This window comes from Hippocampus guttulatus, chromosome 11 (assembly GCF_054856545.1).
Source record: "Hippocampus guttulatus isolate MCC_2025c chromosome 11, RoL_Hgut_1.0, whole genome shotgun sequence".
In the NCBI taxonomy this organism is placed as follows: domain Eukaryota; kingdom Metazoa; phylum Chordata; class Actinopteri; order Syngnathiformes; family Syngnathidae; genus Hippocampus; species Hippocampus guttulatus.
This window is the reverse complement of record NC_141271.1, coordinates 13756965-13901143: the sequence shown is the minus strand read 5'-3', so window position 1 is coordinate 13901143 and position 144179 is coordinate 13756965. Positions and strand designations below refer to the sequence as shown.

The window sequence follows — 144179 nt, the reverse complement described above, 5'->3', positions numbered from 1 at the left end:
TTCCGTGCGCTCAGGTAGTGATTTAAGCGGTCACAAACGATATAAGTACATGATGAACTAGAAGCAAAAAAAAAAAAAAAAGTATATTCACAGTGTCAGGCATGAGCATGAGGGTCTGTTGACGCCTTCTGGAGTGTTAGTAGCATCAGATGGGGAGGGCGTGTGTGTGTGTGTGTGTGTGTGTGTGTGTGTGTGTGTGTGTGTGGCGGGGGGTATAAAATATAAGCAACGAGGAGGGGGTTCGTAGTAGTCACGAGAAATGGGATACCATGGAAACCTTCCACAGACTAGTGGCAGACTGATAAGAGAGTGTGAACATGTCCTTAAATGAACCAGAAAAAAGCAGCTCAATTTAAAACAACATGGAGGGACGTTTTGCTTGATGGTTTGTTTTGCTCAAGGGCTCCCCCAACAGGTTTCAATGGAATGGTTTGGAAAATTAATGTAAGTTATTTTACACCTATACATTAACTTACAGTATTTCTCGACAGTATACTCCAGAAAAAAAATTCAAATGAACAGCAGTAAATGTGCTACGTGACAAAGATGAGGCCTATAGTCAAAAGAACAAGCTAAGTCGACTATGCCGCTTCCGTTTGAAGATCGTAGGCGGCCCTATTTTCGTCGACAGGCGCCCGTTTGCTTGGTGTAAAAATGGCCACATCTTCATTTTCATGCCAGCGCAAGTCTCGTTTAGAGTGTTGTGCTACGCTTCCATCGGCATTCCGGTGTATTCTATTGCATGGTCACAGCACATCTGGCAATTTGGTGAACAAAAGTAGACTTTAGACTACCTAAAAGCAGGTCCCAGGAGTGGTACAGGTGGTGTAACATGATTTTGACTCTGCGCGAGCCAAAATCTCATGCATGGACCCCAGTGATTCAGTTTCTGTTTCCAGAATGTTAAGCACGATTTCATTTGAAAGTGAATGAGGGGAGCCGCCTCGATTGGCCCGAGAGTCAGCTGCGTTCCATCCCACAACGGCGCAAACACCCTCTTCCGCCTGCGCGAGTCAAGGAAAAAAGAAAACACCTCCCATGTGCATAGACTACGCTTTGCGTTAAACTTGCGCTGGGTCCGAAAATATGTCTTGAAATGGATCTCAGGATCGTTATTTTAGTGTGTGGCTTGTCCAAGCTCTATAAACAACTCTTGAGGAGTAACCTTACCAACCAAACGCAACATGAGAGGCGTCCTGGCTGGGCCGCAAATATTATGGTCCATTGCTGTTTCATCACGGCAGTAACAGAAATTCTATTCTCTTTTATTTTTATTTTTTTAACAAGCACATTTTTCATTTTTACGGCCATTATCATATTACAACATACGGCGCTTTAACATATGAATTAATATTTGATAGTGACCTTCTCATCTCAAACTCAAGTTAGGCTGCTTACTGTGTATGTATGGAGAATATAAACAATGTAAACAAGGAGTAAAATAAAAATAAGGCTGAGAAGAAGGAGTTCCACACGTGCACTAATTTTCGTCATTAACTGGACTGAGGCGGCCCGGTAGTCCAGTGGTTAGCACGTCGGCTTCACAGTGCAGAGGTACGGGGTTCGATTCCAGCTCCGGCCTCCCTGTGTGGAGTTTGCATGTTCTCCCCGGGCCTGCGTGGGTTTTCTCCGGGTGCTCCGGTTTCCTCCCACATTCCAAAAACATGCATGTCAGGCTGATTGGACGCTCTGAATTCTCCCTAGGTGTGAGTGTGGGCGTGGATGGTTGTTCGTCTCTGTGTGCCCTGCGATTGGCTGGCAACTGATTCAGGGTGTCCCCCGCCTACTGCCCGGAGATGGCTGGGATAGGCTCCAGCACCCCCCGCGACCCTAGTGAGGATCAAGCGGTACGGAAAATGGATGGATGGATAACTGGACTGATTAAAAAAAAAAAAAATTGTGTGTATGCTGTCTTTATCCGCCAAGCTGACGTGATGATGATTGCTTCCTTCATCTTTTACACTCCTGTCACATCACAATGTCAATTAGCAGCTCGTGATTTTTTAAATGATATCATTATGGGCAGCATTTTTCACAGCCCCACTTTGTTCAGCAGAGAGATCGGTGCTGTTGAACGGTCTGCGGCTGGATGGATGTAAGGCTTGATCGCCGATGCGGATGTGGAACTGGGAGTCGCGGCTTGGAATTGAAGCGGATTTACATGGGACAGGAGATGTGAGCCAATCTCTTTTTCGTCAATGGACGCTACAGCTTCGTGTTTGCTTTCAAAACTTAGCTTGTAGCAGACGTGTGCACATTTTCAGCATGACGTCTCTGATCCACTGGTGAAAGGACACTTTGATCCTCTCCTCTTTCATCTATAACTGCTTCAGACAACAAAGTGTATGCAGAAAAGTGGTGAAGATTGCACGACTGTCTGTGTGCTATGTGTTGTGTTGTGTTATTTTTGTTATTTTGACTTCAAAATGGCGCCGCGTGAGTGGCTGCCTTTCCAGCAGCTCCTATATTTTGTTGTTCTACTTCTTCCTTTCATAACTTTGCTGCTGTGAATCGGAAATTTCTCCATTGCGAGACTAATAAAGGTTTTCTTATCTTATCTTATCTTATCACAAGGCATATACAACGGAACAATATCATGAGTCTTCATTACACTTTTGCGTGTAAAACGCAAAGGCGCTTGGAGTACACTTTGACTAATTTTCAAATTGACACAACAGACAAATTAATATTAGCACACGAAACACCAAACTTCTACCGTGTTTAACGCTAAATTAGCCCCGTTTAATCTATTACAGGATGAATGTCTCTTGACTGGCCGGCTTCATTTGCATGCAGAGTGACGCTTTCGTCTATCTCAAGCACCATTAACAAATGTGCACGCGGCTCCAATAATAGCGCCTACGTTTATTTCATTAGCAAAAAGCAAGCCGGTCCTCTTATTGGGGTCATCGTTAAATTATAAATAAATAAAAGGGGTGGCATTTTTGATTGTGTTTTTTTCCAAAAGTGTTTCCACCCAAATGGCATTTTTCGCCTCGAAACACCAGTAGTCATAACAAATCACTGCAAATGATTTCACTATGGTCCAATATGCGTAAATAAATAATATGCGTGTGCGAGTGTGTGTGTGCGTGTGTGTGTGTGTGTGTGTGGATGTGAAAAAAATGAGACCAAGGTAGATCAAAACTTTTTTCACTATTAATGTGACTTGTAACCGGACAACTCAATTCAAATCTTTTTTATGAAAATCTTTTCGAGAGGCGAAATGAAACAAATTAGAGAATGTGGTTGCATAAGTGTGCACACCCTCTTATAATGTACGTCACTGTTTTGATAGTTAACCAGTCACATACGAACTCATGTTTAATGGGAGTCAGAGCACATCTAAAGGGCCTCTGATTAATTTCAGATGTTCTGTTAGGATCTTTTTTCTTGATTATTATTATTTTTTTTGCTTTCTAGCAGTACCCCAACGGTTTTGTGCTATCACTGACTGAGAACAGAACTGCTCATAATTCCCACCATCTTGACAAAAGGAACGCAGCCCCAATAGCACGACGCTCCCTCCGCCATCATTCACTGTCGTTGTTGGTGATGAGTTGTGTTTGCATTTGTGCCAAGCATACCGTTTGTTTTAGAACAGTTCGGCCTTGGTTTGAAATCACTTTTCATCCATCCATCTATACCGCTTTCTCCTGACTTGGGTCTCACATGTTCTGAACCCTATCCTAGCCGACTTTGTTGGGGAGACGTGAAGTCGGCCCTGGATTGGTCGCAAGCCAAACAACCATTCACACACAATCCAAAGTCGACTGTTATGCGCTGTTCGTTTCCTAAGGGAAAGCAGCACATTGTTGTCGTCTAACGATGTGGTCAACAATGCTGTTTGTAGGCCAAAGTGTTGATTTCCTCCCAAGCTGCTGAATTATTGAGCAAAGTTGTGCTCACAGCAGCAGACTTGTGTGTTTACAATCGCGTCAATGTTGTTGTGCTGTTAATGGCCTCTTCCATTAGCCCTGTGTGAAGGCACCCCCCGGTAACACCTGCATCAACAAAAACACGTGCGCGTGTACAAACACGCTTTTGCACTTGCGCTCTTACGCCTTTCTTGAGCGTTCGGTGGGCGGGGGTTGGGGACCCTCATGGGAACGACTTGTTTTCCAACACTGGCCCTAACGTGCCAGCAAATGTGCTTACGCCGTGGCGACGCTTGCTGGCTCAACAGTATTAGGGGGTGAGGCTGTCCTTCAATGTCTCCATGGTTTCGGGATCAAATTGGCACATGTATGAGACGACATTTGTCGGGGTGTGAGTTGTTGCTACTTCTTGTTTACAGTTTCCGGACCTTTTTATATATCGCCTGCATGGCATTTCAGGCTACAATGAGGGGTTGTGACCGCCTCACCATTGAACTCTTCACTATTTACGTTCTCTGCCACTCATTAGCATATTCTGTTTCATAAATACTGCACAGTTCAAAAGTCCACATCTATTGATGACCGCCTTTTAAAGGAGACATGATGCTAATTGCAGCAATTGCAAGAATAATTGCTTCCTTCAAAATGCCCCAAGGTTCAAGCGTTTTATTGTATTTTCCACGGACATTTCTTGTCTCGTTACACCGCTAACTCATGCAAAGAAACAGCGGTATACTCGGGCCGGGCGATTGTGGAAAAAAAAAATCCTGATTATTCTTGTTTGTGAGTGAAGTCCCCATTCATAAAAGTGATTATTTGTTGACTTCAAAACTTCAAAAGCATTTATCTCATTTCTGCACGTCAACTATTGAAGACTTCCATCACCCAAGCCTATTCATCCGGGCCCAGTGAACACTTTACTCTTGAACACTCTATTTTTACCGTATTTTGTCCCAACTGAACGCAACCGAAGTGGACCATTGCAAAAGTATCACAGTCGGCCGATCTTCGCCTCAAGTCTTCGACGTCTACCAACACGGTGCAACAGAAACTCTGCAACACTGTATCGGAATTGAGGTTGATGAATATTTTATACACAAACAACACACATTCATAAAGACAGTCTTTATTTGCACACGCTGCATCCCAATGGCAGGCGAAGTGAATAATAAATATCACCGTCAAGCCAAATAGGTAGCGTGAATATGCTAATAGCTGCGTCCAAGAGCTACGCAAACATACGGCATTCGACTTAAATAAATGGGGAGAATCATTAAAAACACATTTGCATGCAAAGGCCTTTGGGATGAACCAGAATGCGCTTCTGTGGGGCGCGGCATCGAGCGATAACTCCGGAACGGCATTAGTGAGTGGGCGGGGACGACAAAAATGGATGCTCGCAGACGTGTGACGGGCCCCCAAATGGAAGGCTTTGCATCGAGCTCACTTTTCACGGCATGACTTGTCTTTATCAGCGGCACAGCCGAACGACGCAGTTCCACGCTGTTAACCTTTTAAAAATACAGCGCCGACACAGCACGCCACTGTCACTATCCATCCTGCTCATTTTGGAAACTTTCAGTCAGCGCAGCATCACAGCTCATCATCGGGGGCATGGCACGCACCGCCAGCCGCGCGGTCGGGGCCGCGCCTCGTGAAATAGCATCATCTCGCCATCAAGCCTTGACACGCGGCCCGGCCAAAACTGACAAAGCGTCAACAGTAGCGGAAAATGAGAAAAACTTGCTGTGCTCGTATGTGTCAGAAGCATACATTTACATGAAATAGCACATCGCGTTAATCGTTTTTGATTCTTTCGATTCTATCGCAGTGGCCAAAGCCCTGTCTACTATCAAAGTCTTGATTTTGCGCCATCTGGTGGCATTTTGGTGGCAGCGCTGACCGCTAAACGTCATAATTTCTTGCCAGGTTATCCATGAATTATCTCTTTTAATTGACTCATCCGGGGCGGCCAGTGGTTAGCGTGTCGACCTCACAGTGCGGAGGTGCAGGGTTCGATTCTGGCCTCCCTGTGTGGAGTTTGCATGTTCTCCCCATGCCTGTGTGGGTTTTCTCTGGGTTTCCTCCCACATTCCAAAAACATGCATGGCAGGCGAATTGAACACCCTAAATTTTCCCTAGGTATGAGTGTGAGCGCGGATGGTTGTTCGTCTCTGTGTGCCCTGCGATTGGCTGGCGACCGGTTCAGGGTGTCCCCCGCCGACTGCCCAAAGACAGCTGGGATAGGCTCCAGCACCCGCTACGACCCTTGTGAGGATAAAGCGGATCGGAAAATGGATGGATGGATAGATGGAATTTACTCATCCAGACATTTCCTGTTTCGAGTTGCATGGAGAATACACCAGGCGATATCTGGGAAAAGTTAACGACAATCAAGTCAGCACAATCACCATTTCATTTTGTTTGACATATTTATGTATTTCGTGTGAGGCGGCCCGGTAGTCCAGTGGTTAGCACGTCGACTTCACAGTGCAGAGGTACCGGGTTCAATTCCAGCTCCGGCCTCCCTGTGTGGAGTTTGCATGTTCTCCCCGGGCCTGCGTGGGTTTTCTCCGGGTACTCCGGTTTCCTCCCACATTCCAAAAACATGCATGGCAGGCTGATTGAACACTGAAAATTGTCCCTAGGCGTGAGTGTGAGCGTGGATGGTTGTTCGTCTCTGTGTGCCCTGCGATTGGCTGGCAACCGATTCAGGGTGTCCCCCGCCTACTGCCCGAAGACGGCTGGGATAGGCTCCAGCACCCCCCGCGACCCTAGTGAGGATCAAGCGGTTCAGAAAATGGATGGATAGATGGATGTATTTCGTGATCAAATTTGTATTTATATTTATAATATATATTTACCAACCATTTGCACTGTCGTTCACTAATATGGACAATTGACAGTCTTCAATTAAGCTTGAATACATATTCTTTTTGAGAAGGTGGGGCAGGGGACTTGTGGAAAAGAAGAAGATTCCCGGATACAAAACCTCAACCTCTGAACTCTGAGGTGGATACGTTAACTCTTAAAAAAAAAAAAAATCTTCTGGTTAACAATGGCATGGCCGCGGAAGATGCCTTATTTTGCCAGTGTGTCGATTCAGAATAATCTCTTTGGCGGATGGCGGATGCAATGTGTTGCGAGTGTTTTCTGGCTATATCCGAGCGCCTCCTCACATCCTCCCACTCCCACTGCTGTTACCAAAACGACTCGAGCACTCCAAACCCACACATCCTCCGCCCGCCCCCAACTTCACTGTGACTATTTCACTCCACCACCCCCACCGCCCTTGCGTAGTACAAATGTGATCCTCTGTGATCTCCACCCACCAGCACCTCAAAGGAAAAAAAAACTGTTTGAATGAATGAGAAGAAGATAATAGAATCATATTTAAACAATAAACAATGGCGGGAGAGATGAAATACACGATGGCCGAAAGGTACATTTCAACTCTTTCATGACGTATTCTTCTTGTGACAACCTTTTTGTGTGGGTGCGTTTATTTGTGTGTGTGTATGTATGTGTATATATATATATATATATATATATATATATATATATACCGGTAATAAATACAAGCAAATATCCTCCATTTTGGGATGATTTGCTCGAATGCATCTTCCTGAGTTCAGGATGAATCTATGATATAGTGTATATACCGTGTTTGTCAAGTACAGTATATCTATTATTTAAGTTATGTCTGGAATGTGTTATTGTGAGAGATCTTTTCATGAGAAGCAGACATGCACAAGTATAAAAGTTCCATGACGTATGGGCGCATTCATGTCCCACAGTGTGTCCACAGACGTACTCACTGGATTTCTAAAAATAAGTTCCAATTTGTGAGAAATAATTGATGAATTTGCAGCAGTTAGTGTAACTACCTGTTTTTGCCTGAGGTGTCTTCCCACAAATAATTTATGTCACGCTTGGTGAACTTGTTAATCATTTAAAAGCAAAGCAAAATATGAAACTACACTTGCCTCCTTCGAAAGTTAAATAAAACAATAAGAAGAAGAAGAAAATAAATCCATACCGCCCAATACTAGAGACTATTGGGCAGCATGGCTTTGCTTTATTTATTTATTATTTTTTCCCCGCAATACATATTTAACCCGTTTTTATTCTTTTAGTTTGCACTCACTCCTTTTTATTTATTTACATTTTTTTCTGAAAACTTTATTTAAAAAAAATAATTTCTTGCATCTTAATTGTATTCATTATGATCAAACCTATGATTTGATTATCTGTGTATTATTTTTACCTTCAATGTTCATTCTTACTTTGATGAAAAGCAACAAAACAAAACAAAAACTGTAACCTCAACTTGCTGCTTGTCAATGAGAGGGTGATTGTGATTCACGCACTAAGCACAAAAGTCACAAATGTGTCGACGTACACTTTTGCCCATGGACTTCATTTTTCTTTCCTTATCTGCTTTTATTTTTATTGTGTTGATATTCATCTGTATGTTTATCTCTCTCTGTTGGTATCTCAATTTGTACTTTAAGCACAAACATATATAGCCTGTATTCTATGATAGGCGTACAAGCCTGTCATCATTTTTTGTCTGTTTGATTTCTAGCACGTAGCGTAGCAAGGTTGCAGTACCACTTCTGAGAAAAGCACATCCTGTGAGGACCTTGTGCCTCTGAGCGCATGCACGTGTATGGATGTGTATGCGTGCAGTGGTATCGGAATGCATGTCAAATGGCTCTCAAGGACCGTCGATAATTGGATTTTGTGACCACGCTGTGTCCATCCGATTTTTTAACCATGGGAAAGTGGGACGGATGCTGACGGGACAAAAATATCTTTACTCGCAAAATACCTTACCATGTCACAGCGTTGGGCAATCTACCAAGTAAAGTGTGCAGTCATTCTCTGTATTACATAATGGCCGATAGCGCTTTTCGATAAAACCCCCCCCCAAAATGCTCATTCATTGCTTTATTGTGGATAGTCTGACTTAAATCCCCTTGTTGCAAGGTGCAAATATATTATTGATCATGATTACTGTTGAGCATTACTAATCATCTTCTGTTAATAATACGCTTCCTCGGAGGTCAATTTTAAGCTCATAAAGTTGCTCGTTCCGATCGAATTATGACAGCAAGCGACTGGATGTTGCACATTGTGGAGCGAGTGCGGTGTGTGTTCATTGTGTATTCATGTGACCACCGGGGTCACTTCAGGATAAATAACAACAACAATCAGGCCTCTCACACACACGCACATGCACGCACGCACAAGCACGCATGAATGATCAGCATCCTACACTTTCCGATTAGATCATTTCCCTTTTTAATACTATTCATGCCGCCCACTTTCCCCTGCCGCCTTCTCTCAGCTGCTCTAAATGTGGACTGCGTGATTTCGGCTTCGGAAGGCAACGTGAACAAATACAGTCAATGGAAGGTAATGGCCGCACTTAATCGGCTTCCTTTATGTACAGTAAAGTCAAAACATCCTTGAATATGGACAGAACGCCTTCATGAGATTCATATTTGACAGACAGACAATAAGATCATGTGTCTCTGTCATTTCCATGCCGGCACGTGACACCGCATGAGGCATAATTGTGACAAATGACTGATGAGGTTGTTATGGAGCATGAATAACGTATGCATTTGTATCGATTTCATCTCGAGGGAGGCGGGCCCAGATTACACTGTTGTTGTTTCCCCTCCCGCCCGTGTGCGGCCATACGAGTCATTTGTGTCGATGAATACATTTCTTATCAGTTTGTTCCCTGCTTCTGCGCGCAATATGCCTCATCAAATAGTCACGCAATGTACGGCCTTATCCTTGCAAATGTAGAAATGTATCGCTGACTCGGTGACCTGTGAAATGAGAACATGTTTGAAAGTGCTTGCATGACAGAAAGGAATGGACAAAAGTATGAATATATGAATCTTTAATCAATTAATGAAATCCTTTTTTTTTTTTGGGTTCCGTTCCGTGTAACCGTGGCAACCTAATTGGCTGAAGTGTGTAATAAATCCATTGTTGGTCGGAAATGAATGGGAAGCCTTTTATAAAATGGCCCAATAAGTCACTTTGAATTGAAGATTCTCATACACAGAAAAAAAATCATTTGCGGCAAAAAATTTCACGAGCTTTTGGTGCTGTAGTTGTTGTTTGTGTGACTTTGGGCTGGTCTCATCAAAGGGGTCGTTCGTTTGGTGCAGTTTTTACACTGGATGCCCTTTTTGATGCAAGTCACTCATTTCTTTTTCTCCTCAAACAAGTTCAGCTCACAAAAACAACGCTGGTCAACGACAAAGTTTAATCAGAGATGTCCCAAAACATATTTTTGACACTGACTTCAATCATGTCTTCTACTATTTTTTTTTCCTAGCACATTCGGGTTTTTTTTTTTTGCAAATGCTTTCGTTTTTTGGTTGTTTTTAAGTTTGACCTATTGCGCAATACAGATTATACCACGTGTTGTAATTCATATCATAAAAAAAAAATACACCTGTTGATGACCCCACCCCTTCATCAATAAATATTAGCAAATACACGTTAGTATTATTACAATACATTATTTATCATATTATTGTTAATATTATTACACTGACGTGTCAGAGAAACAAAATGAGGGCAGAAAAAAAAATCTCGAAAAAATGTAATTGCCTCTCTGTTTAAAAAGATCAACGTTTTGCCAGATGGTGGCGCTGTTACTAAGAACCCAAATCAAACAATCGAAACTCGCTTGGCTTCAGAATCATCGGGGCACCCTGCTCATCGTCCCCCACAAATGATGGAAATAGCCTACTTCCTAACAAACTGTCGTTGTAGTCAGATGCGCTCGTTACACAGTTGCTATCCTGATCAAGGGTGAAAATTGTCAGCGTTCCTCTCTTTCCAGCGAGTTACCCAACCGACACGATCACACCTGTAATTGCTTCTGTGCTGCCATGCAATCGTGTCCAATAAAGGCGAAAATCGTAATCAGTGTATGCCTCTGGGCCAGCTCGATAGCTTGCAAAAATTAACTGCCAGAAAATTTCAATTTCCACCGTATTGATCAGGAAATCGAGTCAGTTATTCGCCACAACGTCGGGTCGAAGCCAGCAATCCATACCGCATAAACTCAAGACCCCGAATAGTGGTTTCATTATCATCGGCGCGGATAGTCATTTGCTCATATTCAACCCTGTTTTGTCGTTGTTCAATCTCATCGCTCGGTGTGTAGGAAAACCGACTTTTTTTGGGTGGGAGACTCTGGGATCAGTAACCCAACATCATTTTAAAAAGAGTAAACTCTAACAAAGATTAATATATTCCCATGAAAGACACACGAGGATCTTTGGCTTTAATTTTTTTTTTTTTAATGCCGTTGGCTAACGCGATGAACGCGGTGGTCGGTTAAAGAGACGTGGTGCTCGTTTGATGGCGATTTATATGTACAGTATGACGGAGCCTAATCTTGAACCCCACCCACCCCTACCACCACCACTACCCATGGCGCTTGTCCTTAATCTGATCTCATCAGATTCGCGATTCTAATCTGCTTTATGAAGCTTATGAAAGTAATCTTTGCACACAGTGACAGTGGAGCGAGTGACTGAGACCGTATGAGCATGTGACTCAAACGGATGGGCCAAGCCAGGATGTTTGTCTTGGAAAGCTTGTTTAATACGCTAAATGAGATTACATCTTCAGCGTTACGTGCTGTTGGAGTAAAACACAGACTTAGAATGACTAATTCTCTTGGCTAATTTAACCCTATTTGATTGGGTTGTTGTTGTTGTTGTTGGGTTTTTTTTAAACAAAGATCTGGTTATTTTAAGGATTTTATGGATAAGATGAGACAATGTAACATTGAGCGGGACTGAATTTGCAATTTGGTTCATCATGATCAAAATGAAAGTGAATCGTGAATGTAAATATCATACAATAAATAATATCTCATGGCAGTGCGCCATGACACCCTGGTTGGGAATTGCTGGTAGAAATTATGTAAACATTTCAGTATGGCAAACTAGCTTATATGGCAGAATTCTGTTCCCACGGTGGCGACATACTCAAAATGTGTTCTTTCATCAAACTGATGGCGGAAAAAAGTATGAAGAGCTACGACTTGGCTGCTCAACCTGGTCCACTTTGGGTGCGTTTCAAACGGTTGGAGTGTAAACGCTTTCACCCAAACATACAGTAGGTGTGCATCAAACAAGAAGAAGTAGGTCACTCGCAACCAAATCTTGTCTGGCTCATGTCAATACGGGCTACGAGGTCAGCCCCAGTGAGAAAATGAATAACATAGTTGAATGCAATGCTAGCAGTATAAGTAAAGTACATTGTCTCATTTGGAGTGATGACCAATAAGAGAAGCGAGGGACCTCACATGGCCTTTTGGTTCACTTTGGATTTTTTAAGACACCAAGGGGAACATCGACAACTGATTCGGATGAACTACTAACCGATTCAAGATCAAAGAATGCAAAATACAGGTGTTGAAATCACCTCACACCATTTAGCATTTTCCGCTTTGGTCCGCAGTGTGAACACATCTTGAATGGGCGGATGTGACGGATAGAATAATCGCCTGATCTCCTTCCATGAAAGTTTCATGAAAACATTGAATCTATTTTGCCAGATGGATTTGTACAACCAACCCCTGTGCGCAAACAAAGCATCTGGCCTGTCAGGTTAGAGGTCACAGACGCTTGGATCAGAAGGTCGCTGCCTTATTGCCTGTCTACAATAATACGTGCCTCGCATTACTTGTGTGCGTGCCCGCAGTCCCAAATAAATGAATGCGTAAACATTGAATTAAATTGTACAAGATCACAACATTCAAACTCAACCAAACAAAACATCATCTTTGAACCAATAAAACCTAAATCAACCGCCAATAACATTTTCATTTACGTTCAACCAAAGTCTTGACTTTAAAAAAGAATAAAAATATGTGTGTATCTATCTATCTATCTATCTATCTATCTATCTATCTATCTATCTATCTATCTATCTATATATAGATAGATAGATAGATATATACACATATGTGTGTGTGTGTGCGTGTGCGTGTGTGTGTGTGTGTGTGTGTGTGTGTGTGTGTGTGTGTGTGTGTGTGTGTGTGTGTGTGTGTGTGTGTGTGTGTGTGTCATCCATCCATGTTCCGATCTGCGTTGCCTACTTGGGTTTTCTCCGGCTACTCCTGTTTCCTCCCACATTCCAAAAACATGCATGGCAGGCAGTCTGATTAAACACTCTATATTGTCCCTTGGTGTGAGTGTGAGCGGAGATGGTTGTTCGTCTGTGTGCACCCTGCGATCGGCTGACAACCAGTTCAGGGTGTCCCCCGCCTACGGTCCGAAGATGGCTGGGATAGGCCCTTTTGACCCTTTTGAGGACAAGCGGATCAGAAAATGGATGGATGGATGTAATGAATAAAGAACATCATTAATCCAACCAGCAAAACCCTCCCTTTAAATCAATATAAATAATGTATATTATATTTTTATTTCAATGTAACAACACTGCGGTTTTTTTTAAAATTCAAGATTTCAATGTAATTTTATTTTATTCAAAATTATTATTTGACCTAGCGGCCCAGTGGTCGACTGGTTAGCACGGTAGTCAGAGTGGAGAGGTGCAGGGTTCATTTCAGGGCGCCGACCTTCCTGTATGGAGTTTGCAAGTTCTCTCCATGCCTGCGTGCGTTTTCTCCAGCTACTCCGGTTTCCCCAGGGTGTCCCCCGCCTACTGCCTTAAGACGGCTGGGATAGGCTCCAGCACACCCGCAACCCGCATGAGCGGATTTGGAAAATGGATGAATGGCTGCATGGAAGTTCCTCCATAGATAGGAAATTGATGATGGTTCTTGATGCCTTGCTGTCATGTTAGACAGCTTCTAATCTTTTCCCGAAATGACTAAACCTATAAAACCCCTAATGGCTTCATACTCTGAAGACCAGAGGTCCAATTTAAAAGTGTGTAAATCAGATTCATCCATCCATTTAATTCACTTGTAATTGTATGCACCGTGCTGTGTAAATTGGAAGAATGACAAATATTCATGTTGTTACCTAAGAAAGGGCGTTCATATTGAGTTTTGTTGATTCCCTCAGTCCCACCCTTATTGCTACTTTATGGAGCCCTCATTTGCATTTCTTATGGTTCATAGATTATGCAGAAAAGATATTGTCATTGCCCCTGCTTTGAACTCAAGTCACCCGCCTCCAGATCGTTTTGCGCCCGTCTCGCAAACATTGGGTCACGGCATCATAGAAGGTGATTCTGACAGCTTGGGACGTACTCATTTCAATCATTGTATCCCTGGTGAGAGGAAGGAATTTTATTTTCAATATTTTCTTGACCTTAACAACATGAAAGGGTCTCAATGTCTTGTTCGATCCTCGTTAAATAACCTAACCAAGTGTTTAAGTACCCGTTGTTTATGCGAGAGCAAATGGCCACACGCTCCTAGCGTTGACCCAAAATGAACTTAGAGTGGGGAGGGAACCACGCTAATGCTATGGGGAGATATCTGAGCACATCTATTTATATCAAATATGGCTTCGGAGCACTTAGGCTGAGACGAACACGGTTTCAAATGTTGCAGAGGCAAGTGTGCAAAACACAAGATGTGCCCCCTATGCATGAAAGACCCCGAATGAGAACTACATTAATTCACCGGATGCTTTATTAGGAATGCCTGCACGGTCTAAGTTTAAGGAGATCTAATGCATTGCAGAATACTGGGATGTGTTTGGAAAATTTTGCGATCAAAGTTCAAGCTGTGCTCCGCCTGGTGCCCCCATCGTTAAATGGGATATTTCCTAATTCACCCTCATACGGACAGTATGTGGTGTGCATTGTGCAGTGCCATTGTCCTGCTGGAAAATGACAATATCAAGTCTTGAACAGCCTCCAACAGGTTTTATTTCAGGGTTGGCATGGATCGAGCTCCATCCATCTTCTCATCAGCTCTGACCAGCTTCCCTTATCCTTGCTGAAGAAACGCAATACATCATCAACAGTGACGCAAAAAAAATAAAAAATCAACTTTGGTCTTATCAGACCAAAGTACTGTACTTTCTTCCACATATGTGTCATCCACTGGTGAAAGGACGCTTTGAATCTCTCCTCTTTGATCTCAAACTGCTTTAAACAACAAAGCGTATGAGGGAAAAGTGGTTAGGACTGCACAACTGTCCGTGTTTTATGTTATGTGTTGTGTTTATTATTTTACTTTGTGTTAACTGTTTTGTTAAGCGCTTTGTTACAGCTGCTGCTGTTGTGAAAGCACTATATAAATCAGCATGTATTGTATTGTATTGTATTTGTGGTGTCCACCTATGACAAAGAAGACTTTTTAATGCCTTTCCGCCAGCAGTGCCCTTCTTCTTGTCACTCTTCCAGAAAGGCCAGAATTATTTATTATTTCACAACTTTGCGCTACCTTGTGTTGGTCTATCACACACACACACACGCAAAACGCAATAAAATATGTAGAATTTTGTGATTGTAAGCTCACAAAATGTGAAAAGGATTAAAGTGTAGAAATACTTTTTCAAGACACTGCAATGAGGACAAGTACTATAGAATGTGGATATTTGAATGGGTTAGATTATATATAACAATGAAGTCACTTCAAATACTACCCCTCCCACCTCCTGAATACTATGCATAAAATGGCAGCAATTCCTAATCGGCAAAAGTCATATTTTCACTTAAAGCTAAAAGCCTGCGCTTCAATCACGTCTTGACAGCCCCCCCAAAAAATTGTGGAATGTGACAGCAAAACATACAAAACTGTCAATATGCAAATAATTCCTGACCTAACTGCAGAAACTATAGATAACGCTCATTTCATTGTTCTAGTGTTCCTAATATTGCATCTGCTCAGAGCACTCTATGGTTTGCTTTCTTGTGGTGGCGTCAAAGTCAAATAATTGCTTCTTGGTGGCATAATTGACCTGCACCGGGCATGATAATCGACCTTGCCTCTGAAAGGGAAACGAAAGGCATCGTTTGGTGCTGAGCCAGCAAAGTGGAGTCTGAAGAAAAATTGGAATATAAATGGGGAGGGATGTGTGGGTACGTTCATGGGGGCTGGGCTGCGTTTTGAAGGTTGTTTCTGCAACAGCTGAAACGAAATAACGTCACGAAAGCAGTCACTTGTTCAAATTTATCTCTCATGTGACGTCTCTTTCCTCCAGTAAGTTGAACATTATCACTCCATCTTCATCCTCATCCCAAGCACGTCGTGGTACCCAACTGGCTGCGGCACTTGCTCTGTACGCACACTGCCAGCCTCTGACGCATGGATATTCCTGACATCATCTTTTTTTTTTCTCCCGACACACAACCATATTTGGAATATGCCTCCGCTCCACGGACAAACTGAAATTTGCATTGTGAAAAATTGGGAACAGTTGCATAATCCATTAAAATCTGCCTTTACAAAGAGAATAAAGCTACAGTTTGACTGAGGTATTGTTTATTATTGTACAGTGTATGATACCAAGAGCTGTGCCAAGCATTTCAGTTTGCCTTTTTTTAGCCGTGACACGCAAAATATTAGATGATCGAAAGATTGATTGCTAGACTGATTGATTGAAAGGGTGGTGGCTATTTCGCCAGATAGACAGACGGACTGAGAGGGCTGCTTTTAAAAGTAAAAGCGCGATGCTGATTTCAGGTGAATAAAGTGCTCTAATGACGCAAAATGGAGGCTGTATCGAAGGAGCCAAAATGCTCGCTCTGCTATAAATAAATAAACGGATCCCTGACTAGGCTCAAACAGGTCAGAAGGGGGCAGAGTGACGGTAGTAGGAGGCTTTCCTCGTCTCTTTGCATTCACGCTCAATCCACCAATGGGCCCAATGAGCTGAGCGGGCACCGCCCACTGGCCGTGTGCGTAAGCCCCCCCACCCCCCTCGCCGCCCCACCCCCTCCCGTTTCCCTCCTCCTCCGCCTCCTTTGAGTGTGTAAATGGTCACATGTTTCCCCCTCCCCAGTCCGGCCACCAGCACTAGCAGAAGCAGCAGCCGACATGTGTTATTTATCGCTCATCCGTAGGGGAAGCAAGAGGACGACTGAAGCGTAAAAAGAGCAACAACAACAACCAAAAAAAGAACTCGAGCGTCGTCTGTTCTCCAGTTTCTTCTTCCTCCTCGTAAGTGTTTTTTTTTTGGAAGAGTAGAATGGCGAGTCCGCCGAGCGACGCCGGACCTCCACTACCGGCCGCCGGCGTGAAGAAGTGCGGCTACCTGAGGAAGCACAAACACGGACACAAGCGATTCTTCGTGCTCAGGGAGCCCGGCGAGGGCTGCCCTGCCCGGCTGGAGTATTACGAGAGCGAGAAGAAATGGAGGAACAAGTCTACCGCCAAGCGGGTCATCCCGCTGGACTGCTGCCTGAACGTCAGCAAGCGAGCGGACGCCAAACACAAATATCTCATCGCGCTGTACACCAAGGACGAGTACTTTGCCGTGGCCGCTGACAGCGAGGGCGAGCAGGAGGGGTGGTACCGGGTGCTGACGGATTTAATCGCGGAGGGGAGAGTGTTCGACGGGTCGGCGTCCAACTCCGCGTCCTCGCTGGTGGGCTTCGACGAGGCGAGCTACGGCGTGATCACGCCGGTCAGCGCCGCCTACAAGGAAGTATGGCAGGTCAATATGAAGTCCAAAGGCTTGGGGCAGAGCAGGAATTTAACCGGCGTCTACAGACTCTGCTTATCCAGTCGGACTATCAGTTTTGTGAAACTCAACACGGAGGTGGCCTCGGTCATTTTGCAGCTGATGAACATCCGGAGGTGCGGCCACTCTGACAGCTTCTTCTTCATTGAGGTGGGTCGTTCCGCGGCCACCGGACCCGGCGAGCTTTGGATGCAAGCCGACGATTCTGTCGTGGCGCAGAACATCCACGAAACCATCCTGGAAGCGATGAAAGCAATGAAGGAGCTCTCTGAATTCCGCCCCCGCAGCAAAAGCCAATCATCGGGCACCAACCCCATCTCTGTGCCCACTAGGCGGCACCTGAACCACCTTCCCCCCAGCCAGACCGGCCTTCTCCGGAGGTCACGCACCGACAGCATGGCTACAAACTCACCTGTGGGTAAATTCTCCTCCTGTCGGATACGCACGGCCAGCGAGGGAGACGGCACCATGGCACGCCCTATGTCGGTGAATGGGAGCCCCCTCAGCCCGGGGGTCCACCGCAGCCTCCTGAGCAGGTCTCACACCATGACGGCACGCCCCTGTCGGACGTTCGAATCCTCCTCCCTGCAACACAGTAAGTCCATGTCTATGCCTCTGTCTCATTCCCCGCCGATGGCCGCCCCGAGTCTCGCGAGCCTGTCCTCATGCCCAGATAGCGGCGCTCCTCGTCCCTCCAGCTGTAGTGCCTCCTTTTCGGGCTCCCCGAGTGACGCCGGTTTCATATCGTGCGAGGAGTACGGCACGAGCCCCGCGGATGCCCGCGACCTCCGGCTGCCTCTCACGTACGGCAGCAACACCCCGGAGTCGCTCAGAGCAGATACCCCCCCGTCCCGCGACGGCAGCAGGCTCGATGGCTATATGGTGATGGAACAACAGAACCAGAACGGCTATCGGTGGTTCCCAGAGTTGGACAAGGCTTATCGAAAGCGCACATACTCTCTGACCACCCCCCGCCAGCAGAGGTGTCTCCCTCAGGTGTCTTCGGCCTCCCTCGACGAGTACACGTTAATGAGGGCCACTTACACCAGTGGAAGCCAGTCTTCTCGCAGATGTCTCACAGCCTCTCCGAAAGGAACCTTTCAAGATGAGCAAAGGGAGGTCCGGCTGGGATCGAACTGTCTCCAGGGCGACAGCGGTTACATGCCTATGATGCCAGGCGTGGCACCCCATACGTCAGGAGCTAAGAACGACCCCTACATGCCTATGAGCCCCATGTGTGTCTCTGCTCCGAAACAGATCATCAACCCCCGATCGCACCCCTCCTCTGCGGCGGGGCTGGCCCCGCACGCGGAGTCCCCGGGCAGTACTTCCCTTGAGGACAACGGCTACATGCGCATGTGGTGCGGAATCAAAATGTCAATGGAGAGCACCGATGGAAAGCTCACCAATGGAGAGTACCTGAACATGTCTCCTGGAGACCATACCCTGAGTTCTTCCGGAGGAGAGAAACAACACAGACAGCCTTATTCTCATAGCACCCTGCCGCATTCGCTTAAGGGCCAGTCGCAGCGCAGCGGGTCCACCGACACAGACCAATATGTGGTGATGTGTTTACAGAGGCAGCGTATCGAAGAGGAGTCGAACTACTGTCCTGTGTCTTTGGGAGACTCTGTGACACCGGGCGCGACTTCATCTACCCCCGCTCCTCTCAGGGGGGCTCGGAGTGACGCTGGTCTGGCCCACAGGAGTAGGGCATGTCGACCCACCCGCCTGGCTCTAGATTCTCTCAGAACCTTACCATGTATGAGTGAACACCCGCTCCCCTCTGAGCCGCGCAGCCCGGGGGAGTATATTAACATCGACTTCAGCGGCGCTTTCAGCGGCGCTTCCAGTGACGCGACGGCATCCGCTGAAGGCTCAAAATGCCCAGACGAGGTCTCTTCACCGCTCTCGGACTATGTTAATGTGGACCTTGCCTCGCCGAAGAGTGTGGTTTCTCCCCCTGGGGGATGTTTGCACCAAGAGGAGGAGAGCAAAGGCGTAGAGGGACAGGCAGAGGTGAGAGGGGTGGTGGACGAATATCCTCTCCAGCATCATGCGAGTCTGGCGTGTCAGCCAGCGGCGGTCAAGGATGACTACACCGAGATGACCTTTTGTCCACTCTGTGCCACCGACGATGCCCCCCTGCCTACCAGCCCCAGCGCCTGCGTCCATAGACTGAGTCTTGACAGCAGCCTTGTCGTGGACGGAGTACCGGCGGCGCCAGTGGATTCTTTTCTTCTTGGGGGACCGTCGCTGAATGTGCCCCTTGCAGATCCTCATAGGGGGGCGAAAGTCATTCGTGCAGACCCTCAGGGACGCCGGCGACACAGCTCCGAGACCTTCTCTTCTACCACTACTGTCACGCCCGTGTGCCCATCCTTCGCCCACGACACCAAACGCCACAGCTCGGCTTCGGTGGAGAACGTGTCGCATGGCGCGCGGGGCTCGGAGGGACCCGATGAGGACTATAGCAGCAGCACCCCGATGTGCAGGGAGACGTCCGCCGGCTATCAGAACGGACTCAACTACATTGCCTTGAACTTGATGGAGGGGGCTCTCGGTGGATGCCGGTTAGGGGGCTGCGATGGACTGCTGAGATTCAAGACCGCCTGTGGATGCAAGGGTGGTATGAATGGCTTCAACTCCAGCCCCTATGCCAGCCTTGGATTCAAGGAGACGACTGCCGCTGCTGTGAAAGGTGAGTGGCATGATGTACACACGCATTCATTCAGGAAGCTTTCATTCATGAAGGGAGTAGTATCATTACTGGAGCAGGATCCGGCGCAGTGCTTCTGTGTACTCTGCAGACTGACTCCTGGTTGCTAGGCAGCGCGGAGGCTCATTTTCATTCCCAAGTTTAGGAAAAATTGTGAGAGCGCAGCGTTTCTGCCTGCAGCCGGGCTTGTAGTTACCGGATTCAGCGCACTGACTGTAAGCTCAAAGCTGGTAATCAGAATGTATTTTTGGGGGGCGCCTAATCAAGAAGAATGTTGCATAGTTTTCGGCTTGTTGCTCAACAACATAGCAACCTACGTTGAAAAGTAACAAAACGAGGGTGGAAACCACGTTAGACCAGCGTATCCTATCAACTTTGGTCACGCGCAGGCCTCACTTTGTGCAGTTTTGTGTGTCACGGCGACCGAGGGGAGTTGTTCCAAATATCGCCGTGAGGTGCAGGCGGCGATGTTTAGATTGGATTAGTCACCCCCCCTGTCGCCCTCTCGTCACACCCATGACACAACGAGGAATTTCACAGGAGCATGATGTGAAGGAGAGCTGTTTGCTCAGCCTTTCATCTGCTTTGGGCTTCATGGATACCAGGTTGCGACGCTACGACACAAAACTCAAATCTAGAATGCCCCTCACTATTCCTGACGCCATTAAAATGATCATTCATGGTTTCTATATTCCCATACTTGCTGTCGTTTGAGCTCAGGAGACGTTGCGTTCGACCATCTAGTGTACGAGTGACGCATGTGTTTACTACACCGGCTGAATTAAAGTAGTAACACCAGCAAAGAAACTGTGTTTTAATACCTCGCTGTAAAGCAGGTTGATTCGTCTTCCGTTTGGTTCTAATGTGTTTATACGGCCGAATACTACACTGTTGATGGGTTGTCTTTCCGGGAATGAACACTTGCCATCAAAATATCACCTTTCACCTCCTTCTGCGTGCTGTTGCATCACTGGCTTTTCATGCAACTCTTCAAGACAGGGATTATTTACACGGATAGGTGACCAAACAGCGGCATTTCAGAAGTCACTGTTACCTGAAAAGACACTCCGGGGCAGAATGGTTGTGAAGTCTTGTGAATTGCTGTTTGTGCTTTCACAACAGAACTTGGCTCTTTGCTGGTAGGGCGGGATGATTTATCGTGGCTGGATCATAATGGTGATCAAAGACGACGCATTTTTGTGATCGTTGGAGTTCAGTTTTGTTGTTGACGACATCCCCTGACCTTAACCTGCAGGAGGGCAAGGTAAAACTTTAAAAAACAAAACAAAGAAAACAACTTCTGGGGGGGGGGGGGGGGGGGGGAATGAGAAACCTTGAGAAGGGGCTGCAAATGGGAGAATCCCCCTTCCAGGATGACCATGCTGCAATGGATGCCGAGTGGGCAACCTTTGACACAATTTAGTTGTATACAATGTTAGTTAGAATAAGCTAAAATTTGAACAGGTATCACTATCATTAAAGGCAAACGAGGCGTAGGAGAGTGGGGAGCAACCAGCTTTGAGCAGCAAAGCATTACAGTGAATAATTATCGGAGTAAAATAAGACAACTCAACTCAACTGTATTTATAGAGCACTTTCAAACAGCCATCGCTGCATCCAAAGTGCTGTACATGGAGCAAATTAAACACATACAATAAACAGTAAAACAAATCGGTAATAAAGACGGTAGAAAGCACCAAACAGTAAAACAACGGCTACATAGTTAGCACACGCTCGATAACCGGAAATGAATCGGTTGTGGCTGATGTCAAGTTAAAAGTACATCACATGTTTATGGTATCAGCTGTGTTTGTCATTGTTAGAATAGAAAAATACAATGTTGTCATGTTTTAAAGTTTCATCTTGTGACATGCTTGATTCACCTCAGTGAAAGTCGATCTGTTCCTGTGCTCGGGGCTTTGTCAACTGTCCGAGGGAAAATCTCTGACAGTCATTTATTTGTATTATTTTGCACCTCAGAGTACTGAATTTTGTCATCTTCGCACTAATAGGTCTCCAAATCAATATTTTTCATCGATTTAGCTTTACAATACAATACATGCTGATTTATATAGCGCTTTCACAACAGCGGCAGCTGCAACAAAGCGCTTAACAAAACCGTTAACATAAAGTAAAATAATAAACACAACACATAACATAAAACACGGACAGTCGTGCAGTCCTAACCACTTTTCCGTCACACGCTTTGTTGTTTGAAGCAGTTTGAGATGAAAGGGCAGAATCAAAGTGTCCTTTAACCATTGCCAAACGATTGTTTCCCTCAATGATTTAGTTCCATAAAAGAAGAAACGTACATGTTCACATGAAAATGCAGAATTTGAATTATCGTGATATGAATTTCAGGGCAGATCACGAAGTCCTTGGTCTTTTGTTTTTGAAGCACGAGAGTCTCTAAAAAACATATGGAAAAAGAAAAAAAATCATTTGCATGTACAAAGAACATGTAAATGAGTACAACATGTAGACCATTTTTGGTTAGAAAAATGCATGCATACACCGAATTGCATATTTAAACGGGTATGACGGCAAGCAGTCGATTTCGCTTTATTGAATCGTGTTCAACTTTCTAAAGCGCTGTCGACCTCACACAGCCTCGAATGCACCTCTCGAATCAGTGCGTGATGAGAGTCATCGCTTCTCATGTTTTGACGTCATGTTCTGCCATGTTTGTGAATGTCACTCAACATAGTGAGTATTTTGCGGCCAGGCTTGATTTGAGGAGAATTGTGACTTTGAATCCGATTTGTAACATCTGTCAGAAAAATCGCAAGCCAATCCTCTCCTGAATTTGTTTCGGGCCCCGATTCGCTCGTCTCTCTTTTGGTCTGTGTGCCAGCTCTGACGCTTCTCGCGGCACTGTGCAAGTCATTGGGTTCCCCGGGAAAACAAGTGAGTCAGTTGTTTATCAATTGTCAGGTACCGGGTTTCAGGCCTGGAATGCGGGGCAGTGTGCAAAGGTTGCTGGGAGAGGTGAATGCTCACTTGTTTTTCTAACCTGGCAGGCTGATGAACTGAAGGGGGATGGGGATTTTTTTTTTTTTTTAATTACCGGGAACAACTGCACAAACATGCTCTGGCTGTTACTGGTTGTATGAACATTTGTGATTTGACCTTGAAAGTTTGCTGGCGGCTTATGAATGAAGCCAAGAAATAGAAGCCATTGTAGGTTTTTTTTCCTGAAAATGTTTGATTCTAGTTGTCCCCTCCCCACCCCCCACGTGTGAGCTACGTTTTTTGATAACTTGAAGGAAGTTGATAAAGAAAGATATTTGTTGCATTTTGAACTCATCTTTATGATGAGGAACAGACAGTCCCTTGGTTTGACCGATTGGAAAAGTAACAATAGTTGTTTTTTTAAAAATAAGTTTTTATTGTTGTAATTTTTAAAAAATATACATTTTAGTTGACAGAAACTAATTGGGAATCACCACCCACCGGTTTGGCATGCATCTGCTAGGCAATCTTTTTCCGATTATGACATCTGTACCATCAACTTTTCCAGATCTTAACGAAAAAAAAACAAGTTTTACTTGGTCATTGTCATGTAAATGTGCCCTTCAAGATCACGCGCCGCTTACTTCCACGACTCCCGTTTCTTCTACGGCGACGCCTTCCAAATGAATAAACATGCACGATCAAAGGAGAGATGAGGCGTCGCCTTCCGCAAGCTTTGCCGCATTTTCTTGTTATCACCGACTGAGCCCATAGTTGACATTCCCTTCAGTGCTGCAGTCTGAAACACTAGGAACTCAAATCCTGTGTCCTCATTTGGCATTTGCAGTCACCCTGTGGAGTAGGGGAAGGAGTGTGGGGTTCAAGTGAGGGAGGGTGGGGGGGCAGTTGCTGTTCTAAAATTCAACCCACATGTGAATGAATATGAGAACGAAGGGGGTGGGGGGTGCATTCTATGTCTCTATATATGGACTTTCTCGTTTGTGTATGCAGTGGATCACTTTTATTGGTTAGTTGTTTGCAGCAGCGGCTCCACTGTTTCGCCTTCAAGGGCCACGCCTCCCGACCCCGCCACAATGTCAGTTCGGTGACCTTTAAACGGCGGCGAAATGCAACAAGCCGCACCGTGGAAGCGCGTGGATTACTTTGACCATACTTCTTCTGAGTCCAACCTTTCATCTCTTTGCCCCCCCCACCCTCTGTTGTAACAGCCGTCTGGCATGGTTGCGTTTAGGGGAGAATCTGACTCACTCCCTCCATGCCTTGCCGAATTTAGCAGCCCAACGCACACAACCGTTCCACGTTGTGCGTCTTCCTGTCTGCATATGCGCAGCCGCCAGCAGATGGTCGAGAGAGGGCTGCGAATGTGTGTGTGTCGTGTGGAGGGGTGGGTGGAGTGTGTGTGTGGGTGGGGGGGTTCAGTCAGGAGTATTTGCACCTGCCCCGCCAAGCAGCACTCACTGGTTATCTGGCTCTTTTCGGAGGAGAGTGACAATACGCTAATGACCGGCCACCATCTGCCACAACAACAGGGAGAAGGTGGTAGTGGGAGGAGGGTTGTGGAGGGTGTGCGAGGGTGTGTTCAAGAAGCCTTACAACAAAACCCCCGCCCCCCATTTTTTTCTCACATCCTCCCCCCCCCCCCATCCGATTCTCCGCCTCTTCTCTCCAGGCATCGCTTTCTGTTTTGCAGCAATCATGTGATGCAACCTACGCCTACCCCCAACCCCCCACCCCACAGCCCCCCTTCTCGGTTGACACACACACGCTTTATTTGGCATAGGTGTGTACTTTCTGTTGCGTTTCCGTACCTCCGTGGCCTTCTTTGGCTTTCTCGCACCAGAGGCCACGGGGATCTTCCTAATGACCCGTTTAGCAACTAAAGCTAATCATGCTTGATTAAAGGTTGCTCTTGTCACCACGAGCCTCCAAAAAAAAAGAAAACCAAGAACAGAACGCTCCGGCTTATTTTTTTTATTTCATCGGATCCCTCACTGATAATCTCCCCACTCGGATGCATTTTAATGACAAAAGTTAAGAGAAGTACAAAGTGCACTTTTTCGAGGGCAGCCAAACGTGACTCTTTGATGACACATAACAGAGGGAAGGAACACTTTGTTTCTTGCCCTCACCTGTCCCGTACACCCCTCCCCTCCAGGTCTGCGCAGTCACAGTGAGTGTGATACATAACTCTTGAGAGAGTACACTAGGGCAGGATGTTCCAGCCGCAGATAAAAACAAAGTCAACCTATCCCCAATTTAGCTTGGAGGTAAGAAGGCTTACGTTCACTCCGGGATTAAACATTGTTGAGCGGCTTGCTTCGTCTCGAGCCGCTGTGTGATGCGAGCGTGTCTCAGCCGCTCAGTCCCTTCCAATGACCATTTTATGCTGAAACAAAGACCTGTGTGTGTTTATTAGTCATCAACATGTGAGTCCATTTCTTTGATGGACTAAAGGGGAAAGAAATGAATCATTTTTTTTCCCCCTTCCAATATTATACTTTTAAACTCATTCATTGCCTCTGGAAGCATTTAACCCCAATTCAAATAGGGCTCAAGTATTGTAGCTTGAATAGTTTACACTTCACAAGGTAGATTAAGCGCCATGTTACCACGACACGTCTCCAATCACCTACGCAAATAACAAGATGATGTTAGATAATTTAATATAATCTACCGACACTAGTAAGAGCGCATCGTATGGCCTCCACAAACGGTCGAGGAAAGACACAGAAGCTGTTGCATGTTTACTGACACCCACGTCACTCACCAGGCCAGGCCCCACCATTTAAAGCGACACACATTAAAAGTCACAGTTATTATTGTAAAGTGTGAGGATGGGTGTTATTGTGTTTTGATAATGAAAACACATTTTTATCCAATTACTTGGATCAATCCATTAGTAATTGGTAGAAAAAACGCAATATGGTTGACCTGCAACCGTGTTTAAGAAAGAAAAAATAAAGTTGCATTACTTTGCTGCGATCAGCAGAGGCGCTACAAATTTACTGCTTACTAAGAGTGGCCAACGTTTATTTGCTTCAGTTTGTGTATTTTGCATGCATATGGAAGCCAGTTGTGATGCTTTTGGAATAATGCTAAAATGTGCATGCGTGTTTCAATTAGGCAATGTGATGACGTCATTGGAAATAATAATGGAACGTTCCATCCATTTCAAAATATTGTCACAGATCGTCCCGCATGTGTATCCTGTGATCGAAGGTCGTGTTTACGTCACGAGCAAAGGTTGAGGTGAGCGAGCAGGGCTTGTTTTTGTGTTGTGTGTCGGACAGGCCCGAGGCGTGGGAGGTCACAGGTCGCGAGGCAGTCGGTGTTTGTGTAGTGAAGCTCTGCGATAGATCAGGGAGGAGCCAGCCGACGGGAGGCTGGAATGTAAACACAACATATCCCAGCCTGTTCATCTCTCCGGGAGAAGACCTCACGTCACTTTTGCTCTTTTTCACGAAAAGGGTTGTTGATGTGACATCTTGGAGCTGAATATTTATGACAAAACCATGATCGTATTTGTTTTATAGTGTCGCATTTTACAAACAATTTTGAATACTTTGTAACAAAACTTCCTGGCTGGTGTCACAACAGATGGTCTCCTATTTCCAACTTAAAGTACAAGAAATGACCGCATGAGGAAGTGATAGTGTCACCTACTGGCCTGGCAGGCATATTACGCTTGGATTCTCTGCGTGATCAGGGCTTGATTTGATGTTTTTACTACACTTTCCAAGATGTGATCTGCTGGAGCAGCTCTCGTTATTTTATGCAAATTCGATCAGTGGTGAGGTTATAATTTGCTGATAAATCAATGATGTAATTGATCAGATCTGCAAAATAAGACTTTACAGCACTGTTAAATAATTCAAGGTTTCTTAGCATATACAGTCGGGTTTTTTGTTTTTTAAAATAATTTTCTTCCAGTCTTTTTGAATAATTTGGGGGTTTTCCATTCTTCAGTGAGAATTTTTTAAAGTCGGTGATCGTGTAAAGCAGGGATGGGCAATTCCGGGCCTCAAGGGCCTGTATCCTGCTCCAACACACTTGATTCATATGTTTAGGGTCATTATCCATGTTTACTTCGGACCACCCAAGGCGGCGATTCATCCTTCTGACCACTGTCGTTAATGTGTAAACTTTTTTTTTTCTCCCCACCTTTTTAAGCGGTTAGCTGTCTTATTTCTCCCCGTAATGGCTTCTTCTATTTCTATTCCGTCCCTTCCAATGACCATTTTATGCTGAACATAGACCTCGCATCAACTTGCATTCTCCCTGTAACTGCTATATATACGAGATACGGTAAGAGGAGGAGGCCACAGTGGGACGTGTTTACGTCGAAAGAGACCCGGCCGCTCAAAACACGCTCCAGTGTCCGAGCCCTGAATGGAGCTTGGCTAAGTTTAGCCTAGGGAGCTAAATAAATAATGAACAGTCTGTGAGGGTGGGCGGTCGTAGTGGTTGTGGGAGGGCCCGAAATGGGGTAAAAGACTGAGGAGGTGTGTTTATGTAACACTCACCACCTCCCCCTTAAAAACAGGACGGGGGTTTAGTAGCCATCGGGTTCATTCCTTGATCGACCTGGAGCCCATTCTTTCAGTAACACCCCCTTTTCACACACACACACACCACTGTTGTCTGGTGCGCCGAGACGTGACATTCATGTAGCCGTCTCCTCCGCAGAGCGTCTTATTAATCGACATTCCCGCTGATTCATTTTCCCGGCACATCTCGGTCATTCTCACCCTAGTGTTTTACCTCGCCAGGCTACTGTCTGGACCAGTACACGCACACACACAAATACACACAAAGATTGTTGTCGGCCGCCGGTCCCATGACCTCACCGCATTCCCGGTCCTCTCAGTCAGGTTGATTCTGTTACTGTGGTTTTTCCACCTCTCCCCAAACGCTTTCTTCTTGCTTCTCTCTCTCTCCCTTTTTTTTGTCCTCTAATGAACCCAAACAATCAGGAGGCACCATTTGGGGAGTCAAATTGAATCTCTATTTTCCTCAAAATGAGTCATCCATTGAAAAAAAAAAATGTACATGAATCTCAGATTTTTTTTTCTTTTTTTGTAGGTTAGGAGTCAAAAACAGGAGAACAAAGTGTGTGTGTTTATAGTAGGAGTGTTGTGGGGAAGGGGGGCGGTCAGCTTGGCCTGAATGAAAGGTTTGTTTTAGAGAATGAACGATCACATCCAGCTTTGTGAAAACAGCTCTTGTTCGCCTCCGGGTGGTTGTGGGGTTGGGGGTGGGGGGGGGGGGGGAGGAAGACGGCAAGCGGGGGACAAAAATGCGGCCGGCCGGGCCGTGTGTATTTGCGCTAGTGTGTGCGTGCCTGTGTGTCTGTGTGCGCTGTCGGCCGACACTTCCGCCGCCGTTTGATAGCTGCATGCAAATGAAAGCTCACAAACAAGTGCGTGGGGGTCAGAGTTCAGCAGTGTTTTCCACTGGGACGGAAAGCGACACTGTGGCGACTGCATGAATGAGAATAAATAAGAAGAATAGGTCACGGTTGTGTGTGTGTGCGTGTGTGTCGGAGTGTGACATTTGCATGTTTATTTGGAGTGCGTATTCAGTCCGCAATACCTGGTGTTTGTGTATGTGACTGTTGACTGCCACGCTGCTTTAAAGCCACTGACTGAGGAACACACACACTTTGAAGAGCACTTATTCCTTACTTGGTAACAAAGTGGGGCAATCCATTTGAACACACACACACACACACATTTTTGGACTTTTTGGAGTAGTGTGGAATAGGCTTGGAGATGAAATTTTAGTTGATGGCACACTGTCTCGGAATCGGGAGAACTTGAACAGCAGACGGCCTGCTTTGGTGGTCTGTCATTTGGGTGGACCAGCCACCAGGACACTCTTGCTATGTTTTCGTGCTTGCGTTCCTGTTCAGCGAGATTGACCGCACGCGGCTGTCAAATGATTCGGACTCCATCAGGATCGTTATTGTTGGCTTCTTTAGGCTCGCGCTAGAAAATTTCATTAAAAAAAACAAAACAATTATTTGATAATCCATAGATTGAGGAAAAACTGTCAGTATTTAAACAGAAGTTTACAGTGGCCTAAAGTCTTTTTTTTTCTCATTCTTGGAAGAACACGGCCGTTAACGGTCAAGAAACCCAGACTTTACCCTTGTACCTTTATTCTAGTAATTTTTACTTTTCTCATAATTAGTCATTTCCCCATTAAAAATATTATTATTTAAGAGGGGGGGTTCTTTTTCTTGTAAGTCATGTGAGATTTAAAAAAATAAATTCAATTTTCTCTATAAATGTCACTTTCCTTTGGAAAAATACAATTTAAGTCCAACTTTTTTTTTTAAATTAAAATGCTACAGCTCGATTCTTTGAAAAAATCTGAGTTTATTCTTGTGAAATTAAACACATTTTCTTGAAAAAATGTGAATTATCTCCGGAAGACTATCATTCTTTTCAGTAACTGTCAATAAATATAAGATAAGATAAGATAAGAAAACCTTTATTAGTCTCGCAATGGAGAAATTCCCAATTCACAGCAGCAAAGTTATGAAAGGAAGAAGTAGAACAACAAAATATAGGAGCTGCTGGAAAGGCAGCCACTCTCGCGGCGCCATTTTGAAGTCAAAATAACAAAAATAACACAACACAACACATAGGACACGTCTCTGATCCACTGGTGTCCTTTCACCATGGACGTCATGCTGAATATGAATTTATGTTAAATTAAATAAAAATCAATGTGTTTCTTCCTTTGTATAAAAAAAGATTTGGACTTTTTCTCCTGAAAAAAAAAACCCCCAATACGATTGATTGTGTTCACTTTACTTTCGCAAGATGCAGACGTTATTGTCATCATTCCACATAACGTCTTTTTTCCTTCTCTCTTTCAGAATGAAGGCCACTGGCTCAGTCACCACCCCCCACCCCCCACTTTCCTCTCCTGGTTGTTGGTTGGTTCGCCGCCTGCGTGTGATGACGTCGCCTCGGCAACAGCTGGAGCGTGGGCTACCGTCCACGTCCTTTGACCCCTCCCCGCCGCCATCTCCGAGAGGTCACGGAGGCAGCAGTCGCCACGGCAATACGGACACTTGACCTTTCACCCCAAATCTTCCTTCGGCACCAAAACGATGAGATGCCATCCATTCTTATTGAAGCTGCTGGACTAGATAACAAAAAAAACCCCAAAAAACTCTCGTACCAACTATTAACTCTTGGTAACTATTTTTATTTATCTGCAAAATGACTACACGAGTTATTCTATTATGTCGAATATAGATTATTTTGGTTACCCTTAAGACTAGAGTTTGAACGGGTTGCCTGACCTGAGAAGACACCAAACCTGGAGCTCACATGCAAAAAACAAACAAAAAACCCCCGAATGCATACAAAATATTTATTTATTTAACACGGAAGTATTCATTTGGTAAAACATTTTCCAAATGTGTGAATTCCCATGAATAATAAAAGTGGCATTTCGGTACATATTAAAAACAAAAAAGTTAGCTTCAAAAACCTACCTCAACAAAACAAACAAAAAAACTGGTTGTTTAACCCCCCCCCCCCAATAGTGGATATGAACATATATAAAAATATTTATTTTTTACAACTTTTTTTTTTTTTTTTTAAAGGAATCGCCAATCCAAAGCCTTACTCTCGCCCCCTATGGGCTGTTTCGTCTGGACCTAATGACCCTTCACAACTGAACCGATCCGCAAAGAATGAGCCACTCTGAGATTTCCACGGTACATTTACGACAAGATGATGTATGAAATATTTCTTACAGTATATTTATTCGCCCGGCGGGTGGGTTGCAGGAGGGAGAGATTTTCTATCCTCGCTTTGTTATTTTTTTTATTTGAAGAAGCGATGATGTCACGCTCAAACACCGCAGCATGACCCAGGTACACCCCGTGGCCTGTCTGAGCCAAAGTCTCAGCACCTCCAAACACTTATGGACCTGTTCACCTGTAATCCCCTGCACACCCGCCCAAAGCCGCCTGCAGGAACTCATGACATCATGGAATGTTTGAAGTTCTTTGTCTTAACTAGGGATGGGCATGGTGATAGGATTTGGACGATTGTGAGGAAATAATCGTTGCTCCAAAGTTTTTTTTGAAACAATCGAGTCAAATTCGAGTGCGCTATTTAGCTGCGGCCAGCAGAGACGCTGTTGATTCAATCTGCGTTCGTTTGCGGTCTGAAGACGGCGTCAGCTAAGCCCGACGTCTCATTCCCCTCGGCAACATTGTTGTGTTCATTAAGAATCTGCGGCGGAAATAGGAGTTCAGAACACCCACAGAGAGGTTTTGCCATCTCGCTAGAAATGAAGGCAAAAAATGAAAATTTCGGAAGGACTGCAGTTCACACACAAAAAAAAAGTCCATCAGATGGGGGGGGGTTTTTTGCCCGTAAATACGTATTTTCTTGTCTTAATATTATGACATCATTGACGCAAAATCTTTTTTTTTACTAAATAGACATTTTTTTGCTGACGTTACAATTTTAAATATTGAATAATTTCACTTTTTCTCTCTTTAAAAAAATTTAGACTTTCTCATAAATGTATTTTTTATTAAGGCTTTCATATTCATAGTTTTTTGGGGGGAATATTGTCTATCATGATATGCCCAACAGAACAACTTTATTTTTTGTAAAACTATAGCTTTGTTTTGTTTTTTTAAAGATTATATTCATTTTTTTGAATTTTTAATAATACAATTTTCTTTGTATTCTGTCTTTTTTTATTTTTTTCCTCCAATAATAGGGCATACAAAATGCAAAAAAAAAAGTTAATGTAAAATGACGGCTTTAAAAAAATATTGATATAACATTTCCATAATTTGGCTTTTTAATGTATTATTTTTCGGAACCAATTATCAGCTATTCGCTAACAACTTTATTCTGGCAAAATGATATTTCATTCTGATGACATTTGCATTGCGCTCTCATAATCACCACTTGACCCCCCCCCCACCTTTTCATAGAGTAGCGGTTTAACAAGAAATCGATGAATTGATTGTTGATTTTTATCTCCCACAGTCGATCAATGAAAAGTGGTCAAATGCCCATCCCTGGTCTTAACTGGACAATACACACAAACTCACAGTCACATACTCACCTATTGCCTCATGGCGGCGCCGAGCCAACGTGGTCAGTTGTGCCGCCAGGCCTCGTGCTGCCATTTTGTTTGGGGGGGGGGGGGGCGCTGGCGGAGAGAAAGCATGGTCTTGCACTTACAAACTTGTCTAGATTGTAACACAAGACGCGTTGAATGTAGTACATGCTGCGTTCCAAGGTTGAGAACGCGCAGCCCCGATGAAACCACCACAACAGTGAAAAGCCACAACAAAGTCGACGCTACGACAACGGCAAAACGACACACGCCGGGACAAGCAACATTGCTGTCGATCTGGATCCACTGGTACTTAAAAGACTGTAAATAGTGTGACGTTATGACGGCAAAACAACTTTTAAGTTAAATAACTTATGCTGTTTTTACTGTACATAGTTTGTGTTGGCGTGAAACAACAAAAAGCACTAATTAAGTTATGTGCTAACCAGTTCTGGTTTGGCTTTGATCTGTTTTCCTCTTGTTTTGGTTTTTTTGGTTGTGTTTTCAAATAATTTAATTCATAACTCTGTTGGTATAGTATTGTGAACGACAATGCCACAATTTTGCTAATGCTGTAACTGCAAATTCGACAAGAAATTCGTACTTGACCTAATTCATTCTCGGTACTTAGGTACAAATGGCATATGCAATATCTACACAATTGAAAAGTAGTTTACTTACCAAGGTGTACCAAAATGTACAAATATTGTCTGTATTTGTTTATTAAACCTCAGAAATTCTGTTGTTGATGTTTCTGTTTGTTGCAGTTTGTACATGTTTTTTTTTTTTTCCTTCTTATTTGAAATTTGCTAATCGAGCCCATTTGTTGTTTGAGCAGTGTTTTGCATTTGGGTCACGTTGTATCTTGATGAAAGCATCTAAAAGTTACTGTTGGGGGGAGGGGCCCCAGCTTACTTGGCTGTAGCCCCCCCCCCACACCCCTACCCCTCCCCACTGTAAATATTTCACATTTTGCATATTATTGTGATGCGACTAAGAGATGATAATTTAAACTTACGTCTTTGCTTTAGATTGTATTGATTCTTTTTAGACACATGGAATAAATATTGCTATTATTTAAGAAAAGAGGCCTGCATCTGTTTTTTGTCCTATGATTTAGTCTCTCACAAACATATACTTTTCCTTGAATCCTGATAGCTCATTTATCAAGATATTATGGAATGCTGTTTTCCAATGTTCAATTCGAAAAATGAATAGAAAATTAATATGATGACAAAATAGGAGTTGTACTGAGGGGATATAAAAATTCCGCAACACACACACGCCGAATTACGACTTTTCTCCCTCATGAATGTATGAATTTTCTTGTAAAATTGCAGCATTATGCCTTTTTTATTCCATGTATTTTGGCAGGAGTCATAGTATTAAAATTCTGTCCTCATGCAAAAAAAACATTTCCTCGAAATATTCGGGTTTTATAGGCTAAGTATTGTCACTAGGTTCCTTTAAAAAATAGGACTTAGTGTTCTTCAGCCTTATAAGAAAATATGACAATTTATGTGTTTGTTCATATCCAATTACTTTTTTTTCCCTCTTAGAATCACGATTTATTCTTGCAAAATTACAACTGGAAGACATTGTTCTCATTAATCTGTTTTACATTTGTGTTTTTTCATCCTTGCTTTTATGACTTGTTTTTGTTTAGATTTCACTTGATTCTTGCTTCATTCTGACCATCCACACCCGATCTGGCATGTTTTACTTATATATCCCCCTCACCCCCCTCAGAATAGTATGACTATTCTTCAAAGTACTTTTTTAACTCCAAAATTACAGTCTGACTTTATCCATACGTCTTTATTATTGTTGTCTCACAACTGAATATTTTCTTCTCAACTATTGTATTTTTCTTTTCCGGTGAGGCTTTAATAGTCCCTTCAAAGAAAGAGTTTACTCTTGATTATTTTGAGTGCGGTTTGCGAAGAAAGTGTGAATCCAGCTTTTTGGGTGTGGGCCCTAACCTAGAATGCCTCCTGTTATTGTTTCGCCTCGCCGCCCCCCTCCCCCTCTTCGGCTATAGTCATTAAACAGCATGTTACAACAGCCTCTGGAGATGGGTGGGATTAAAGCGCCGGTGAGATCAACACTTTTGTACGTTTAACCGTATACGAGCGGATTATTTCTTCCTCACAACCGTGCTAATTAAAATGGTAATTAAGGCTGGAAATAGGTTTAATTGTCCCTGGTGTCTCATGTCGGAAGATGCTATTGCTTGTTGCTATCGAGTAATTTTGAAGCAGGGTCAGTGAGGACAGGAGCAGTACCCAATTCTTCCACAGTTTTAAAAAAAAATGATATTCATGTTCAAATATGGTAGTGTTTCATATTTATGAGCGACATGTTTCTTTTTATTTATTGTAATTCAAAGACGGTGCCCATCGTGCTTTTTTTTCAGTGAGAGTAAGAAATGTGAAGGAGAACAGTTCAGGCATTGAGGATAAAGGTTTAATTCATCTCTTAGGACAAAAGAAAACATCTTAAGAAGCCATCATGTTATGAAAGTGAGTCTCCCCGACCCCCCCCCCCAAGAAATCCATACATATGAGAATCATATTGTACGGTTTTACCATACCACCCCCCCCCCTCCCTTTTCCTGGCATTTTATACAACATATGCCGCTGCCTTGAAATGTCTTCATTAGTCCTGACTGAGAGACATTGAAGCATAGGTGTCAAACCCATGGCCCGGGGGCCAGATCTGGCCCACCTCATCACTTTATGCCGCCCTCAAAAGCAAATAAAACCTATCAACTTCTACGATGATTGCTAAAATCTGTACCAAAATTCCAACTTCTCATCTGTAAAGAATACGTGAGATATTGTTAGCATGTTTTTTTTTTTTTTTTTTTGTGACCAAACCCCTCGTTTCACTTAAACAATCGTTGAATGAACCATCATTCTTGACATCTTTATATGTTTCAGCTATAATGGCCCTCCAAGGGAAACGGGCACTACAATGTGGCCCGCAACAATGAGTTTGACACCCTTGCTTTAAAGAAAACTCAATTAATAACAGTGGAACAACAATTGAATGGACTTGACAATCAACGTACTCCATATTTAACAGACCGAAAACAGTTTCCGATTCACTCTCGATACCCGTTTGAGCAGTCGTTTTCAAAGTCTGGCAGCTCCAAATATGCCACTGTCGTTTACTGGTGCTGTGGCGCAATCAACACACAGAGACTAGTACACAAGTTTCCCGTGTTACACAGTAGACCAGCGCAGGCTAACAGACCTGCTAACGTGGTCATACCTGTGGCCATGTTAGCAGGGGCAACTGACAACCATTTAAGCCTTTTCATTCACATTGTAACCATGTATAGTCAGGCGTTTTTAGCCGGAAAAAAAACCGACCATGAATTGTAAGGCGTTTTTAGCCGAAAAAAACGACCATGTATAGTCAGCAGTTTTAACCCGAAAAAAACCAACCATGTATATATAGTAAGGTGTTTTTTGCCGAAAAAAAAACGACCATGTATAAAGTCAGGCATTTTAACCCGAAAAAAACGACCATGTATAGCAAGGCATTTTTAGTCGAAAAAAACAACCATGTTTAAGGCGTTTTTATTGGACAAAAAACGACCATGTATAGTAAGGCATTTTTAGCCGAAAAAAAGACCATGTATAGTAAGGTGATTTTACCGAAAAAACCCGACCATGTATAAAGTCAGGCATTTTAAACCGGAAAAAAACGACCATGTATAGCAAGGCATTTTTAGTCGAAAAAAAAAACGACCATGTATAGTAAGGCGTTTTTAGCCAAAAAAACCGACATAGTATAGTAAGGCGTTTTTAGGCCAAAAAAACGACAGTAGAAAAGTAAGGCGTTTTTAAGCCGAAAAAAACGACACAGTATAGTAAGGCGTTTTTAGCCAAAAAAACCGACATAGTATAGTAAGGCGTTTTTAGGCCAAAAAAACTACATAGTATAGTAAGGCGTTTTTAGCCCGAAAATACCAACATAATATACTAAGGCGTTTTTAGGCCGAAAAAAAACGACATAGTATATAGTAAGGCGTTTTTAGGCCGAAAAAAACGACATAGTATATAGTAAGGCGTTTTTAAGCTGAAAAAAACGACATAGTATAGTAAGGCGTTTTTAGGCCGAAAAAAACAACATAGTATAGTAAGGCGTTTTTAAGCCAAAAAAAAACGACATAGTATAGTAAGGCGTTTTTAGCTAAAAAAAAAACGACCATGTATAGTAAGGCGTTTTTAGCCCAAAAAAACGACATAGTATAGTAAAGCGTTTTTAAGCCGAAAAAACGACATAGTATAGTAAGGCGTTTTTAAGCCGAAAAAATGACATAGTAGAAAAGTAAGGCGTTTTTAGGCCGAAAAAAACGACATAGTAGAAAAGTAAGGCGTTTTTAAGCCGAAAAAAACGACACAGTATAGTAAGGCGTTTTTAGCCAAAAAAACCGACATAGTATAGTAAGGCGTTTTTAGGCCAAAAAAACTACATAGTATAGTAAGGCGTTTTTAGCCCGAAAAAACCGACATAATATAGTAAGGTGTTTTTAGGCCGAAAAAAATTACATAGTATAGTAAGGCGTTTTTAGGCCGAAAAAAACGACATAGTATATACTAAGGCGTTTTTAAGCCGAAAAAAACGACACAGTATAGTAAGGCGTTTTTAAGCCGAAAAAAACGACATAGTATAGTAAGGTGTTTTTAGGCCGAAAAAAATTACATAGTATAGTAAGGCGTTTTTAGGCCGAAAGAAATGACATAGTATAGTAAGGCGTTATTTAGGCCGAAAAAAAAACGACATAGTATAGTAAGGCGTTTTTAGGCCGAAAAAAATGACATAGTATAGTAAGGCGTTTTTACCTGAAGAAAACGACATAGTATAGTAAGGCGTTTTTAGCTAAAAAAAACGACATAGTATAGTAAAGCGTTTTTAGCTTAAAAAAAACGACATAATATAGTAAGGCGTTTTTAGCTAAAAAAAACGACATAGTATAGTAAGGCGTTTTTAGCCCAAAATAAACGACATAGTATAGTAAGGCGTTTTAGGCCGAAAAAAAACGACAGTATAGTAAGGCGTTTTTAGGCCGAAAAGAACGACATAGTATAGTAAGGCGTTTTTAGCTAAAAAAAAAACGACATAATATAGTAAGGCGTTTTTAGCCCGAAAAAAACGACATAGTATAGTAAAGCGTTTTTAGCTAAAAAAAAAACGACATAATATAGTAAGGCGTTTTTAGCCCGAAAAAAACGACATAGTATAGTAAGGCGTTTTTAGCTAAAAAAAAAACCGACATAGTATAGTAAGGCGTTTTTAGGCCGAAAGAAATGACATAGTATAGTAAGGCGTTATTTAGGCCGAAAAAAACCCGACATAGTATAGTAAGGCGTTTTTAGGCCGAAAAAAATGACATAGTATAGTAAGGCGTTTTCAAGCCAAAAGAAAACGACATAGTATAGTAAGGCGTTTTTAGCTAAAAAAAACGACCATGTATAGTAAGGCGTTTTTAGCCCAAAAAAACGACATAGTATAGTAAGGCGTTTTTAATCCGAAAAAAACGACATAGTATAGTAAGGCGTTTTTAGCCCAAAAAACCGACATAGTATAGTAAGGCGTTTTTAGGCCGAAAGAAATGACATAGTATAGTAAGGCGTTATTTAGGCCGAAAAAAACGACATAGTATAGTAAGGCGTTTTTAGGCCGAAAAAAATGACATAGTATAGTAAGGCGTTTTTAAGCCAAAAAAAAACGACATAGTATAGTAAGGCGTTTTTAGCTAAAAAAAAAAACGACCATGTATAGTAAGGCGTTTTTAGCCCAAAAAAACGACATAGTATAGTAAGGCGTTTTTAATCCAAAAAAAACGACATAGTATAGTAAGGTGTTTTTAGCCCAAAAAAAACGACATAGTATAGTAAGGCGTTTTTAGCCCAAAAAAAACGACATAGTTAAGTAAGGCGTTTTTAAGCGGAAAAAAACGACATAGTAAGGCGTTTTAAAGCCGTAAAAAACGACATAGTATAGTAAGGCGTTTTTAGCCTGAAAAAACCGACATAGTATAGTAAGGCGTTTTTGAGCCGAAAAAATCGACCATGTATAGTAAGGCGTTTTTAAGCTGAAAAAAAACGACATAGTATAGTAAGGCGTTTTTAGCCAAAAAAAACGACATAGTATAGTAAGGTGTTTTTAGGCCAAAAAAGACCGACCATGTATAGTAAGGCGTTTTTAGACCAAAAAAAACTACATAGTATAGTAAGGCATTTTTAGGCCGAAAAAAACGACATAGTATAGTAAGGCGTTTTTAGCCCGAAAAACACGACACAGTATAGTAAGGCGTTTATAGGCCGAAAAAAATGACATAGTATAGTAAGGCGTTTTTAAGCCGAAAACAAAAACGACATAGTATAGTAAGGGGTTTTTAGGCCGAAAAAACCACATAGTATAGTAAGGCGTTTTTAGGCCGAAAAAAACGACAGTATAGTAAGGCGTTTTTAGCCCAAAAAAAACGACATTGTATAGTAAGGCGTTTTTAGGCCAAAAAAATCGACCATGTATAGTAAGGCGTTTTTAGCCGGAAAAAACGACATAGTATAGTAAGGCGTTTTTAAGCCGAAAAAAACGACATAGTATAGTAAGGCGTTTTTAAGCTGAAAAAAACGACATAGTATAGTAAGGCGTTTTTAGCCCGAAAAATATGACATAGTATAGTAAGGCGTTCTTAAGCCGAAAAAACGACATAGTATATAGTAAGGCGTTTTTAAGCCGAAAAAATCGACATAGTATAGTAAGGCGTTTTTAGCCCAAAAAAAACGACCATGCATAGTAAGGCGTTTTTAGCTAAAAAAAACGACATAGTATAGTAAGGCGTTTTTAGGCCGGAAAAAATATAGTAAGGCGTTTTTAAGCTGAAAAAAACGACAGAGTATAGTAAGGCGTTTTTAGGCCGAAAAAAATGACATAGTATAGTAAGGCGTTTTTAAGCCGAAAAAAACGACATAGTATAGTAAGGCGTTTTTAGCTAAAAAAAAAAACCGCCCATGTATAGTAAGGCGTTTTTAGCCCAAAAAAAACTACCATGCATAGTAAGGCGTTTTTAGCTAAAAAAACGACATAGTATAGTAAGGCGTTTTTAAGCCGAAAAAAACCGACATAGTATAGTAAGGGGTTTTTAGGCCGAAAAAAACGACATAGTATAGTAAGGCGTTTTTAGCCAAAAAAAAACGACATAGTATAGTAAGGCGTTTTTAGGCCAAAAAAATCGACCATGTATAGTAAGGCGTTTTTAGCCGGAAAAAACTACATAGTATAGTAAGGCGTTTTTAAGCCGAAAAAAACGACATAGTATAGTAAGGCGTTTTTAAGCTGAAAAAAACGACATAGTATAGTAAGGCGTTTTTAGCCCGAAAAATATGACATAGTATAGTAAGGCGTTCTTAAGCCGAAAAAACGACATAGTATATAGTAAGGCGTTTTTAAGCCGAAAAAACGACATAGTATATAGTAAGGCGTTTTTAAGCCGAAAAAATCGACCATGTATAGTAAGGCGTTTTTAAGCCAAAAAAAACGACACAGTATAGTAAGGCGTTTTTAAGCCGAAAAAAATGAGCATGTATAGTCAGGCGTTTTAGCCGGAAAAAAAATGACCATGTAGAGTGTTCCATTAACCTGCCATGCATGTTTTTGGAATGTGGGAGGAAACCGGAGTACCCATAGAAAATCCACACAGGCACTGAGGCGGGGGCATGCAAACTCCACACAAGAAGGGCAGAGATGGAATCGAACCCTGCACCTCTGCACCATGACGCCAAAGTGCCAATAAGTTGACCACTGCGCCATCCTTTACGGAACATTAAAAGCTTAAGTATTTTCTTTTGAGGAAAGTGCAACATCAATTGTATTCTCCTTTTAGGAAATAAAGTTTCTTTCTGAAGAGCACCAGCGACACTGCTCGTTTTCCAAATGGACTCTTTTTGGTGATAACCTCATATGATCTGTAATAATAGCCCAATACATAATGACATCATATATAATTTTTCACGCTATATTTGAAAAGGTATGGATGAATAACTTGGTAAGCTTTCTCAGACCACCATATGTAATGGGGGGGGGCAAATCTTCCCCGCGGTCCTAGGTCACCCACTGGTTAGGCTTGTGACAATGTTTAACCCTTGGGGGAAGTCATATTTGCAGTCTGCCTTTGATAAGTCGAGGCGGCGAGTGAGTATACACAAAGCAGCGGTGAATAGCTTCACCTGTGCCTGAGGAAACTTGTCGGGCTGAGCGAGGGCGACACACCCTGAGCTGACCTGCAGGTGCCAACGCGCATGCACGAATCGCACACCTGCCAAATAGTGAGTCACTGTGAAAGAGTGGGCGGGGTCCCAGGAACACGCTCACATGAGCTCATCCCCCGTCGGTTCCCGCACATTCCCACAGCTCATCTCCGACCCCACCCACCTCCAGCCACTCTTTGTCTTATGTGTGTGTGTTTGTGTGTGTGTGGTGTGCGTTCATGTATGAGTGTGCGTGCATGTATTTGCAGGTGTGTGCGCGTGTGTGTGTGTGTGCAGAGAGAGATGACAGGCTGCATGAGAAAGTGGGGATGCAAAATAAGTGTGAGAACTACTACCTGGAAAACAGCTGCTTGGCTAAAACTGGCTGCCCAACCTCACACGTAGTACAGTATTCTATATTTGCGTAATGATAGTGATGCCGTCTCGAGAGACTCTTAGAATTACTAACCAAAACAGCAGTACCCACCAAATTATGTGAACAATCTCTCATATGATTTAAAAGAGGGCACTTGAGTATATGTTTTTAAATGGCTTTAAAGCAGATCAAATGTTTGTATGTGAAGAAGCCTTTTTGGAGACAGTGCATGCGCATTTTGTCACAAATGTCAGTGGATCCTCGATTTTACAAAATGGATCGGCTAGCCGAGTGATATTTTGGTGGCAGAAACTACATTTTACGCCTGCTCGGATCACAACTAATACTGACCGCCGCTCGCATGATATTTCATTCATTAATATTTGAACAGCAGAGCCCAAACGCTCTGCGACAATGTGTTATATTTTTAAATCAGCAATGGAGGGCACACAAATGATCGGGGTGGATGGTGGGGTCAACTTCCGTTCACTTCATGACCCATGTTAAGGCTCTAGTGAGTGACTAGCATTGCGCATTTATAGAGCGTCAAAGGAGCCACTTAGATTGGCCATGATTGAAGCGGTCTGGTATCACCACAGTGGCGCAGCCCTTCCTCTAGCAGATGGGCCAGCCTACGCTCGTCTAAAAAATACAAATATCAGGTCTAACCTGCCTCCACGTATAGACTTACGTTACACCCCAGGCATGAAAAGAGAGTCCCATGTCTTGAGAACAGCACACATGCAAAAGTAAGTAATCCATATCACAGATTAATTAAAAGGGAGGGGTAGTCATGTATAATGGAAGCGAGTTCCACATACAGTTCTTGAGATGATTTTAGGTTATGACGTGTTTAACTAGGATAGGTGTTGCTGAGGGGCGGCACGATTCCGGCTCCGACCTTCTTGTGCGGGGTTTGCATGTTGTCCCCGTGCCTGCGTGGGTTTTCTCTGGGTTTCCTCCCACATTCCAAAAACATTCATGGCAGGTTAATGGCACACTCGAAATGGTTCCTAGGTGTGATTGGGAGCGCGAATGGTTGTTCGTCTGTATGCCCTGCGATTGGCTGGCAACCAATTCAGGGTGTACCCCGCCTACTGCCCAAACACAACTGCTCCAACACGCCCGCGACGGCTTGTGAGCAGAAGCGGATTAGAAAATGGATGGATGGATGGAGAATATTGCTGACTCAAACAGCAGCACCTGACGAAGTACAAACTCTGAGATGGTCTTCGGGATGGTTGAAATGCGAGAGACTTATAAAATGTACACAGGCTTTCTGCGTGGCATTCCAGCAATGTTTTGTGCATCCACGTTTATATCCTGGCAATCGACCTGAACTGATTTGATTTAATCATGATTTTAATAATTGTCCTCTTTGAAACGTTACACCAAAAATGCATTCAAATTAAGGCCTACCCCTTAATAGATGCCTCACCCCATCTACAGTTGAGTTTAAAAAAAAACGCCCAAGACTGCTATTTGCGGTACTTCAAAACACACTCACTGTTTAAATGTCCCTCCCTTACACATGTTACAGCACAAGCAGGAAAATGAGAAATAGAAAAACAAAGCTTATGGCGGAGGACATCAAAACAAACAAAAACAAATGACTTTGTCAACACGTTACACACGTGAATGTTTTATCGGTGGACGACAACGCAGCTTTACAAGGGAGTGTAAAAAGGTGGTTTGCATTAGCAAAAGAGGAAGTGCCTGTTTACCGTATTTGGTGTAGGGCGGGTTACACAAGAGGGGTGATGGATTACGAGGAAGAGAGAAAGAGAAAGAGAGAGAGGGAGAGAGAGAGAGAGAGAGAGAGAGAGAAAGAGAGAGAGAGAGAGAGAGAGAGAGAGAGAGAGAGTTGTAGACACAAAGACAGCGAGACAGAGAGCAGATACGCAGCTGATTGATCAACACTCCACTCCTCAACAGGAAGTGCTTTTTGAGCGGGAGACGGAAACACCAAATGGGTGTGCCCCAGGATATTTGCTCTGTCTTGTCAACTTGTGCAGCATGGACAAACAATGGTTGAACAAGCAGATCTCTGGGCACATCTTCAACTTCATTCAAACAATACAGTACACTTTGACTTTCTGAAGCGCAAATGGAGGAGGAGTTAAGTGGTGGCTTGGAGGTTGAACCTCACAAGGCCTCAGTGGTTCTTAGCATTTCAAATACACACACGGCTACTCAAGGAGACCCCGACGCTCCAGACAGCTTTCCGGAAAAAGACCATTTCCTGTGGAACTGCTGTAGGTCGCTGTCCATAAAGCCGATGGCTCCCTTGAGCCAAAGCTACCCTTTACGACACTTAGTGTATGGACCCACTGCCACCACACGCACTGTCTCTCTCTCTCTCTCTCTCCTTCTCTCTCTCACACACACAGACACACACACACACTTGCATAAACACTCTCCAGCTCAGTTGAGTTGAGGACAGTTGATCATGTTATCGTTATTTTCAGCTTAAAATGCTTTACTATACAGTACATGGCCGTTTTTTTTCGGGTTAAAACGCCTTACTATACATGGTCGTTTTTTTCGTCTAAAAACGCTTTACTGTACATGGTCGTTTTTTTTTTCGGCTAAAAACGGCTTACTATACATGGTCATTTTTTTCGGTCAAAAACGCCTGACTCTACATGGTCGTTTTTTTTGGGGCTAAAAACACCTTCCTATACATGGTCGTTTTTTTTTTGCTAAAAACGCCTTCCTATACATGGTCGTTTTTTTCGTCTAAAAACGCCTTACTATAGATGGTCGTTTTTTTTTTCGGGTTAAAACGCCTTACTATACATGGCCGTTTTTTTCGGCTAAAAATGCCTTCCTATACATGGTTGTTTTTTTCGTCTAAAAACGGCTTATTATACATGGTCGTTTTTTTCGGCTAAAAACACCTTACTATATGCAGTACATGGCCGTTTTTTTCAGAATAAAACGCATTACTATGCATGGTCGTTTTTTTTCAGCCAATAACGCCTTGCTATACGTGGCGGTTTTTTTTCAGAATAAAATGCCTGACTCTACATGGTCGTTTTTTTTCGTCTAAAAACGCCTTCCTATACATGGTCGTTTTTTTCCGCGAAAAACGCCTTCTATACATGATCATTTTTTTCGGCTAAAAACGCCTTACTATTCATGGTTATGGTTGTGTTTTTCGGCTAAAAACGCCTCCTATACAATGGTCGGGGTTTTTTCGGCTAAAAACGCCTTACTGTACAGGGTCGTTTTTTTCGGCTAAAAACGTTTTACGATACACATGGTCATTTTTTTCGGCTGAAAACGCCTTACTATACATCAGGGGTGTATAACATACGGCCGGAACCAGCCTGCAAGGAGATTTGATCAGGTCCGCAGGATAATTTAAAAGAGAAAAAATGCACAAAAGACATGGAATGAATATTTTTAATAAGGTGCAATTCGTGGAATATCCTCTAGGGGAGACACTGTTTTGATCAGAGAAGACGACAACAGCAGCCTCAGTCTTTCACTGAGACAGACCCAACACAGCAGACAGCAGACGCTATCGAGGACATACTTTATTCTTTACACATATTATAGCACTCTCCTGAGTTTGTAAGGTGTATGCAGGGATTACATTTAGATTTTATATGCTCGTGTAAAAAGTTTAAACAGTCCTTTCTTCATAAATTTCGTTTAATCTTAAAAGTGCAATTCTATATTTTTCAAGACCAATTACTTGTTCAGGTATTGTGCCTTTGTTCAGTCAGTGGGATAATTTGCAATGCATGTATGTGAATGATAAAAGTACATTGCACATTTGTCTAAGGAAATCTTAGGTGCTTCATGAAATGTTTTGTAAAAGATAGTTCATTAAATTTCAACATTTTCCTTGTGTTCTTGTGCATCTTTAGACCAAATCAAAGGAAAGACATATTATTTTGGTTATTTATAGCAGAGTATGGTATAATTTTCATGGTCCGGCCCACTTGACATCTACAGAGCCCATTTGTGGCCCACAACGCGAAATGAGTTTGACACCCCTGCTCTAAATTGTCCTTTAGTGTGATTGTGAGTGCGAATGGTTGTTTGTCTATTTGTGCCCTGCGATTGGCTGGCAAACAGTACAAGGTGTGCTGGGATAGGCTCGAGCACGCCCTTTGACCTTTGTCAGGATAAAGCGATTTGGAAAATGGATGGATGGGTGTTCCATTAAATCTGCACGCTGACTTAAAATAAATCAATAAATAAAATAAAAAGAGTGTGTTTTCTTGCTATACCGAATGTGAACCAATTCATGAAATTCGAACAAAGGTTGGTACAGAGCCATGATTATTTATTTATTTTTTTGTCATCATGTCAATCATTTAATCGCTCCCTAACACAATCACACATACCGAGTTCAAATTGACTGACGTGTTAAAATCTGTTGTGGCTGAGTCAGATGATATGACTTGATTTCAGCCTAACTTCTTCGCCCAAGTAATGACCGGGCTCAAGTGTAATTCAGTGGGGGCTCGATCTGACTCACTTGATTTTTGCAACGATAATTTGGGATTTGAGACGAGTGACTCTCACATAAAATATGTGACGTATACACCCTACTCTGCCAGCATGTATCCCATTTAAGAACTCAGCCATTGGGTTATTCTTAAAATTAATATGTGTGTCATTCTGATAAAGCTGCTGTCATCCTCTGCCAGAATGTGCAGTATGCTAATCCCCTTTTGGAACTCCAGGAACGTTTACTCTTTAAATAAAGGTGCCCCATTCCAATAAAAGTCCTGCTCGAGTATTCTAGCATGTATCCACTTTTGAAATTCAGCCATAAAGAGGTCATGTACTGATAAAACTGCGGCTCTGCTATGCTATCATGTCCAGTATGCTAATCCCTTTTTGGTTTTCCGCCGTCATTTGTAAATTCGCCCTTTTCCTACTTCACTTTCACCGCACCTAAACGCTTGCAGCTGCTGCTTTTGTACGCTCACATTTCTTGGCCGTCTCGCGGAGGTATCGTCTTGAGGCAAGATGGATGTGTGAGATTACATACCTGCGCTCACCGAATGTAAATAAATAACCACCGCATTCATTCAGACCATCTCCTTCCAATTTTCATGGATGCTGTGCTGCATCATTTATTTTATTTTTTTTCATGCGTTGTTATTGTAGCCGATTTCATGGAATAAAAATCATTATGGTTGATATTTTACCACACCACTCAAAATCAGCCGTCTCTGATTCCCACTGTAATTGTTTCGTACTCCCAAGAACCTCTGTGACTGTTGCGTGCACTCTACAGGAAGTTGAGTTGCATCAAGGGCTTTTAGGTCCTGCTTGAATGACAGCCATTGGATGGTGACTGATCAAACACACGAGCCACAATATTGTACTGGAGTGCTGATAGAATTGTTAATGACAGCTACTAAAGGTTAGTGTAAGTACAGGGAGTGGCCGAGTTTACTTTGAGGCCCCCCCCCCGAAAGCAATAATTCAGCCCCTGAGCAACCATTTGACAGCATTATTTTGTTTGACTTTCCCTAGTTCTCAAAGTTACACTTGAATTTCTGCCAAAATTACAGTTAATAACGTCGTTAATAATGAATGCCCTATTTTTTCAGATTTTGAATTTTTTTTTTTAAACGTATTTAACTGAAAAATGTTAAAACCTGAAATCACATTGATGAGAATGTGAGGGACATGCATCAAATGTTGTACCTGGGACGTAAGTCTTTTCACATTAAGACATGAACAAAGCTGTTAAAGTAAAGTGTAAGAACAGGGAGTGGTTCATTTTGCTTAGAGGTCTTCAAAAACATTAAATCAGGCCCGGAGCAACGTGAACATCCATTTGACAGCGTGATTAAAATGTTCTTATGTTCTTGCTCCCGATATCGAAACGCAATGTACCCATGGCATAGTATTGCCGATGGCTCATGTCTTACACAATAAACTTGGTTTACTATATAAATATTGTACCTGCACATGTACAGGTTTAAATGAAGAAAATGGAGCAAAAGGAACAAAACAACAATTTACAGCTGCAAAACTGCTACCATGGGCCTCTTTGATCTTTGATGGTATGTATGTTATATTGTGCTTGTTAAAAAAACGAACAAAGGTGTAAAAGCTAAGTGTGAACAAGACACATGGAGAGTGGCTCCATATGTAGACATAAAAAGGAAAAAAGAAGCGTTTATAGTAGTGGTTGCTAGCATTAACCGCTCAGAACTAACTGGCTTTCTTAAGAAAGCTTTGTATTACTGTTGTACGGTGAAAATGTGACACTAAACGTAGAAGAGACCTAAAGGAAGTCAAGTGCAACACATGCAAAGGTTTGCCAGTGTTCATGACACTGAGCAAACAGGCTACGGAATCAGTGAAGTAACGCAATATTAATCCGAATGCCCTATTTAGCCTCGTGGAGGCGCACACAACATAATACTCGAAAGAAAATTTGGGGGTTGACTTCCTATTTAAGTGGAAAGTACACAGGTAATGATTGCTAGCATTAGCAGCCCTGTACTTACTACGCTAAGATTATGTTATTGGGTTTTTTGTTGTTGTTAAAAACAAACTGAAAAGAGTGATGTGTGGCACTGAAAAATATATTTTAATAAGTTTATGGCCAATGGTCATTGATATATTGAGAATATGCTTGTACCAGATTTAGCAGAGAGATCATTTCCATGTGTAGTTCAGCAGACGGCTAACACTAACAGTGCACTGAGCTAACTGGTTACACTATTAAAATATTCTTCTGTGTGTTAATAACTAAGTATCAGTGGTGAAATGTTAAAAATATCTGGAGAAAGTCAAGTGGCTTACAATAAACTGTCTATCAAAAAGAAACGGACAGTGTTGAAATGTGAGAATATGGCATGTCTGGGCTTGGATCCGATTCTGTTCACTCATTCCCTGGTCACTAATTATTGTGTAGGGATTATGCCTTTCAATCGTCAGTCAAAGGAAAATTTGTTTTTCAAGACTGCGCGCTGTAAATGGTTGTTGTAAGTATAATCATAACTTAACCGATCAATGTCAACGTTATACAAAAAAAAATATCGATCATAATAGCATATAGTTTTAAACTCTGCGTTTCACAAATTTAATACAAACAAAACACTTTGTGTCCATCGGTGCTGTGATGTGTTGCTATTAGGTAATTTTGCACTAAAACACATGAATTCTCCAAAAGATTTGTCTTGAGCCAAAAGTCAGACAATACCTCAGGAACGGAAACGGAAAATATTTTGGGATATATTTGATTTTCTAATGAGCATCATTGCTCACCGCTTTCCAAGTTCCATGTGCGGACCCCCCCACTCGCCCAACGTCAGCGGGGATAGGCCGAATGCAAACAGAAGGATTGCTCAGTGACGCTCACGGCCTGCCCTGAAAACACTTTCATTACGCCAGAAGGTGCATCAAAGAGGACGTTTGCAATTGGCGTAGCATTGACGACAATGTAATTGTTTGTCTATTATGTGAGGGGGGGCAGTGAGGGGAAATCTTATTTCTGCTGCTGATCTTGAATCGACACAAAAACATTCCGAGTGTTGCACTCGAATCTCTGTCGACATTCATTCTTCTTTTTTTTTTCCGACAATGTTCCGAATTCTCAGAAATCATGTCTTATCTCGGCTCAGCACCGAATGACGCACAAGCTCGAGCAAGGACGTGAGATTTCTATACTCAACCTTGATTGCAAATATCACCGGTCTATTCGGTTCTATTCATACAAGCAGACGACTAAAAATAAAGTGTGAAGGCGCAATGAAAGGAGACGCTGAATAATGAGTTAGCAATCCCCTGTCATGAATTTGTTTCTTGGCAATTTGAAATTGTCTTTGGAAAGATAGTGTATATTTTTCCAAAGACACTGACGCTGTTTGGAAGTGGACATGAGCTCCCCTTCACTCACACTAATGTGAAGCTGACAGTCGCCTATTGCGGTGGGCAAATAGCCAGCCAACCTCTCCTCACCTCTCTCCCGCCCTAATATATAAACACCCCAGCTGCCCCCAGGTGGTCTCCGTCAACCCGCAGAATGGAGCATCACTCGATGATGGCTAGAAAGGACAACTGTCCTCCTCATCCACCGTTTGATCGGGCTTTTCTCGTCAAGGCTCCCCTGCATAACCACCCCCGGTTGCATCCAGACTTGCTTGCTAACCCCCCACCGGTGGGCCAAATGAGTCCCCAAGTGGTCCCCGATGAAGGATGAACCTGTTACATGCACCACCGCTATTTCCTTAGCGTCATGCATGTGTGCGCTTCGGCTCTTCCATTTAGAGGTAGGTATGCACGGAAAAGACTCAATTACTGTGGCTTTTTTGTGAAAGGCCTCCTCCACTGGTATCACATTTGCATTCGGCACACAGGCATAATCCATTCTCCTGGCATAAGGGATCTACATGGGAGAAGTGATGTATATAAATAGAGCTTCCTGTCAAAAGCTCCAATCTTCATATCAATCATGGGGGGCAATGTTTTGGATGCCTGAAAATTCTGTTGTACAATGAGAAGTTGTGTCGAGGTTTTCGACATTGTCAAAAGTACTTCTAGGTGGCAATAACTCAGATAGAACCAGTAGTAAATAAAGCCAGCTTGGTAGAACAACTGAGAAAACTGTGTAAATGGCCCGAATGATCATTTGATCCATTTTTCTTACTTTGAATGTATGACGTGTCAGGCGAAAAAAATGATGTGATGTGAAATAAATCGCCTGGAGAGGAGATTAAAAAAAAACAGGTTGTAATTTACATTCTAAAAGCTAAGTTGATGTAAAAGGACGTGGTGGGAATTCAGACGTGATTCATATGATCATTAAGGCACTAATTTTTTGACTGTACTGCTGTTCTGAATACCGGCATAGAAATGCACTTTTGACACTGAAATGGATGGCATCCTGGATAGCTAGTAGGCTAGCCATTATGTTTGGCTAAGTTACTCAAAGACAAGCACCACAAACATTTTATAAAAAATTTTAAGGACACATTTTAAAAAAAACAAACAAAAAACATTTTTAGGTATCGTTATCTGGCGGCGCAACCCCAAATACGACACGTTTTTGTTGTTTCAGTTCAGAGCAGCGCTAGTCAAGTCAAGTTTTTGTTAATTTTTATTTGTCTTACAAACAATATTATAATGGTCTCGTGATCATGTTTTATTTATTCTGAGGTGTGACTAACACCTTGACAACTGTTGTCTCGCTTCTCTTTGCTTTAGCCAGTCAAGAATGCACTGTAGGTCCTCAGTTGATGATAGCCGTAACATACCAGTTTACCTATTACTTAATACGTACATTTTGATAGTTTTATCTTTACCTCTTATTGGACGTTCTCATGCAACTACTATATTTACTGCATTTATGAATTCCAGCAACTATCATACTAGCGTTTGCACCCCGGTATGATTGTGTCATACAATTAGCGGATTGTGATCATTTCTTGATAGATTTTCATGCTAACCGCCACCTCGCACAATCGCAACAAGCACAACTCCGAGAAATAACCCAAGCCAAACGGTTTCACTTGCTTCACAGTTGACAACATTCCCTGATCCTTACCCCCAAGGGGGTAATAAAAAACAACAACAAAGAACAAACAAACAAAAAAGAACCCAGTCTGTTTTTGGATAAACAGCTTCAGTGCATTTACAAGAAGACCAACTACTGGCCCGCCTGCACATTACAGACCACGACCAATCATCATCCTTGAAGGACAAAGAGGCGTGGTTCGAGCCAATACATAAATGCGAAGCACCTGCAAGTTTGTAAACAATGGCATTGGCCCCCAGAAAAGTTTATTTGTTGACGTTGACACAGTAGCAGTTTTAATCAGAACAGGACAATACGTTTTTCGCGGAAGAACAACAAAATAACAATACCAAATCTTTTCCTGGAGCGTTTTCACTCTTGCACCTGAATAAACACCATGTTGTTTCTACTATACTTGTTGATGAGGCCGGCCTATCATGAGCATGACCGACCAAACATTTTAACAGCAAAGAGAGACTGTCAGTCTTCAAAACACTTTGTGTCATATTTTGCAGTCATTGTCGATCAACATACAAAAAAATGCTTCACTTTTACACTTCACGTGGCAGAATACTCCTACTACTACTACTACTCCTACTACTACTACTACTGATACTATTGCTATTTCTGATAGTACTGATGCCGCCACCACTGGGACAGGTTGAGGGGGCAGAAACCTATAGCAGATAAGCTCCACCACCCCAACCACTTTGACCGGCTCTTTTGGCAATATCCGAAGACATTCGAGGCCAGCCGGGAGACATTGTCTCTCCAGCAAGTCTTAGGGCAGAGGTGTCAAACTCATTTTCGTCGCAGGCCACATTTTATTTACCGTTTCCCTTGGAGGGCCATTATGATTGACATCATATAAGGAAGTTAAAAATAACGTTTAAGTTACTCTAATGAGGTGTTCGGCAACAAGAAAATGCTTACCATATCTCTCTTATTTATTACATATGAGAATTTTTGGTACGTATTTTAGCAAGCGTCATGGAAGTTGCCATGTTTGATTTGCTTTCGTGGGCCACATGAAATGATGTGCCGGGCCAGATCTGGCCCCCGAGCCTTGACTTTGACACCTGTGTCTTAGGGCTTCCCCAGGGCCACCTCCCTATGAGCCATGCCTAAAAAAAAACATCAGCAGCAAGGCATTCAGGGGGCATCAGAACCAGATGCCTGAGCCACCTCATCTGGCTTTACTCGGAGCCCCCTCCCAGATGTCCGAGCTACTCACGCCATCCTTAAGGAAGAGGAAAAGACATTTTGGCTGCTTGCATCCATGATCTTGTTCTTTCGGTCACGTCCTACAGCTCGTGATTATATATGAGATTGGGAACGTCGATCGACTGGTAAATGGAGGACTTCGCCTTTCGGCCTTAGCTTCTTTTCACTGGAACAGGCTGATGAGAAGAATTTGATTTATTGTAGCCCAAGCTGCCTGCTTGATTCTTCCCTCACTCGCAAAGAGGACCTCAAGATACCCCAGCAGGATCTTATCCTCAACCCCAAGCGAACACTCAGTCCCTTTCTGACCGAGGGTCATCTAATCAGATTTGGAGGTGCAAATTTTCATGCCGACCACTTCCCACTTTGCCTGGCAAACCACTCCTGTGAGAGTTGGAGATCGCGGCCACCATATGAAGCCAAAAAAAAAAAGAAAAAAAAGAAAACCAATACTGACTTCATCAAAGTCTCAGCTGTGTCAAGAAATTCTGTCCATAAAGGGTATGAACAGATCCGTCACAAAGGGCAACCTTGGAAACGAATCCGACTTCCTGCCGGCAACGTGGACCAAACTCTGAAGCCGGTATATATCGGCCATATCGGGGCATCTGGGACGCCATATTCCTGGAGAACCCCGCAAAGGACTCCCCGAGGGACACACCTAGTCCACAGAGCTGGTTGAGCAAAAACCTATGCAATCACCTGGAGCCTGTTGAGGGTAAAGAGCTGGTCTATTGTTCCACAGACAGAACAGACACCAGACTGCCCCACCTGAATCTGAGATTTGACTTCCTCTCCTGAACCTTAGCAGGGAGGGTGAGGAGTGTGATCACAGGAACACAGGTTGGAACACAGCTCCCAGTCCCATTTCTGAAACAGGGGTCCGACCACCCTGCCTTGCAAATCCACAAGCACCGCCAAAGAACTGCACTGCATCATACCGGTCGGTCATAACAATAACAGTCGTGCCGTGTCAAAGTGAGCAGTCATGACTTGGCAAAAGAACGAGTTCTGATCAGGTCCCGCGATATGGTGCAGGTGCAGCAGTTGAACTTGAGGTGTGCTGTCCAAGTCTAAACATGCCTGAAACACAAACAATTTGTAATTATATATCTGGTGGAAGTTGATAACAAAAAATAAATAAATAAGAATAACAATTTGTTGATCGCAGCTGGCTTGCCCGAGTGCGTTGAGGTGTAAGACTGCAGCTGGCTGAGGTTCATACGGGGCAAGTCAATGACTAGCAGGCTGTTACGCAAGGCCTGGCCCGAGCACAAAGCATGCTAACAGCTGTAATGAAAAGCAGAAACAAAGTGCTGGTGAAAAACAGCAACCACTCGGAGGAGAATCCGCAGTAATGGACTCTTTCTTACGCAACTACTGACACGTTTTTTTTTTCATTTCCTTAATGTGCCCGCCGTCGCTCTCTTCGCCTTTTTGTCTTTCCGTGCAACGTGATAGCATGATAGGTGTTTCTCCCTTCTGAGCGCTAGCAGAGCAACAACACATTCCTGTCCACATTCCAGCCTCAGGAAAAACAGTGTCCGGAACATAATAAAAGGCCGAGCATGTCGACGCTGTGCTGAGGGCAGGATCGGGCAAATGTGTTTGTGTGCGTAAAGAAGGGAAAGGGGAGGGTGGGAGGGTTGGTGCAGCGAAAGAAACATGTTTGGACGCTTGTTTATTTGCTGTTCGTCTCTTTGGTTAATGAAGACACGATGAGCTCGAAGCTTTCTGTCGGCAGCGATCACGTCACCCGCTCGCCGTTCACCTGAAGTGTAAATGTCTGGAGATTAGAACAAAATAAAGTACTGATCAATGAGAGTCGGTCTCTGTCTAATGTCACCGGTATCAATACGGCACTCTGTCTGCTGTTGTTGACTTCTTGTCTACCTTTTTTTTCCCCCCTCATTTCTCTTCGTGGGCTACTTTGTTGAGGCCAAATTGCACCTGCGCGATCGAAACGTAAATAACAAACAGCCCTGACAAAGATAATAGTGTGTATGTTTGACCAATAATGACACAGGGGGAATATACAGTATGATTTGCAGAGGTGGAAAAATGCACTGAATGACAGCTGTTTTGAATATTTTGAGGAGACAAATATGGTAACCAAATGTGCATTGGCGACGACAAAGTTGAAGTAAGCCGGCCCCAAAGCAGGCCCGTGGGCAACATGTTCATTTCAATGTCGTTGTTATTATTATTATTATTATCATTATTTTATTTTATTTAAGTTTTGGAAGTTATCTCATTGTATAATTGGAGAACAGACTTGTGTCATAAAACAACAATAAAATAAAAAAACAGTTCAATTAATCATAAAAATGAATTCAAAAATGAGAATGAATCATTGTTTAATTATTAAAAAATACTTAATTTTTAACCCTTCTTTTAACCTCATCTAAAAATGACCAAGCCCATCTGCCTGTTTTCAAAATAAAACGAAGGCTTTCAGCACAGAGGTTTGCCCACTCCTGCCATAAAGGGGAGAAAATGTTCCATGAATCCAAATAAAATTCAACAGTTCTCAATATTTGAACCTCTGATTGAAACTGTGAAAAAAAAAATTGTATTTGAAATTAACTAAGTAATAAAACCGTTGAATTAGGCCACAGGACGCAGGGCCTCTTCGAATTCTCATTTTTGCAAAGGAAATTTCCTTTTCTATCGTATCCGAGCGGGATGACTCGGAGGTACTAGTTTACTTTTGACTCTTGCGGTGCCCTTGAGCAATGCACCACCACGCCTTCTTTGTATATTAAATACCAAAAATGTTTTGTTAAGGAACTGGCCTTTAATTTGTGTGTGTGTGCGCCTATGTGGTTGTGTGGTTTATTATCCATGCAAACAACAGCGTGAGCGTGAGTGCAGGCAGGGTGAAGGTCATGATCATATTTAATGGAATGTTTTGGCCCTGGCGGATCTTGGCTCAGACATCCTCTTGACCCAAACATCCTGTCTGGAACAATCTCACTTTCACTCCGCCCTCTCGCTGCGAGGCAGATCGCTCACCTGCCTCCACTATGACTGATTTGTGTGCAGAACGTCCAAGCGTGTTGACATTTGTCATCGTTCGTGCGTCATCATTTTTCTCTTTTAACCCCCCCCCCCCCCCCCCCGCCCCACCACCCCAAACTCTCCATTTCTAAATTTGTCAAGGAGGAGCAGTAAGTGATACTCGGCGCTTCCGATGGGGCCGATCCATAGCGAGTCCTCGCTGACCTCATTCCGTCCTGCTATCCCCTTTCCCCCAATGACACACACCCCCACACAGGCACAAACACACATCGGCTCTTCAGGAAGCTAATAATCTCCTTCCTGTATTTGACACGGGGGCGTGCCAGCCCGGGGAGTGTGACGGAAGTGTGCATGAGTCCGTGCACAATGATTATTCAGCCATAACGGAAGTCATAAAGACTTCCGCTGATCACTATCACTGTGGACAGAGCGATAACAAGCGCGCTCACGCAAGCACACACACACACACACACACACACACACACAAGTAGGGTGTCAAGACAATGCTGGAGAGGAGCTGTATTGACACCAAAACAAAGCTCCACATTAACTGTCTTATTATTCCTAACTGATGGGGACGTCAGTTTCAAGCTACTGTCATCGCGCATTAAAACAGAAATATAATTCATGGCTACGATTTGAGGAAATATAAACGTGCGAAGTACTACACTCATGAGTGTTATGAATTATTCACGTTGGTCCTTCGGAATAAGTATTACTAAAAGGAATTTGGAAAAAAATAATAAAGCCAGAAAAAGCCTTGAGTTAATCTTTTGAATGCTTCGAGGACTGAGGTTTGATTGGCGAATTTTGTCTCGTGGTGACAAGTTGAGGAATAATAGGTGGGAATTCAATTAGAGGCATGAGATGAGATGGGGGCGGTGTTACATTTTTATTTGTGTTCATCATCGTTACAAAACTCGTCGCGTCGTTCGGCCCTTTGGGCAGATGTGGAAAAGAAGGCAGAATATTTTCCAATGGCTACATTGGGATGGTGAAGTGCCTGGCCTCGCTCGCTGTGTTGTGCACAATGTGCCGTTTGCTCGGAGGAAAATCTTTCTGTTTCTTCTTCAGGTTAGTGAAGACGGTGTTGTGAATTCCATCATTCACATTTTCATTGTTGCCACAAAATACTGTGATTTGATCAAATAATTCATTTGTACAGAGACTGGTCCATATGTCTAATCCCAGCAGTGGACTCATCTGCATTCTCAATCAAATCAAGCATTTTGTTTGTGACTTTGAATTTGAAACTGACGTTTTGATTAGCAAGGGGAAACATCTTCCTGTTGCCTTTATTTGATGCAGCAATATATGTGGAGAATTGATCTCATTAAAGCTTAATGAAATGGTAACCGATATTAAAATGTCGATTGATGATCTTATCACCCAAAGTAAAAGAGAAGATCCACTTGTTAGATAATCCGCCCTCCATAAGCATCTTTAGGACTTTATCTAGCGCAGAAAATTCACACTAGTTTAGCTGACGATGAACAATAAATATTCTCCTTCCGAATGAATCATCGAGATGAATATTTAGATTTTTACATGTTTGTTCTGATAAAGAGACACACAAAAGTCACATTGTCAATAAACACCGGGAAAAAAATGCTGTGATGAATGTACTTAATTCTATTTGTTTTTATTTTATTTATTTATTTTTAGCTACTGGAGATGTACCGTCAACTTTAAAAAAAATGTATCTGGATTCAAATGTTATTTTGTGCAACCAATTGACTAAAGTAAAATGGAGTCAATTCAACACAGCATTTGAAATGAAGAGTGCCTTCTCTCGACGGTGACTCAGTCTCGCTTGCAGGTGTGTACCTGCGCATCATCACATCCCAGAAAACACATTCATGAGTCACACTGCTAACCGACTCCTTCATTAGCAAACCAATGAACAAATGTTGACCTGTTGTGGTAATGCTAAGAAAGAACATTTGTGTTTATCAAAAACAAAAACGGAGAAAAAGCTAGTCCTGGTTCATGTCTTAAAACAGCGCAATGAGTGAATAATAAACATGTGACATATTTGCATGTTTTTGAGGGCAAAGTTAGAATGCCCTTGAAGTCAGACAGTTTGAAACGTAACCCAAGAAAATACACCTCGAAAGTTATCCAGAGTCAACACATCTCAAGAGATTTCAGCTCAGTCAGCAGCAAAAGAATTAAGTCAATGAGTGTTTTTTTGGGATGTCATCATTGAAGGGTTCCATGATGGCAGAGAGGCAAAATGAGATGTCCATCGTCGAACTAGAAACTTCCAAATGATAAAACTGAAAAACAACATGCCACATTCAAAGCACAAATTCCGAAAGAGACATTCTAGGGAAACCACCACAAATGGAAAACGGACCATTTTCAAAAGTATAAAGACTGAGGGCAGCAAGTAAATGAGCAAAAGTTATTTTTTTTTCCTAGATTTATTTGTGTGATGCCATAGGAAAAGTATGTCGGCCATAGAAATGTATTTTTTTTTTTTTTTTTTTGGCAATGTGGTGCCATCGAGAGACAGAAGCTGGTCACATATTTCCAGGTTGCGCTACTACTCTCTTGTCACGATAAACAGACTTAAGTAGACTAGAGCAGGCTAAAACACATGGCAACATGGGGGCCGAGTAGGCGGGTGCAACTTTCCTATCAAAAGCATTGGCCGTTTCCCAATATTATTGATTCAATCATATTATATTCTCACAATTTGCATGAGCCCCCCCCCCCAAATCACCTACACTATGTCAGATTGACATCTAAAATGTTATTACTTCATACCCCATGCTAATATGAAAAATACTTTTCTTCACTTATCTAATAGGAACACATGTCCCCCCCGGTCACCGGTGTCAAGTGGGCCATTCTCCGGGTTCAGTGATGTCACACTTGCAGCCCACACAGGATCCATCCAAAGGGCACGGTTTAACGACCCGGGGCCATAAAGCAGAGGTTCTATCTAACAAGGTTCTTTTTTTATGAGCCAATATCACACTCAGTTAAGACGTGAGGGACCGATAACCGGTGGGCATTAATGGCCGATGCCTTTCCGTCTTGTGACTTGGACATCAAAGAATGGAGGAGTTCAAATCACAGACGAACATCTTTATTTTGAACCGTCTCTTGGTTGTTTCTTGTTGCACACCTGTGTGGCTGAAAAACAAATGGGGGAGGGGGTGGGTGGGTAGAATTCGTCCCAGAACGCCCCACTCATTGTTTTTCCCCTCCCTGTGTTTCCTCCATACACCCTCCCCCCAAACAGAGCTACTTTCAGTCCATCATGTGACTTCCTTCCTGTTGTTTTGACCCTGTTTTTTTTCCTGCCTCAAGGTCATTGGACACCCGCCTCCAAAATAACACACACATGCTGATTAAACACTATCTGATATCAGATTCTTTTCACTCTCGAACACAGCGCGGGTACAAAATCCTCATTGCGGCGGCGGTTTTGTGAGACAAAAAGGACGAGCGGAGGAGGAGGAGTCGCTGTTGAATCTGATTGAACTTTAGAGGAACTCAATGACCACTCTTAACTCCTCTTTATGGTGCTCTCTGGCTAACCTTTCTGTCTGTGAGGAATGGCAGACGGCGGCCTAGTGGGGATGGAGGGGAGGGGCCGCCGCCGCGACGCAGGTTGTTTTGGTCCAACTGGTGCAAGTGTCACACTCTTTCCACACACTGGATTATTGGTCTGGATTTGGCTGCAGTGTTTAAAAAAACACACCAGAAAAGATCAGAATCTCATTAGCCCTATTTTATCATCTTAATTTTTGTTATTCAACATTGGGCCCAGTGTGTACATGTAAAACAGAGTTGAGGAGATAGATCCATGCGCACAAAGTCAAATGTAATTTAAAAGGAAGTGCAAGATCTCCACTTGCGGCTGATATCAAGTTGGCTGCTCTGGAATGGGCACTTAGCACTTGGGCACTTCTACCCCCGATCCTGTATCTGTGTGTGAGAATCCGCCCCCTGTCTCCACCCCCACCCATAGTTGTGCCGCGGTCCTGTGCGTGCTTTTAAAAATATTTTTAAGATGATGATAATAATGTTTCGTTCAGTCAACTGATTGAGAGGGATTGTTCCATGCTGCTGTCACATGCGATGATGCCGGTGTAGCGCGATCTACGTAATCCGCAAACACAGTAAACCAGACTTGCCCCAGCACGACAATGAAGATGCACCCGTTTTTACACGCCAGCGCCTGTCTACGAAATGTGGGCCCATGGACTTCACGACTTCAACCCTCCTAGCTTAATGCCACCATTGGGACGTAACTCAAAAAGGGGCAAGTGGTATCAATGTATTCATTTATGTATGTGGTCATGATGTAATGAGTAGCGAAGCGCAATTGATGATATACGCTATCATTGAAAAGATGAGCTCATTCTCATTTTGATGACGGCAAAACCTAATTTTTAAAACAGGGTCACTCTGACTCATTTTGCTGAGGTAGGTCACATATGCTTTCGTTGTCTTAATGGGCACTCACTTATTTGCCCACTCTCGGGGTTCAGCTCCCCTCAGGCTGAAGCTCGAGAGAAGCTATAAGGCTAGGCTCCGCCCCCGGTCATCGTGGTAATGAACGCCATACTTGCCCCATTTGTCAGTAAATGGGGCGCAGTTTTTAGTCGCTAAATTGCAAAGACAACTTCGCCCACTCAAGCCAGGCCAATTTCAGCGTGCCAAGAAACCGGGTGGTCGGGGTATTTGGAGGAAAGCATGTCACAAAAATGCTTCATACGTGTCCTTTAAAACAGCAATGTTAGAGAATATACACGCAAAACACAACATGGTTTTGAAGCTGACAGCTAAAGGTCACATTTTTACATAAGGCCGCTGAATATGTTCGGGTCAATGTTATCAAAACAATAAAAGGTCAACAAAAGACAAAGGATCATAGCTTAGCGATTGCGCTGTAGACGTGTTCAGACATTGAAGTTCATTCACTACCTTATCCCGACACACAACCGGAGTCAAAGTGGATGCAGTGTGTTGCCATGGTAACGGATAAGGCCATGCGTTATCGCTCGCTCCGACTCCAGAAAGCACGTTAACTTTTTTTTTTCTTGCTAAATATGAGTGTGTTTGGGGGTAAACAAACATATATTCCATACAACAAGAGTTCAACTTTCCGCGCTTGAAAATGAACCCCCAGAACATCTCTGGGTTTTATCAGTAAGAAAGCGTCTTCTCAACAATGGAGGAATGCTATTTGCTCTTGGGAAAGAACACTTCGTCCAAATGCAATCTCCGTGTACACACAAGGCATACGGGAGCTTAACCGCGATGGAGGGGGTGTTTCCTGTTGTGCTTGACGGCTGAGGGGAACACTCGGTGCCGGGATAATTGAACGTGCCCCCGGCTACAAAACGTTCTGTTCCCAATTTTGGGAGCGGCTAACTGAACCGATACCCCACACACTCCTTGCTTGAATTCAGGCGTGCATCTCAAAAATGTGGAGTAGTAGAGCAGCCTGACCTGCCTGCGTCACGTCAGCTATTTGTGCTGCTATGTGCTACTACGATGCTGTTTTACATTCATGGCCTTGAGTTTTTTTATCACAAATGAACCACGGTACCGGTCCGTGGTTCATTTGGTCTCAGGCCGCACAGGAAGAATAAATAACTTACAATACTTCCGTTTTATTCATTTCGGAATCCAAAATGTGTTTTATTTTGAAAAATTACCGGACTCTCTGTTACATCCGTCTACAGTGTATGACTCGTGACGCAGGTTGAGGCGCGCTTCTCGGTCACGTGATAGGTTACTGCTAAAATGAAACTCAGGAGCTAGCAAAATGAGTAAAAAAACAAACGTCTTTGGGAAGGGGAAAATGCCCAGCCATGAGACAGAACAGGAGCCTACGAATTTCAAGAAAAAGAAGGCTACATTTAATAGACAGTATCAGGAGTCCTACTTAAAATACTGATTTATCTCAACGGGAGATTCCCATCCTCCATAATATGCGACGATGATGAGTCGTATTTTTCATGCACTTTGTATTTGCGGTGTATCTTATTTTGAAGGCACGTTTAAACATTACCATAGCGACCAGAGAGTGTTGCGGCCAGATCGGATGTTCCTCGTTTCATGATTCGTGTTTATTATTATGTTTAGAAAATATCACAGTTTTCATGCGGGTCATATCATCTTATTTTGTCGTATTTATCCGGCCTTAAGGGCTGGTCCCTGAAAATATTGTCTGACATTAAACCAGTCTGTGGGGCAAAAAAGGTTGGGGACCGCTGGTTTATCATACCACTTTTTACTGTCATTGTGAATGAAAGTCTGCGGGAGCGTAGGTTAGCGATAGACTAGTTTGTTAGTTAATTCTGACTAGGAACATAACTACCTCGTAAACTGAGCACCGCTTGTATACAGCGGTGGCGGAAGAGATACGTCAGAAAAGAACCAAATTTCAGAGTTACAATTTTCGCCTTGGCGATGTCACGTGCCTGCTTCCTTTCCATCATGGCGCTAGTCTGCTACAAAGTCTGTGCCATGGTGTTTTTTTAAGTTTAAATTATTTGTGTATGTATAGTAAGTGGACAAAATAGTGCCGAGTGCATCAAAAAAAAAAAGATGTGAAGGCTCAATTGTGGACTGGTAGAAGAGATCCAGTGAGTGAATCATTGTCCTTGCTATGTGACTTGTTATTGCTTCACCCGGCTTGTTTACGCAATGGAAAGCCCCGTACTCTCATGGCCTGCCCGCCATTTACATCTCCTATCATTTGTCATATGAGAATGGAGATAAAGTCATATTTATTGCACGTCTCTGTATAAATTCTCTCTTCAGATGCGTGAGCGCAAGACAAGCCAGAGAGCTTGGAGCAAATCGGGCCCAGATGTGTTTGCATTCAAATACGGCCAACGTCAGAATATTTCAAGGAATGTGGCACGCATCCAGAGGATCTGGTGGACGCCGCGCTCGAAGGCCCGCTGTTGTTCCACGAAGGTCATTGAACCATTTGAGGTCATCACCGCGTCCCTTGTCTATTATTCTGTATGTGGGACACTTTATAAGATACAGTCAACCACTTTTGGAGAAAAGGTGGAACATACAATGGACTAGTAGCCAGTCCATTGCGGGACACAAACATTCTCGCTTCTTAAAACCCCCCCCAAAAAAACCGACAAGCTCTTGACTTTGACGCAGATGTTAGCCACAGGGTCACCTGATGCTTTCATTAGGTACATACATAATGTAGTTTTGATTTTAAAAAAAAAACATTTTGGAGCTGAAGGGAGCAGTTGTCATGGAAGCGTAATTATTGGAACCTGATCTCCCTTTGGTACTGACATCATATAACGGCACTCTTTCTTTCATATGCCGATTCTGACTTTGTCACATCATGAAAACTGTTCTCCTGACGGAGGATGACGTATTCTTACACCGCTGCCCGCACGAGTTCATTGTACGCCGTTCGTAACCTCAAAACACAATACGTCCTCAAACGCGGACCTCATGTGTTACAATTTCTTGATTATGATGTTAACTTGTAGTTATTCATTCGAATTCCTGAACAGTAAACTTTTTTTTAATCACTTTTTGACGTCGATATTTTTCTTTTCATCGCCTCTTTTTGGGGTTTCTCCTTTTGGAGGAAGACTCATGAAAAAGCCAAATAAAACAATTTAAAAACCCGAATGCCCGTCCGGTGGTCCAGTGGTTAGCGCATCGACCTCACAGTGCAATTCCAGCTCCGGCCTCCCTGTGGGGAGTTTGCATGTTCTTCCCATGCCTGCGTGGGTTTTCTCTGGGTTTCCTCCCACATTCCAAAAACATGCATGGCTGGTTGATTGAACACTCCAAATTGTCCCCAAGTGTGAGTGTGAGCGCGGATGGTTGTTCGTCTGTGTTTGCCCTGCGATTGGTTCAGGGCAACCGGTTCAGGGTGTCCCCGCCTACTGCCCGGTTGGGATAGGCTCCAGCACCCCCCGCTACCCTTGTGAGGATAAGCAGATCAGAAAATGGATGAATGGGAAAAACCCGAATGAGAAAGAAGTGACTTCTTGACACTCGCTGAACCCTCACAATAGCTCAGCTTGGTTTCAAGGGATGCGCCGAAAACTTGTGACATCAGATATTGCGCCAATTCAAACTTTCACTTTGTTTGACTTTGTTTTGGGGGCTACTTTACAGACCCTTGTTTGGTAAGTTCGAATGTTGATGCCTGAGTCTTAATCGGCAGTCTTTGTGGAATGCGTCATGGCACGTGGGGTGCCTTCCTGAAATGTGTATTGGGAGGGATTTGGACATATGTGCAGAAATTCTATGTGGGTGGCTGGAAATTGGCATTTTTGTCAGTTTTTTCAAGTATATTTCTCCCTTGGATCCCCACTGCGCGTTATCGTAAACTGTACATTTTACTGCATTATTATATCCAATGAAATTACACACACACACGCACACACGTACTCCTCTGGCTCCAGTGTGATTTAAAGGTCAGACGGCAGCAAAGAGGCCGATGCCACAGCGCCCACTAACGCAGAGCAATTGATGCTGCAAATTACATTGTGTATACCACTCTCGCAGCCCATTATGAGATTGTAATTAGTCGGCGGCGAGCTGATTAGATGGTTAACCAATGCTTGATTAAAAGAAGGGGAAAAATGCTCATTAAGACGAGAAGGAGACGAGGAACGAGACCGTGATCTGCTCGGAGGAATGAAAAAGACCACGATGGGGTGTGGTCCTCAGTAGAAGACGACGACGTACAAGTGGGCCAACCATTTTCTTTGATGTTTAACTTAAATGTGGTGCAACCTCTCACAAGCATTTAAGTAGACTTTGATCAAAAACTATAATTGAGGAAAAAGCATGGCTTCAATTAGGAACATTAAAAAAAAAGCATGTTAACTGTAATGAGTCAAAACAAAACAAAAAGGGGTACAAAAAAGTAGCATATGAATACTACAGTACTGAATTGAAATGCCATTTATCTGTACCCCCCCAAAAAACGCACATTTTTAAAAATAAAGAATAATAATAGCACATATGCACCCTCTCCCCCGTCACACAAACACACACTCTTCAGGGAATGAAATACAGGTCCAAAAACCAGGCGCAAAAATTAAGACTCCTTTTGAAGAATGTAGAAAACGGACACATTTTCAGACACGAAAATCAATTAATCAATTCACTTTGTGCAACTTTCTATTGTATTCTTGCAAAAAACATGTGACAAAGCAATGACCACACAAGGACGACCCCCCCTTCCCCTTTCCATTCATCTCACCCGCAACTGTTCACGCACATCCTTGCAATCGATCGCCAATGGCGTAACCTTCCCGGCGCGTGTACAAACTACGCACGTGTTGTTTTTCTACTAGCCTGCTGGGGCATACAGTATGTTGTCCCGTGGGAGTGGCCCGACTTGTTCATGTAAACATGACATACAACTAGGAGAGGTCCGAAGAAAGATGGCCCGAGGGAAAGAGAAGAGGGGTTGCGGTTGCCTCCACCCCTGACAAGGCCTCCCGTTGCCTCGGTAACCATAAAGAGAATATTGACACAATTTCTCACATGGTTTGAGGAGGTCCTGCCTGCCTGCCTGCCTGCCTGCCTGCCTGCCGACAATCTTGTTCTTTGCTTCAATGCGCCAGTGTGAGTAAGTCAAGTTCTAAAATTTTGAGTTTTTTTTATTTTTTAAACAAACCTGTCCAATTCTGTTGGTGAACATGTTTCCTATGACGCCGTCCACCGTAGGCTGCCCACAATCGAAGGCCACTCCCAAGTGAAGTATTACTTATGTGTTTGTGGGGTGTGGTGGGTAATCAGGTAGTACCTGGATTGACCACCATTTCCCTCATTCATGGAAGCAAAAAAAATATCTATATATATTGCACAGGTGTGCCTTAGGTTTCACAAAATAAAGGGCCACTCTAAAATGTGTGGTTTTAATTAATGTACCCAGGAATCGGAGTGGAAGGTCATATAAACAGTCAATGGTGTGTTCGAATCATTTGCTTTATGTGTTAGAGAAGGTATAAAAGTAAGACAGGAAAAGTGGATAATATTAATTTCATGCCTTTGAATAAGTCATGGGGGGGATCACATAATTCAATGTTTTGGGGTTTTTTTTAAGTATAAAGCAATTGTATTCGTCAATCGTAACATACTTGGGTTACGTCAACATCATTTATTTTGGTTACATTAACTAAATGAGTCAGATTGGGTCCAACTTTATTTTTCCAGCTATAATTTACACCAACACACAATTTAGAGTCTTCAATGAACTTATCGTGTACATTTTGGAATGTGGGAGGACACCAGAGTAGCACTAGCAAAACATGCTAACTTCACACAGGAAGGCCAGAGCCCAGATTTTAACCCCCGACCTCAGAACTGCTAAACAGACGTGTTGACCAGTCATCCACTGCCTCCAAGAGCAACGTTGCCACCGCTCATGGCACATTTCTCAAATTTTCCACCACTTTTAGCCCTGACATCTCAGCATATGAATGTGATAGTCTCGTGTCATTTCAATGTGAATGAATCTATTCAATGTGAAGCCAACTGGGTTTCATGCCAAAATCTAATCTATTTAATCATGTTCGTCTTATAAACATGAAATTGCTGATGACATGTTCGGGCGAAGTAAATGACAGAGGCAGCCGATATCCAAATCTATAGTTGAAGAGGTCCTACCTGTCTGCCTGCAATGTTGCTATTTGTCCGAATGGCCATGTGCAAAAATGCACATGGTAATACGATTACGTTGTCTGTATCAGACAGCACATTGAAGACACTGTTACACCTCATTAGCGTTTCCTCGTGAGTGCCACTGAGCACGTTAGCGCAAACGTTAGCCCACGTGACCTCGGCAGCAGGATATGGCCTCGTTAATTGCCATGCTAATTAGCCTCACCATCAAAGCCGGTGTGGATTTGCTGACTGCTGGCTAAGTGGAGAATGGAAAGGGGGGGTTTTATGACGTGGGGGCTCTGCGGCCGTCTGGATGCGACCCGGGATGGAGCAGACAGAATTCATCTTGTGTCACTAATCAACTGCCAGTGATTTTTCATTTGCCGTTTAATGTTTGGAGGCGCATGAATGCGGGACCGCTGGCACCACTTCAAGACGGAAGGCGGCAGAGTTTACGGCCATGACGATGGAGGCCATAGGCAACACTAACAGTGCGCAGGCTGCTTTACCACAACCGAGAATACACAGTAGAATATTTAAATTAGCTTCAACCAATTCCAGTATGTGAATTTTCACATATCGAAACAATAAATATAGTTCAATTTTTTTTTTTGTTAAAATTTTTATTTTCCCTGAGAGATGTTGAGTACAAATAGCAGGGGCATGATGGCTATCGGGAATTTTGGGAGTTTCTTGAACGGCCGGGAAATTTCAAAACTTACACAAGCCCTAGCTTCAAACCCTACCCTCGTTTAAATCAAGGCTTCAAAGTCCAATTTTTGAAAACCCTAACTTTAAACTTTTAAACAAAAGCCAGGCTTGAAACCCAAATTTGAAATCTAAACACTGTCTTGAAACACTAACGCTGACGATAAACGTATGTTTGGCTGTGTTTGGTTGCTAGCCGCTGCACCATAAATGTCGTCGTTGGTGCTGGTCATGTGACATAATTTTCTGTTGATGGATGCAAAAAAAAATAAAAAATCAAATCAACAGTCTCCCCCCTCAAATAATTTCGTAGCAGTTGATATCCCAGATGTGTGTCAATACGGTCCCATCTCGTGTTGGCTGGCATCTAATCGCACGTATCGAAGTCTGATCCCGTGTGACGGATGCGTCTGGAGAGTGGGACCTTACAGTCGTTGATTGAAAATTGAGACAATGTGTAGATGACGCTATTGATTTTATCATGGCATGAGGCAGCCGTGTTGCCCTGAGAAATGAGCGTGAAAGAGGAACAACAGTGGGGAAAGAGGGCTGGGGGTGGAGTCATAAATACACTTGGAAATGCTTCTGAATTGGAACCTTAAAGCCGGGTTGAGCAAGACCATCGAGTGGCCTTTCTTCATTGATCGATCGGACGGCAGCGAGACGCTCCCGTGGCTATTTACAACCCCAATATGAAACCAGGATTCTTTACATCAACCCTAATCCTTGTTAAAAACCCTGACCCAGGCTATAGACACAAATTTGAAACCCTAATTTTGTCTTGAAACCCTAGTTTCGTTTAGACCCCCAACTCCCACTCTTAAAACGGCTGGGTTGAAAAATTTGTGTGAAAAAGTTTTTAACCCAGCCGTTTTAAGGGCGTTTGGCTTGTAACCCCAAACTTGGCTTGTTGCCTTATTTTGAAATCCTTACCCATAATTTAAACCCAAACTCATGACTTCAAATTCAAATTTGAAATAATAATCCGTATTCAAATCTCTAAACCAGACTTGAAACTAAAATTTAAAAAAACACTAATACTGTCCTAATTCCTAAAGTCCTTTGAAAACCAAAGCCAGGCTTCAACTCCTAACATGAACCTTTCATTAAAACCCCAACCTTGGCTTCAAACAGGCCTTAAAATCCATAAGGTGGAAACATTTAATTTCACACTGCCAGAGATTCATTTCACTTGAAGGTTCGGATGATTTTTTTTCTTTTTTGTGCAGTTGTAGAACTCTGCAATGCATACACCGTCGCAAATGTTATTAGATAATCTCTACAATCGGCGCATGATTACTTCTTAAAGGCTATATTGAGAACACAGTGCTTGTAATGGACCTGGATGGCGACGGGTGAGAATATAATTGGAAAAATTGATTCCTTACACTGTCACAATTTTTAAATAGATATGAGATGGATATTTGGCGCATATAGCTTGGATTACTTACTATTTGAACCTGAGGATGAATAAATAAGTCATTTTAACTTACTAAAAAAAATCCAGACGTAAAAAAGGTCGCACTGACACAGTTGTGCTTTATTGCTGTACAGGTACAGTACTTATAAAACATGATAAACAAGTAACATCACATACAATCAGTTTTTTTTCTTTCCACAAACACTTGAATGCATCTTAAGATTTGCTGTAAATTATGTACAAATAAAATTTGAATGAAAAAAAAAATCAAAATAGTGAAAGACATCAGTGTTAAAGCGCACAGCTGGATTGGGGTTAAAAAAAAAAAGAGAGAGAGACTGAAAAGTGTTAGCGGGATGTAGCACCAAAGATATATTGGTCGACTCCCGATGCCCCAAAACAATTCATCTGGCAACATTTTGGCTGATACAAAAAGATGTGTGTATGTGAGGCATCTATATGAATGTGTGTGTGTGTGTGTGTGTGTGTGTGTGTGCGCGCGCGCCCGTGGGTAGCTTGTACTGGAGACAGATGACGAGGCATGAGACGGCCCGGTGATTCACAGCATGATGGGAAGCGGTCGGTCATGTATAATGTCTTAATCTTTTTAGCGTGTTTTAACAGCTGGGACTTTATCTGCTTGATGTGTGGTCATACAAACGCTGTCGTAACAGTAACAATCAGAATGCCTGCGTAACCGTGGCAACCTCCATAACTGAGCTAAATGTTGCTTTCGCCGAACTGTTTTTCCTTCCATCGAGGGGTACGGTTTGGTATGCTGAATCGATCGTTCATCCTCAGTGGATGACAAGGGGGGGGGGGGGTCAGCGATAGTGTAGTGCTACGCACGGCTGCCTTTTGTGCGATCGCCGTTCAACTCATTACTGCTCAGTGGCCACCGGTCGAAACATGAATGTCTTTTTGTTTGTTAGGTTTTTTTCCTTTTTAATCGACTCACTGGTTAATGTCATGCTTCACAAGGCTGAGCGTGAACGCTTGGGACAGAATAACCGCGAGTCGACTCGGACAGACTCTGAGGGTCAACCGGAATCATGCGCTGAGTCGCATGTTTTTTGATTGGATATTTGTAAATAAAATGATTTTGTTTTTGGGGAGAAAAAAACCGACTTGACCCATGTTCCTCTGGTGAAGACTAAAGAAGGGAAAAAGCTCGATCCAGCTCCAGATTGCTGCTGGGATTGTCACAGAGGGCACTATTCTGCGAGTCTTGAAATATGAGTCACAATGCTCCCAAAAGCCGGCACAGGTAGCTCGCAGTGAATATGCTGAGTCGCTACGCCAGGAATTAGGGGATGTAGTAAGACAGGGGTGTCAAACTCATTTAAGTTACCGTTTTACCTGGAGGGCCGTTATGACTGAAACCATATAAAGAAGTCAAGAATAACGATTCAAGTATAAGTTACGATCATGAGTAACAAGAAAATGCTTAAAATATATCTTATTTATTACAGATGAGAATTTAAAATTTCAGTAGACATTTTGGAAAGGATCATGCAAGTTGACACGTTAGAGCTGCTTTCACGGACCACATAAAATGATGTGGCGGGCCAGATCTGGCCCCCGGGCCTTGAGTTTGACACCACATAGTAAGATATGACGAGTGGGAGTGCAAAAAACAAGAGAAGAGCACCACGTTTGTGGGTTGCGTTTGAATTGGTTAGTATGATGACATCATTTGCCTTCAAATGCAGCCTTACTCCGATATCACACTCAAATAGCTGCCAAAGTTTACGATATCTGTCAAACAGTTGCCTTCTTCCATTAGCCAGAAGTGGTCTCATCAGAGCAGTAACAGAAGATGCGGTATTAATTGTCTTAGCATGTCCATAAATTCTGCCATTTTGGCTCTGGTCCAACCTCTGAAGGAGCATACTCACTGTTCGACAGCCATTCCATGTCGGTGCCCGGAAAGCGGTCTTACAAACCACAGTCGAAATGCAAGATTTGCACCACAACAACTTGAACTCGAAACACTTGGTGGAGAGATGTTGATGGCAGATGGGTTAAAAATCCTCCATTGAGCAAGTCAATACCTCATCGGGGGGGAGCACATCATCATGATTAAAGTTGAAAAAGGGATGTCGAGGTGCCAGTAATTAACACTCATCCAGTCAGACCGAGGTGGTGCCTTCTGATGTATCCTCGCGGAGCGCATCACCTTGCACAGAACACAGCCGCAATTGATCGAGAAGGCAGAATCAATCAGACGCATTGAAGATGATCAGGAGGAATGAGAAATCAATTTGAGCTATTGGTACCTTGCGGCTCGAATGATTGCAACCCATTTTCAAAGATCAGGCGGTTGTTTGAGCCCCAACTGGCCAATTGCGAGGGCAATAAAACGTCCATCGAAGCGACACAAACATCTTCCAATATTGGAACAAAATGGCAAGCCAGGAGACGGGAGGGATGAAAAATGATTAAATAGAATAGAAACTATTTCATTGCCATTGACGTTCCTCAAAACAAGGTATTCACATCTGTAAAACAAACCTGTCGGTCATTGCATCGAACCCAAGACATTCTTCCATCTCAGTCAGCATCAGTTTCGTCTCTGTGCTTCGACACCACTCACTATTTACACAGCAGTTACCGTGGAAACACCCGCACAGCTGGAGCCATTCGTTAAGTAGGGAGGAGGTCAAACACCAAAGGGTGGCACGGGGTGGGCGTTCCAGAGGGTAAGAGATGCGTGCAGATTCTGGACAAACCCAGAGCACATCCGCTTCTTCTCCACCTTCACTTTTCAACACATTCCATCATATTTTTTTTTCGACAAACAGGATGTGCAATCATCACTGGTGGTCAGCTATCGGAGACGTGACACTTGGACGCTGACAGAAAAAGCAATGACATACGCTAGTTGGAGCCGTCTCGTGTTCACCCCAAAGGTACCGGAAAGTGCAGTTGAGTGCATCCGTCCAGAGTTTGTCCCCAAAGGCCGGCGGCAAAGAGAAATACACCTTGGAAGTTAGCCTGCTCCGTTGTTGCGGTGCTGGGCTCCTCAAAGAAATCACATTGGAACCTGGAGTGTGTTGAAAGGCGATGGTTGATGTGTAAACTTGAAAAGTGTCTGTAACGCTCATCAAGTATGATCAGCAGCACCTTGTTTGGGAGGGCGGACCTTTGACCTTTTCCCTCAAAACACCAACCGTGCCATCTTCTGAAAATAAATATGACTGTACACATCCCTGGGAATCTTCATGCTTGTCGGCCTTCCACACATGTCTTTCGAGTCACAAAGTGCTTGGTAATTGGCAGGGGTTGGGGGAGTTTTTGGCAGCCATGTTCAGAGGCCACTTGATCAGGTGTTCTCCAGTCATCCCGTCCCGGGTCACGGCGAATTCTTCCTGCTGGACCAGAGCAGCGCGGGCGGCAGGGGCGGAGACTGAGACGGCGGACGGTGCTTCCAACCCTTGCGCCCCCCGCACTGCGCCTGCCGCCATCGCAGGAGCTCCCGCAGCGTGCTGCCCGCATCCCCGTTGGAAAGACGTAGCCTCTGGAACGCCTGGATTTGGACAGAGGACCCGCATAGTCTAAGTCACGTTCCGACCGGCCAGGAGAATACAGCGGAACCTCTAAAGCCGAACGGCTTGGAATTCAACCACGCATTGTTGATAGAAATCTGGAATTCAGGCGGGGTATAGAAAAGAACTTGATTTTTAGTGGGTAGAATACTGTTAACGTTTAATTTCTTTTTTTTTAAGGATCATTAAGCAGACATGCAATTTTTTTACTTAGTGGCTTTTGATTCTGACTATGCAAATTCAACAATACAATCCTACACACCGCCTGTGGGGACTGGAAAAAAAATTACAATTGTTGCCAGGTAAAAATCGAAATAATTCTTGACTTAAGAGTGGTCACTTTCTTTCTTCCTCCCTCCAATCATTTCCTATTTCCGAGCGTCGTCTGTGTGAACAGATTTTGCTCGAATTTAGAGGTTCCACTAGAATGACTTTCTGGTCATAGGGGACCTTAAATGATGAAATGATGAAATGATGATTTGGAGGTTGGTAGCAAAGCGCATCGTGGATGGCAAGCAGATGGGGGGTGGTACGCAAGGAGACAAAATCAAATAAATGGAGCAAAAAGATTGAGCACGTGCTCAATCAGGCAGTCATGAGAGACCGAAGCCCTCAGTATGGGAAAATTAGGACACAGCTATCAACTAGTATCGGAAAGATGATGGAGATGAATCCACTGCCAGTGCGCCGCTATCCCTCCCGAGATGATTGACGTCAAACTGAGGCAGTCAGAGAAACCCCCCCCCCCCCCCCATCTGAGTGACAACTCGACTGGATGTATCGCCTCAAATTGGTGTTTTTACAGTTGAGGTCATTGAGCGGGGAACGTTCTCCGGTGTCCCTTCACAATGCACACACACACACACACACACACGTGCCCAGAAACATCAGTCATCCGCGAGTGAATATGCAGGTAAATCAATCAGAGATGGGAATTTCAATCTGCCTCAGTCAGTAATTCCACAAACAGGACTGGAGCATGGCTGATCCATACCAGAAGAGGACACGAAGGTTATATTTGATGGATGACATCACATTACATGCAGTGAGTCACAAGCCTATGACAACTTAATCGACTTGAAAACTTCCGTGAAAATCCAGTTTACCTGCACAATCTCATACAGGAGCTGCGACCGAAATTCAGCCTTGAAAGATCAATTCCGCAATTCTATTACGGTGTTTGGCCTTTGGTCGGAGTAATGTAGAATTGCATTGCATGAAACCAGGGATTTCTCATATTTTCATTCCACTGGAGCTAAGGGGTCGGCGACATTAATACTGCAGACGGCCACCATTTCTCATCGGGGAAAAATGTTAAAATTTTACTTTTCAACCTGCTCTCAAAGCCCCCGTTTTCAACTTTTGGCTGGTGCTAGCTATAGCTTCAGCCGGGATTATTGCTCTGCCTACAGTCCGGAACATGAGAGAGAGCGAGTGAGACAGTGAGAGAGCATTTGATAAGGCCGGTATGCCTCAGAGTTCGTGTCCCCGTTTAACCCGAAAAGTTGAGGTCATTCCGCGAGCGGTGCGGTCAAGTTCTTCCACTCCACATTTGGAAAACAAGGATTTTTGTGGACTTTCTGCAACAGAGGGATTCTTCCGTTTAAACCGAGGTGGGCTATCAAACACAGGTCACCAAAGGGTCATGATGAAGGCCGTATCGTAAAATGTATCCTATTAGATGAGTGTTTCTTAGACGGGAGCCACTTTGTCTCCACTAATTTCTTAACGACAAGCAAGAAGCTGAACACAAATGCCTGATTGAAAACAAAAGGTACAAATGAAGGATGTAGACAAGCAGGAGCCTCACTTGTTCTGGAATCAGATGCTAGCGATAAGAAGAGATCCGTTTCCAGAAGAGTTTGAACGGAAAGAAAATTCCGATGTGACCCCCCCAAAAAAAGTGTCCCAAAAATGAATTCAAAAAAGCTGAGATGATTGATGAACTTTGGCTAAGGAGTTCAAAAAAAAAAAAAAGGTTCAAACAACGAAGATGGGATTGCCATCAGGACTTTCGTGAACTCACAATGGACTCGATGGAAGCATCGTCACAGAATGAATTTCCGGATGGACTCACCACATCCCCCATGTGTGGACTGCGGCTTCCAGTAAGGTCCCAATCCCTGCCCATACCCCACCCCACCCCCAACACCCTCGTCGATTAGAGGGCGGCCCCAGCTCCAAATGGAGAAAAATTGAGATGGCCCCTCTGGAAGATAAAGAATAAAATGATAGTCTTGCGGTCATTGACTAAACGTATGAGGACATATCAACAAAATGATGATGGATCTAGAAAGCGCTCATCAAGGGCTTTAACAGGACGTGTGACTCGATGGGGTTTGTCGCACATTGATTTTTGATCTCGTTACCGGTGAACTCTGAACTTAGGCGCTTCCCACAGGAGGCTATCCTCCTCCTAATATGGCAACCAAGTTTGGAGGCAATGTGATTCAAATGGTGGCTCTGTTGTGTAAGATATTAACACGGCAATACTCGAGACAATATTTATCACACAGGAAATTATCAACAACCCACAGGATGCTTGTTTTGGTGTTCCGGTGTTAATTATATGAGTGTAAATAAACCCTAAAGCTTCATACAATAATTATTCAGACTCTTTATGGGCATTTAGTCTATGTATCTCCATGGCAGTTCCAAGGTTCCTGTAAGCAATGCGCATTCTGCTTCGTTATCGGGTGTGCGATCAAACCCACGTAACAAAGCCGCATGTGTGTGTCTCAGAGTGTGTGCCGAAGACTTTAAACTCAGTCCTGCAACCAAACACCAGAGTGCGGAGGCAGCGAGAGCTTGCACGTCACAGGTGGCATATGTTGCCCCAGGGAGGCCACTTTCCCCAAATTGGAAACAAAAACAGGTGGAACAAAGAACACCAAAAGCAAAATCTGAAGACATTTCAACGTAGATGGCGCTCCTCTTTGTTGTTTGTCAGTGTGCACAGCAGTGTGAAAATACAGCATGGCTTGGAAATGGGATTAAATTAAATCATTTCAATCATTTGGGTTAATTGAGGATGACTGTACTTTTATTCCAAACACATACTGGAAGTCGAAGTGCGTTTGTGTTTGTGCGCACGTGCATGTGTGTGTGTTACCTGTGTATGGTGGCTATCCATGTGCCTGTGCAGAGAGGATGTGGACATGTTTGACTTGACGTGACTCTCGTCCTCCAATGAACCTGAGCACACAATTAAATGAGGCGTCCTGAATAACAAGACATCGTTATTATTAGCAGCCGTAATTAGTGCGTAATGATGAGCAATTTAAGGATTTTATTTGTTGACACTATACCGCTTGGAAAATGATCAACTTGGGCAACGGAGGCGGAGTGCAAGCAGCCACCGTAGGATGAAAGGAAACAATGGTTTGGAGTCCAAAAAAAAAAATAAGTCCACCTACCATTGGAGATCTGGTTTCCGTTCTCGATAGGGGCGTGGCTTGACGAGTGAACAGAATGGTTGTTGGCGTTCTTGTCCTGTAGCTGCAGTGATGGTGAGGATGGGGCGGAGCCACAGTCTTCGTGGCCGGGTAAATTGATGTTAGAGTTGAAACCTGGGAAGAACACACCCACACAAATAGATCCGGATTTGCCTTTGCGGAGTTAAGCAGATTTATTAACTCTGCCAAGTATTGTGATTTGTTAGGTAGCAGGATTACACAAAAATAGCTCACTTAAAAAAAAAAAAAAAGGGCTCATCTCCTACTAGCTTTGGTTCTTTCTGCGGTAAACTGCAAAAAACCCCGACCTGAACGAGTAGGCTATTTTTAATTCTCTGCGAGGAGACAAATGTTAGAAAGGGTATTGAAAATGGATCACAGCAGCAAAGTGGAGAATGTGGAGTATGCAGTGTCCAGAGTGAAGGAGCAACAACAGGGCAGGCTAACATTAGCACGTGTTTATCTGGTTGTGCGTCCGAAAGTGTTCCAATGGTGCTGTGACGGCGAGTCTGCTTGACAACAGTGGTTTACGTCACCCAAATGGTACTGAAACCTGGCTGAACACAAGTACTAGAAATAGCATCTTGTCCTTCCAGTGGAGAAGTCGTAGTGGCTAAAAGGTTACTTAATTGTTGATCCGAAATTTACATTGAGTGAATACATCATACTGGGCGGCACGGTGGAATGTCAGCTTCACAGTTTTGGTGTTAAAAATGTGGTTTCGGCCATCTTGTGTGGATTTGCGTCTTCTCCCTGTGCTTCATACCTCCGGCCATATTCCTACAAATATGCATGTCAGGTTAACTGAAGACTGAATCCATAGTTGTGAATGAAGCTGCGAATGGTTGTTTGTCTTTATGTGCCCTACAATAGGCTGGCATCCAGCCCAAGTGTATCTCGCCTCTCGTCCAAAGTCAGTTGCGGTAGGCTCCGTCTCACCCACGAGGCTAAAAGGTGACAAGCGCTAAAAAAAATGGATGGATGAATGAATGCATGACACGTGATTGTACAACACTAAATAATCAGCGGTGACCGCGTATCTGAAGGTTCTGATCAAATTCAGAATGTTGTGGTTTTGTCTGCGTCTTTCCTTGTGCCGTGCAGTGTTTAGTATTCATTCAGCTGCATCTGGGCTGGAGGAAGGTGACTCCATATGACCTGGCAGCCTGTCCTCCGGGCTCACCTGCTTTCACGCTGAATGAGTAATTGTCTGCGACTTCATATGTGCAGACCAGCGTGAGTGCGAAGGCGTCAACAGCCATCCCATTCTGGGAATATGTTTCTTCTCCTCCACCTGCAGTTCCTTCATCTATCCGTCCATCCACCCTACACACGCTTGCACCTAAATAGAAACACGCCGCCCTCAACCGGTGTTCCCAGTGGGCCGCCACAAGTAGAACAAGCGACGCGGTCGTGTACTTGAGAAGAGATGAGTCATGTCAGAATCATGACGACGTGACAATGTCGAAGAGTTGGCGTTGTGTTCAATTCCTGGCACGGAATGCTGCCGCTGAGGCGAGGGGAAGGCCGTGGAGACAGGAGGGGAGTCTTATGACAGTGATTTCCCGCAGCCTGCCAAGACCACCTGCCCTCACCCACTGGCATTCCGGAAGTGCGCTCATTCCCCGAGGATGAGGAAGGCAGCTGCTCCTCACAGAGATGTCTAGGATAGCGACTGTAACCTCTGGCCCCGCCCCCAGCGTCAGGTATCACAGTGAGCCGCTTAACGGCCAAGAGGGAACGGAAGTGGAGCGTCCTGTTAAGCCCGTTGGCATCCTGCCCCTCTCAGATCTAAGTGGGCCGCTTTGCTTGGCCTCCTCAAAATAACATCAAGGTTGTGATCCCCACCACCCGCCCCCTGAAGTGCCAGCTTCCCCTGTCACAAACCCAGTTTCCATCACGCCAGCACTGTGCCTGCGTAGGAGCGCGTGATCAGCCGTGAAAAAGAGCCCGGAACGTCACGTCAGGCGAATGTGTCAGCGCCGGCGCTCCCATTCCGCCTCTTATAAGGCCTTCAGCCTCTTGCCCCCTGAACTCGTTATGGCACCATGACAGCGGCAACCCTCGGGTAAGCAAATATACCAGCCCCGTGACGGCAACGGCGTCACATACTTTCGCTTGAATGCAGTTCCTCTAAGATGACTGTCGAGGGTTTCCCGGTGCGCCGATTTATGCCCGTCCTACTGGCTTCTGTAGAACATGAGTGAGCCGTTAAATATTTGATAGGCATCCTCATCATTCCGCCGCTCATGTATTATTAACGGCGCCACAACTAATACTCCTGCAGGAAACAGCCACTTAGATGAAAATGGCATGAGAGGACAGTTTCCTCCCTTGGCTGGAGTATTCTCTTCAGCCCTGAGAATTAAACTTGATTCAGACCCCATGCCAGGATGTCCGCCGTTTGGCCGATTTCAAGTCTGGGCGTGTGTTGTAAAGTGTGATACACGAATACCAAGAATCTGACCAAATTTGAGCATTTGTCATCCCTTGCAAAGTCAGCAAAGAACCAATTCCCTCATGATCCTGAGAGACTATCCTGCGTTGTGTGAGTCAGTTTTAGGAGTGATTATTTCCATCCCAATCTGCTCAGAAAATGGTCAGGGCGACAAATGTAACCTGTTCAATATTTATGTCAGAGTTTTGGAAATTACTACGAGTGTGCATCACTCCAAGAAAAGACGATGGGGCCTATCGCAAAGTGAAGCGGTGATCAGACTAAACGCGATGATCCACGGACGGCACCACAAACTCAACAAAGAATGGACAACAGTCACAAATAACTCCAATCATACTGCATACTGCACATGCACTGCAACAAGGATGAAATGTGCCGCAGCTGGCAGCTATCGACAACAAGGTCAGTGATGCCTGTTACTCATTATCCCTGCTCGAAGCATGGATGTGGATCTTGTTTGTTTTCCCTGTGAGAGGGGTTCACATTTTAGGGGGTGTGACGAATCTGTGAGGAGCACATTGTTGACAATGATTATATGTGGGAAAATATGTTTTGCCCCATTTTAGCATAAAGGTCAGCCTTTCCATCAGCATCCCCGAGTCTCCATGCTCTAAATTACTACTTGCATTATGTAACGCCACTTGGCAAAATAATCCCGCTCGCTCATTAGCTATCGTGATACATCTGCAGTCGCCAAAGGACGCTGCAGCTGTATTCTAAGGCAAATGGAGTCACTCAAATGTGCCAAATAGAATGGTTTGCTAGAACACTTCCAAATATTAAAAATAAAAAAAAAAAAGGAAAAAAAAGTGGAGTTCGGAGAAATGAAACACCTATGGTGAAAAACAGACGAAATGACTTATCTATTGCGCCACACTACAGTGTAGAAGGTAATCAGACAGCACCTAATAAATCGGCCCCAGACTTGAATCATGAACTTGTTACAGTAAATACAGCACAAGATGGACTCGCACCGAAGCAAACTGAGTGAGACATGGGATAAGAAAGCAGAGGTTAACTTGCCATCACCCCCGCACTGATGTACATCTGGCCCATGGGTTCAATGTGTGCAGTCGGTGCAGACGCGGCACACAATGAAAAGTGACGACAGGGGATTTATGCTCCTGTTTTATGTGTTTCGTGTACAGTGGAACATCTGAAATCGATCAATGCACAATTTTGCTTTGTCTCGAGGGGTGTGGTGTGGTTGAGGGGCAGGGGATGAGGGGGGTCTTCCAGTAACAACACAACACTGCATACTTGGAAATTAATTATTGGTACAATAGGGCTGTAAAGTCATCCAAAACTACCGCTGTGGATCACAGCGAACTTTAGGCTAGCATAATCTTTTGCTTTGTCTTTGGCTTTTTTGTAGGAGACAATTCAGGTGGCACACAGTCACAGCACATCTTTTTTACACTTGCAAGACAAGTAAGAATGTCGAAAATCAAAATTTGTGACTAGCAGGTGTCATCCAAATCAGTGTGGCTTTGTCATTAAAATGAACGATTGATTTGATTTTTTTCCTCCACTTTTATGACAGTTAAGAATGTTAAAATATCACTTGCAACATTGTGTGTCGTGTTTTATGAGGGTGACGTTTATTATGAGAGCCTGAGCAGCAGGCAGTGCCAATCCCTCGTTGAAATCGCAGGAATTTTTTTTTATCCAACAAAATGAATTTTGCCTTTTTGCGGGTCCCGAATTGCCCAATAACTTGCCACTTTTCACAAACCCCAAAGTATCCTGGTGAAAATATATTTGAATCTAAAACTCAGTCAGTAGTGTACCCTGGAAACAGGGCAGCCATATTCACGATAACAGCACGCAGCAGTTGTGTGAGTAGTGTGCAGATTTGGTTTGAAGCGCCCATTTTTGGTGAATTCCAGGGCTCTTATTGTGACTACTACTCGGGAATTCATCCAAATGAGAAGCAAGCAAGTATTCTAGCCAGACGGGAAACACAAACACATTTTTTTTGTTGCCACAGCATCAAATGTCACAGCATGGTGTCAAAGTTGAATGGTCATTTTGAGGGTTTGCTATATAAAAGGAGGGTTTTACATTGATATTTGGGAATATAATTTGATGTCAGATGTTCCACTGTATCTTAAAAATGCGTGCGTTGTGTTGAGGGACAAACCTCCGTCTCGCATCTTGCGTCCCGTTGAGGACTTCCTCAGAAGGCTGCGCCCCGTGCTGAACAAGGTGCTGAGCTCATCCAGGGGACTGGTAAGAGGTCTTCCGTTTGCTGGGTTGAACAACAAGGGCGAGGAGGAGCAGGAGTGAGCTCTTCGAGGTTCTGGCCGGGACATCTTCCCCGGGGAGTAAGGGGGCTTCCCCGGCGGCTCCACACTTGGTCTCTGTGACGTTAGGGACTTGGAGGAGTCCGACTGGGTTCCGGTGACAGAAGCGGTCCGCGCCAGCGCAAGCAAGCTGGCCTCAGGTGGGAAGGGGAAGTGGGAAGGTGGTCTGTAAGGAGGAGGTGGGCCACTTGTGGTCAAAAGAGGAAGCGGCGGGGTTAGTGGAGGGGTAGCCTTCTTCTCCGGCATTAGGACGGTGAGGCTCGGGGAGGAGTCTGCCCTCTGCCGCACATATTGAGGTGACAATGGGCTGTCTGGACCTGCAGAGTAGTTGAGATTGGTCTCAAACACTGGCAGCTTCTTGACCTCTAAAGGAGTGAGGGGCGACTCGTCTGAAGCAGGGGAGCAGGTGACGGGGGACGGCGGGAACACCAGGAGAGGCGGTCGATGAGGGAGCAAGTTGGGAAAGGGGGCCGGAATGTCACAGGTGCCATCTTTTCCATGCTGAATCCTGGGCGCACCACCAACCATCGCATTTTGCGGGTAAGCAATGTCCAAAGCTGCCGTCACCCTTGACGTCACCCGCTTACTCTCTTCACTCTGAGGGCGGCACATGCCAGATGTAACCAGGCTGAAGCTGAGAACATCCAGCTGGGTTGGTTTGGTTGCAACGGCAGGTGGAGGCGCAGCATCATCAGGAGGGAAGAAGGTCATTTCCTCGTAGACGGCCTCTGATTCCGCTTCTTCCGGGCTGTCGGGTGGCTCCTGGAGGCTCTCAGCACGGGGCTGAGAACCAACCATCTCAATGTAGATGTCCTCTTCGTCCTGGCCCTGATAGAGACTCAGCGCTAAGCCCTGCGTAGCATCCAGGGAGGCCGCTTTGTGCATCATGCCGCCTGTGTGCGACAGCAGCGCCGTCTTAACATCAGCAGGACGCAGCTGGTGGAGGAGGGGCGCCACGGCATTGATCTCCTCGTACGAGCCTGTCAGCTTGGTGTTGGGACTGCGTTTGGGTTTGGGCGGGGGCACCTTCCTCATGGTCGTGTAGTCATCGCTGTGGGGGCGGGGCTTGGACCCTGAGGAAACATTGAGAAAGTTCAAATAATGGTCACCAGCACTCTGAGCAACTATCCGTGGATCGCTTATTCTTTCTATTTTCAATTGACAATTAAAAAAAAAAATCCCAAATTTTTAAAATGGCTGATTTTTCCAACAGTATGTCAACTTTAGGCTTAGATTAAAAAAAGGACTGATTTTATTTTAAAATTTGATGGGTCGGATTAATGTGACCCATAAATTTGGAAACAAGCATTAATGTCAGGTTGTTACCCGCCACAATCAGTCCGGACCATGGCCCTGATCCAGCAATTAAGCACTGACTCACATGCACCACCGTTTGGATTAGTCGACTTGGTCCAAACAACTGTTATTTTCCTTCTTTTAACCATTATGTGATACGGGAGGAGCTCTGCGTCTATTTCTCGGTTAGGGGTGTGGCCCAGGAAAGTCAGTACTGTACAGTAGGGATTGAGGCAACTAGTCGATGAGTTGACTTTACTACTCAGCATCGGCATTTAGTGCGATGGATCACAATATGAGACTGGCCAGCTTGTTGAAAAGAAAAAAAAACATGCACAGAATTCCCACGAATGACAACAACTCTCTATCGAGTGTACTGGTTTTATTTTTAATCACTTTTATTTTTTTTCTATGAAGGTCCGTAGAAATATGCCTTTACAAAAAAAAGGTCCGTAACAAAAAATGTCAGTGCTCGTGCTGAAAAAATATCAGATTTCACAGATGAATTGATTTTGACTTGACTTCCATCACATTGAGATGATGACCAACCCACCCCCGCCCCCGCAAAAAAATCAAATTTTCAACCCCTACTGTACAGTGAGGAACAAACAGACCTATGTGAGGAAAACAACTGTTTCTGACTGCGGCACAAGCACACTGTCCGTGACAGAGGTACCGTACTTTTTGCATCAGTCAAAAAAAAATGCACCATGAAAGAGAAAAATATATAAACATTTAAGTTGCTCCAGAGTATAAGCAAATAATTTTTGTTTTACAAAACTGAGACCAAGAAGTGGAGTGCCCAGACTCACCCTGAAAATCCCCATTGCCTAACCGCCCCGTTTTTAAATTGTGTCCTTTTGATCTGAGCTATACATTGAATTTAGCTTGTAGAAAATGGAAAGAACAAATGCTACACACGAGCAACCATCTGTCATGTCTTCTAAAATCAAGTGCGTGTACCTGCGGGGTCTGTCGGGGACAGCTGGGATTTGGGGGGGCTCCCAGCTGGCGAAGCGTAGCCTTCTGGAGTGGCACTCTCTTTGACCGCCATCACCAAGCCGGCACTAACCACCTCATACGACGCACTCAGGCGCGTGTTGGGGTCTCTTTTTGGTTTTGGGGGAGGTTGCTTACGAGGCGAGGAAGCAGCGCAACCGCTGGTAATGTCCACGTTGGTGTGAGCGACGTGCTGCAGCACTGGTTTGACGGCCGGGCTGCTGGTGGACTGTGTTGAATTCTCGATAGCAAGCGGGACGGGCACCGAGCTGGATCGAAAGTGGCGAATGAATCGGCTTCCCCCGTTCCCAGCGACACCGTGGACTTTTCCAACTTTTTCCATAACCCTACATATGAACAACAGTTAGATCACTATAGAGTAAAGAATGTTATTTGAATTGTTCAATTCTATACATCCATTCTTGCCCATAGCCAACCCCCTTTTTTTAATATGAGAAAAATATCAGAAATAATCCAAATTGACAAGGAAGAGGCCATTTTTGTCTCGATATAAATAAAAAAATACTAAGTGGAATAAGTGGAGGATATGAATTCAACACATTGCTCAAGTGGCAGACCAAAATTAAATCAATAGAGCAGTGTTTGACAAACGCAGCGATTTTGTGTCGTCTTCTTGAGGCATCAATGCTAAAGCCTTTCATGTGAGCGCAGCATTACAGTCACACATCAACTGTCACGCCGCAAATACGAGCTAAGGAGGCCAATCGGAGGATAAAGAGACAAGAGATTACGCTTTCGATCTAATCTCCCGACAGTAATTTGATCATATCCAGTTTGATATTTCCTACACTAATCTCAGTGAACCATCTGTCCGTCCTATGATTCCATGCAGGGGGTGAGGGGCAGTCGGGAGCCAATCTGGGTAAGTGATGGCGGATGGAATTTTAAATCCTTGTGGAGAAATTAAGTTGGTTTATTTGAATTTGAGCATGTAGAGCATTGCTCCCTCAGTAAAATCCTTCTTAGGAAACCTTTCATTTATCTTTACAAAGAATTGCGTGTATGCATACGTGTGACTGTGTGTGTGTGCGCGCACGCCAGGCAGCAGATGTTACATGCACAAGGACACTTTGCACAAGGACCCTTCAAAGTCAGGAGGATCTTATTCAACAATAAATTAGGATCTAAAACATTGGGCAAATATTGCTGATACAGCTCTTGTATCGGAGCTCATGAGATTGTGCAGGTGTACCTACTGTTGTGGCTTTTGAGTGTAAGTGTAGATTTGTAAATGTAGCCTCAATCAGCCTTCAAAAAGCATTTAGAGTTTGAATTGCTGAGTTGTAAGGTTTGAATAAAAACTGTCATTATTTTAGAATGGGCGGCTTCTTATTTGCTTTTTCCAAGTGTACAAACAGCAACCTGGTATTGATAAGTATTAAATAATTTATATTGAAGCAGAAAGAAGGTAAAGTTACTATTTTGCAAGTTGTGATAAGTAGCAGTATACTTGTAAGAAGTCTTTCTCAAGGTCATAAAAGTTTGACAAACAAATCGATGACGTCGCGTCACTGAGGTTACAACTCACCTTTTAACCGGTTGTTCCTCCTCCTTGCCAACCGGATCGGGCCTTTCCCCGAGTGGCGGGCTGCTGCCAAGGTTGGCGGCATGGATGAGGCCGCCGTTGCTGTGGCAACGCAGGCGGTCGCTCTCTCGCGAGATGTCCGAGGCGTTCTGTATGACTAGGCGGTCGTAGGCGCGCAGCCCCATGTCCTCCGCCCCCTGCAGGAAGCGCTGCACACTTCCCTCATCCTTGTACCGCGACGGTAGTCGACGGCGGACGCGCTGCCGGACGAGCCAGCCACGTACCACTGGATGGAAGAATTACATATATTTATATATCATACGTCATGCGATCTTTTGCCAGGAAAGTATTTGCGTGGCACTCAATGTTGACTTAATTGCTTCAAGATGCGATGAATGAACAACAAATTCCAGTTAAAGGTTATGATCAGAGTCGGTGATAAAGGGCAGTCTTGGCGGAGTCTAACCCTCACTGGGAACGAATCCAACTTACTGCTGGCATTGCGAACCAAACTCTGACATCGGTGGTATAGGGACCGGACAGCCCCTTTACTCCCGAACCACTTTCCCCCATAGAACTCCCCGAGGGACACGTTCGAACGCCTTCTCCAAGTCCACAAAGCACATGTAGACTGGTTGGGCAAACTCTCATGCCAAGGACACTGCCAAGTGTGCGGAATTGGTCCACTGTTCCGCAGCTGGATGAAAACCACGCTGCTCCTCCTGAATCTAAAACTCGACTTCCCTATGGACCCTCCTCACCAGCACCCCTGATAGACCTTACCAGGGAGGCTGAGAAGTGTGATCCCTCTGTATTAACACTTGGACCAGTAGTAGTCAGGCAGAGGCAATACCATGATGGCTGCGTCAGAATCAGAACTGTTTCACACCCCTAGACTGTTTTCACCCAGTTGTTGTTGTTGTTATATAAAAGTACCTACAAGGAAAACTTGAGTCATCAATAGTTCTTTCTTTACCTTTCTGGCAGATGATGATCTTTTTATGCAGCTGGTAGCAGCGGTCGTTGAGCTGGTCTGCCTGCCAGTACTTGAGAAACACTTTACTGCTGCCCATCTAAACACGCACAAAAACACACAAATGATGAGGTGAAAGAAGCAGTGATGCAGTGTAGCAACAGCAACCTGTGACACGACGGGAGAGCTGCAATGTATGACAGAGTGCCGACGCAGCATTCAATAAAAATAAATAAATAAATAAATAAATTGGGGGTGGAGAGAGTCACCGTGGTGTTTGGGAGGGGACAAAAGGGGTAATGGGGTGAGTGACATCTCTCCGGCAGCTACTTGTAGAAAGGACATCAAAAAAGCCAACTTTGCAGAGGAGAGCGTGTGTGTGTGTGTGAGTACGGCTGCAGCTAACATGACCCCTTGAGGTCAGTCACTCAGACACAACAGCAGTCTGCCAGACGGGACCAAGAAGAGGCAGGGTGGGCGCCTCCGATGGGTTCTCTGTACAAGTGTGTGTGTGTGTGTGAACAGCGACGAGGGAAGAATGATGATGAGGTGGGACAGCTGGAACGTGTTGACGAAGATTCCAAGGAATCTCTGACAAACAGGGAGGCGGGGGTCAGGGGATTAAGTCATTTGGCAAAATCTTTTGTTAGCAATGGGAAGACCGAAAAAGGCGCGCACCTGCCATCCCTGCAGTTTGGTCTGCCGCAGCACACAGCGACACTTCTCCTCCGCCGACAATTTGCTCTTGTCGCCCAGCGTTGGCACAGTGAGATCTTTGTATCTGAGACGCACAAAGACAAATAAAACATCAGAGGAGAGGAAAGAAAAAGTGGTCAAGTTGAAGACGAGGCTTTCGGTGGAGGGAAACAATAGGTTCAAAGGTCAGGGGGGGAGGTCAAAGACCAGCAAAACAGCATCTGTTCCTGTTGGGGTCTCCCGGGGCAACTGTGGCCATGAATGGTCAACTGGATGAAGACACTGATCTGGTTTTCGTCTGGGATTGAGACACATGCTTCGTTGATACAAATGAAGATATTTCATGATAAAAATGTGTCACGGTTGTGATGCTAGAATAATGTAAATATGAAAGACCTAGTTGGAAAGTCCCGTCCACTCAACAGATCGTGAAGCAACACAGATTGGTTTTGAAGCGGCTCAAAGGAATGCAGAGCAATAAATCAGTGGAATTTCCAAAGGCCACATTACAAGTCCATCCACTCACCATCAAGATAAGGACCCGCTGAGTGCTAAACCTCTCCACTCAACAACCCGTTCGCACCCGGGTCGGGTTACTAAAAATTTTGCGGAACTTTGATGGTTGAAAACTGTTCTGGTCAAATTTGATTTGTTCATATTCAGAAAGTATTGTTCCTTTAGTTGTGACACTTTATGAGTGTAGAATTCAGTTAATTTTGAAGATAAGTAACAAAGGTTGCCTGAGTGGTCAGTTACACTTCACATTAGGACTAAACACAACCCACATATTTCATTCATTTTCCCGACAAATTAATTGTCTTCTAGGGGACCTAAAACATGCCTGAAAAACTAATGCATTTTTTCCCCCAAGGGGACATGATAGGACGGACCGCAAAGGACCCATGCTCAAAATTTCCAACCACATCCATCCATTTCATCCAATTCCAATACAACTATGCTTATAAAAGAGCGCAATATAGTCCACACCGCTCTGGTCATCTCAATGGCACCTACTTTTTGTTGCTTGGAATACGTTGGGAAACAGAATCTGGCAGTGGTGCCTAAGAATGAAGCCTCTTTGCTAACTTCAGTTGAAGTTCAGCGTTCAAGGTCAGCCCCAGTGCAGCTATAACAGCTTTTCGGGAACAGTTTTTAACAAGATTTTAGAGTGCGTCTGTGGGAATGGTCCTAGAGAGAGGGGGCCTGCCTCAAAGTCTGTTCAAGTTCATTCCAAAGGTGTTGGATTGGGTTCAATCAAGGTCTTCAAAGCCAGATTCATTCGAGCATGCATTTGCGGCCTTTGGAAGAGAAACGGGTATTCCCCAATAATTACCACCAAGTTGGATGCATCCTTGTCCAAATGAAGAATTAAGAATGAAGTGGAACGAAAAGGGCCGTGCCTAGCCCGTAATTAATGAAGTGATTGATTAAAAGGATTGTATCAAAAGTTCATATTTCATATGTTCATATTTCAGCCGTCGTGCATGCATCCAATTTTAAAATCATAACGCTGTTGTGGTTGTTGATGCAGAGATGATTTCATGCATACATCAAATGAGGCAAATATAACAAGCAGATGGCTGTGGATGTAAATCACTCATTTTGTCGCGCTAGCGTGGGTGTGCTTGATTTGCGCCTGAACTCTGGCTAACCCGCTTACTATATGGAAATACCAGTTCGGCAGACAGCGCCCGCGGTGCCCCAGAGGGCCCATAAAACACAAAAGAACAGTGTAAACCCATGACCCCCTCGATGGGGATAACAAAACCAAAGATGGTCCCTCCACACTCTTACAAGGGTCATAAGGGTCTTCCTGGTGAGTCGAAATAGCCCCGCAAAACTCATACAATTTGGAGTTCAACTAAAATCCTGTCTCGAAAGTCAATCAAAAACGATTGAGATTTCACGAAAGCTCACCCAATGAGAACCGAAATGAATAAACAAAAATGTGGGGATTTTTAAAGCACTCAAACATAATGTCCATTGCTCAATTTTTGTAGCCTCTGAGCATCATAAATTCCCCATAGCGCTGCGACTAAGCTAAACACGCTACATAATGCGTGTTGATCCGCCAGGCAGCAGCAACGAGGGCCCACTTGTCACTACCCACTCACTGTGTGATGGAGTTGTCTGAAGTGCTCCGTGAAGAAACGCAGACACACAAAAGAAGGGCCGGGATTTACACGAGCGACACAAAACACAGACAGTATTTGACCTCGCACAACTGTCAGGAAATAAATCTGACCACAAAACAGAGAGTATCATAAAAGGCAAATAAAAGCAACAGTAAAATAGATTTCCTCATAAATCGCCAGTTGCCAGGACACTAATGCAATTCCCCTAATACAGCCTCTATGACTTTAGGGAAGAGGCCTGCATGGTCACAGAAGCCTGTGTGTGTGTGTGTGTGTGTGTGTGCGTGCTTAGATTTGTGTTAACAAGAATAAAGCACAACTCAACATTACCGGCTGACTTATTGCTCTGTCGTATGATTTGGTCAAGGGCCACGACCAGATCTTGAAAGAGGGACAAATGGAAAAAGACATTAAATCAGTACTCGGGCAAAAACTAAGGACAAGAGTCCCTTGGGAGAGTGAAAAAGAAAAAGAGTAAAGGAGGTCCATGGGTGAAGGCTGAGACCACGAGGGGGGTATACACGTCACCTGGAGCAGACACACTAGTCTTTTTCCATCATATGCATTGCCACTTTGAGAGCTTTTCCATCCACAACACCACCCTAAATTGTGTTGGTGTGTTCATGATGCGGTGGCGTTCCTAACAGGGCCCGCCAAAAATGTATTTTGGGGACAATTCAGCCCCTCGGGCCAATTTCCTCAAAAATCGGGACTTGCATGTGCCAGAAGACTTAGAAAGAGTATCACACACTCATTAATAAAAAGTCAGAAGAAGTCTATCATTGGTTTGAAGAGGCCATTTTAGAGTGGCTTTGGCCATATCTTGGAGGCCTTCAAGACAAGCTTGTGTAGGAGAGTTTGGCTGGTACCTCCAAATATTTTGGAAAACCGGGTTCACTTAGCAACTTGAAATCTGGTAGCCATGTCTATAATGCATAGAACCACAAAAGTCTCAAGAACCCATACCTGTAAAAGAAATGATGAGTCTTCCATTGTGGTTTGAAGCAGCCATTTTAGCTATTTCCGACGAGCCTTTGGAGGTGAACTTTTTTTTGAGAATTTGGCTGAATGCTACCAAATTTGAACCACACATACAAAATGATGGAACCATCAATGAATGACTCGTCATAAAACAACTCCAAAAAAAAAAAGATTCAGCTCTACAATGTTTAAGGTGGTTGAAACATTTCACCATTGAAATTTACAGGGTAGATTTCCATGCCGAGACCCAAATACATCTATACAAGCAATTCAAGATGACATGATCAATGTCCTCTGTAAAAAGGTAGCTTGTCATGTGGTTACAAAAACAAATCCTATCATCTGCCAGCACGTCACCATTTTTCTTTATGCCGTACGTGTATTTAAAAAAAAAAAGACGAACTTCTACCTACCTTTTTATTCTCCATTTCAGTCACAATTGAAAGTCTGACATGACTTCAGTAAAAGCAAAACCAGGATATGTGACGTGATGTTTCAAGCGTGGGGTAGTGGAAACTTTTTGGTGTACGGGAGTCATGTGATCAGCTTTGTCCTCTTTTATAATGTGGCAGGAATGTCCATGTTAATCCCTTCACTTTCTAAACCAGACAATAACAAGCGGATGAGAGAGAGAGTGACAGAGGAATTGAGAACCCGAAAAGAGGGGGGGGGGGGGCTTAAAGCCACATAGCATATGCTGGTTGTAAGAATGCGAAGAACAGGGAAAGAGTAAAATGCCAAAGAGATGTTTCAGAGCATCATCCTCTCTGCTTCCAGGTAAAACTTGTGAAAAAAAAAAACAATTTTGACACCTCAAGAAAACTACGCCGAGGCAAAGTGGTGAGAGCAGCGATGCAGTTAAGAAAAGAGGCGTACTAATAATGTAAAATTGAAGTACCGGGACATGGAGACCTCACACAAAACTGACTCACTGCTTAATGCGCCCGTGTCACGCTGACATGAGAAATGTGATAGTGGCATTCATTAGCTGCAATGGACTCCCATCATCCTCCTAAAGTGAACCTATTCCAGGTCATAATGTGCTTCCAAAAACAACAAGGAAGGTTGCAATGACTTCTGGATGCTGATATCTGTCTGCCCGTGAGTCATCCTTCGAAAAAAATGACATCATCGACAGCAGGGTTTCTCAAACGTCTTTGGTCCTTACAAGGGATAATGTTTTCCAAAAAGCTCCTAATAATCTTGGCACCAATTAAAACATATCTGCCGGGTGTCCCCCTAAAAGCCTTGCGAATGATTTACCCAACAGTTCAAACAAAGTATTTATGATCTGTTGAACAGAAGAACCAAATTAAATTAAAAAATTGGTCATCATTGCGAGCCGACATCCGCTGCTTGCACGAGCAGCATGGCTGCAAACGGAGAGAGCTAGTTTACAAAAAAATAAAAGACGGTGTTTTTACCGACTTTTACAAACGCTCTCTCATGACAGATTTTTTAAAATGCAGACAACTTTGATTCAGGCTCAGAAAGTGACAAAATGAGCGAGGTCACTTTTCACATTGTTTATGTTTGAATAATTACTTTTGTATGTTTTCTAGAATTGAGAGTATAAGGCTACGTCACTGCAGGGTGCGATGCCCAATTTGGATTTCTTTTTATAAATCCGATCTTTATATGTGCTTGTTCACATTACAAAACCAAATGCGACTTCTAATGTGAATGGAACGTGTCGGTGGTGTGACACGCAGGCGCACAAAGCATGACGTTGAGTGACGTGCACCGAAAATTTGCAGTATTTATGGAAGTAAATAAAGTCCCACATGCAGGGGCTCATTTTCTCATCTTTAACATTGCCAGAGTAGCGAGGCAAGCGGAGGTATGTCAAAATTTAGGGATATCCTCATTTAATGGAGAGGTCTATTAAAGATGACGCCGTCCACCTTATGCTATATTTTTCACTTGGGATTAAATAAATAAGTCAAACTGTTACTGAAAACGATTCACGGACAATATCAGTGGTCTCCCGAGCACTCTCTTCACTGCTCGTGAAGCAGATATCGGGCCTTTGATGATGTATCGTTCGGTTGTGTGCGTATGAGCATTCATCCTGCAGACTCATTGCGTACATATCCGATTTATATCCACATTCGAAGGAGGGCCCAGGTTTGAAAAAAATCTGCGGTGTACTGCTCACACTACATGGAGAAAAAAAAAATCTGATTTCTGTTGCATATGTGCAAAAAAATCGGAATTGAGCAGCAGCGTGAATGTAGCCCAAGTGTAAATAAGACATGTCTGCCATCTAGGGGCGATTGGTGATATTACAATTTAAAAGTATAGTCAAGCCCTGCATATTCACACCGTTTTTTTCAATATTTTTTCAGATTTTGGATTTTGGAGTTTTTCTCAATCAATGCTGTGTTTTCACCGTTTTTTAAAATAAATTGTTGCTTCAAAAACCGCAAAACCACACTCACACTGACCTGTTGAGGAAGCCGGGAAAGGACAGGCGCACGGGGTAACCATAACGGAAAGTGTGCACCATATCAAGCACGCCAACGTGCCGCAATTGTGCAGACATGTGGGAGGGGTCGAAGGTGTTGGGCTGATCGCTGGCGTTGGGGCGCATGCACTCCACAAAGTGGACTGTGGAAGCCTGCAGCTTGCTGATGATCTCTGACAGCGAGTTCTGCACGGAAGAGGAAAAGGGGACAGAGTCAAAAGGTGCCCACCGGCTATGTTACGATAATAACAAGACAAGATTGCGCTCTAGATGATGACCTACAATGTGTTTCATAAGGTCTGTTCTTTGTTTGACACACGAGAGAAGAAAACGTGGTTCTCTGACGTCCTTGGTGGTGTCACATTTTTTTCTTTTTATTTTAAGCCCTCATTTCTTTTATTCTGCAAATGCCAACAAGACTTCCCTCAACACTCACTACGTAGTAAGTATAAAGGAAGAATTAGGGCGGCACTAGAAAAGTCAAATTACAAAGTGAAAGTTATTCTCAACTCAATGTACGAAATGAAGTTGTGACATACTGCGATTGGCTGGCAACCGATTCAGGGTGTCCCCCGCCTACTGCCCGGAGACAGCTGGGATAGGCTCCAGCACCCCCCGCGACCCTCGTGAGGATCAAGCGGTACGGAAGATGAATGAATGAAAGTTGTGACATAACGTGAGCTGCCACATGGATATTGATAATAATCCTAGAGAAAAATGAAGCCAAACTATGCCAAGAACATTTCTTAAATTTAAGATTTTTGGGGTGGGGGGGTTGCCATGTTTTGAATATCAAGACGTAAGAGTACAATAAAATTTAAGCATTTTCCAGAATATCTGCCATATTACAAGTCAAAATATTACGAGTAAAGTTGCAATGCCGTGAGATTTGAGTCCGAAAATTACGAGGTGTCATACATTTGCAGTGTGAAGAGAACTCATGTTGAGAAATCACAAGAATGAGATTGTATTCTTTCGAGAACAAGAAATCCTTTTATTTTTCGTGCTGCCCCAATACTCCTTTGTACTCACGCACACTTCAACTTGAAAACAACTGCATGCTTCGCCACTCCCCAAACGTCAACCTCACGCTCTGCATACCTCACAATTCCCACTCCCCCCCTCAACTCAGAGCCCTCAACAGCCCTCACGTCGGAGAATACGTGTGTTCTGGCAGCATTGGCAGGATGCACGTCACACAGTGCTTGCTGTCCATTGTTCATTCATTCATGAGGAGGGCTTCAAGCGTGGTACGGCGTCATTCTTCAACCTACTCTCTCCAGCACCGACTCCCTCCCTTCTCCCCAAGGGACTCTTGGACCACGCGCCCAAAAGGCCACTGTGATTGTGAAACACACTGGTCTCATTCAAAGCACAGGCGCCGCTTCTCCGAGGCACGTTCGGTGGACATGCATCACCAGCAGGCAGAGCGCTTCCCCTCTCTTAACTCATATTGTTGTTGCTTTATAAAGGCATGTTAGAGATTCATTCAAAGTCTCGTGGCTTTATGACGCAATGTCGGTCTTTCAAGTATGGCAGTCAAATTGACCACGCGGACGATTATTCTGAGTAAAAAGGAAGCCTCAAATGTTGACTCCTTGGGAAAATGATTGTACAGGCTGATTCCCTCTAAGCTGCGCGCGTGAGCAATTGCACACTGCTTTTGCACTCCGAGCGCATAGAGTGATGCTGGTGCGCACCATGCGCAGACATTTCAACATTCATTCCTTCGTTTACACCCCAGTTTAATCTACAAGCAGGACACCACACCATTCCCACTGCCCTTTAGAGTTTCAGTCATGTGGGTGAGGGTGCACAGTGCACACTCAGGAGTTTTACTGTAGTTTGAATCATACCATGACATGCATAGACCTACCACTGACGTGAATGACGCTGCAGGTGGCACACAGACTGCTCCATTCAGGAAGTCCACATATGGACATAGATTACGAGACCCTTAAATTAGGCTGTTTTGCACGTTTCAGAGGACAGGGGACTAGAAATCTTTGTGTTTTATTAAATTACATAGGTGGGCTGGTGGTCGAATGGTTAGCGCGTTGACCTCACAGTGCAGAGGTCGTGAGTTCGATCCCGGTTCCGGCCTTTCTTTCCTAAAACATGATGGGAGGCTGACTGAACACTCTAAATTGTTCCGAGGTGTGTGTGTGAGCGAGGATTTTTTTTTGGCTACATATCTACATCATGCAACTTGTTATGATCTCCGGGTTTGGACAGTTGTGATAATGGAATGCTCAGAGAGTTTATGTCAATGCTCTGACGTATGGAAAATTAGCGAGAACATTGGTCCACACCCAATATAAGGACTGTATAACAAATCTCACCATTATAAACATTAAGACGTTTTATCATTAGCAGTTTGACAGTAAATTGCATGAGTGACTGATGAGGTGCACGTCGTTACCCTCAGCTGGACCGCCACTGTAATGGGTCCGCAGCGCTCTAGACGTTGAAGGAAGGAGCTAGAGCCTTTCTTCTTTAAGATCTGACAGTTGAAACAAAGTCAGAGAGGGACACATGAGTAAGTTCAAAGCGCGTTAAAATCATTTTCGATCGTTCCAAGGCAGTGTGACATGGAGACAAGCTCTCATTCCCATGGCAACCCAACAGCCTAATCTTAAGTGGTCTAAATACAAGTTGGGGACCCAGCTAGAACACATTCCATATTGTGATGTGCAGTTTAGAAATGAATTTATCATCAGGGCAGCCATAAGCATGAGTTCTTTCGCTCCTTTTTTGGTGTGTTTAGCTTATTGAAGATGAAACCGCTGCCACCGCTGTCAGCGCGTTACATTGGCTTACTTCACTCGAGAAGTAAATTCAGTTCAGTGAGCACCACATAGTTTTGTAATCTTAATTTAATCTGCAAGAAGAATACAGTAAACCAGTATGACACCATGCGAGATGTGAGGAAATCATTAAAGCTCCCAAAACCTCAGTTCAACAAGCATCAAATGATCAATTCCACACTAGCTCTTTGCCCCCCCCGCCCCTTTCGGGAAGAATTCTTGTGGCTCTTTTGCAAAACGTTTTGAAATGTAGAATGTGAGAAGAGGGGTGTTGTTTCTTGTATTTTGCAGTGGGGCAGAATATGGCCCAGTAGTAAGCGAGTCTGCCTCACAGTTCTAAAGTTCAGAATTAAAATTGTCTTTGGCCTTCCTGTATGGAGTTTGTATGTTCTCTCCTGGTGTTTTCTTTATTTTTTTTTGAGGGGGTGGGGGATGGTGTACTTCCTCCCACGTTCCAAAAACATGCATGTGAGGTTTGTTGAAGCTTTCAAATTGTCCACAGGTGTGAGTGTGAATTTAAATGGTTGTTTGTTTACTACTAGTCTTCGAAAATCGCTATTGAAAAAAACTTGGATTAACTTACTTTACAACTGGGGCAGAGGTTATTTTTTGAGATAAGATAACCTTTATTTGTCTATTTCCAACCTATTCAGCAGATACGTCCACAGCTTCTGAGAACTGAAACAAAGTCAAACATTTTTTATCATTTTGAAACTTGATTGCTTTTTTTTAAAATTCATTCAAATTTGACAGTCTTGCAGTCTTTTCTGTGGTGTGTCAAATTTATAATCTTGTCACTTTAACTGGTAAAGTTTGACTGTATACTAGCGACAGTTTTACCCTTTAACATTTATTCCATTAGGAAAAAAATGCCTTGAGAAATCTGAATAAAGGCAGTTTCCTCATTTCCTGTACAAAGAGATGGCAGCTATCTATGAATATGCTATGATATGTAAAGGTATCATTTCAGACTGTGTTGCTTTTAGAGATGTCCCTTTACAAGCTGGCAAGCTTGACTGGACACATGGCATTTATTTTCTTATAGTGAGGCCATTGCTGCTGCATTACCTGGTGTTACACTAGGCTGGAGGGTCGGCACTGGGTGTTGTAAGGGTCCTTATGTAAACCAGTGTGCTAAATGGCTAATGAGCCACAGAGACAGAAAGCCATACCCTCAGGAGGTTACATGGGCAAAAGTGTCTTCAGTCACATGTGCATGGGCGAAATGAGCGTTTCAAAACAACAAAACTCATGAAATGGAAACAGTGAAAAGCATTTGAATGCACCACAGGAATTGTTGAAAGATCATTTTTGTTAAGATCGAATACCATGGGAACAATATCTCGATTGTGCCCAGACTGCAAGTGTGTGTGTGAGAGTGCATCGGTGCATACACATGGCTGTAAGGCTTTATTTTATTTATTTATTTTTGTCAGTTTGGGCCGTACAAACAAATCTAATTCCCAGAGGTTTATAAATAGCCTATGGTGGGAAGAAGTTTAAATTAGGCCGGCGTGTTTTTTTTCCTTCTAAAAATACTATTTCTCTATTTCCATTGATTATAAGCACTGTCATTCGCCTAATTCTAATCGAAGAGCTCATGACTGCTTGTATCTTGGACGTCCTTCCACTCATCAATTAAGGCACCAAGTTCAACAAAGTTGACAGCCTGTGGCATACGTGAGATTTGAGATTTGTTTTGGTAAGCGAAAGAGCAAATCCCGAACATACCGCTTTGTGACCAGCACACGATACCTTGGTGAGGTCACGATACCCCCGGTGGGGTTGAGGAGGCATGCTGGCCAGGTTGGCTGGTGGCATCCTGTTGAGCAGCAGTAAAGCTTTGGAGCCCCTGAGCCCGACCCGACCTTGGGCTGCTGGGACCAGCGAACCAGTCTGAGTCAACTTGGCCAGGAAGAGCTGCCGCAGCAACACACTCTCGCTGGCTGCAGGGTACAAAGCACACAGGGAAGAAAACAAGCATGAAGAGAAGCAAGCGCATTGGTGGAAACTGGGGGGTGGATGGGATAAGAATCGTAGCAGGGGAGTTAGGGTGGGGAGGGCCTCATGTAAACAATTAGCGGGCACGTGGAGGTGTTTGAAACAACACGTTTGCATGACATCAGAAAAATCTAAATGTTGGGTTTGGTCAATTGATAGATGGACAAAAGATACTACAATCATAAGTGACATGAAAACACCTTAGTACGACCGAAAATGAACAGAAACACCAAAGTTTGACTGACAGAGTAGCAATGTGACAAGGTTTTCCCCAAATAACAGCCTGTTAAAATGCCGAGTCTGGTTAGAATGGCCACTTCAAATTCAGCACAACGCACACAAATTTTGAAAATCTGAGGATGGGTTCCAGAGAAATTGAGTTTTTTGTGTTGGAAAAAATGATCTTTGTGTGGAGTGTTTTTGTGTGATACCGCAGACAGAAAGTGTGGCCAAACTAGAACTTCAAAATAGAGTAAACTATATTTCTCAATATTCTCCTTGACTCTTTCCTTTTGCCTTCTACCCGAGATTAAAAATAAAAATAAAGCAAAAAAAAAAAAGCTGCAGAAAAACCTTAGTTTGACTAAAGATACACCAAAACACTAAAGATGCAAATAAATGCACAAGTCCAACTGAAAGATATGTGGAATTGCCTTCGTCCGACAGACATATTCACAGACGCGTGGTAGACTGACTGTAAGATAGGCCGAGACACTTGTAGTCAGACTGCAAGGTACGCGGAAACATTGTACTTTCCTTGGTTCAAGTAAAAGATAACCCAGAAACATGAGCTCACTGATGAGCAGCACACAGAAACAAGTGCAGGGAAACATGTTAGTCTGACTAAATGATACACAAAAAAAAAGTCCCATATAGCGGTTAAAAGGTAGCTTAGCACCACCTCTGGTAGAACGCCGAATGTCTTAGTCAAGGAACCGCAGAAGACTCAGTGAACAACACATGCCAACTAAGTGCGTAAGAGGGAATATTTGATTACAGTCAGCTAATGAGCAAAGAAAAAAAAACAATCATTTAAGCAATTTAGGGATTTAATTACACAGCGCTTCAGAGCTAATTGTCTTTTCATTTAAAGCAATCACTTACATAGATCTCATCAACTTCTAGAAGCTTAAAGGCTTAGAGAGGGAGACGTAAGGCCGCATACAAAATAAAACGGGCACACAGTGAGGGAATGCGGGCTTCTCGTTCATTTAAATTACCGCCCGTCTCAGGGCACCAACTTTGGGTCATCATGCTGCGCTCGGCGGCACAATGTCACCAATGGTCAGTCCCTCAAGGTAGATTAATAGATTTTCTTCTTCGGGACAGTAAATAAACAAAATGTTTAAATAGATTGATTTGTTTTTCTCTTCAGGTCGGATAAATGATCGGTGCTCGTTTTTCGGCTGCAAAATCCTAATTGTGTAAAGCCGATTTAAAAAAACAAACAAAACAAAATTCACATTTTGAATCGTAAAATCAAGTATTAAGAGAAAAAAATATTTTACAAGAAATATAACTAAAAGAATTTAGTTGCCATATTATGAGAATTATGACAAAATACGGTTAAATTACATAATTTTATGATCATGAAGTTGTAGTTGCAACATACGTTTTTTACAAGCAAATAGACACGAAAAAATCGGGTCTATTATCCACACGACAAAAAAACACTGCAGATCTCAATTTTATTTGTTTTCAACTCAACTTTATGATTTTATCTTGTGAACCCCCCCCCCCCCCCCCCCCCGCGAAAACAAAACAAAACAAATCACCCTATTCTTCTCACATTGCAATTCATTGTCATGATATTCCTCTCTTATTTCTTAAAAACAAAGTCTGCGTCCCAAAGATGACCATTTTTCATTTTCAGCGTGCCTGGAAATGAAGAAAAAAATGGAGGGAGGAAAAATAACGTGTCCATGTTAACCTCTGCATTGTGTTCACTGTCTGTTTGTGATTTGAATGCCTGCGCTGCAGCCTGCTCGGGGTGAGGAAGACAAGGGGCGAGTGTGAATGAAGGCCGGGCCTTAAGAAGATTAGCCACATCATGGAAATTGAAGCAATTAGGCTGCTGGACGCACAAGCAAGTCTGGCAGTCGCACAACGACTAGTCTGTGTCCCTGAGCTGCGACACCTCACATCTGGCACCTTCATCGACAATACATGTACACAGACACTGCTGTCTGTATCCCCCCCCCCCCCCCCCCCCCACACACACACACTCAGACAGAGAGTGTTCTGGAGCGCTGTTGGTTTAGACATGAGTGGATCTTTGTATCAAGTATGCGCTGACGCAACAATGTGCTCATATGCACGCTGCTCAGTGAGTACTCACACTTCATCGTAAACAAGATGTTCTGAGGAAGGGAGTCCTTGTTTTTTATGAGCGATCCTGTGAGGTCATACGCAATCTGGAAAAAAAAAAGAAAACAACAACAACACAGAATTAGTATTGTCTTCTCTCTTTTTTTTTCCATGGGGAAAACATCACGCCTGGAGGCAATGGCCTGACACAGATAAGAACAACATGGCACAGTTTCAAATGAATTGTAATGAAAAATGTTCCGTTATACTTTTTGGAGATGATTTAGGAAGAAGAGAGATAACGTTTTTTTGGTAGTTTTTTTGTTGTTTGTTTTGTTTTTTTAAATAAAAATGCTCTTCCTATTCATATCTATCTAATACAGGCAACTAATGGAACACATTATGTTTTATATGAGGCACAACCACTTCATTATGTGCATATAAAGGGTGACTGGGTCAATGGCTCAAAAAACTGGCTTTCAGACAGTTTTGCATTACGGATGGAAGGATGGTGACATGAAAGCATGATGATTGCAAAGCTACCAAGCACCATATTCCACCTTTAGTAAGTTTTCTGAAATGAATTCCATGTATACAACCCGTAGGACCTGAATAATTAGGATTAAAAAGGAGGGCTAGGTGTTCATTAAAGCAGACAGCAGCTAATTTTGCTCTTCATTGGCCATTTCTCATTATTTAACTGTAGGGTTTGGGTTTCATACACTGGACAAATCTTATCAGGTATTGTATGTAACGTATTGTATGTCAAGCTCAATTCTGTTGGGCCGCTTTTCCATTGCTCAACTTGCTTTGGAAACTGTGAGAGGTTCGCCTGGTTTGTTGACCAGGAATTAGAATTAGGTCCTGCTTTTGCCGAAGAAAAAGCATCAAAAGACAAGTGAAGCCATGTTGAGCCAAGTAGTGACTGTACAGTGGAAAAGGGAGAGGATTCTACTATAATAAGATGGTAACATTATATTACATTTCAACATAATTAATTGATATATGCTTTTGCTAAACGGCACTGCTATCACAGAAGAAAATGGATTCCTCAGCCCTGACATGCTTGGCGTTCATTTTTCTGACCTGGCCGGTATAGTGGCGAACAGTAAAGGTGGGGCCTTGATCTTTGGGTGGGGGGTTTCCGTTGCCATCCTTGGTGGTGAAGGAGAGGCTGTGCGTCGGGTTGGACCCAAACTGGGTGGACAACCTCTTGTAGAGGTTCTGCTCCGTCGGCCAAAGACTCTGACTCTCCTCATCCAACACGCTGAGCAGTCCTTGAGGCTTCTGGTTCGCAAAGAGACGCCAACATTATGACGTGACGGTGATTTTATTTTGTGCAGCCAGGTGAAATAAATTGAGTCAATTCAACACTTTTTTTTTTTTTTTTTTACTGTATGACATGTATATTGAGGGATTTTTATTTGATTGTGTGACTTATTTCTATTCATTCAATTTACTTCTATGTGCAAGTCCAACTGACAGTACCCGGAGAAAGAAGTCCAGAGCAGATGGATGGTTGCTGGGGGATGGCGAGGTCTCCATGGCGATGCCCTCCTGCAGACACTCAGCCTGCTCCTGCTGGAATAGCACCTCAGAGACGTAGCGCCTCAGTCGCTCGTCGGTCATGTTGACACACAGCTGGAACGAACACAACCCACACTTAACAAATCTTCATTGCACATGAAGGGGGTCTTTTGGTTTGACACCCATTAACAAACACCCTTTGGAATATGTGGGTGGGTGGGTCGGTGGGGGCCGGGGGGGTCAATGGGATGTAATTGGCAAAACTACATACACAGAAACAAACGGAAGTGGAAGAGGGCCTCCTCGGAGAGGGTCTTTTTCATCTATCACCATTGTGTTGTTGACGACACACAGGATGTGTACCAGGAGTTAAACTATAGTTCTCAGTACAGGACGAAGTGGAACAAAAGCTTTAGTTGTGTGTGGGGGGGGGATCTCGTGTGGAAGTCACAAGTTTTAACATATACAAGTCATATGCTTAAACTCTAAGAAAACCTCTCGACACTTGATACATGCTACTTAGTGGCGGCTACTATAGCATGCAAGTACCGACCTACTGTCCCCAAATCTAAAAGGGAAACGTGAACATTAAGTACCAAATGTTTTCAAATTTCAAATGAAATTCACCCAATCATCATTCAAAGCGAATCAGCAACATGCAAATGTTTTGAGCACGGAAAAGATGCTGTTTGGATGTGAACGTCAAACAGATTATCTACATTTATTCCTGGATGGGAGGGGGAGAGGTGGGGGGAGAAGCGATTCAGAAGTCAACAAGTGTACCAGGAAGGGACTGCGTTAGTCCTTCGTGGTTTTCCAGAGTGTGTGGAAAACCATTCCAGGTCATGTATAGAGCCACTTCTCAAAGACATAAAGAGTACATTTAGAATGATTGATGATGCATATTTTTATAAGAGCAGCCCCATTGTGAAGCACAAGCTGGTGTGAAAGGTTATTTCTCATCTGAACAGCTATTCAAGACCCCACGTGAAACCGATTGCTGTATCCCTTTGTGCGAGGCATCCCCCTGTTGATAACTCGAGCAATCATATCTGAGCAAGCTCACGTGTAAAGTGACGGCTGCTTAAACAACACGCTGGCCGACTCCACATCATGCCCACGACGGCAAATCATGTGACTCAATGGAGCCGAAATGGATGCAAACAACAAACACAGACAGGACAAGGCCTGCAGATAACGAGCGCACGTTTAAGGCAGGAGTGCACTTAGGGACACAGGTGAGTGCACTCCTGTTTTCCTCTCTGTGTTTGTCTGCTCTATTCGGGGCTGCATCGCAGCAGGTGCTTGATTGAGTTAGCTCATTAGCAAAGTGCTGAGCAGGTTCAAAACACACACACACACACACACACACACACACACACACACACACACACACACACACACACACACACACACACACACACAAAATCTTTAATTAACAAGCACTAATGACCCTGATCATGCTGTGCATGTGTAGTGTGACTGAGACTATGTCGGTCAGCTCGCGTGTGTACAAACATGTTAACAGTGTGCGGATGTGTTTGTCACTGACGTGCGCACGTCTACGAGGAGGGATTACAGTTTTACTTGTCTTGACATAGGAGGGGCAATACGTTAATCATTCATCCACGCATCCTTCCATTTTCGACTGCAGCCCAAACTTTTAAGTGTCACAAAACATATGACTGAACGATGTCCTCCATGATGACCTCGTCTCAGTTTAGTGCCAAATGTACTCACAATAACATGCAATCTTGATTTGCGTGTTTGAACAGAAAACTGAAATACTTAGTAGTGAATAGATAGGTTTATTGTACTTTATGCCATCAAATGGAAAGATTTTTCTACCTGTCACTATACCCCGTGCATGTGTCTGTGTGTTTTGTTAGTTTGAGGTGTCACAGAAGCAAAATATATTAGTCAAAGTAACTGCACTGCTTGTTTATTTGTTTTATTTATTTACTTTGTTTCACAAAAAGCACCTTTTGTTTGCTTTTTGATCAAAAAATTGTGTTTTTGGTTCACAAAACCCATGTTCTACTGCCAAGTACTAAAAAAACGACAAAGCGTTTTGGTTTCTGATGAAAGAAGAGATTCAACTCTTTCTTTTGGTAGCTTTGGTGCTTAAACTGTCACAGTACACTTTCAACTCAAATAGCTAAAATGCCAAAAAAGCAGCTAGCAATACCAGGAACTCTGCTTTGAATACTGCTGGCAATAAATGTATTCGTAGGCTATGTCCCATTTCATAGATTAGTACCATTTTTATATTACAGTGTAGGGGACAACCCCACTGAGATGGCAAAAAGAGAATACATAAGTCTAACAAAAGTAGAAAGAAAGAAATTTCAAAAAGACATTCCAGTTCAGGCTACTTCCTGGTTCTACTTCCTGGTTCATGGGGAATGATGTAACATGTGAGGAATAGATGGGAGGACTCTACCATTTGGATTCTGGGGGAGGTGGGGCTGTTCCACGTCAGCTCAAAGAGTGGGGGTGAGGAAGGTGAGAAAATCAGCAATTGCACCAACATGTCATGTGGTTCTTAACGGCAAATTTGCTAACCTTTTACAAAGTTATGTGGAAATTAGCCAATGGCAGGCAACAGCAAACAAAATAGTACGGTTTGACTTAGAAATTTGCTCAAGGATCATTAATTTTGTCATGGCTGAATTCTGATACAGTTCTTCTACGGTATTATTGGGTCGGACAAGAGAACGCAAGTGGAGTGGTCAGACAGCATAAATGAAAATCATGCTAACACGCTGACAGCGAAAAGTATTGAATAGGTTGTCTCACACTTATTCCTTCACACCTACTTATCTCTTCGTGACCTTCACTTGGATTAGAGGACATGTAGAGCCACAAACACGCACGCACATGTACACGCACACTACAGGTCTTAGAATTCCATTGTCTATTAACACAGCATGCCAAAATGAGCACATGGTCTGTTTAGACCGCAGACAAGAAGAGCTGAACATACCGTACCATCATCACAAATTTCACACATGATTGGAAGAAACAATGAGTGCAAACAAGCCGGATGTGCTTGACTACATGTAAATACAAATTTACAGGGATTAGCACTTCACAAAACAAAACAATTACAGTGAAACACCTAAAGTCACCACAAAATATTTTGCCATTGGCCATCTGACAGATAACACCTTGTGAGGTTACTTGGCTTACATGGTGAGAATTTAACACTGGAACAGATGATTTATTTACAATAAATATAAAGTCAAAATTTAAAAAAAAACATTCAGCCTTTAATATCATTATGTAGATGTGTAGCCTGCAGATGAGGTTCGTTTAAGTCTTGACTAATATAGTCAAATAAAAAGTTTTTTTTGTATTAAGTGTGATATTTGCTTCATCCCGTTCATACTTAAGCATACACATATACTAATAAAAGTTAATGATTAGAAAACAACCTTTAGTCAGGCGAGGTTACAGGAATTGCTCCATCGCCCAGGCAAGGCGAGGGGAAGTCAAAACGATATTTAACAAAACAGTTTCATTTAGGCCCTCTTTGTCCTAACACACGACAATGTAATCATTTACACACGGATGTGGGCATGCTGTTGCCATTGTGATCCTGATCTCTCTCTCTCAGAAGCACACACGCACGCCCAATAACCAAGGCAATTGAAATCGTCGGGTCATGTGAGTACGAGCGAAAGTTAAGCCAAGTCAACCGCAGGCTTCACATGATTCGTTACAATTGGAGGCTAAAAATGTTCCGAAAGCAGATGATGAGTGTCACACTTTTTTTTTTGGATTAAACTACATTCTAGAGATGTCAGCGAGTTAATCTTCTGGACCGTCACAAGCTTGAATTGGTGAAATAGTTGAATAAGGGATGACCGTTACATAAAAAAATGACATGCAATAGATTATAGCCACTGTATTTTTTTTCCTAAACTGTACCAGTACACATAGTGTATCATAAAATATGAACCATATGTTATTAAACGGTGTTCACAGTATCATGATTCACGCCGCATTGGAGCGTGATCACGCCCGAGTCAACTCGAACACAGAATCATTAAAGAAGTTGTCTCCGAAAGGTTGTAGTAATTCGACACTTGAAATTATCCAAGAGACATTATAAATGACTCATTAGGTGCTGATGTTTTGGTGAGAAATCCTTTACTCCAAAGTGCACAATAGTTTAGTGTCCATCTGTGAAAAACAGTCATTCGCAGACAATTCAAGTTCATCTGCTCTTTTTTTTTTAATGCAGAAAAATGTCTTATTTGGATAATGCACACACCATCTATTCGAGGGAAGCGTACTATTTTAGATTTTTTTTTTTTTTTTACAAGCAAGTGAAGCAAATTAATACAGTATGTCAAGTGTCAAGTTTCTACTCATTTTCGTGATTTTTTTTTCCCTCTGACCCTCGAGAGAAAAAGCAGTTCCGAGAATGGATGGAGGGATATTTTCTATGAAGTCCTCCTTAAATATTGCTGGGATGTCCACACTTAGATGCAACAAACATGAGTCCCAATCACCCTAAATACTGCCTAAAAGCCTTTTGTTGCAATCTGTTTTTGTTTTTAGCAGCATGCTGGAAAAGTGTTTAGCACGCCGGAAAAGTGTTTAGCACGCCGGAAAAGTGTTTAGCACGCCAGCCTCACTGGTTTCAAGTTCTCGGTTTGACTCTTTGACACGACTTATGCTTGGGTGGGCATTTTTAGGCACTCGGCAGTCCTTCCACTTTTCAAAAGATGCACGTTTATCGAAGACCCGAAACTGTCCGTAGGAGTGAATGTGACCGGCAACCAGTCCGGGTTTCTTCCATAAGTCGAATGAGGACATGAGTTCGAGAAAATGATGGATGGCGAGGTTTTGATTTGTTTTTCAGTAGATGCTGCTGCTTTGTTTCACAACGGGGATAGCAACATAGTTGAAAAGGAACGGGAATTAATTCTGTGCACAAACAATGGCTGCTGCAAACTGAAATATTAAACTTATTTCCAATTGCTTTTTTATTTGAAAAAAAAAGTTTGGGTTTTTTTCTTGTCTGGCCAACCCCACTGACAAAAAAAAAAAAAAGAACAGCGTGTATTAGAGGCGGCTACTATTTGAAGAAATACAGAAACTCCAAAAAAAAAAAGAATGAAACTAAATTATTAAATACCAATCTAAAGATTATTATACCTATAATACAATATTTATACACATACAATAAGAATGATTAAAGCAAAGAGGAGTGTTTTTCTGACCTGTTCATAACCATTCCTCTGAAATTCTTCAAAACCAAAGACGTCCAGGATTGCAATTTCAAAGGCAGGGTCACTGCAAGATAATCAAATACAGAAAAGCATGTCAAACATCTTTTCATGAACACACACTGTACATCAACACCGACAGCTGCTTTCATAAATACTTTGCATTTGGTGCGTGCCATGGACAAAGTGAAGGACGACATACTTTTTTCTCTCGAAGTAAAGAAGGCAAAAACATCTCACAAGATGAACTTGAGCTATTTGTCCGTGTAAGATAGGCCTGGCCAACCTTTGCCCGGTTCCATGCTGCTCTACAAAGCCCTTTTCACGATGAACTTAGCATGGCGTAGCACGCGGTCTTCAACCATATTCATTGTGTATTTAGTGAATGGACCATGGGATGGAGCATCGCTGAGCAAGGCTGCGTTGTCTCTCTCAAAAAAAAGAAAAAAAAGAATCTAAAGCGTTTCTAACAGGAGAGTGGCTTGCGGAGCAATCCATAGCTATTTTGGCGGACTTTTTATTTACCGGTAACGGCATGAGGACAACGGAGGATGCCTTGAAAACCATTTATCAAGACTGAAAGATACATCGGATCTCCTCCTGCTTCTTCCTAAAATGAGCAAAGAAAAAAGGACTTTCTTTTGCAAAAATGAAAGATACACTCAGTCTACTTCTCGTCTAAACTGGTGGGAAAGCCTCACTTTTGACTTCCTGGTAGGCAGTCACGTCAAGCGAGGTACCAGGTGCGTGATTCTCATGCGCATTGACACAAATGACTGAGGGGAAACCCGTTCGGTGTGCTCTGAAAATGGGAGGGAATAAAATGCAGAGCAAAACAAAAAATGCGAAGATGAACTCAGGGTGTTTTGACGGGGTTTTTGTTGAATGTCATAGCCAACTATTCTGTCCTTATCCACTTATTTGATGAGGGCTCACATGGAGAAACAAATATGTGCGCCACTTCCTGTAAGACGCCGGAAGAAGAATTTTGGTATTTGTTCCGAGTTTTGTTTTTCGGAGCGGTTTATTTTTGTATCCCCCCCCTTTCGCTCACTTTTCGAAACAATCACCAAGCTCCCCATCACATTGAAACATGGCTTGTACGGCTTGGGAACTTCTTGGGCTCCTGGCGATTGTACGAACAAGCAGAAGAAGTTGACATTTGTGACAACAAGAAACAATGTTTTGTTTTTTCCAATTGGAATTTCCAAATGGATTGAACTACTAAGTTGCTGACTTGAAAACGGCAGAAAAAAATGTAGACACAGCTGTTCCCAAAATTGATGAAGCACTCGTATCAGCTTGCTCGGAACATTGCACAGGCGAAGGAGCCATACAGGAGTTCGTCAAAACGTGCAGAAGAAAGCCTCACCTGGTGACAGATAAGACAACAAAACAACAACAACGCTGAACACTCTCATGGACACACAACACCTCTTTGCGGGTGCGCGTTTGCATGTGTCTGGTATGACAAACATTCCCTGAAACCTTGGAAGCGTTCCCTAGCATGATGTTCTGCATTTTCCATTTCACTCTTGAGTGTACATACCATTCCCTGCCTGTCATGTAATTCAAACTATTTGACGCCGCGCTACCAGTTTACTCGTAATGTCAACGTTGGGCCTTAAGGCACTTTCAGCTGCGGCGAGTTTGCGGGAGGTTTTCGAGAGGCCCCCTCGGCCTTGATGCGCCGATGGAAAAATGACTGCTTCCCGGACCCGCTGTTTAGACTGCTTTTTGGGGAAACGTAAGCGCCAATCCAGTACGTACTAATGACAGGCGGTTAAAAAGTGCTAGGCGGGGCCTTGATTGACACGGCCCACTTTGGGACAGAACAACTTTGCAACAGCTTTGACCCCAGAGTTAATTCCACGCGCGCCGTACAGTTACCACAGTGAGACAACTACAAGGAATGGATAGAAGATACGCGGCAATTCAATTTGCACATTCGGCACAAGTACATTTTACAAACCGACTCCATGCATGCACCACAGTGATGGTGAAAGGGGTTATTAGGAGGCCTGATCTCTTGACCACAAAGTCCGCTCTTCAGACTTACAGGCACAGAATACGCTCACCATTTTTCAGTTATGCCAGCGTACAAAACAGATATTTTTAAAACCTCCCAAAACCCACATCTCTGTCCCCATGAACCCTTTGGCTGGCTCCCAAGAGCTTTCGATCTTATCAGAAACTCTTTTTCAATAACTTGGACCTGGAATATGCATTTGCAATTTTCATAACTTTTCCAGGTTTTTCATGTCTCCACGAACGCTGACACCAACAACGATGGCATCCTCACCAGACATTGTCGTCGTTTCCTTGCAGGTAGTCATTGATGCAGTTGACCAGGTAGCTGAAAAGACGTCCGTATATGGTCTTGGCCAGTTGGTCCCTGTATTGCTGGGCCATGTCCACCGTGTGCCGTCGAGTGATCACGTCACCTGACAGGAAACGGTGCGCCTCTTTAAAATATGATTGATGACACTACAGTCTACTCCTTAGATTAAATGAGGCCTTTAAAAGGTCCAAGGCGGTACCTTTGAAGTACTGAACATCTGAGGTGAGGGCGCTGCTTAAGTCACTGCAACACACCTGCAGCATTCCAGCCACTGTGGATGCAAAACACATGAAGAACGTAGTAGATGTTTACGTACAGTCTAAACCTCGCTTCATGTGTCCCGAGACCCGGTTTGCAATATTCACCAAAAGAATATACATTTTTATCTTTTTATCATTTTTATCTTGCTGGTAACAGCAAGTTAAAAATGACATGAGAAATTATGCTCTTAGCCATGAGTAACATTGAAAACATACTTATGTCCCTCTTTTGAAATTATACTACTTTTTTCTGATCAAATATTATACAACTTTGTTTTCATAATTTGTGACCTTTGTACCAAAACATTTTTACTTAAAAAATAAATAAATAAATAAATATATATATATATATATATATATATATATATATATATATATATATATATAATGTTTTTAATCTCCAAAATGTGTATCTGGGGGTTTTTCCCCTCCAAAGTATCCAACTTAATTATTTTTAAGAGGAATTAACACTTAATTCTTTTTTTATTTGTTTTTTCAGGTTGGCCCCAATACTTGTTTGCAAGAAACAAACAAACAAACAACATCAGCTAATTTAAACATGGGGGATTCCATTTTTTTTTTTACTTTTCTTTTTTAATTTATTGGCATTAATGCACTCAAAGATCTTTACAAATGATAAAGATGAGCCTGACTGGAGATAGTGCCGTGTGTGACATCATGATGAGCTCATAAGCCTGGCTCTTGCCAAATTGATCAGTGGCAGGAAGAATCATGAGGGGATTTCTCAGCAGAGCCCAAAATAAAGAAAACGGTCAAAGCAAGCCAGAAGTTCTTTGCTGACCTCATATGTCCCTGACATCAGCCCGCTTACCCGCTTTGGCCATGATGTCATTTGTTTACCACTGCTCAGGGGCTGCCGAAGCACACGTTCAAGGCTACTAAATAAATAAGACTCAGGGTGAGAAGAAAAGTATTCAATCAAGCGTGAGTGTGTTTACATACGTGATCTACCATCACCATGGTTACCACGCAAGAGTCTGGAACCCGGCACGTGCCGGCAAGCTGCCAAGAGCGACTTTGGGGTGACGACAATGACGAGCGGAGGAGAAGGGACGATGTGGTGAATAAGATGGGTGCGTTTGAAGCACCGTGGATGAAATGGGACCCAGATCGTATGCTGGGGTGCGTGTGCATACTGACCTCTCTCAAGCAGCTGCAGGTCAGAGGGGAAGGCGCTCTCGCCGTCTGTCAGCGCAGTGAAACGCAGATCCCCAATATGGAGCACGGCGGAGAGCAACATGAACACGGAATCCACTTCCTGGTTGACACACAGACAATGGACCAAGTCCTGTACATGTTTTGCTTTGAAAGGGGATATACTGTCTGAGGAAAGACGACTTTTAATTGTTTGTACAGTTCTATAGTTTGTGTCGTTAGCCTTGATTGAATATCTCATTCTATCTGAAGCAACCCTGTTATGGATCTGATGAGAATAAGACAATTCTTTGTAAAAAAAATGACATAAGTCAATTTGCCAGCTTCTACTCCTGAGAGAAAGCTGCCATTTGTCCGGATTTGCAACCATGTTACTGTGATTACAGTGACAGGGTCGTGTAAACAGCAAATAAATCATGTCATGAAAATTGTAGCACTGATCTAAACTGAGCTAATCAAGCCTTTGATAGTTTATAACCTCCAATTGATGAATATGTAGCAGAAAACCTGAAAAGTGAAGGTCTATTTTTCAAGAATTTTAGAAGCCAAAATTTCCTCCATTTCTAGAACGATCCCGCCATAACATTGACAAATAAACTTTCAAAGTCGTTTCACTTTATGTAAGCAATAAGATGACATTTGCTATTATATGGTTGAGTTGAGCATTTTGGTGTTTACAGACACCAATGTTTAAGTGTCTTTTGTTTCATGAGTCAGTTTTATGCCAAACTTCAACTTTTCCTCCTATTTGGAGAACTTTCCGAGACAGTGAGAACTGGGGCCTAAGAATACTTGAAAAAATGTGTTTTAAATTTGTTTCAAGCATGTGGAAGTTTTTTTTTTAATGGTCTGCCTATAGGGCAGATTATAACCTATTGCAGGTGGGTCTGGACCATATCCCCGGTATATGCAAACAGTCTCTGGAGTGCTTGCCCAGCCAACTATTGTGTGATAAAACAACAAAGTACTTTTTTTGAAATGCACTCAAAAGATCGCTGGGACAGTTTACCGATGAATGAATATGGCCCTGAAAATGATTATTTCTATTTCCATTCTTTGCTATGGGGAAACCCCCGCCCCCCCCATCATGTTCAACCTTAGAGATATCATTATCACGCTAGGGCAACAAAACACATATTATAGTAATTCAGGTGTAAACAAATATGTTCTAAATGACAGCGAGTCACGCGTACAGAGTGGAGTGTTTGGATTTTTATGGGGTCACAACAGTGTGTTGTAAAGAGAGAGAAAAAAAAACAAAAACATGCCATTTAGGAAAACCCTCACCGCTTCCTCCCTCCATTCACACTCACATTCCTCTTCCACCATTCTGCTCTACCTCTCGGCACTTGAGTAGAGAACGCTTCATGGAATATCCCATTAGCCAGTGCCCACTCTCAGAGGGTGGGGGGGTATGGTGCACAAGTTTGAGGTTGTGCGCGTGTGCATATAAGCATTAGTCTGGTCAGAGGATTTTAGTGATACCAGTATCAATACAGTACCTGTGTTTAAATCCATTTTTAAAAAATTGCCCTTTAAAGAAAAATAATACACTTAAATTGGAACTGTCGGGTGGAAATGTTGCTATTTGCCAATGTGTTTATTGCTGTTGTTGTAGTTTACATTGGTGTAAAATGGCACTCCGTCATACCGAGAGCTGTATTTAATATCTTGGGTTCGGTTCCTAAAAATAATCAAGGTAATCCAACTATTAGAAAGCGAACGCTGTTTACTGCAGTTCAAACAAGTTGAAAATACAATTTTTGCTCTAGTTTTTATATTGGAGCTCATTGTGACAGGTGTTCCGAATAATGAACAGGGACTTCGTGTTTTTGCATGTTTAACACAGTACTTTAGATTAGAAAGACCACTTGATCGTGAAGCTCATGTCTGTCACTAACCTTAACATGAAAACGGCTTCAAAAGACGCGCCAGTCGATACCTGCTTGTTGAAGCCCACAGCATGAAAGGCTTGCTTGACAGCGCCGAGACGCTCCCTGCTAGCTGTCGACGCTACAGCCACAGGAGGGCTCCCCACCGGAAGTCCTCCACGAAGATACCTTCACAAAAAACAAGTGTGCCATTGAAAATGGAAGAGAAATACTCCGTTTGATATCATTACGAAGTGATGAGAGAACACACCTATGAGCCAAGACGTTACTGAGGTTAAGTGCGCTCTTCTCCTCGGGTGACAGGCCCTCATCCATCAGATAGAAGATGTTGAAGCTTCGTTGCTGAAGAGGACACTGGACCACACGAGACTTCTCCAGCATGTACGTGTACACACGCGCTACAACATCAACACAGATTCACACGAAAAACAGTCTTACGTCAAATTATTAGTGGAAGCCGCTGATAAATTCCAGTACTAATTGGTACAAACTAAATGAGAGGAAAGTAGGCAAGCGGTGCTGAAAATATGAGTCTTTACTTCCCCCTGCTGGAGCTTGACGTCATTGCACTAATTTAAAGCACGCGTGGGTGGGGGAACAGGCAGACTTGATTATTATTTTTCTTACAAAATATTATAATACTATAGATTATTTATCATAATTCAATCATTGATTCATAAAAGTCCAGAGTGAAGCAGCAAAAATGGTGAACAGAAAATGTTTTCGTCACCTTTTGTGCATTGCACTTAAATACTCTTTTGTCAAAAATAAAATGAAATTATTTAAATTATGTTCAGCATGCAGATTTAGCGACAGTATAGAAGCGTCTTAAAAATTCAGGAATAATCTCTCTATTTCTAATGCTTTGTCTGTTTTGTAGTTAAATAACAGAATGTAAAGATAAAAGATGAAAATCTTACAGTCGAAGAATCTCTCAGTATATTGCAGGACAAACAACAACCACAATAATTGACAATAAATACAAGTGTTCGAAAAAACAACAAGCATTATTTCTTTGTAAGAGTTCAATTTTTGACGGAGGATCTCATTCAAATGTTTAGCAATCGTATATAATTTTCAACAAAAACATATTAAAGTACTCCACAATATATCTCAATAAACAATTCCTGTCGATAAAAGACATACTGTCATTTTTTTGCAATTCAGCCAAGCTCTCAACAAATTGAGGGGTGAAACAAAATTCGGATTTTTAAAAGTTGTGTTAATTACCTCTGAGCAGCATCCTCCCCTTCTCACAGTACTGGATGGTCAACAGTTTGATAAAGCGACTGGAGTTGCTGTTCCTCTCCGTCTTTGCGTGCCCGAACGCCTCCAGAAGACAATTCACCTACATCATTCAAAAGAAAATTTGATATGCGAAATCTATGCTTCTCCATGGTTTACTCCCTACCACCAGGTGTCAGTGTACATCTATATACTGTCGTGTATATCGAGTCAAGTGCAGTGTTGTGTAGAATGCCAAGTTGTCCCTAGATGATAAGCACACTGACCCAGATATCGCCTGCGTGCATGGGGATGACTTCACAGCGCTTGTTCTCACGAGCTAGACGCTTTGCTAGCCAGCAGGGAGATGCAGAGGCAAGAGCTGAGCAGGATTTAAAAGCGGCAAATATGTCGTGACACCACTACCAAAGGGAATTACTCCAAAACTCAGTATTACTGAGCACCCCAGGATTGAAATGGAGATTTTTGTTTATTGCATGAGTGGAATGCTTGCTTATTGCGAACGAACCCTTCAGTCAACATTGTACTCTATGGTTTTCTTGTCCTCAACAAGTACCACTATCATAACAAACTGTGAAGGTCAATTTGTTTATTTTGGTGGCCCGTGATGACCTGACGTGATTCTGTTGCAAGATCCAAACTTACGTGTTCCATTCTCGGTTCCAGTGCGAAGCCTTTGGGGCTGGATCTGGCTGTCAGGTGTCGCACGATGTGCTTACCGGCCTCCGTTTTCCCCGAACCGCTTTCACCGCTAAAAGACACAAAAAGGAAAATGTCAAACAGTGAATTGCAATGCATAGCACACGGTCCAATTAGTGGCTGTTGATGATATTTATAAGTAATTTGTTTTATTTCCATCCATAGTAAAACCTATAAAGTGACTTCCGGGATTTGTTTCTAAATACATGTTTGAAGCTAATTGCTGAACAGATGCAAAAGCAAAACGTGCCTTATACAGGTTTGTTATGTTTTAATATTCTCAATAACCTCTTAGTCAAATCGGTTTTCAGTGTAAAAAAAAGGAAATGTTGTACATTTCTCATAAGAGGACGAAGGTGTAATGTTAGTCATCACGAGATTTCATGTGTGTCATCACATTCTGCATGATGTCATCCAACCCATCCCTCAGACCATCCACATTAAAAACACCATCCCGTACCTCCTACTCCCCCTAATTATCGTATACCCTGCTTCAGTGCTCAGCACAGCCCACATACTGTTACTGCCCTGGTGTTTCCACTACCGGAGGCCTGTTGTACTACATGTCGTGACGCATCCACCCACAGCAGCAGCAGATGGCCGCAGAAGGTCAGAAGGCCTCCCTAATGGTTACAGTGTGTTGCTCACTTTGTCAGAATGTATTTCCTGCACAGAGGTCCGCTGAGTGTGAGGTCCAAAGGCTTTCTTCCCGCCGTCTTTTCTTTGAACAGTTATTAGACTTCAAGGGCGTTTGGTTAGTGAGTTGGCCTCGGGGATTATGGCTGTTGATTGAATGTCTGTAGACATGGAGGGGGCGTGCAGGGCCACCGACATGCAGTTTTGGGGTGGCTAATTGCAGTTTCAAATCTTGGGCATGGGGAGATATTTTGGTTCATCGCTTTGGATTAGATTATGGAAGATAGATTTTAAGGTTCAGTTTATATTGGTTTCTGGTGACAGGTAAAAATAATCGCATTCTGTCAATGAAGGATGAAAAAGAACAATGACCTACTTGTGCTAATCCACCTATGAAGAAATAACGCTCAGCGCTTGATTGGTGCACCTATGCCGTGGCACAAATGCTGCCGTATTATTACATTCCTCGCCACGTGTTTGTAAATTAGGCAGACGAGTCTCCGCCAAAGCCGGGCGTTGCAGAGCTGCAAGGGTGTTTCCTTGGAGATGTGCCCGGCGGAGTGACGATTAGGTGGCAGAAAATTGTTTGAAGTCCATGCCTGCTCAGAACAAGTCTGAATACTGAAACATATTTTAACACAACATCGAGGCCTTATAAGCCACTAAATGTATACCTTGAATGGTTTGAAGGCCTGCACATATTTCCAAAAAACAATTCAAATGTGCAACTGCTTGCAACACAAATCTAGGAAACACAAAAAAAGACACACTCCTGACTGCAATAGCCAGATAATTGCAAATTTTTACAACTAATCAAACAAGAAAGGAGCCAATGCAATCTGTATTGGATCTCAGCGCTCTAGACACAGTAACCCATAAATACCTCTTGAACGATTGTCACCGTTTTAGACGTGTATCTACCATCCTTTTGAAAAATGGTGAAGCAAAACCAGCAATCTCCTATTTAGTGCCGTGAAAAAGAAGTAAGATAAGCAAGAAGTGAGAAAAAAAAAGAGAGCGTAAAAGGCAGGACGAGGAAAGGTCAAGGTCCGAGCATGCATGTGTGTGTGCAAGTGTGTGCGCATGAGCGAGATGGATAGCCTGTGGCCAGGGTGCATTAACTCACTGACAGATTGGTTACAACTCAGCAGGAATGCTACTGGAGGGTTGGAGCCAAGCGTAATTGCAATCAAGGAGCTGCCTCCGTCAGGCCAAGCGCAAAGCGTGTGACGCCACAACACTCCGAACGCATAATCATCGGTATGTGAACACGAAACAGGCCCGCAGCTATATATCTCTCAGAGGGAATGTTTAACAGGTGTTGAAACAGAAGGGACAAACTTGATTATCTTTTTTTTTTTTTTTTGCAATTATTTCGCTCTGCTGACTTTTTGCCTCAGTGCAACGAGGGCGGTTCAGGTTGGGACACGGACCTTAAGATGAAACATTGGGGTCGTCTCTCCTGGAGCATCATGTGGTAAGCTCTCTCCGTCGAGGAAAAGATATGAGGGGGCAGAGAGGAGCATAGGCGGCCTGTGGAGCTCAGGTACAACTGACTCACCTGACGGAGACAAACAAAGCACAAGCCATGTCTTGTTAGCTTGCAAAGTTACAGAACCGGGCTGGTCGTTCACACCTTGTTGGCGATCGTATGAACACAGCAAGAAAGATGACACCCTTGCAGAGTTTCATCGCTTGGCTGCACGAATTCTGCGACAATTCAACCGAAACTGATTAACATGTTAGAATGGTGGTCATAGGCCAACGGCGTTTCTGCCCTTGCGGGCTTTAAATGTTGAGTGACCATATTTGGTGTTTCAAAAAACTCCCCCAAATCCCCTCCAAATGTTATGTACTACTGTAAACAGGTTAACCGATGCGAAGGAATTCACTGCCGATGAATCTTTCCTGGCCCATTGTAAGGTTGGAACACAGGGGAAGGCAGAGCCTTTGCAGGTGGCATCGCAATTGCCCCCACAGTGCTAGTTTTTAACCCATTTCTTATAACACAGTTCTTGTCCTCGGCGTTCACTGTCCATACATAAAAGAATTGCCAGTTTGTGTTTTTTTTGTTCTGATTTTAATGAAGCCAACTAGTCAGCGGTGCTGCCTGTCAAGACTGACATGTTGACTAACCAACGCAACTAAATGCTCTGTTCTGTCAAAGTCTGGCTCATGCCTGCATGGGCAGTGAATGAGATGCCAGTCACTGTCATCTCTACATTTAGAAAACATCCAGGGAGTTCGCACCTCAATAGCAGAATGGTCCATGGTTTACTGTAGGACCCCTAAGAAACCAAAGGTTCAAGAAAAGTGGTCCAGAACCTAATGGTTACATTTTGTGATACCTTGTACAAGAGAAGACTGTCCAGGCAATGCTATAAGTAGCAATATAATTATACAAGAAAAGAAAGTAGAAATTAATAAAACATGGAGCAAACCTTCCTTTGATGGTGTGGCTTTTAATCACGGTGTGAAAGTGGATATACAAAAGGCCAAAGAAAATGTGATAAATACGAGACAGGACGGCAAGGGAGGAGCGCTGTCGTATCCCATCTGACACCGTCCTTTATTAGGTTCTGGCTGTTGTTTGTTTGATCAATGGCTGACTTTAGAAATGTCGGCAGGCAGAAAAATCGTAGTCACAGCGCAACGAAAGAATACGAGTTTCAAATTTTGGTTGGATGTCCGGTTCGCGGTCTGAGAGGGTGACAGACAGCCAGCAGACTGCGGATGTTGTGACATATGTCCTCCCCGCACCTCCCAGAGGGACGGAGCTTGGCAGGAGAACATGTCTCCTCCGATCAAGTCCAAATCCTCCAAATGTGCCATTTGGAATAAAGTGCATATTGCGTCATTTACTCGGGAGTTGCGCACGGCTCCAGCCCTGATTTCTTGATGCACAGTCAGCCTTACGCTGTGCATTGCTGACAGGAAGAATGCATTATTTATCAACCACAAAGTCCATTTCACATCTTTATGTCTCTCTACTAGGCAGCCATTATTGTGCATCTTTTAATGTGCACGGCAAAGACAACCCCACGTAGAAGCAGTTTGACAGTTTCGGAAAATTTCAATTGATATCATTAAAATGTAATGTGAATTGCAAATGAACTGAATTGCAACACTGCCATTTTTTCTATGTACTGCAAGTGTGCATGTATAGGGATTGCTTCAGGGGGTGTACTGTGCCTGTTACCCTCAAGCTAGGATAGGCTACAGTTCAGCCGTGACTGTTATCAGGATTCCTGATACAGGATACATGTTGCGTCCATATAGTTTTATGGTAAACAAAACAATCCACTGTTATAACTTATACAGCAAGCTACTATTTTATATGTCAAGTCGAGCATCAGACACTCAAATGTTATCCAAACCAGTCATGCAAAAGAAAAGTCTTGTTTAATCAGTGCCAGCTATTTTCACCCTTGCTTACCTTACCACATGGAAAAACACAAAGACATACAGTACCTGGGTTGAATGCCTGGATTCTTCAAAAAATTAAATAAAATAAAAATACATATTGACATACATGGGGTTGAATGCATAGATTCTTCAAAAAAAAAAGAAGGAAAACCAGGTCCTTGCCAGTGAATGACTGGATATTAAACAGACAGATGAGGGTAAGAAAGTACAATGCATTCTGGTTGTTGTAGTCTTTCACCTTTTGGGGGGGGGGGTTATTTTGTTAAGTCAGTTGAAGAGCGCATGAAATCTGCTTTGCTGTCTGATAGCATAGAGGTTTGTCGAATGCTTACCAAAGTGGAGTAGATGGGCAGCTCTTTGTTTGGGTTGACCAGCAAAAGAATGTGTCCAATATAAGTCTGCAGAGAGCCAAAAAAAACAACAACAACAAAAAAACCACATCTTTGTCAGTATGCCAACTGTTTTGGGGTTTTTTTTTTTGTAATTGGGGTTAAATAGTTGTACACTGACCAGAACGTGACCTTAGAAATGACCATGTACTGCTAAAATACATCATTTGCACCCTCCTACGCAGTGTTCACTTACTCTTGGGAGGTCATTTGGAAAAGTAGAGCACAATTGGTGCCTTTAGAAGTTAGGCATTAACCTCCAGTCTCTTCACGAAGACTCCCAAAGGAGCCTTTGAATGCTGAAAGCGTGTATTGGCCTTGCTGGTTCAAGGTTGATGACCTGAACGTATTTTACGAGGTTGACCAGTGTGTCCAAGAGGGTAAACAACTTTCTGGAACGTATGAGTGAACAATCCATCTATGGTTTAATGATGGTTGTCCACATTTCCACTTCAATTGATGCTTTCTTTCCTTCGTTGCTGGCAGCAGGTGAAAGAACCCTCATCAAAAGTTGTCATCCCTGACTACCCCTGCTGGGAGCATATGGAGCCATTGCAGTCTTTGTCCTCATTTTATCACAATTCCAAGTGCTCTTTTTATTGGACAGGCTCGATTTAAAGGAAGTACATGTATATTGCTTTTTTTTAAATTTCAATTTCTCATCCACTGGTTTATTGATGTATATTATAATTTATAGACCATACATATCATAATAATGTTTCACAGTAATGCTTACTGTGTATTAAATATTAAAATGTATCATGGAGAGAAGGCAAACAGCCGCATCAACCGGATCACCGCTACTGGCTGTTTTTTAATAACACTGCGATCATTTCTTGAAATGTAATTTATGAAATACAACAGAGGCAAATTGATTAGATATCATCTTCATTTCGAAAAGCAAATCAACATTTGCAAACAAGGCTAACCGGTGTGTGTTTACTTGACACAACCGGCTCACAATGTGTGAGTGTGTCCTTTGTCCCTGAAGGTGAAATTGCACTCGATTGCATCAAGTGTGCGGCGACATCGCCGTGATTGCAGCGTTTTACCGCGCGTAATTCTTCTGTCTTGACAGTCATTTCTACTTTCTTCCTCAAGCAACTTGATTCCCTGCAATTGTGCCCCCCCCCCTGCTGTGGACCACCTCATCACACATATGGGCCTCCACGTGTGCTGTGTAGGTCTACGTTTTGCTTTCAAGTGTGGTTTCCCAATGGCTAAATACAGGCAGAGGACAAGGGAATTGCATGCATTTAAAATGGGGGCAATTGTGGAAGATGGAGGCAATTTAGCCTTGAATGCATCCATTGATTTTTTCCCCCCTATCGATTTAATTGAGATTGATTTTCTTTCATTGTCACTGGTGCAGACTCTTGTGTTTTATTTTGCCGCAATAGCAGTGGCAGACAGCGGCGTAGTCAAGAAGCGGGACAAAGTGTGTGGCGCTTAAACTTGAAAACCCGAGTGAATAAAGGTGCCCGTTTTATTAGGGAGATCTGCATAATCCAAGGCGGAGACTTACATATATTTGGTCGTTGCCAAAACGCTTCTGCATCTCGTAGAGGAGGCTGCTGTCTGTCAGCTCGCTGAGGGATGCAAGGTCATCGTTAGGTGCTGGGGGCATCAGCTTCACCTGAGGAGAAACACACAGTGAGAACTGGAAGCTGTCAGTTCCACGTGAACCACTTTCAGCCAACACCATCACGGATTGTTAAAAAAATAAAATCAAATAAAGAAATAAAATGGAGTCTCTAAATGGCAATTTTCACCTATTGTGGGTGGGGCTGGATGTACACCCCAACATAAGATAGTACCATAATTCCTCCATTAAATGTGGTGTCCCAATTTACCACCGTGTCTCGTCTTAGATTGGATCGTGTCACAAGTGACCCTGTTCTGAGGACTCCAGAGTGGCAAAAAAAGCAAATTGCCTGTTCCAGTTTGGTTGTTCCTAAACTGAAGGGGCCATCCAGGATGTTATCCAGCGAAGGCTGCCGGCTGAGCGCCCCACCCGCCTCTCGAAACATGGCCCACTTCTCGAGGAGGCTGTCCCGTTTCGCTATCGGGAGGCCCAGAGAGTTCCTGTGAGGTAAATAAAGGGTGTGAGGCTCCCATTTCAGAGCGAGGCAAGAGGCAGATGAAGGCGTGATGAAGTATTTAACCTACAATTTTTTGACAGGGGCGTTGAGGTCATGTGATCCGCCATCACAGTGTTGGTCCGTGGAGAGCAGAGGGGTGCGGGGGTCCTTCAGCTTTTGCGGCCAGCGGGTCTCTCCACTCAGCAGTAAGTCAGCTATGTGCTCTGATGCAGCAATGTCTGAGGACAATTGAGCCAAAATCCAAATCAAGAGACATTCAAGGATGCGACGGGTGATGAACAGAAGACTCCAGAAGAGGGGGTTGTGACATACGTTCTGGGCGTATGTAGTGTCTATGGATCTGTTAAACATGACATAGGCCCTTGTGGGTTTTGAGGAGCTCCCTTTGCAGTATGAGACCTTCGTGGTTTCTGGCAAGTCATCAAACTTTGCTGCCATACTCTGCCCACATGCCATTACGAAAAACCAAATTACAGGGGAACCTCAGTTTGCTCTGATCCTGGCACGTGACATTTCGAGACCTTGATATTATGTTATCACCAGGCACGCTCAGTATTTATGGCCTCTGGGCTCTTTTCATTCAAACATTTACTCTAATTATGACATTTCAAGGTTACAAGTAGCATGCAACAAATTAGTTTTACGAAAATGTCATTGTGCACAAGAAGGCACCCCGAGTTCCCGCTGTAAAGATTTTTCATTTGATTGGGTGATATTTATTACATTTATAACTGCGTTAGCGTGCAGGCTAGTGACTGCTATGTGTTCTGCTGGCGCCCATATAAGTGAAACGTTGTCATCACAGAGGATCTCCTGGGTTCATTTTTGTCAAGGGCCACATTGTCACTGTGGTTTCTGTGAGACGGTCATCATGACTGTGAAATCATAGAATTACATATAAACAATAAATGGAGGTACTGTATAAATAGCTTTAGTCTCAGACAATAGTTTGTTCAATTATTGCTCAGGTTACAATAAAAATGAGGTAGGTCACAAAATAAAATGTTTGCAATACCTCAAAGTTATGATTCATTTGATAAGACAATTGATTTTTACGAGAATCATAGAAGCTGATGCACATGATTTGCTTTCACGGGCCACAAAAAATGATGTGGAGGGACAGATCTGACCCCTGGGCCTTGAGTTTGATACCGGTGCCCGAAAGCCCATTCACAATGAGTGTCACATTTATGTGACGTATACGCATTTCTAATTTGCTAGTAATAAGACAAAATCTCAAGGACAGGTTTGTCTTTGAAAGACAACCAAACAGCCTGTGTTTCGGACCCGCATTTTTGTGATCGGCATGCTTACAAAATTTCACTTTCATATTCCATGCTTAAGTCAAACTATTTTACACTCGAGCATCACTTAGGGCTTTATCGGACGCGCAGGCTTCATTGGAGTTGACGACCCCCCGCGGACGCTCATCATTTACTTCCATTCGTCATGCAGAAGCTGAAGAATGGATGAAAGGCTCTCACGGAGAAAGATGGGGAGGAGGATCATGAAGGTCTCTGAAGGCTTATCTCGTGTGTGTTGTGAGCCCACCAGCTAGAGAGGGCAGCTATTGATTATGGCCAGAGTGATGCAGGCTCACAATAAATGGCCACCGGCAGACAATGTATTTGCTTTGACACGGTGGAAAGGTTACAGCAGAGACCTTAAAGATATATATATATATATTATATACTGTATATGATAGCAAATAAGTCATATTTTTGTGATTAGCGCTAACATCCAATGCAGACATTGTGCATAGGTGAAAACAGACACGTGTAAGGTGTGAGTGACATTTTTCTACTCAATGACTAATTCGCTTTTTTTGTCCGTTTAACATGAGCAGAATGATTGTTCAAGCCATGTAAAAGCTGTGTGTGTGTGTGTGTGTGTGTTTGTTACCTGAGGGCTTGTCTTGGTTGCAGTTCAACAATGTGGGGTTGGCTCCATGCTTCAGGAGTTGACTAACGATGCTCGTCTGTGAGGGATGGAATAAAAAGATAATCACTAAAAGAAGTTTGTAATATTCACATTAATGACCTGGATTTTTTTTTTTCGGTCAAGGGCAGTGATCGATTTTGAAAACAACTGGTACTTGAGTAAGTTCACTGCTAATTGATTTAATCGCCAGTAAGATGGCCGCTAATAGTTACTTCAACGGGGAAAAAATGTCTGGAATGCTGAAAAAGAATTAATTGTTGGAATAAGTGCAATCACTGACTGTTTATTATATTGCCCTAATTCATTCGATTGTTTTGTTGTTGGGTTTTTTTTTTTCATTTTATTTCGTCATAATTCCAGTCGAGCAGAGCCAATTTTGTTTTTTCCATTAACATTTTCCGCTCAGATGCAACAAAATAATCACTAAAATTAATGGAAAATAATTTTAGCTTAAAGGGGACCCATTTTAAAATTTGTAATGGCTTGTACAGTATACAAACAGTTAGTTCTCTGGAGAGTCCACCCACTTATCCAGTGTGGAATGAAACAACCAAGTAAACCTCTTATCTGACCATTTCCTGAAATGTGTCTGTGACAGAGCCTTTCTAATTTACATAAAGACCTTCCACACCAATTTTTTTCTGCCCATGACATAATCAGGTGAATTGAGTGAAGATCCAGAGCCACTTTCAGGTGACGGAGTTCAGCTGCTGGACCGCATTTTCTGAAAGACAATCATGCAGAAACAATTCCCCCATGGGTGTGCCGCCCCCTGCTATCATGTCAAAGCCAAAAGGTAAGCAGAGCTGCATTGCATATTGATTGCATGGTGAAGTTGTCGAGAATGGGATTTCTGCTTCGGTCATCAAGTGCTGTTATTGTCTTTGTAGTGTCTTTATGCCCCCCCCCCTCCCCCCTCCACACACAATCTGGGCTATGCTCCTCAAGAAGCCAATCGAGACGCTAAATTCAGGTTGTCAGGGTAATTAATTTTTTTGATCCTTAAAACAATCTTGCATCAAAACAATAACCAACGCAACACATTTTTTGGTGTGTACGTGACTCGGCACATTCACTGTAGCAGCTGTTCAAAAATTAGTCCAGAACACCTTCCAAGAGTCACACACTGTCAGCCGTGCTCACAACCTATAAATACTGATTTAGACGTCACTAACAAAGCAGGATCTCAACCTTCTGCAGTACCCACGAGGACAAGGAAAAGGTCATCCGGATCTTTTGACCCCTACAAAGAGAATAATCATACTCCTAAAATCAATTGAACATTTGTAAGCTGCGACAAGGAGTCTTAAAAGAAGTCAACTTTTAAGATTAAAAAAAACACGGCTTCCTATTCCCAAATCTTTCACATGTACCTTCATCATTAAAAAAAATAAATGAATCCACACTCAGCAGAGACATGGTCTAAAACATTTCATTAAAAGGCATTTTTAATCCCCTCACATATACTAAAAGAATTTAAAAACTCTATCCCCGGAGGGGTCACCGGTGCTCTCACTTATCTCAATGGAGGACGAGCGAGGTTTAATTAACTGTGGCAATAGCGTCATACGTCTTCTTAAAGTTGAGGGTGTGGAGCGTATGCAACATTGCGCAGGGGGTCTTTGGGTTTTATGTGCCGGCTAGAGTTACACTTGGCCGTTAATGTTTCCAGGCAACCGTTTGTTATGATGGCCCCGCATCAGCCAAACGTACCTTTCCGTTTCTCGGCATGACTGTGGCAGCCATGATGTCACGTGGCACCAATAAGGACCCGATTTACTAAGACCTCAAATAGTGGCTGCTCAGTTGTGTGTTCACTTAGAGATTGCACATTGTTCAGGAGTTCTAAAATTGCATGCTGAATAAATAAGATGTTGGGATAGTTGGTTTGGTTGGTTGTCCAGGGTGTAGGCCACCTCTTGCGCGAAGGCTCCAGCATACCCGCAAACCCGATGAGGATAAGCGGCATAGAAAATAGATGATTGGATTATCAGAGTGGAGGTGACTTTTAGATTAAGTACTTTAGATTAAGTAGATTAAGTCGCAGAACCCTGCGACTGGTTGATGACCAGCCCATGGTATATATTTCTCCCCAAAATCACCTGGGGTAAGCTCCAGCTCCAGCATGACTCCAATGAGTACTATAGAAATTGGATGGATGGATGGATGGATGGTACGGTAAAAAGTACAAAAGTTTGAGGATCAGAATCTTTTCAGTCTTTGGTTGCATTTTACGAAGAAAATGTACCAATTTCTCTTTTGGCAAAGTCTACCATCTTGTCATTCATAATATGAAGGACAAAAATGTGCTTTTTTGGCAAGACGAAACTAAAGTTGGGAGTGATTCTAAATATGCATATATTCTCTTTGTCAGCAGACAAACCCAAAGCACAGAAATGTAATTACAAAAATCACGATGAGTGCGCAGTACTTCAATGTAATCCGCTTCTTCCACTTCATAGCATCAGATCAAATCAGCTTTCCTCCGCGACTTTGCAAAAATGTCCTCTCCTTCTTCAGGAGACCAAGAAAAAGCTAATCTAAAATGCAATCCCGAATCCATAAGCGATGCAGATGGGGGATCAATGGAGACAAAGGGAGCCGTTTATCAGAAATTGTGCAGAGTGACTGCAGGCCAGTTCGTCACCGGGAACAATCCATCAATACTTCCCCCCATTACTGCAATGCCACTTGATCAATAGCACTTGCACAGTAAGGAATCTCATGCAAAAATCCAGATTATTATTATTATTATTTTACCTGTCCATATTTGGCAGCCAGATGAAGAGGTGTCCAAAAGTTGTGGGCCACAGGATGAGGATCTGCCCCGTTTTCTAACAGCACAGTCGCCACATCCCGATAGCCACTGGCACATGCAATGTGAAGCTTTTAAAAGGCCGGACAGGTTTAATGAGTTAGGTCCAAACAAGCCAAAACAAAAAAAAGTAGACCGGATACATGAAAGACACTTACCAAGGTCACCCCCTCGTCATTGGGCTGATTGAGATCCGCCCCTGCGGCTACAAGCTGTCGAATATCGGATAGCATGCCGTTGGGCCTCTGTGTCCTCATGCTATGCATAGAAGACACATCCACACCTGTCATACAAAAACAAGTAGACCTTTAAAAAAAAAAAAGAAATGCTCACCAAAAATAAGTAGTATCCGACAAACGGCGGAGATGAAAGAAGTTTGCAGGAACAAGGGTTGAATGACAATCAGTGGACACCACACGCCTACTATAAACGGGAAATATCATGTGATTCCTACCAGCTGATCAGTGAGGAAAAGTAGAGTTAATGTCCTTCCCATAAGAACAGTAATTAGTTTCAGACATCATCAATTGGTTTTATTCACTTTTTTTTTTTTTGTTTCAAGCTACATTCCGATCACATGGCTAACTCCAAATTTTTATTGTAACTAAATATAGTGTATAACCCGCGAGCAATTACATGAGATAGAAAGTACTGCACATGGGTAGTTTTTGTCATAAAGCGAAGTTTCCATAGCAACAGAGGCCCAGCATGCCATGTGTTGCATGGTGGTTGTGGTGGTGTGGTGGTAGTGGTGAGGGGGGGGGGGGGGGGGGGGGGTTGAAAACTGCAGCACAGATGTGATCACTTCGGGGCTTGGCGAACAAAAGCTTGAGTGAAGTAGCCATAAATTACTGTAAATGGCCGGGGCTCATTGCAGAGACGGACATGGTTTGTGTGAGTGTGCGTGCGTGCACGTGTGCTTGGAGGTTGCACTTAACTCTTGAAGGGTTTGTGGTCTTGTCACATGTAGCTTTATGGTAGGCCTACAGAGGATCATTACATGCTGTACATGTTTCTAACCACATTTAGCCCTTGAGGGTACAGTATATGTAAAACAAAACAAACAAACCAACAAAAAAAAGACTGCATTAAAGTCCTTAAAATGCTCGCTAAAGCTGTCTGTAAATGCTAATCGCAATGCCCCATGAACTACAACGTCTGCTGCTCTAACTTTCACTGTAATCATGAGTGCAATTCTGGCCAACATGTTTTTTGTTTTGTTTTTTTTGGGGGGGGGGGTTGACAATTTTGACTGAAGTTATCAAACTGATTTTTTTTTTTTTTTTTTTTTACACAAACAGATGGGCTTGGTCATTCATGGGTGACAAAATAAAATGTCAGATATGTAAAATTATATTTCAATTACAGTTAATTCTCTGTGTATAGAAATCGGTTTATTTTATTATGGTTACTTTTATTATATTTTTACACTAAATCAAACAAAAATTTAAAAACATGCTTGACTTTCCCCACACAAAAATGAAGATGCGCTCGTTTTGTACGCCGAGTGCCCGTCTACCAAAATATGGCCCTCAATCTTTGTTGAATTTTTTGTTTGTGTGGCGATGACACTATCAAGTATCACAGGACTTTTCATCATGTTACTCCTCAGCGGGCCGTTATTTTGCCCATGGGCCACATGCCACCCACACCTGCTTTTGACTCTAAAATGTGCAAATGTGTCAGACTGGGGAATGTTTGCCCTTTAGTCTGAGGTGAAAAGCAAATAAAAGCAGCAGATGTCTTCTACCGTTTTCCTCCAGGTGTTTTTGCAGAATATAGCGGCTCTCGGTTCCCTCAGAGGCATAGTCCAGAGGAACGTTCCCGTCGACGTCCTGCAGCAGAACGTTCACCCCACCCTTTCGCGGAACAAGAAATAACATGAGGTTAGTTTTAGCAGGCGACATTTGTCAGGATCAATTCTATGAAATTACAGTGGAATAGCTCAAATCAAAAATGACTGGATCGGTAATGGATTTATTTTATTAGAACAGGTGTGATCCAACCCATAGGCTCACAAACGACATGATATAACCTCAACTTCACATTACGCGACATGCAATCGCACAGCCGAGCTGTCGCCGTGTTTGCTACGTGCCGGTGTTTTGATCACCTTAGCAGAACCCGACAGAGCTGTCGTCATTGTGTTTTCCTTCTTCGGTATCGGATATGAAAAAGTGGTATTGAGGCAGAGATATATAAAACATAAATATATTGTTAAACGCTTTTTTTTTTCTTCCTGTGGGTGAAGGCTAACAGCATTCATGCCCTGAATGTACGTTATCACCGAGTCGGGAAAATTTGTTATGAGAAATGATAATGGATGAATGGACTTTTTCATTGTTTTCAATTTTACTTTCAATATTATTTTAGCTTATTTTGTACCATACTTGTACCGTCGTTAAGAACGTACACATGGAGTTTTCAAGTGGGTGATACTTGCACCCCTTTGTCCTTCTATTATTTCCTGTATAAAAAATGTGTCAAGAAATCAACAAAAAACAAAAACAACAAGCATCCTGACGTGAATTCTGTTTGACCTTGGTAGTCGAACTGTATCTTCATTTTTACCTGATAGGAGAAGAGCTCACACAAGCTGAGGATCTCATTAAATATAAAAAATTCAGGGTTAATGTTACGTTAGGTGAGAAGATGAATGTGTGTTTGTGTTTACGCGATAAGGATTAGACTGGAATGATTTTCTAGCACGCCCTCTCTTCGGGCGCCATTAACGACTGGCAATGTGGTTTTGATAAATTGCATCGCTTTGGTTGTCCTCATTAGCTATTAAACTAACGTAATATGCATGAATGATGCAAAATGTGGACGTTATTTTCATGTTTAAGCAGTAAAAATAATATACATTGTTACACACCGCCGCATGAATCGGTTGTTTGACAAGAACATTAAAAGGCAAGCGGTAGGAATGATCATCGCTGGACCAGGTCTGATCACGGTAATGGGGGGTGGGGGGAGGGAGAGAGGGCGGGGGGGGGGGCTCCCTAAGTGAGTACTTTTATTGGGCATACCCAGCTAACTGAATCATAATCACTGAGTCATGCATCATGAAAGAGATTTACGAATTGTGTCCATTAAGGAAAGGGCTGAAAACCTCCTCAAAGCAAAAGTCCTCTTTGAATCATGCATCAGAGACTTGTTTTATAAGCAAAAAAAAAAATGGAATTGCAAATTTCCAAACAAACAGTTTTTGACACAAGCCGCGCCAAGAGATATTACGGATAAAGCAAGTGTAATGGCGTCGCTTTATCGTCAGAGAACCGTTGCAACACTCACTGAGCTGGGTCAACCAATTTTGCTGACTTATGAGGGTTAACAAAAGCAATTCTGGAGGAAAAATTCTCCAAGCACCACCACTCTTCTAACTAGGATTCAATATCAACCGACAATATGTCTCTTTAGTTTTGTGCTTGACGCCCCGGCAAACACCAATCACCCTCCTCATAAAACCGACTGCTCGGCTCGTCTGCCTTTTGTGCGCTTGTGAGTGTTTGTGGCGCTGGGTGGGCCGTAAAGCAAACCCACACCATTCGCCTCCGGGCCTAATATCCATCAATGGGAGTCTAGCTGGACGGCGCGATCCCTTGACACTTAACAATGGATACAGTGTATACTCCCCGTGCCACATAAACTTTCACATTTGCAGTATATTGCGTGATGAAATGATTTCGGAATGAGCTGTGACAGTAAACAGCGCAGTAGTACAAATGCAAATAAAATGCACACTTCATGAGCCAAAATCCAAATTCTCTTATCTTCTACTCACCCGGCAGGTAAACGAGCTCTTGAAAAGAAGAACCTATGGCTAAAGACAAACTGTGGCTGGGTTTTTACTTTCTAGATCCAAATTTGACACCTCAGACAGGAGGATTTGTATGTCGTCCGTCAACAAGTAAGTAAAAAAATAAAAATAAAAAAAGGCCATTTAAAACCTGGTTCCTCTGCAAACTGAATAAACTATATCATGGATTGCCATAAGGTACACGTTACAGTACATAAAGAAAATAAAAGCCATTTATTTACGACACTAATAATGAAAACCAAACTTAACAAAATATGGTGACTGCTTAACTCATTCACCCCCAAAGACGTTTTTAAACGTCTTTTCAGACTTCGTCCAGAATTGGCTGGTACTAAATGATTAATGGTGAGTGAAATCGTTTACAGGAGTTGCAGGCATTATTTTAGCTTAAGAAAAACTATCATGATCTGATTTTTTTTTTAGATTTGATTTTCATAAGATTTTGTTTCGTCATGTTTTTGCTGTGAGCATTGGCTATCGGAAAGATATAGATACAGATACATGAATTTCATTTTGTGGTTGAAGTAACATACAATTTTTATCCAGAACACCGTGTTATAAATAGTGTAACTACACACAAAATGGATATTTGGCTTTCAAATGACATTTCAGGACGAACCTAAAATGCATTCAAACCTTTACAAATGAGCTCAATGTGACCTTCTTTAAGCTTTTGAATGCACATGTCCAACTGTGGAATGTTTCAGTACTTTTTGCACAAGTTGCTGTCCTCTAACGAAGAGTTTTAACGGCAAAATTCCCAATGGGTGTTTTTGATCCTTGAATCGACCGATAAACGTGCTGGTTCAATTACAGCTGGTGTCTTCAATACGATGTTCACACGTTGACATCATGAGACCAAGACGACACCTAACAATGGATCTTGCCATTGTGATGCTGCAAACAGGACGCTCTCAGACGCAAGTGGCCGCTGAGCTTAGCGTGTCACTGAGTATGAGTCAGGGCATGGCATTAGAATATCACACACAAATTTTAAAAAAGACAAGGAAACTGAGGGAGCCGTTGGTAACCTCGAAATTGTGTTTGCTGGTATGGTTGCGGTGTACCCAATATGTCTGGTGAGAATATGATGTGTAAAATGGCTTGACTCTCTCTGGAGAGTTACGGCGCCGCCACAAAAGAAATAGCTACTCTTTCAATGCGGCACAAAGCGCCACGAGGCCAGGCGACGCAGATGGCGGCGGGGGAATTATGACAAGTGGCCTGTGGACGCGGAGGAATTAGTCATGTGTCTGCGCCGGAATGATAAGCGATGACAGATATGAATGAGTTGGCGTCGGCAAGCAGCCCCGCAGACGGCGGGGAGGTTAACAAGTTGACTCCTGACCTGGTGCGGCTCACCATGTCAATATGATGAACCGCATGTTGTTTCGGAGATGGAAGTCACACTTCTGTTTAGTGGTTACTTATCTGGATAGCTATTCAATTAAAAGTTATTCCCTCCTCTAGATAACGGCTATTTGTGTATACTGTGACCGCTGCAGCATTAATAATAACGGTAGTTGACTCCCCTTGAAGCATTTATATTGCTAACTGCTTTACATATCGGCACTGTCGAGTAGAATAGAACCAAATTATTTTCACTCGCTATTGTCTAAAAAACGTCCAGATTTTTGAATTTGAGGCAATGTAATGCTCTCAAGAATTGAGGAAAGGGTGGAATTATGACACAGACAGTATCAGTATGAATCTGTGTTCAAGACAGTTAAAAGATTAAGTCTCACTTTAAATCCATCAACAATTTGTGAAATGAAGAGAATGTGAGGGGACCTGTAAATATCGCTTTTTGAGACATGATTCAACTGACCATAGTTTGGCAAATTTCAGCTTGGCAGCGATGAGATGCAACATTTTTAAAAAGGCGGTACTGTTTGTTTATTTTGTGTGTGTGTGTTTTTTTAAACCTGGTTATTAAATTTCATAAATGTGGGAATCATCTTTAAAATATTTTAAAAATCAGGATTTGGTTAGCACGTCGACTTCACAGTGCAGTGGTACCGGGTTCGATTCCAGCTCTGGCCTTCCTGTGTGGAGTTTGCATGTGCTCCCCGGGCCTGCGTGGGTTTTCTTCGGGTACTCCGGTTTCCTCCCACATTCCAGAAACATGCACGGCAGGCTGATTGAACGCTCCAAATTGTCCCTCGGTGTGAGTGTGAGCGCGGATGGCTGTTCGTCTCTGTGCGCCCTGTGACTGGCTGGCAACCGGTTCAGGTGGCCCCCGCCTACTGCCCGAAGACAGCTGGGACAGGCTATAGCACGCCCTGCGACCCTTGTGAGGATAACACAGATCAGAAAGTGGATGTGTGGATCAGGATTTGATCTCCAACAAGCGTCAAACATCTGCTGCTGCATACATGGGTGTAATTCAGCAGATCGGTACTCAAGTGCTGTCTCTATGAATGGAAATAATTAATCACAATAGTCTTTTGTGGGTTTCGTGTGTAATGCGCAGTGTGGAGTTTTGTGACTTTGCAACAAGTAACCAACCCCTCGCTCTGCACCTAGTCGTCACGGTTACAAAAGCCATAGCCCAGCAGTTGGAGCAAATGAGAAGTGGCTCTTTTGCACGAGACGTTGCTTTCGTCTCAACGCAGGCTAATTTCAGCTACAGAACAGCTGTAATTATTGACCCTTGGGTCACACACGTTATTAAGACACCTTGGAATATTTTTAAATTGGAAACGAGTGCAAGATGTTTTACATAAGCTGTCATGTAACGTGCTTGACTCATTTCATTCCCGCCAAATGACCAAGAGGTAGAACAAATGCAAATATTGTACTTGATCCCCACACACATAGCGAGCCACTTTTTTTTTTTTAGCCCCGCCTAAAGTGTATTTGTTGAGTTCAGATGTGAACGAGCTTGCCTATAAATTGGTCGTCAAGCCAAACAACTCATGTGGCGACCGTTATGCGGTGAGTCAGGATCCCTTGACTGCATCGCTGAACAAAAACTGAATAAATAAGTGAAACAAATGTGTTACGTCATTAACTCCAAGCAGATCCCCCTCCATGCGACTGCAAGGCAAACCTAGCGACTTTATCTACAGACAGACATACAAAGCTGAGCTCAAGGGAGCCGGGGGTTCGCCGTTAGCCACAAACTTCAAAAGACTGGCAAATGCACACGTTCCAAATGCATCCGTCACAAGCAGGGAAAGTGGGTCGATTCCAAAACTCCCCACCGGTGGATGACGATACGAAATAACATTTTAGAACCGTACATGTCTCCTGCGAATCACAAGATCGCTTGGCGAATCACAAGATCGCTAAAGATTTTGTAAATATTTAAAGGGGTGAAGCTCCAATCAGAGAACCACAGTACCAATGCATGCCGTCTCAGAATTTTCCGTTAATTACCAGAACCAGAGCAGGAGCAAAGAACATATGTGGGAATATTCTTGGAATCCGGTTGGTGATGAAAGCGGCAATCGGGGGATAGAGAGGGGAAAATCCTGGAATTTTGTTCATCAGCAAAAGTCACACTGCTTCAATGAAGGAAGCATTGATGAAGGAAGGACTGTGAGGAGCAAAAGACAAATAGTCCATGAGTAAGACGCAATTTCTTTCGGTGGCATTTAAAGATAAGGCGGCTAATCGGGCACATCGAGTGAGGCCACATTTCCACTTCTCATTAAAATGGAAAGCCATCATATTCTGTGGAAAGCGCCCCCCACTTACGGCACCAATAAGGCAGCAGCTGCATGACTGGAGTGCAAAATAAACGAGCAGATGAAAAAGGATATTGCATCTGCATCGGAAATGGAGTTAAGCCAAGACTATTTTTACACATTTCGTTCGGAAGGCCTTTGGCTTACCTGCTCAAAAAGCCCTCTTGATGCTCAGTGGACATTTTTGAGGAACAAATCAGTAGGTTTGAGGTCTCGTGTTCAAAGTCCTTTCAAGTCCATTGACGACTTTGTGCTAGGACTTTTCAAGTATCATAGCCTAACTTTTCCTTCAAGTCCAATTTTGAATGTTTTAAAAAAAAAAATCACCAAGTACATAAAATGAGGAATAGAAATTGTCAAAAATCATGCCACTCTTTCAGTTCTCAAAAACAGATGCCTCTTGGTCCGGCAACTTTCTTGTGCTTAAACAGCTCTACATGTTTGGTTCGCACATTTACACCCACATAGAAGCTGAGATGGCTGGAATATATCCGGCGCACCTGACAACTTGGAGACAGAAAGAAGATTACAATTTAGACCAACAGGTCTAAGAAATGGCGCAGGCAAGGTAATGAGATTTTGGTGGATTTGTTCAAGGTGCAGGCAGACAGATTATGAGCTCCGCAGACGTATGTGATCATGTCATTCCTAAATATGACAACACCAAACATCGGTCCCTCTGATTCATTGTAGAAATCAATTCATTGATGAATTATTATTATTACTATCATCATCCTAAATGGGTAGAGGGTGTGGTTTTGTCACACATGGAGTGGCGATCAGGAGTACAAGGGTGTCTAAGTGTCCACTCCACAGCAGCCAACTTTACGTCTTCAGCAAGTGGAGATCTTTTACTTTCTTTTAAATGTACTTCATGCGCGCCGATCTCCTCCATATACTCAAGTGAGTCCTTCTACCATGCAAATCTCCTGCGCTGAAATTAAGTCAAGTCAACAGTATTTATAGAGCACTTTCAAACAGCCATCGCTGCATACAAAGTGCTGTACATGGAGCAATTTAACATGCACAATAAACAGTAAGACAAATCGGTAATAAAGGCGGTAGAAAGCAATGAGGGGCAAATTAAAGGCAATGAGGGGAGCTGCTTCCATTGGATGACAAGCAAGTCGGCTGTGTTCCCTCCCACAATGGCGCAGACGCCCCTCTCTACCTACGACCGTCTAGAAAACACCAAAAGAAATAAAATTCCACTTATGTCTATCGTTAGACTGCACTTTGTGCAAAACTGGCGGTGGGCATAGAAACAGGACCCATAAAAGTTCTATGATGGCCATAGTTTGACCTTGACATTTTTTGAACATTTTGAACATGAGCATATTTCTATTTGTGATAAAGAATTTTTTTTATAGATATTATCAATTGCTGTAAATTTAAAACAACTTATTTCAGTAATACCCTCCCAAATGTTTATCGGGAAAAGCCATCCATCAGAAGGAGGCTTACATTAAATGGATGGCAGGCATTAAGAGGAAGTGAAGGATCCTGCAAGGGCGGGGGGTGGGGGGGGGCAGATGCTGACAGACCCACCGCAGTGAGCATGTCAACCTTCGGAAAGCAGCGCCTCAGTGGAACCTCCACATTGCCACATACAGTCAATCAACACAGCCAAGCTGTAAAGGAGTTTAGCTCCAGCCGGGTGACACGCCTCTACGGGTCTCATCAACATAACGTGACTGAGCTGAGTGTCTTATTTGCCCTCCCGTGCAGATGGCCCTGTTCTCTTTTAGGACCTAATCAAAAAAAAGAGCTCGAATCCGCATCTCTTTGATGGCAAAATGTATTTGCTAGTACTGTGCGGAGGCGTTTACTGTATTTACTCGATTGCAAATGGGGAGCAGGATGTATTCGGTGTAGGCATTTATCTGTATGCATTTTTACTAAAAATGACGAACTGAGAGATGCCACAACGTTTGAAGAGCCAGGGCAGAAACAACATTGTGGGGCGATCACGTCAGAGTTTTCTGGAACGTTCACCATCAAAAATATTCATGAAAACTGCGTGGGGAACGCCTTGAGAGCATTATTAGTAAGACTCTCATCTAAGACACGGGCTGCTGTTTTGATTGGCAACAGAATTCAGCAGCGGAAAGTCAAGTCAAAAACTTTCTTTGCAATACATCTGCTTCATTTTTATCCCACCATTGCAATATTAATCAGAATAGCGTGTCTAGATGAGTGGGAGCAAATCAAATATATTGCAAAGAAATGTTTTTACTTGCGGTCCTCTTTAAAATCTTTGTGTGATGTCTATCAAGTGACATGATGAGAGTTCCCCAAGAGGAAAAGGGATGCATTTATTTGAGGGAGGGGTTCATTTGTCTGAAGTAGATCACACACTTGACTATGAGTCAGGGCATGGCATTTATTCACGGAACAGACACTTTAAAGGATATTTACCAGCTCAGAGTGCTAAATGCGACCTCGTAATACTGCATTTGTGTTTAGACGTGGTGAAGCAACATGTGGCTGGTTACACCAAGGTTATTTTTAATGTCCTGTTCCAAGGTGCTGTAAAAAAAAAAAAAAGATGAATGTTTGTGTTCAAGAGGCAGCTCAATGTTTAGGATGTGTGAGCCGTCAGCTGGTGTATACTATATAATGTATGCTAGAGCTCTGTGAATAGTTCAGGTATTTGCTCTGTACAATCTCTCCTTTTTATTGTTTATTTTTTCTTGTTTTTATTTATTACAGTAGCATTGGAAACATTGCCAAAACGGCTACTAATTGAGGAAATACAGTATCCTCAGCTGAGCTTGGTTTGTCCGATAGGATCGCTGTGTCTTCGACCGACGCCTTCCAAAACCCTCAAATTATTTATTACACTTGTGTCGTTCCAAATATAGAACCTGTACACCGTCCAATTCTAAGAGAAAACAAATTGCACCTTTCACGCTTGAATTAGTAATGCTTGCCCATGCATGCTGTTATTATGTGAGTGTCTGATGGCATGCGATTATCGAAGTCTGTTCTCCTCTTCTTTGTACTGGCACGCGCGTCGTGTGTGTGTGTGTGTGTCTCTCACCAGAAGCAAAAGCAGCACCATGTCGGCATGGTCGCACACGCATGCTACATGCAGAGCCGTCCACAGGTCTTCGTCCTGCAGGTTGACGTTCAGGCCTCGCTCCAGCAGCACCTCCGCCGCCAGCACGTTGTTATGACGAGCGCACTGCGAAATGTTTGGCAGGATATCGTTCTGATGCACTCGATATAAGGAGTTGTCGATTCAAGTGGGCTTGTAGCGCAAAGCGTACACCTACACAATGCAGACAACTATCTTGGGACGAGCGGTTTCGTTAATCCTTTTGTGCCTCTGTTATACTGCTGGGTACATGGCATAGCTATGGCTCTATCTGCTATTGAAGCATTGGCAAAACCAAGAACTATGAGAGGGGGGTTTTGGTTAGTTAGTTTTTTTTTTAAATACCTGGTCAACCGGGGTTCCAATATTGCACGACTATCTGTGTCTTTTATGTTATGTTGTATTGTTTTGTCTTTTTCTTAACTGTTTTGTTGATGCCGGCGCGGGCACCCGCAGCGGCTCCTCTCTCTCTCCTGTGGTTGCGAGTAAAGAAATTTCATCTGTGCTGTATGCTGACCATAGAGCGCATTTGACAATAAAGTCGACTTGACTTGAATATGGATGAACCACTGTTTGGTTGCTCATTGGTCATGCGGTTTCGATTTCGATGCATCGCGGTAAACGGGGTGATCCCTTGACTCCAAAAATGTCATTTGACTAAGCTCGTAACTCATTTCCAGCGTGTTTTTATACAGGTTTATCTGCACAAGTGTTAATCATGCTGTTCACACAAAAGCAATCTTCCCAGACCAAAGCACCGCTTATTTTGTTTCGTGGTTAAAATTCATTGGCGGTTAAAACGGTCGCATGCAAGACAAACTCCAGTGAAGTGGTACATACATCATCATCATTATTATGTCGCATGCAGCTGTGAGATATGCCGTGCCGCATTTGTGTGTGTTGCCTACCAAGTGTAGCAAGGATCCCCCAGAGGAAATTGGGGTGTTGGGGTCAGTTCCCTCCTTCAGGAGACGCAGCACTGAAACAACAGGAGCAACGCCTGTGATTTACATTCACAACAAACACAAAAACGTCACAAATGGACACAAATGTAGCACCGGGGCGATAAGGACAATCAATAGTGAACACTGGATCGATGCTAACTCTTCATCCATCCATTTCGATAATGCTTGTCCTCATTCGGGTCATGGGTCAGGTGGAGTCTATCCCAGCTAACTTTGGGCAATAGGCAGCGTACACCTTAGACGGGTCATCCGTCAATCGACGGAAAATATTTGGAAAAAATACAGACTCACATTCACACCTTTGCGCAATTTAGAATCTTCAACTAACATGCATGTTTTTAAAACGAGGAAGGAAGGCAGAGTACCTGAAGAACACCCACACAAGAATGCGGACAACATGCAAACTCCACACAGGAACCTCACGACTGCGAGCCAGCTGTGCTAACCCTGGAATAGTTCACAAATCTGAAACAATGCCCGAAACTCCTTCACACATACACGTGCACACCCATGCACATACTTAAAAGTAAGCCAAGTCAGTTCTGAGGATGGGGTCAATTAGTCTGCCACTAATTCCAACTGTGATTGACCGTCTGAAAGTCATTTAAAGGCTCATTACTTTATTAGACAAGTTCAGCCTCATTAGTCATTGTGTACAGTAATACTGTACATATTCACAGAGAGGACAAAAGTATTGGGACACCTGGCCATATCACTTAAGGAGTCACCCCGTTTGCAGCAACAACGGCTTCTAATCTCTCATAACCACTCACGTGCACGCCTTTTTTAAACAATGTCGTTTTCAATAAACACAAGATGCATACTTATGGGAAAATGCAAACTTCACACAGTGCCTCTCAATTGTGAGGCAGAAGTGCTAATCGCAATCCAATCGTGCTGCCTGGAAGCATGCAGTTGTCCATAAATGTCTCGGTAAAATGAACACTTAAAATTAAAAATGTACAAAGGGGTCTAAAAATAACTTACTGAATTGTCCTAATATACACTAAGGGTAAAATAATGATGTACAAAGTCCATGCACCACACACGTAGCACCCTGCACAAAGATGACTTCCTCATTTGTCTACTTGGCCACTGACATCTAATATTGTTGAATAGAAATTGAAGAGTGAAGTCAATCACGGTAATTATCCTTCATCTCTTTTAAATCTGGAAAGGTTCCGGACTCTGACTCGCCCAATTAGGGCTCATAGAAGATTTAACAAGATACTAGGGAATACATAATGCTTTGGCTTTCCTGTATAATGGCTGAGATGCGCGAGGAGCAACTTTTAAGCAGACAAGACACAAGCAGGATTTATGGAATATACAGAATAGGAAACGATTACTGGAGGGTTTTTTTTTCTTGGATTTGACAGGATTACATAACCTGTCATGAGCAGAGGTGGGCATTCTGTCAATACTGACAGAATGTCCTTCAGTCCGTCACTGACGGACACTGAGGAAAGATGGGGGGGGGGCAGGGAGTGACGAGCAAAGCACTGACGGATGACAAATGACGAACCGGTAAATTACCCCCCCGCTAATGAGACACAGTGATAGAGAATTTGTCATTTTATTTCCCTGCTTAGTCTTTTTTCTTTTGTTTGTTTGTGTTTTGTCTCTTTCAGTACTGGACATGTCGACAGCAGGAAAAACACCTTCAATTATTTTGGACGATATTGAAATCTGATCAAATCTCGAGCAATCAATTTGCACCAAGAGGAGCGCCTTGCATCAGTCACAAATAGGAAGTCAGCGCTGATACATCCTGTTGTCGGGGTCGGCTTTCTAATGAAGCGATTCAGTTCGTCATGCATCGTTAATCAGCCACAAATGCAAATCTCCTTAATTACTCTTTTAGCCCCATCTAGCACAATAACTGCGAGGCACCCTCTGTTTATACATTTCCTCTTATCTTAAAACATGCATGTTATGTGGGGAAACGGTCCATAAATAATCACATATTCCTCTTGGGGATGGTGCAAGGCACACGCTAATACTCTGTGCAGGAGGAGGACAAAAAAACGACTATGTGGGTAAAAACCTTCCTAGGACGTAAGAAGAGCGGGGAATACTAAAGAAGTCTTGTCAGGATGTTGTAAATTGTGATATATGACGCCCAGGTTTGCCTCAATGGTGAAACGACAAATCACGAAGGAAATGGCTCAAGATCATGATGCTTTCAAGTTTTTCTGTTCGACCTAAATGGTTCGCCCATGTTGATGTTTTCAATAATTTACTGGTCAGGAGGGTATCCCAAGGCAGCAGTGTAGTGTTGAATATTGCCAAGTTAAGGTTTACATTGATGTCTTACAGTGGTTTAAAAGAAAAAAAGAGAGAGAAAGAAAGAAGAAAGAAAGAATGATTAGTTCAAGCGAATTAAAACTTACATTTGGTTCTGACTGGCTCCAACGGTCTCACAGTTTGGATTTATAGTGCCGGCTGTTCATTTTTCAAGCACTATAGATCATGCAAACGTATTTTCTTATGGACATAAACCTTTCAAAATACATGGCATGGTGAGATATTTCTTAATGAAGTGATCCATTTATGTGATAACGTAGCATCATGCAACACCTTATAAAGGAGCCTGGCTTTCAGTCGGACTGCTGCAACAGCCCAGCAGCTGCTGCTCACAGAGACCTCGACCAAACTCATTGGCAGCGAGACAGCGGAGGTGAACACGTTGACCTTGTGACAGATTGCTGCCACTTCTCTTATTAGCCAAAGAGCCTCTTTAGCATCCGGCGACTTTGCGGGCCGAAAGAAACCGCTTCAAGTCCGTGGTCCTTTCTTTCTCCCTGGGACACTGTCCTTTAAAATGATGCGGCTTTGTTATTTCATTTCAAATTTATGAAGTACAGTGACTACCTCTTATTCTTTTATTTGTCTTTACGAGAGGAGAGTGCAGTTTCTATATTATACACAGGGAGTAAAACCATCCAAGGGTAAACTTGATTACATTTCTGCAAGAGGGAAATTCTCCCGCCACCCTGTCGTCAATAGATGTGATGAACAATGACAGATGCACTTTTTTTTTTTGGTCTAAATGAAAAATGCCAATCCCAAGGTGGAGTGGCCTCGTAGAATAAGAATGCGGCTCATGTTTTTAGTTACGGCGATGACCTGATATCAGCACTGATGAATAGGACAACGGCAAAGAGGTTGAGTTTTTAGCAAGTATAGCTGTTGCGCGAAACGAAAATTAGCATGGCATTTGCGGAAACGATCCAAAAAACGTTTACTTTAACACAAACGCAGAAGTTATATACAAATAAAACATTCAACAGTACTCAGAATAATATATTCTTTTACCTCGGTGGAAATAATTAGAACAGCTTTTGTTTACTTTGCAGGCTAAGACGTGCACAAAGAGGGGGCGGTATCATGTGTACGGCTCTATATGATTTATTTATTTGGTGGGTGAGGCTTGCATACCGGTGTGCTCGATATACCGAATTCTATAGTAAATGGTACTTTTCCCTCCAACAAGTTGATTTATTTGACAGTGTCTCGGCGCAGCACCAACTCTACAACTGTATTGCTGTCATTGAAAGTGTGCCAAAAGCTAGCATCTGTTCACAGAGAGATAGTAGCCCAGTGTTTGAAAGCTGTTGTAAACCGGTGTTTGCACCGTACACACGGTAATCTGTCCATAGACGCACCTTCTTTGTCATCGTAGCGGATGATGGCGTCCTGTAGGACATCGGCAAGGCTAAAGCGGACTTGCTGCTTCTTGCGATGCACCTTGACTCCACCTTGCTGGCGCTGCTGAAAGCTCTTCTCCCGCTCGTAGTACGCCCTGATTTGGTCACAGCGCATTTTCTTGACCAGCCGCTGGCGCTGGCCGATGGGCAGAGACTCCAGCAGACACTGGTCGATCTCCATGTTCTGACGAAAGGCGTTACATAGCTGGAAACAACCTGGCGACAAGAGAAAACACAACATTATGCTCCCGTGAGCAACAGAGGCGAGTCAATCGGAATAAAACACTTGACTTTAGGGTTTACTTGAATGCACTTTGATAGCCACTGAGCTAATAACACAAAGCACAGTTGCATCTGTTTCGCCCGTCGGCAGCATTGTTGCTTGTCATCTGTCATATCCGAACAGTGCTTTGTCAGTCTCTCGGTAGACTTTAGCCAAACAGCCTGAGATCAAGAAACAGCAGCGCGCTCCCGAAATATGAACAGCTGAAGCTACAAAACTGAACAAGTGATGTCTAGCATGACAAATTGCAACATTGGTTCAGGGTGTCCCCCGCCTACTGTCGGGATAGGCTCCAGTACCCCCGCGACCCTTGTGAGGATAAGCGGATCGGAAAATGGATGGATGGAAATATCTACATTCAAATGTTGAGGAAATTATATAATCAGAGAGTTCAAACCACCCTGCAATTCATCTCATGAGACTTCAGCTCGGTGAACATCTAAATGATATTGCATGGTTTGTTTTGTCTGGGGCACAATAGAAGTGTTGTTTTCGGATGAAATTTAATACGGCGAATGGGATCAAAATTCATTAACTAAAGGTGATTGCTTTTCAAGGTGCTTACAATTTGACAGTTTTGGGTCCCATCCAGCGTAAAGGCCAAATAAGATATCCCAGACCCTACTTGGTGGTCCTGTTTGGCTTTATGTCTGGACATTTACATACCTGTCAACTCATACGGTTTAGCCATAGTTCATACGGATTTTGTGGCGAATCTTACGTATATATGGCCGTATCGCACAAATCATACGGATTCTGAAAATTTCCGGGGGGTTTTTTCACCAACTCCAAATGATTTGGAGTTGGTGAAAAAAAGTAACGCAGGAATACAACTCTGAACACAGTAATGCCATTAAGTAGAATGATGATTAGACATTAACCAGACATTGTATTATGGAGATCTACAATAAATATAATTGAAAAGTTTGTGGGGTTTTTTCTGCCGTTATTTTGACATATAAAATGCTTTGGTATGTTATAAGGATTTTTTGCTCTTTATAAGGATTTTTTTGGTAGTTTATACAGGTTGGCGCTCCGGAAAGTTGACAGGTATGCATTTATCCATTGATCTTGCCTAAATTCACCCCACCTGCAGGACATTTGTCTTCACTGTTCAGCTTTGATGTGTCCGGGTCTCAATATCTCATCTCTTTCTGTTAGTCTGTCATATGCACCCCCCGCACCCCACCCATCACTCTACTTGTCAGGTGGAAGGATTATTGTTGAGACACCACTGAGCTATTAAACGTACCGTTTCAGTCTCAGCCAATTCTTCTCAGTTACAAAAAACACAAAGTCATGTGGCACAGTATGTTTACGGAAGTAAATATGGTCGCAGTCCTGACATAGGACTGACTGAGAAATAAAATATCATACTGACACTGGTCTGATGTCACCACTTCTTGAGAAACTGGTGACACTTCAACAAACATGAAAAAAAAAACAGATCCATCATGCCCTCTATGAACAATTCATGATGAGGCAGCATCCATTATACGCTGCAGGCGATATAAGGCTCAACGCTGATGTCGTCATTCCCACTGGCTCATCACTGTAGCTGTCTTCCAGCTATAGTACCTCTTTCCCAACAACATATCAGAAATAAAAGTCACACATTTAAAGTAACGGGCAGCTACAGCATGCTCATATGTCAGGGACCTAGATCCTAACTTAGGGGACGCTTTAATCAGTACTTTCCATCTGTTCCACCAAGAAAGATAGAAGAAACTCTTAAGGATCAGCAAGCCTGTGCCGCCTTGGTCAGTACTACGGTTCAATCATCATCGAAAATTCAATATTTTACAATCCATCCTGTACTTCTTCACACACTTCATTACAAAATATAATCTGGAATTGATGGTCCCATAAACCATCTGAATTAAAGTAAAAAAAAAATACATTTCTTCATGTCTTCATCAAAGGGAACATTTACGAATGAATTTGGCAGTGAGCTAAATGTTGATTCTAATGATTTAGACACGAGTAGGACAGTGACATTTAAATTGCTTAACAACAAAAAAAAAAAATCTGTATGCACATGTCACTCAAAAATAAGTACATCCCTTACACTACATGCCTTATATATGATTAATTCATTCACTCCCAAAGACGTTCTTAAACGTCTTTTGAGACTTGGTCCAGAATTGGCTGGTACTGAATGAGTTAAGACAAATGAATGGCACAACTGTCCCCTCAAAACAACTCACCACACACTGCCATGAATATCCAAACAGCTGGCAACAGACGTGAGTACACCCCAATGTGAAAATGCCAAAATTGGGACCTATTATCAATTTTTTCTTTCTGGTGTCATGATGTGACTCAACCATAAATTCACCTCAACCATGGTAAACAGGTTCCAGGACAATTTGGCGATCTAATGAATGATTCTCATCAACCAGTGTCCTGGAATACATCGTGCATGAAACACAGATCAACGAGAATTTATGTGGTTCCGATTGCTGTTTCAAGGTATCACACCGTCAACCTAATTTCAGGTTGTGGCGAAAACTCAGACTCTTTTAGTAGCAAGACCTAAAAGTTTCTGGTACTTTTGGTCAAAATGGACTGAGATATATATCAATGTATATACTAATCCAAATTGCAGTGTGATTTCCAGAAAAGGGGCTACCCGAGCTGATTGTGGTTGTCTCCTCAACTACCTGACACACTGACAATCATCATTTCTTTGACTTGCACACTCACTGCACGTCCTTCACACCGTCACCCCGCACTCAAGGCTGCTGTGGTATCGGCGGCATTTATTCGCGGCACATGACGGACGTCACATTGCGCCGTGCATTTACGTGGTTGCCTTGGAGGGAGGCGGGGGGGGGGGGGGGGGTTGAATAGTCTGCTAAGCAGGGTCTGGTAAATTTATTGAAATCAAGTCATAAAAATGTCTTTGTTAATGAAGGATGCTTCATGGCAGCAAACATCGCTCACGGTTAAGACATTCAGTAACTGAACGAGGATACTAACTAACACTTCAGGGACAGAACATTATCTTGCGCTCTGGTGGTGGTGTTGCGTGGAGGGTGTGGGGAGTCTGGGTGCCATTTTTTTTTCAGAGGGCGCAAAATTTCAAGAGAGGAAACCAATATATGATGTTAATAGGAGAAGCTGTAGTGGTCATTCATTCACAAATCCTTCCACGGCGAGTTTCGAACATATTGCCCCACAGTTGATCAAAAATAGACACGGTCGCCTGCGCATTTTCAGTCGCTTAACTGAGAAAACTGAACAAAATGAATTCGTAATAAGCGATGTATTCACACACCAGCTGCAGGGCCACATATGACAGGCAAGGACTCAGTGCGCGGACTGGCTAATTAGCCAGCCGCTAACCTGAGCTAGCATGAGCCAACACTGCACTCTCATTTGCTGCCTCCCATATCACTCACCAGGCCAGGCCCACCTTTTAAAGCCACACACATCCATAGAACATAGGGATGGTCACCCCAAGTGGAAAAAAATAGCTGCAACTCACAAGCATATTTAGTTTTGGAATTGTTGCTTAATGATGCAAGATCAATTTTTATTTTATTACTCCACTAATGTCTGGGATAATCGCTGGGATAAATCCAAGTTGAGAGAGAGAGAGAAACTCAAGGTAGTCAACATTACAACTTTGACTAAAACTACAACTTATACTAAATAATGGACACTGCTACATTCAAATCATGCGATACAATTATGTCCTTGTATTTGGTGAAGCAGCATGTGGCTCACTATCTATGATCATTGTGCACACCATGTTCCAAGAGTAAACAGTATGTGAGATCCCAAGGCGGCTTTACATTTAGGAAAAGTGCAGTAGAAGCTGCCGTGTAAGTCAGAAGCCCTCGTATGCTGCATTTTGTACGCTTCTGTTATTTCCCAGTGTTGATAATAATACACTTAGATATAACATTGTCGCAAAAGGATGCAAAGGGGACTGACAATGGAAATGATACATTACTGGCTCCCCCCATTAAAAAAGAAAGAAAGAAATCTGTCAAAATCACGACACACTCAGTCAATCAAAATATATTCCACTTTTCTTTCTACCAAGAACTAGAACTTGCTGGTGAAACCAAATAATCTCAAGGTCATTCTCCCCCTCAAAAATCCTAAAACCTATGCATGGTTGAATCGAATGAGACGAGTAGAAGTGCATGTATGAATTGTACCCAGACAGCAGAAATGTGAAGGGGAGGAGAAGGACAGGCATCTGATGGAAGGTGAAAGGGAAAAAAAAAGCAGCTTCTACTTTCTCATTCCGCTGGCTATCAGTCATTGATTGAATGTGAAACATTTCATGCCGGCTGCAGCTAATAACACGGGCAGCCACTGCTCAAGAGCGCACACTTGATATATGTTGATGCAGAGATGTACTTTAAGGATTTGCGGAGCCTGATCCCCCTGCAACATTTCCCAGTACCCACGGCACATCTTGGCCGTATGTCAATTTGACTTTCCATCCCTTGTCTTCTCAGTACTTGTCGAAATCTCACTCCGGTCAACCGTTTTCCCTCTCAAGCGGTCTGCTCTTGTGTGAAAAAGAAACCCCAGTCATTCACCGCTTTCCCCGCTGCTACCTGCCGCAATTCGCCGGTCAACTTCACGCACGCACGCGCGCGCACACACACACACGCACACACATCTGCAGCATTTCCCTGCAGCTCACACCCACACAGGAAAGACACATTTGAAGTTTGGATGGTTTGCAAATACTTGGATTTCAGAGCATGCAAAATTACTGTCGTGTCAACCTACATGTGCACCAATAAGGATGGGTTACTTACAGCATTTGATGAAATGGTAGTGAGACATTTTACAGTTATAGGAGTCCATCAGTTCGGCAAAAAAAAAAAAAAAATCTGTCGGGCAGGACAACGCCGAAGCCGGTCAAGGAGGAGTCCCAATCAGCAGCTACAGGTTCCAGCTCAAACTGGATGCATTATTCATCTGACTTCCGACAGATGTCCCCCCCAAAAACTGTCCTCCCTGTGTGCGCATCACACACACGCACACACACAAACACGCGCACACTCACACACACTCTCACGGCGACATCCAGCAAGTGAGCTGCCTCCTCAAGCGCTTCGCCTGCAGCCAAAGAGCCGCGGCGCAGCATCTTCCCCAGCCATGACCGTCACACGTGTCCCGCGCGTCACTGATTGACAGGAGGCTCGGCCCACCTCCCGCTCAACACACCCCCGATGACGCAATGCTCTTCAGCTCCACATCTACACATGCCGGTTCCCTTATCCAGCACTGTGACTCACGCACAAAACGAAGAGTGAGTGAGTGTGTGCGTGTGTGTGTGCAAGTGGGTGCGTTTTTGTAAGAGCGGGGGTGCATTTAATGAATTTCATTCTTTTAAATGGGACTCCTGACCTCATAAAGACAGATGTGGGGGGACAAGCAAGGTCATGCAGGCGATAAGAATGGAGAAA

General features: G+C 43.2%; 2 protein-coding genes across 2 annotated transcripts; one reads left to right on the top strand and one right to left on the bottom strand.

Annotated features, from left to right (window-relative positions):
- Positions 1–17044: 17044 nt before the first annotated feature.
- On the top strand, positions 17045–33428 carry irs2b (insulin receptor substrate 2b). The gene is made up of 2 exons (XM_086123986.1): positions 17045–20240; positions 30121–33428. Exons 1-2 carry the CDS (start codon positions 17045–17047, stop codon positions 30123–30125), a joined length of 3201 nt encoding a protein of 1066 aa, XP_085980112.1. The 3' UTR covers positions 30126–33428.
- A 34175-nt stretch (positions 33429–67603) lies between these two features.
- On the bottom strand, positions 67604–143871 carry myo16 (myosin XVI). The gene is made up of 35 exons (XM_086123482.1): positions 143526–143871; positions 138414–138671; positions 134689–134759; positions 133724–133867; positions 124919–125027; positions 123327–123451; positions 123114–123239; positions 120315–120390; positions 118480–118630; positions 118245–118395; positions 117836–117946; positions 116254–116319; positions 113929–114056; positions 111806–111911; positions 111146–111263; positions 110166–110313; positions 109966–110083; positions 108009–108126; positions 106787–106858; positions 106549–106690; positions 104241–104313; positions 98968–99120; positions 98566–98766; positions 97511–97586; positions 94927–95117; positions 92787–92867; positions 90345–90550; positions 84764–84866; positions 84089–84185; positions 83116–83398; positions 81531–81913; positions 79109–80344; positions 74469–74621; positions 74165–74247; positions 67604–71033 (listed from the first exon to the last, which is right to left on the bottom strand). Exons 1-35 carry the CDS (start codon positions 143572–143574, stop codon positions 70860–70862), a joined length of 5880 nt encoding a protein of 1959 aa, XP_085979608.1. The 5' UTR covers positions 143575–143871; the 3' UTR covers positions 67604–70859.
- Between the last annotated feature and the right edge of the window lie 308 nt (positions 143872–144179).

Bases quoted from the DNA above. Each gene is read 5' to 3' on its own strand.
- myo16 (XM_086123482.1), bottom strand. From the start codon at position 143,574: ATGGACTCCTATAACTGTAAAATGTCTCACTACCATTTCATCAAATGC. The intron at 111,912-113,928 runs GTCCGTGTCCCA...TGTGTCTTTTAG, and splicing joins CCCCAATGTTTCATCTTAAG to CGGTGAAAGCGGTTCGGGGA. The intron at 97,587-98,565 runs GTCAGAAAAATG...TTTTTTTTCCAG, and splicing joins TTCGCCACTATACCGGCCAG to ATTGCGTATGACCTCACAGG.
- irs2b (XM_086123986.1), top strand. From the start codon at position 17,045: ATGGCGAGTCCGCCGAGCGACGCCGGACCTCCACTACCGGCCGCCGGC.